Raw genomic sequence first — 139692 nt, 5'->3', positions numbered from 1 at the left:
GGGAGCTGAAGCTTGAAGGACACAGGATTGATTTGATGAAGGATTTTGAAAGGACCAACATACCTGGGACTTAATTTCTTGCATGGGAGCCAAAGACAAAGATCTCGGGTGGATAGCCAAACCCACTGCCCTGGAGCATATTTGGGGCCAGGCTGCCGATGGAGATTGGCCTGCTCCCTCTGTCGGCAAATAACATGTTGTAAGTGGACGTGAGCTTGATCCCAGTTAGCCTCACTGCGCTGCATCCAGTCGTCGACTGCAGGTACATTAGACGGCTCCCAAGAGTGGGGGTTGAAAACCTAGGATGCACTTGAAAGGAGTGGTTCCAGTGGCCGGTTTGAACAGGGAGTTTTGAGCATATTCGGCCCAGGGAAGGAAACGGCTCCAGTCGTGCTGATTCACTTGACAGTAAGCCTGGAGGAAATTACCTAGGTCCTGATTTAGGTGTTCAGCTTGTCTATTGGATTGAGGGTGATATCCAGAGGTTAGACTCACATTGACATTGAGCAATTTGAAGAATGCAGACCAGACTCGGGAGGTGAATTGAGGACCACGGCCGGAGACAATGTCTTCTGGTAGGCCATAGAAGCAGAAGACATACTGGAACAGGTTCTCAGCACATTCCATAGATGAGGGGAGCTTGGGCAGAGGGATGAATCTACAGGCCTCAGAGAAGCGGTCCACCATGGTTAAGATATTAGTGAAACCCTGAGAGTTTGGTAGATCTGTGACAAAATCCACAGCGATATGGGACCAAGGATGATGAGGGGCAGGAAGAGGTTGAAGGAGACCAGATGGGAGCTGTTGAACAGACTTGGAGGTGGCACACACATTGCAGTTCTTAACATAGTCAGCAACCTCAGTCGCTAGGTTCTCCCACCAAAACTGGTTTTGAACTAACCTGCAAGTAGCTTGTGTGCCTGGATGTCCTGAGCAGGCCGAGTCATGTACCTACTGAAGAACTGTTGTGTAAAGATCTGGGAACAAAGACCTTATCAGGAGGGCGGTCAGTGGGAGTGGGTTCTTGGTTCTGAGCTTGGGTGATGTCTGCCATAATGTCCCATTGTACGGGAGCGACAATGAGGGTTAGTGGGATTATCGAAGTCACAGGGTTGTTGCAAGTAGTGGACCCATAAATGCGGGACAGGGCATCCGCTTTGATATTCTTGGAGCCAGGTCGAAAGGTTATGGTGAAATCAAACCTGGAGAAGAATAGACCATCGAGCTTGACGAGGATTTAGACGCTTAGCAGACTGGATGTATTCCAGGTTGCGATGATCCGTGATCACCAGGAAAGGATGACGAGCTCCCTGTAACCAATGTCTCCATTCCTCGAAAGCCACTTTCATGGCCAACAATTCACGGTTGCTGACGTTGTAATATCTTTCAGCAGCTGACAACTTGCGCGAGTAGAAGGCACAGGGATGGAGTTTGGCGAGAGATCCTTGACTTTGAGAGAGTACTGCACCAACTCCTGAATCGGAGGCATCCACTCCCAGCATGAAGGGTCGAGTGGGGTCTGGATGATGGAGAATGGGTGCAGTCGTAAAGCGTCGTTTGAGGTCATCGAAGGCTTGACGAGCAGAAAGTGTCCAGATTAGTTTCAGAGCTTTTCCTCGGAGCAATGAGGTGAGTGGAGCAGCCACAGAGCTGAAACCTCGGCTGTTACCTTGACAGACACAGGTAGTGGCCATTGCAGCACGGCTTGCACCTTAGTAGAGTCCATGGTGACCCCCTCGGGGGAGATGACATACCCCAGGAAAGAGATGGTAGATTGGTGAAACTCACATTTCTCCATTTTGGCATACAGTTGATGTTGAACGAGGCAGTTGAGCACCACTCTGACGTGTTGAACATCTTCATCGGAAGAAGAGTATATCAGAATGTCATCGACGTAGACAATAACCCATTTGCCAATAAGATCGTGAAATGTCATTTGCATAGGCTTGAAAGACAGATGGACTGTTGGAAAGTCCGAAAGGCATCAACTGGTATTCGTAGTGGCCAGTGTGTGTAGAAAAGCCAGTCTTCCATTCATCCCCCTCCTGAATGCATATAAAATTGTAGGCGTTACGAAGATCCAGTTTGGAGAAGATTTTGGCACATCGTAACTGCTCTAATGCTGCTGGTACCAGAGGGAGAGGATAGCGATATTTGATGGTGACTGTGTTCAGGTCTCGGTAGTCAATGCATGGATGAAGGCCCCCATCCTTCTATCCTACAAAGAAACCAGCAGCAGGAGAAGTGGATGGTCGAATAAACCCTCTTTCTAGGGACTCGGATATGTACTCCTCCATAGCTTTAGTTTCAGGTGCAGACAAGGTATATATTCGTCCGCGTGGAGGAGAGGTGCCCGGCAGATGGTCAATGGCACAGTCACAGGAACGGTGAGGAGGAAGTTGCGTAGCCTTTGATTTGCTGAATGCCTCCTGGAGATCTGAATAATAATGTGGCAGGATTGACATCTCCTCAGTGAGGATAGTCGTGGTGCTTACAGAAGGGAGAGAGATGGGTTCAGGAAGGTTGAGGCAAGACTGGAAACAGGAAGCACTCTGAGTGATTTGTCCATCTCTCCACGAGATCTCAGGGTTGTGAAGTCTCAGCCATGGCAGGCCAAGAACAATCAGGTTCTTAGGAGAGCGAGTAACTGAGAATTGAATCTCCTCATGATGAAAGAGTCCAACTTGAAGACGAATGGATCAGGTGATCTGTTGAATCTTGCCAGAGCCCAGTGGTCATCTGTCTAGCGCTGATACATGTAAAGGAGGGACACAGGGGACAAAAGACAGATTTAGATTCGTGGCGAGACCCAGGTCAATAAAGTTACCTGCAGCCCCAGAATCTAAAATGGCAGATACATGATGTTCATCATTTAACACATGCAAAGTAACAGAAACTTCAAACTGTTCGATATGAATTAGGTTTGAAAGTTCCAAACACACCGCCGCATCCCCCTTCCTAGGGGGACGAGTAGGGCAGGCAGCCAGTAATGTCCCGACTGTCGGCAGTAGATACATAACTCTCCCGGAGACGGCGTCTTCGTTTTTCAGAGGAGAGAGAAGAGAGACCCACTTGCATGGGCTCGTGACAACTGGTTGTAGCGATATCAGAGTGAAGTATCTGTAGAGGGCTGAATGGATGATGGGCTTTGATCAGGTTATCCAGGCGAATGGCTAATTTGATGAATTCATCAAGTGATCTCCCCTCATCACGACATGCTAGTTCAGCTTGAAGATCAGGATTTAACCCCTGACAGAACAGTTTCAAAGTGTCCTCTACCCACACAGTTTGCGCTGCTAGCGTGCGAAAGGATGAAGAGAATTCAGCAGCAGACCTCTTCCCCTGTTTTAAACACAATAGAAGTTCACCCGGGTCCTTACTACCCTCAGAGTGTTCAAAAACCTCCCGTAAACGAGCTAGGAAGTGAGACAAAGAGCATTTTTAAATGTTCTCACGACTCCATACTGCTGTAGCCCAGTCTAGTGCCTTTCCTGACAGCAGTGATACAATAAAGGAAACACGAGCTTCATCATTGGGATACATTTGAGATAGTTGAGAGAGGAAAAAGCTCACGTTGCAAGAGAAATCCTCGACACTTACTGGGTGATCCATCAAACTTCTCAGGAGGCGAGAGTCGAGGATTAACAACAGCTGTAGAGTGCGATGTGCTGCTGGCAGAGTTGCTAGTGGAAATCCCCAACGGAGATACTTGCGGTTTTGGCTGCACGGATTTAAAGAGTTCTTCTGTGATAGAGGTGAGCTTGCACAGCTGCTGATGGTTAGTGGTAAGCATTGCTGCTTGCGCTGTAACAAGCTCGTGTAACTGTTGGAAGGCTGCTGGATTTAGGTTAGGCGAAGTCTTCTGTAGCGAAGACGCCGGGGCAGTAATGTTAAGATCCATATGCAGTTTAATAAGACTATAAACAGTACAACAAATTAGCAAATCAAAGAGTAAACAAAAAACAGGCAAGGGTTCGATACACAGAAAGACAGTCCAAGAAAGGCAAACCAAGTAAATCCGAGAGACAGAGGGGTAATCCAGTAAACAGGCAATAGGTCCAAAAACACAAGCAGGCTGGGAAATACGATGAACAGGCAGGAGTCAAAACACAGGGAAAAGAGTAATGGTAAATAACACTCAGAATAGCAGAACAAGACTTCGCACTGAATGCGTGTAAACAGGGAACTTTAAATAGACAGAGATAATGTGAAACAGGTGGGTGAGTAATCAGTCTGAGCGGAGGGTTATGGGAAATGTAGTTCGTGAAGGAAGGGTTAGTACTCTGGAGATGGCGACCTCTGGCGGCATTCAGGAGAGAGAGCAGGTGCTGCCGGTGTAACAAAAATCAAATCAAATCAAATCACTTTTATTGTCACACAACCACATACACAAGTGCAATGGTGTGTGAAATTCGTGGGTGCAGTTCTGAGCAACATAGCAGTCGTGACAGTGATCAACAGATGCAATTGTAGAAATTCACTATTCACAGTCAGCCATGATTACTTTAATCCAAGAGTGGAAGTGTCCAATAAGAGGCTGGTTACTGAGATTAAGGGAGTAGTATTCGACCGGTCATGTGATTCTAACATGGAAGCCTCCATCAGGGGACCCTCTCCATGTAGAATAAAACAGTTTTTATAAGGTTCCTGATATAACTGGAGTTTTCATCTTATGTAAGTAGTCATGATTTTATACTTATGTTTCAAAATTACAATTTAATTTCTTTAGGAGTAAAACTTTTTTAATGAGGAAAAATTACTGCGTGCACCTTTAAAAAATTATAAAATATTTAATAAGACAATACATGTAATTTTACAGTAAATTATTGTAATATATATGTGTGTGTGCGTGTGTGTGTTTTAGATGTAAAAGTATGATATTACCATATAATTAACTGTAAAAATTTATATTTTGTTTAACAAGAGAATACATGTACTTTTATTGTTAAAATTACGTTGAAAAACAAAAGTTGGGCATTCCCAGCAGTCCCTGCATGACCCATTACATTTATATTTTATGGAAATAGATATGTTTCATCTTATATTTTTATATCAGTTATGCACATTGGGGTGTTCCATGTTATATTTTATGTAATTGAGTTAGTTTATTGCATTATTTTAGTGTCATGTGTCTTACGCTGATGGTGTTTTGTGTTTGTGTGGGTAACACTGAGCAATGTCTTTACATGTGTATTAATTATTGCTCTTGGAAGGGTCACTCTTGATAAACCAAGTCATCATGTGGCCTTCTGTTGTTTTTGTTTAACAATATGGATAAAAAAATAAAAGATTAAGTGGAAAAAATAACAGATTTTTGTATGTCCAGAAGGCTGGTATATTTAGTTTAGATAATTTAATAATATAAATGGTAGTGAACTGTAAATTTATGGTATACTGAAGATTTTTTTCCCAGCATGAGACTCAATGGGGAGAGTACTTAATTTATGTTGAAATTAAGAGCTATTTTATGTGTTTTTATGCTATATGAATAAAGGGGGAGATTTGTAAGTATTTCATGTTCTGTTGAGTTTCTGTTGGAGTTTTGGGGGTTGTCACTGTGTTTAAGAGTCAAGCTTGAGCTTAAAAGCTCCTAACATATAAAGTTTGTATAGGTCTTAAAATAAGTCTAAATGAGTTTAAAGTGCATAGTGGAGTTAACCTAGACATTTAGGGTTAAGAAACTGAAATTTATTTGTTGGTGATGCACAGTAATTACAGTAAAAACGTGTTTTTAAATGAATGATCTAACAGTGTTATTTCTATTTACAGTTAAAACATGTTTTTTTATTAATGGTCTGCAAATGTTTTTTTGTTTATATATATATAATATAAACAGTCAAGACATATAATTTCATTTTATAGTTGAAACATGTTCTTTCAAATTACATTTTAAACATGTAATTTCAATTTACAGTGTCAACATGCTATTTGAAATTACAGTTGAAACATGTTATTACAGTTTATGATAGGAACACGTATTTAATTTTGCAGTCTGTTTATTCACTTCACTGTCTAAAACTGAACTGTTAAAAAACAACAACTGGCAGCTGTGGTTGCCAGAATAATTATGTAAATAAATACAGTAAAAATGTAAACATTTTTACAGAACAACCTGTACATTTTACAGATGAAAACTGTTGTAATTTACATGACCATGCTGGCATTGTAAAAAAAATAAATAAATAATAATTTAAAAAATCTGTTAAATTTACAGTATAAGAAAAACGTCATAAACTTTATATTAACCTTCTGAAACTGTAAAAAAAAATCAGCTTTTTACTTTATAAAGTATTGTTAATCTTTATAAAAATTACAGAAGAGCTCTTGATGACATGAAGATCACCAACAGAGGCTCTTCCAGGAGCAATGACCAATAAACATGTAGAGACAGTGCTCGGTGTCACTCACACAAACACTAAACACCATCAAGGTAACACATGTGAAATTAAAATAATACAGTAAACATTAACTAAACTACATTATATATAAAACAGAACACCCCAATGCACGTAACTGATATTAAAAATAAGAAGAAACAACTATTCCAATCAAATATATTGAAATATGATGGGGTCATGCAGGGAATTGTGGGAACGCCTGATTATTGTTTTTTACTGTAATTTTAACAATAATTTACTGTAAAAAGTACATGTACTCTCTTATTAAACAATGTAAATTTTTACCATTAATTATACAGGAAAATCACACTTTTTACATCTAAAAATGTCATTTTTACAACATTTAATTGTAAACTACTGTATTGTCTTAAAATATATTACAGTTTTTACTGTATATTTTACAGTTAATACTCATTCTGTAGCATTTTTACAGTCTTTTACCATTAAAATTACAGACATTTTTTACAGTGTGTTATTTCAGTTTATAAACGTTTGGCACCCTGTGCTGCCATGCATTTACTGGTTTAAAAAAAAAAAAGATACAGATATGTGCAAGAGAAATGCAATGTACTGAAAAGTAAAGGGTGTGTACAGATAGTTAAATAAATGGTAGCATTTCAAAATAGCATATCCAAATTAGAATTGAAGAGGAAAAAAAAAAAAACATAATAGTTGTGTTAAACTCTTTATTGTAATGTAGAAAACTCACTAACAGGAGTTTAAATGTAAATGCGTGCGGTGTGTGTGGGGAGACAACAAATAGGCAAAAACTTAATTTGCAATATCGATTTTAATATTGACATTTTTAGGGTTCCCCAACGTGATGTGTCCCCTCTGGGTCTATTTCCTAGCTATCAATAAATAAATATCTACTGAGGTCGTAGACTACAGTAAACAGTTTTAAGCACCAAATCCGCTGGTAAACCCCATACATGCGTCATGAAATCATTTACAGTCATTTCTTTTGGTCTTTGGGAACGCCCGTTCTTTGGGAGTGGATAGTGGATCGCAATAGGCTTGTCGATGTGTGACATCACTGTGTGAAGCAGCCCACTGAAGGCTGGAGTTTAGATGATGCACAAAGAAAGAAGTCACTTTTCCACCGTTCTCCAAAGTGATACGCGCGCGCTCATTCTGGCAAAATCGGAATATAATCAGACATTTTATGCACCAGTTGTTTTGGGGCGCGAGTTTGGAGCTGTTTTTGATCGTTATTTTCGTACTACTTAAAGAAATACATGGGATGTTAACTATGACCATCATCAAGCCATATTGTGCGTCATTTCTCTTTTTTCACTTGAATCGGTGAAGTCAATCTGATCCAAAATGAAGTTTGGGAAGAATATATGTATCCTAAATGTTGGTGGTACCAAGTATGCTTTCACAAGAGAAGTTATTAAGGATTTTCCTCTCCGAAGAGTGAGCAGACTACACAGCTGTTCCTCTGAAAAAGAGGTCTTGGAGGTATGTGACGATTATGACCGCGAGAGAAACGAGTTTTTCTTCGACAGGCACTCCGAGGCGTTTGTGTTCATCATGCTTTATGTCCGATCTGGAAAGCTCAGGTTTGTCCCGCAGATGTGCGAGATTTCGTTTTATAACGAAATGATCTACTGGGGTTTGGAGAGCTCACATTTGGAGTTTTGTTGCCAGCGACGGCTGGAGGATAGGATGTCGGACACATACACGTACTTTTCAGAAGAGGACATCAAGGCAGAGGTGGAGTCCAGAGGTGAGGAGGAGGAACAGGTCAGCAGGCTCGGGAACGCGCGGTGGCTGGAGAGGATGCGAAGGACTTTTGAGGAGCCAGCTTCTTCCGTCGCGGCGCAGATCCTTGCATCAGTGTCAGTGATTTTTGTCATTACATCTATGGTCATACTTTGCGCAAGCACTCTGCCTGATTGGGATACAGCAAAAAACAATACAGTGGAAGAACACAGGTACATGCATAACTTCAACATATGTGTTTTATTCTACATATTGTGCAAATGTAATAATATGCATGTTGGCTTTCTATATGATCTCTCACTGGAAAGCTGAGCTTTGAGAGCATCATATCTCACTCTCGTTACGAGAAATCGCGCTCTTCTTCACACTTTTCTTTCTTATTTAGTCTCAGATGAAATATTTTGTCATCATACAGGTTTGTCCCCATCAGTAACTTGCTTCTTTCCATATTATGTACTCAGTTATGGCAGTTGCTTTGCGAGTTCAATTCAAACCATAATGATAAGCAATTTTGAAGCAATTCCTTTACCGTGAAATGCAACAAAATGAATAAAATAAAAGGTCGATAGCCTTCCATAGAAATGATGCTTTGAATGGATTGGCACTGTGTCCGCGAGACCTTAAAAACGCAGGGATGCGCGTGCTAATGGATGGGCCTATTTAAAAAAATAAATAAAATAAAATTAAGATAATTGCGAGATGTAAAATAGGCTACCCATTATTTAATAATTTGGGTTTGGTTTTAACAACTCGCAAATGAGAGAATGAGTGTGGAATAATTACATGTAATGTGCCTGGTGCAGGATATGCTGTTGCCCCTTTGACCAGGGCTCATGTAAAAAAAAAATATATACACACACCAGGAAAAAATAATAGCCCCATATTTCTTTATAATCAATTATATTAAAAATTGAATCTTATCTGTCATTACCAGTTTTCTAAAATATTCTTTATGTACACTAAAAAAAAAAAAGAAAGAAAAAACCCTTAAATTTACAGTAAAATACTGGCAGCTGTGTTTGCCAGATATTTACCGTGAAAAATACAGTGACCATGTTTCAGTTTTTACTGAATGCATTTTTAATGCCTGTATTTTTACGGTTCACTACTGTAAAATAATATAAAAGTGATATACTAACCTTCTGGAATAATAAATGTTTGATTTTGTCACTTTAAAATGTATTGTTAAATCACCGTAGAAATTACAACAGGCCACATGATGACTTAAAGTTCATCAAGAGTTACTCACACAAACACAAAATATCATCAGGGAAACACATTTGACACTAAAATATTGCAATAAACATTAACTAAACGACATAAAATATAAAACGGAACACCTCAATGTACATAACTCATATAAAAAATAAGAAGAAACAGAACTATTCCCAATAAATATAATGAAATTTGTTGGGTCACGAAGGGACTTCTGGGAACACCCAATTATTGTTTTTCACCGTAATTGTAACAATAGTTTACCGTTAAAAGTATATGTATTCTCTTGTTAAACATAATATAAATGTTAATTATATGGTAAAATCATACTTTTTACATCTAAAAATCAATATTTTACTGTAAAATTACATGGTTTGTCTTTTAAATATATTAGGCTATAATTTTATTAAGGTTACCACCCGTTAACCAATTCACGTTTTTAACCGTAGCATTTTAAAATTCTTTTACTGTTAAAATTACAGACTTTTTTTTAAGTGTACAGTTGCATTAAATAAACAAGAGAACAATATCCCACACACTGCTGCCACTTGCCAATAGTAGACCATTTATTATTAAACGTTAGTATTTGCAAGCAGCAGCAGAGTGCGGGATATTGTTTTCTTGTTTTTTTTTCCCCACACACCTGCTGATTTTTAGGTGTGCAGTGTTTTATTCTTCCTTTTTGTACAATTGCATTAAAATGTGTGACACTGAAAACAATACTAGTAATGAAATCATTTACAAAAACTACATTTCAACGATATCCTTATGGTTATAATGCAAGCAAAATAGAAGGCTTCAGTGTACAGTATTATGAAGGTGATTGTTTATTCTTCTTGCCGACAACGCTTGCCCAGTAGACTTCGCTGTGACTGAGTTTAACGTTTCAAATGTGTCCTTCCTTTAGCCTATATTCTGTAATTTTGGACATTTTCACATCTTTTAAGTCATCCCATTATAGATCTCCCTTCCATATTCACTATTTTAAGCCATATTGTCATTTCTGGGTATACCCTTGTCCCGTCTCTCTCTCTGTCTGGAAATATTTTTGAGTAGGGCCAAAGGTTTTTTCTCTGTGTATCCTGTGCAGTCTTGATTCCACTTTCCACAGTGAACACTGTTTGTCTCAGGGTTCAGGTATGTGTTCTCATATGTGTATGACGAGCTGGTAAGATATGGAATTAAACCCAGCAAGTTTGATCATGCATGCGGTATTATTGTATATTCAAAAAAATGCCAGACAGGATGTGTTTTTGTGGATAACTCTCCCCTTTTTTGTCTTCACCTCTAAATGTGCTTTCACAACCTTTAAATGTCCACATTTCCTAAAACAATTTTTTATTTTATCATGGATACTTAGGACTGATAACAGCATAAACACTTTTGGCATTTGTGGGCACATGTCCATCACATCTCCACTTTAATCAGTAATTATTTGGCACTGTTTACTCTACATGCAGTCCAGCACAGCATATTTTATAAATTTGATCAACAATATAACCATTCAGAATGAAAGACCAAAATCCTGCACTTTCAGGGGCAAATTCTTATTTCGATGGATCATTTCACAAAAGAGATGTTTTACTTAATAGAAATTGCAATCAAAACTGTTCAACTGAATTGAATGTTATTTTGAAAGGACTACTGAGCAAGCTTCATCTTCTTGTCTTTCAGCTTCTAAAGATCCTGACACTTCAGTGTCAATGACACACTGGAGATGTTTATACAGTCCGAATGAGATGACGTTCTCCATATATAGCACATTGATTGCATGGCTGCATGGATGCTAATATAAGCACTTTGCATGACTTGTTTATTTACTATACAATGATAAAGCATAAACTTAGTTAATGGTTACTCAGCAGTTTCTAGTGGTTATGTATTGATTGTCATGGCTAATACTCAAAGGACTATTTGTTAAATTGTAATCATATTTGACCTTCCATGCCCTCTAACTCTCTCTTTATCCTCTTTTCATCTCCTCTCTCTTTCTCTCTCTCTCTCTGTCCTTGTTTATCTTTCTCCCTATCTCATGCAGGATTATCGAGGCAGTATGCATTGGCTGGTTTACTGCCGAATGCATAGTGCGCTTCATTGTCTCAAGGGATAAATGTGAGTTTGTGCGCCGCCCCCTTAATATTATTGACCTGCTGGCGATCACTCCTTACTATGTGTCTGTCACTATGACAGCGCTGACAGGAGAGAACCCTCAGCTACAGCGAGCAGGAGTCACCCTGCGCGTACTACGAATGATGCGCATCTTTTGGCTAATTAAGTTGGCACGTCACTTCCTCGGTCTGCAGACACTTGGGCTGACGCTGCGCAGGTGCTACCGTGAGATGGTCATGCTGCTGGTGTTTGTCTGTGTTGCAATGGCAATATTCAGTGCCCTGGCACAGCTGTTGGAGCACGGGCTTGACCTGGAGACTAGCAACGAGGACTACGCCAGTATCCCGGCAGCCTGCTGGTGGGTTATTATCTCCATGACGACCGTCGGCTATGGAGACATGTACCCCATCACCATTCCGGGACGCGTGCTGGGTGGCGTATGTGTCGTGAGTGGCATTGTGCTGCTGGCTCTGCCCATTACATTTATCTACCACAGCTTTGTACAGTGCTACCACGAGCTCAAATTCCGCTCAGCACGCTGCATGCGAAGTCTCTCCTCTGAGTTTCTCAACTGACTGTAGGGTAGTTCATCCTGAGATCCTCGGAACGTGCTGGTCTTCAGCCTAGTAACATCACCTGCTCTTATGTGCCTTTATTTTTTAACAGACATTCTAAAATATATTGATTATGACAAGAAAAACACTACTTGTCTTGTTGAAAAATTCAGACTCTGTTATATCCAAATAATAACATAATACCTCTTTACTGAAGGACACATTCTGAAATTCCATAATTCATTGATTTTGGACTATACAGGAATCTGGTTCAATCCCCCTCCCAGCCACCCCCCAACGCTTAAAGGTGGAAAGTGCACAAAAAGCATTATGATCCAAAGGAATTGCACGAGCCAATGTTTATGTTGTAAACTCATGCCTGTGTAAATGAACAAAACGGATCCAACAGCATTTCCATTATATGAACGGACAACTGTGGCATTTGACAACTACAGATGGCCAGGCTGCCTGAAACGGGCATGTGGCGAGACCTTGTGTCCAAACAGCGCTCTAGAAGGAGCTCATACAAATGCTTGTGTTTCCATGGAGAAGTCCATCCTTGTTAAATCATTAATTCAGCTCTATAGCTCTATAAGCTCTCAAAAAAGTGAAAAGGCATGAAGAACAAAAGAAAAAGGTTTAAGCGTTTGGAGTGTGTTTTGGAGTGGCACAATAGAAGCATTTGAGCACAATATGAAAATGAATACTGTGAAACACATTTGTTTTGATAATAAAAGTGACTCACAAATGTGCAGAATAAAATAAAGTTTATCCTTGTCTTGATCATACAATGGTAGTTAACATTACTAAATCACAAAAAACAAACATCAGCTGTCCCACCAGACAGCGACAGATCTGCAACCTGTCCATGCATGAGTGTGTGAATCAAGAGGCGTTAACTAAATTGATTAGCAAACACCTCACCCACACACTCACAAGTTGGAGGGCTGTCATTCGCTTCCTTTCTCCTTTTTGAATACAAGCACAAAATCAAACCTCTTTCCCTCATTCCAGGAACTTTCTGACTTTATGCGTCTTTTTTAAATCAAAAGATTAATTTTGGATATATATTTGCTAGATTGGGGTACATACTCTAAATTTGAATAGTATTATGTTATTATGGAAATAAAATATATTAAATTAACATTATAACAAGGTTATAAAGCTTACAGATTTTTGCTAAAGATAAATTGATAATAATAATGTAAAAACCAAGATAGAGTGCGTTGTTCAAAATTCAGGTTATGCTCTAATGACATGATTTGTCTTTAGCCTTAATTGTCATGCAATGTAGAGATCTTTTTTCTTTAAATAATTGCACAAACATTGTTTGATTAATGTCATATCACGCAATGTGTATTCTTGCATCTGTTAGGAGATGTTTGCCTTCATGTCTGTGTCATTTTGTAGCTATGAAGAAGCAAGGATATTGCAGTTTAATGCTTCACTGTTTTTGTGGCTATCTAGGGAGGGGGACATTAAAAGATGCAAACGAAATCTTATGTAGCTCTATTCTGCGATTTAAAGTGTATTCTAATTGGTAAAAGCAATTATGTGTATGAAGAAAATAAAGAAATGTTTATTGATTTATGGATGATCTGTTTTATTTTCCATTTACAATACAATTCCTATAACACAAATAGCTAAATATCCTACACACACAGAGGCATAACACCAAAAATTGTGAAATGTATTAAAGGGATTCTTCACCCAAAAATGAAAATTCTCTCAATTTACTTATCCTCCTGCCATCCCAGGTGTGTATGAATTTCTTTCTTCTAAAGAACACAAACATAAGTAGAGATTTATAGTAAAAAGGACTTAAATATTGATCTGTTTCTCTCCCACACCTATCATATCACCTCTGAAGATATGGATTACTGGAGTTTTATAGATTACTTTTATGCTGCCTTTATGTGATTTTTGGAGCTTAAAAGGTCTGGCCACCATTCACTTGAATTGTATGGACAGAGCTGAAATATTCTTCTAAAAATCTTCATTTGTGTTCAGCAGAAGAAAGTCATACCCCCCCCCCCCCCCCCCATTTATTATATATAAATGTATAAAAATTATAAAAGAAAAATGAAATGCTTATGCATATGGTATTTTCCATAAATAGACAGAAATTAATAAGAAAAGCCACATTTGTTTGTAATGCTTGTCTATTAAACAAACGCACACACACACACACACAAAATTGTTTTTATATCATTGTGGGGACTCTCCATAGACTTCCAAACATTTTATGGATTTTATACAGATCTAACGATAATTTCTGTCCCCTAACCCTATCCCTAAACCTAACCCTCACAGAAACCTTTTTGCATTTTTACATAAAAAAATAAAAGAAAAATAAAAAAAGAAAGAAAACATCGTTGAGTATGTTTAATAAGCCATTTCCCTCATGGGGACCGCTGGCTGGGCCCCACAAGGTAGGTGATCTCAGGTTTTACTATCCTTGTGGGCACATTTGGTCCCCACAGTGCAGTATAAAAAATTTACACACACACACACACACACACACACACACACACACACACACACACACACACACACACACACACACACATACACTCGTCTTGGAACAGTATTGTTCCATCTTCTTTTTAAAACTAAATGGAACAATCAAACTTGCCTGTACGTGACGTCATACTCCGGCGACAAATTCTTACACAAGAAAAAAGCCGGTTGAGTGGAGTCTTCCGGACGGTCAATTTCTCCTCGTGTTGGCCGGTTACAGCTAAAATAACAAAATGTATTACAAATTTAGTGGTTTCACACAAAGACTGACGGGAGCAGCGCCGTCCCCCGCATACAGTCCCCAGGTATGTATCAGATTAAGTTTCTTAAAGGATACTTCAGTTGACCTTCATCTACGGCTAACCTGCTCTTATGATCCATAGATGTGTCTTATATTAAAACAGTCGTTAGGAATTGAAGAAACCTTTCTCTGGCCTACGCGTGTAGCAGTGTTATTATCTGAAATAATGTTTATTATATAATTATTCTAAATAACTCAAATTTCGAAACCGTGAACACATCAACTTGCTTGGACTGTTGCAGTTATGATACAGATGATCTCATTTGTGTTATACATCAATTAACATGATCATTGTATTAAATAGATCACTGAGTTTATTGTATTCTTAAAGGAACAGTTCACCCAAAAATGAAAATTCTATCATCATTTGCTGACCCTCATGCCATCCCAGATGTTTATGACTTTCTTTATTCTGCAGAACACAGACAAAGATTTTTAGAAGAATATTTCAGCTCTGTGGGTCCATACAATACAAGTGAATGGTGACCAGGACTTTGAAGCTATAAAAATCACATAAAGGCAGCATAACATTTATTTCGTAACATACATTTCACATTCTGAAAGTGAAAGTGGAGATTTATGGTAGAAAAAAAAGAAAAAAGATTGAAATATTGACCTGTTTCTCACTCAAAGTGATTGCATCACTTCAGAAGACATATACCTATTAAACTGCTGGAGAAATGTAAATGTAAATATGGATTACTTTTATGCTGCCTTTATGTAATTTTTGGAGCCTTAAAGGTCTGGTCACCATTCACTTGCATTGTATGGACCCACAGAGCTGAAATATTCTTCTAAAAATCTTCATTTGTGGTCAGCAGAAGAAAGAAAGTAATTCACATCTAGGATGGCATGAAAGTGAGTAAATGATGAGAGAATTTTTATTTTTGGGTGAACTGTTCCTTTAAGACAGATGACTGATGTCAGCACCTGTATATGCTTCGCACATGGCACTCTTATCTCTTGAGTTAAGTTATAGAAGTCTAAACTGATTTCACTACAAAAAAGTTAGTAACAACATCTCGTAGACAGTACTTAAGAAGAAAAATGTTTTACATTGTCCCAGTAAAGATAGTAGTTATCAACTTAACCTTTTTTTTTTTTTTAAACTTCTTTCAGGGCTTGAAGTCAAAAATACCATCTGAATCCCCTACCATAATCTTTGCCACCCCAACTAAAATCTTGTCTGAGTCGGGTGCTGCCATTGAGTATATGGGTGCCAACAAGGTTCCAGACCTCCAGAGGATATTTCAGGTGCGTATATAACAAATTAGTTACAGCATAATTATGGAAATATCAGGGAATTTTAAAATGGTGATTTCTACAACTTGAAAAGTCATGGGAATTTATAAAATCTTTAAACGCTCCTTTTAGTTAATATAATTTAGTACATTTATAGGTATGCTCAGCATGTTTTTTTCATTCATTGCTCTTTCTTAATACAATATAGATTAAAAAAAAAAAATCTTTATCCAGTTATGACCAATGACTGGAAAAGTCATGGAAATGTATTAATCAAAAGGATTGGGAACCCTAAAGCTACTTAACTGAGTGCATGAATACTAAATTCCTTCTCTTCTTGTTCCTCACCTCATAATGTTTTTGTTCCAGGCCTCAGATGAGATTCCTGTCCATCTAAAGCGAGGTGTTCCAGACAGACTGCTGTACAGGACCACTATGGCTCTAACAATCGGGGGAGCTCTCTACTGTCTTGTGGCCCTTTATATAGCAGCACAACCCAAAAACAAATGAACTGTATCCAGCCTCTTGATATCAACTCACTTCATCAGTCATAAAATAATATATGTGACATGTATCTTTATTGTATTTATCATGAACATTAGCAAGGCCGGTCAATGTGTCTCCCAGCCTGAACCACCATAAACAGGCACTCTGTCCTGACTTCTTTTAACACAAAACAAGAAGACTTACTTGTGTGCTGTATCAGCTCTGTTCTTTAAACTTAAAATGGGATGCTGTTAGTTTGTATGTTTGTGTCTTATGTTCTAGACCCATCATCCTCCTAGTATACACATGTAACAATGAACCATTCACTTTTAGCTGCAATTATACCTTATCAGCTCAGGTTGGTTCAATCCTGTTGTGTAGTGGCTGATCAAAAATAACAGACTGTGTGAATGGTGCTTTGGTAATAATTAAGAAGGACTCTGACACTTGAGAAAAGGATGAGAAAGAAATCGAGGGTGAGACATCACACTTTTCATTAGTGTTGATTGGTGCTGCTGTTTAATGTGTTTGTTACACACTTGGTCATCATAAGTGTGCCACCCCAATTAAGAATGTCTTTAAGAAAACTTATAGGATGATAATGATGAAAGAAAAGTGTGTGGAGCTGGAATTGAGAGGATTCCATAAATCTGGAGCAGTATTGAAAAATAAAATACAAATTCATTTATTACATCATTTACCCTCATGTTGTTCCAAATCTGTATGACTGTCTTTCATCTGTGCAGCACAAAAGGAAGTGAAATGCAAAATGACAGCCTCAGTCACCGTTCACACTCACTGTTTGGAAAAAAGATGCAATCAAAGTGAAGAGTTACTGAGGCTAATATTCTGTCTAACATCTCATTTTGTGTTCAACAAAAGAAAAAGTCATAAACGGTTCAGAAAAACAAGAGAGTGGGTAATTTTGGAGTGAACTATCCATTCAGATTTCTGCCACTGTATGTGATATTGTGCTACGTGGTCATTCCACAGTCTTTATTCGGTTATTTTTAGTGCACTTGAGAACAAGAAATGCTGCTGTGCCTATACCCCTCCAGGAACCGCTGGTATAGTATTTGAAAGAATGATCAAGTTCCTTTGTTGTTTTGGCCCCCCGAAGATGTACATTTGTTTAATTAAAGAATATTTAACGAATTTAAACTTGATTAACCATTTGATGTCTTTGTATACTTCCTTTTTTAATTCATTTCATTTTTTTTTCATTTTATTTGAAATAATAGAGAAAAAAAGCATAAAAACTTTAAGGTTACGGTTATTACATGCTGATTCTTGTAGGGTATATACTGTAGGGCCCCACTTGAAAAGCTCTTCGAGTTTCCTGTTCAGGCTGTTCACATGGCAACAAGGCAATGAGACATGGTACATAAAAGGACTTCCAAAAATCCTTTTGAATCTGTCTTTTTACAGCCAAAGCACTGTTAGAACTATGAAAATAATGGAGTTCTATTGTACCCAGATCTTATTTTTCCAAGTTTCTTTATAGTCAGTGGTAATAACACAACATGAGGCTGACTGACTGTCTAACTGCATGCTGGCATTTGATAGGCTGTCAGAGCACAAAACAGAGTGAAACAATCTGACAATTGAGAGGCTATGATTCATCCAGCATGGGCTAGATTCATCCATAACTTTAAAATAACATCTGTGCTACTTACTACTGAAGAAAGACACCAGCAAAACGTGATAGGTCACATGGAGCATTTTAAAGTGGTCAATAATGTCTTTGTCAGGGACAGTTGTTCTAGTAATGACCTCGTATAGGACTTTGTTCCAGGACAATCAATATTAATCTTTTCTTCTTTGAACCCTACACGGGGTTCATTACACGAAAGCAATGTAGCCTTGACAACCAGAAGACTCTTTTCAGGTGTGCAAATATTTCCCAGGTAGCGGTTAATTCTGGTGACATTAGTCATCTCTCCATGACGTGCATTTCATATCTAAATGAATATGCAACCAGCTGTTGTCTGGACATAAACATGATGGCTATAACACATGGTAAAAGCATTGACTGATTTGTGCCCATTACCTGTAATGTTCTTATGTGAAGTCACAGGAAACACACTGTTGTTCTTTAATTCACTCGCTCCCTCTTGATTTTCTCCTCTTGATCTCTGTTGTATACCTACTTGAGCCTGAATGTATGAATGAAGAATGGATTTGATCCTCCACAGTATTTGTTTTGTCTCTATTTTGACTTTCAAAATTTCTGAATTTTTCTTTTAAATTATGTTAAGCGACCCAGACATTTAAATTAGTCTTCCAGGTGGCCATATGTTTGTTGGTTGGTTTATTTGCATTGATCGGTAGTATTGCACAGTGTTACGTTTAATATCTAGGTTATGCACACTGTAAAAAAAAAGAAACTGGGCAATTGTTACATTACTGAGCTATTTCTACTTTAAAATGACTTTAAACTGGTGTAAATTTGGTGCATTTTTGGGCTGCCACTTGCAATTTTTCACACTCAAATTTAAAAGCTCACCATTCACATATACCGTGAACTTACTGCAAAAATTGGTGTCATTTTTTCAATTCACCTCCAAATAAAAATAAAAAAAGACTCAAATTATTAATAAAAAACTATTTTGTATGTTAACAATTGTATAATGATCAGATTTTTTTTTTCTTTTTTTTTTTTTATGTCCTTACTTTTTAAGCATGTAATTCTGGTTCTGTTAACTCTATCTCCCTTCTTATTTTTTTCCACTAGATGGCAGCAAGTACTAGGAAATTTTTTTTTCTCCTCTATCACCTTCTGTCACAAAATACAGATCTGAAATGTAGATGGCACTCTAACGCATTTTAGCCCTCACAGATGTGCTCGTCCATAGACATTCAGACTAATTTTCAGTTCATGCACCACCCCCTTTGTTTCATCGAATATCTCGGCCTCTGAGTGGACTAGAAGCTCAATCTAGGTGTCATCTCCACTTTGCAATGATATAAAATATTTTATCACCAATAGTCAATAACATATTTTTCAAATGATTTGTTTAGCATGCTTTTCCTGCTGACTGCATATTTTGTTCTGGACATCTTAGATAAAAATTGGCCCATTTTGTAGAAAACTGCCTAAGGTAAAAGCAGATATAATGTTTTTGGGGCTTACAGCAGCATTGATCGCTGCATAAAACACATGTTTCTATTTGATGTCTTACAGAAATCATATTTCACTTTGTGATTCTTTTGAAAATCTTTTGAACTGTGGTATTAGGGAAACAAAATAAACTGTAGCCTACAGTCACATTCCTGAGAATGAGAGCTTTCATTTGATACATGACTTGTCCATTTAAGTGTGATGTGAAAGATTTTTACTGTATGTTCACATTAATATTTCTATATTCACATTACCTCAAGGCAGCGCTTCTTTTGATGCGGATGTTCTCTGCCCTTATCTTGTTATTTTATGTAGCATAAATGCTAAGTTTATGGAATTCTATGAAAAGTTCAGATTCTAAGCTTTCAAATGATACCCCATATTCCGATATGTATCTGAAGACTTTAAAATGTATGCATAAACCTATATCGCAATATAGCGCCCCACTGAAAGTTTATTAACCAACATCATGAAATAAAATTAATCTGAAGGTTTTTGGAATGACTTGAGTAATTTACAGCAATATTTTTGCTCAAGTTTCCCAAACTCTTGACCTGATTCTAAACAAACACTGCTGATTTCATCAGTAATTAAAGTTCTATATAACTCTCTCATTAGTAAACAAAAGAGTCAATTGGTGAAATTAGCTGGAGAGTAACAGACATTGTGGGGGTGTGCAGTGGTGGAAGCATGTTTATTTGGGGGAGTGTGTGTGATTGGTGTAAGACCCTAATGTGTGGAGCTAAGGGTGAGAGAGAGCAGTTGCTAATCTCCATCTGTATCCCTGCTGCTCACTTGGCTAAGAAAAGCTCTCTCTTTTCCCTGGGAATGGTGTGTATGTGCAATCACATGTGTCAAAGGAGTTTAAAAGTTTCAGGAGAAGGTGGTTTCCTTTATAGCCCTTATACATTATTGGCTGGTTACATTTAAAAGGATAGTTCACACAGAAATGAAAATCCTCATTTACTCTCCCCGTTGTTCAAACCCTTTATGACTTTCTTTCTTCTGTGGAACGGAAAAGGAGATGTTAGGCAGAATGACAGCCTCAGTCACCATTCAATTCAATACATTTTTTCCATATAATTAAAGTAAATGGTCATTCTACCTAAAAATATGTTTTATATTTTTGGGTGAACTATCCATTGAACTTTCCTTAAAGGAATATTTTGGGTTCAATATAAGTTAAGCTCAATCGACAGCATCTAAAATACATTCTTAGGTGGTCTGTGATTAAAATCAAATTTTTATTAAAGCGTCTCAGTCTGAAAGGTTAGATCGGAGTGTTTTTTGTGGGTTTTTTGTTTTATTTTTTTTTATTTTTTTTTTTTCATTTGTGCACAACAGGATGTTACGTCAGATTTTGCGATAATAAAACATATGCTGTGTTCCAAATAACATAAATTATAGAGGACGGGGATCCCCTTCAACCATCTCTTCGTCCAACCAATTGAGCATTTTCTCACTTCAATACAGCACACAAATAGGCTACAGGATGTTTCGCTGCCCGCTAAAATACGGGATAATAGGGGTCCAGTATGGGACATCGTAATTTCAGCTTAAATATGGGACGTCCCGGCTAAAATAATAGTTTACAACCCTAACATTTGTCAACCCTAGCAGCAACAAACATTGCAAATGCCAACTCTCCCATTTTTAAGCTGTTGTCTGTGACGAATGTGTTCATATTTGGATACTGCTCTCATGAAAAACATAATCAATGGCAAAACATCCATTGCTAAGCTCACGTATGGTGAACCTATGCAAGTTTGCATCATTACAACTAATGTGTGACTGCAGTCTGAACAGAAACAAGTCAGATATGGCCACACATAACTTGAAGTTTGAACAGGCAGTCTAAAAAATCTGATTTGAGAAAAAATCTAATTTTCCCTGTAGTGTGAACAAGCCTTATTAGCACAAAAGTGTTAATAGACAAATTATTTCTTGCTAATTAAAGAGCCCAATTGTTTAGACAAACAAATGGAAAGAGTCTTTCATTATGTCAGTGTTAATTAGTCTTGGCCTCCTCTATTCTTTTGTCTTATCAGTTTATGTCTCCTGTTTATTCCTCATTATCCACACCCAACCCTCTCCTGATTTCTTTTTCTGTCTCCCTTTCTGATTGCAGATTGCATGCCAATCAGCATTGAGAGGTATAGGACCCCCAGCCCAGAGATTGAGTAAACAGCAATATGCTTGAGGGATCCCAGCTGAGACAAACAGCTTTTAATCAAGTTTAATCAAGTTTTCCTCTTTCATGCATATACTGTATATTTGGAATTAAGCCATTCAGACCTAAAAATAAACTCATCAAATACATAAATAAAGAATGATTTAGTTTGTGAGTTTGGTGTGTTTACTCAAGAGTTTTCTTCTGATGAAAAATGTATCTATTACTGGACTGGACACAAAAGTCATCTACACAAATGCTTTCTGGTCAATTGAGGGATATGAATTTTGATTTGGGGTTCCATCCTTTTTTCACACCATATCAGTTCCTTAAAATGTGGAGAACAATGGAAACATTCTCAAATGGAATCCATTAACTCATTCTAACAGTGTTTTCAGAGGAACGGGAGGATGGGGCGACAGTCTACGGCATTTGTACTGGCTAAGAGCCACACCAACTGTTCGTAAGACAAACACCCACAACCATACCGCAAGCCAAAGCCTGAGGATTCTGCTCTAGAAACAGTCGACATTGAACAATCCACATCAGGCATAAGGATCAGTGATCTAATCTTCACAATGCTGTGCTGTAGTTCTAACAAGATTAAGGGGTGAGCAACTCTCTTTTATCAATTTTCTTTAGCCGCTTATCCTATGTTGCAGGGGTACTGAAGCCTATCCCAGCTGTCTCTGGCCCAAGGCAGGGAAACACCCAGTTCATCACAGGGTTAACACATATAGACAGACAACACATTCACACCTACCAATTTAGAGTTTTCAGTTGTTGAATTGTGGGGGAAACTGGAGCACCCGGAAGAAACCCACACCAACACTAGGAGAACATGCATAAGACCCAGGGTCGGGTAAGGGACTTAAACCTAGGACCTTTTTGCTGTAAAATGACAGTGCTAACCACCAGGCCACCATCTTGTCCTAACTCTCTTTCATTTACAACAAAATCAATAGGACTTTGAATTATTGTACCTGTGCTAACACCGTGGACACATACCCACTCAAAGGTCAAAGATCATTGTAACTCTAAGCCATTTCCTAGGAAAAAACTAGCCCCATTTTAGGTAACATTTAAAAAAAACAGAAGAACAGAAATCATTTAATAGTTTATAAATAAACTTGCTTTGAAATGAACTTTTAAAAGGGCGATGAATTCCTCACCAAAGCCACCTACTGTACAATTTAGGAGCCATTGCTCTAACTTGAAGTTTGATAAGGATTAATGTCACTGGACATCATGAACAGGATATAGCCCTCAGTATTGAGCATGCTTACAAGCAACAAATATATATTTCAGTGGTGGTGGTGTAGTGGACTAAAGCACTGAACTGGTGAGCAAAAGGTTGTTGGTTCAATCCCCACAGCCACTACCATTGTGTCCTTGAGCAAGGCACTTAACTCCAGGTTGCTCCAGGGGGATTGTCCCTGTAATAAGGGCACTGTAAGTTGCTTTGGATAAAAGTGTCTGCCAAATGCATAAATGTAAATATATAGCTTATTTATATTAAATACATACTGTAATGCTGTACAGCCCAAATCTGTTCTATCTTCAGGCTTTGGACAGTTCTGGTATTGTATTCAAAGCATTGTTTTAGTTAGGTCCACAATGCTGATGCTGAAAAATTTTGTATATATTTCCAATTACGAGCACAATGTTATCACAGCAGTCACTGCACAAGGATAATGCCTGAAATATGGTTTGAAGAGATAACCTGTCACAGACTAACGCACATTTTTGAAAAACAGAGTCTAGAAGTTCTAAACAATTACAATGTGATAAGACATTTTTGTGATGTTCTATATAATTGCAGCTCTGACCTTTTCATATCTGCATACATTTTTCAGTCTGATTGTGTTCCTTATGCTATCTCTCTCTGTCCCTCTGAGACTAAACAGAGCTTTCTTGAAATGACTGTATAAAGGCATAAAAAAATGCCAAAACTTTCAAGTGCATACAGGTGCAAGAAATAAATTGCACCTGTATGTGTTTATCTTTCATATTTTGGTATAATTTTCAGATTTAAGAAGAAAAGCGTACCTTCCCAGATAGCAGACTTACATCTCCAACATCTGTTTATGAGCATTTTATCTGGAAAGCATCACATTCTATTGTCAGATTAACATACATTCTAAGTCATATATGTCTCAAAGACACCTGTCCATTCGACATCGGAGAGGAAATGTTGTATATAGACGTATTACAGATGAGCTAAAACTCTAAAAAACCAAAAAACAAAATGCCATCCAGATTATAAAACACACATCAAAAAGACATCTCTCCTTCTTTTTCAGATATTAGCCTCAGTTTACTAATCCCATCTACCACTCTGTCTATGTGTCAAGCACTAGGAAGTGTAATCGAGCTTGAAATAATGAGTGTGCCTAGAGACTGTAATGGCAAGATGTACAGTGAAAAAGGAGTTATATTTTGGTCTGTTTCTCACCCAAAATTGATTAGATCACTTCAGAAGACATTAATTAATCCACTAGAATCTCATGGATTACAATTATGCTGCCTTTATATGCTTTTTGAAGCTTCAAAGTTTTAGTCACCATTCACTTGCATTTTATGGACCTACAGAGCTGGAATGTTCTTCTTAAAATCTTCATTTGTGTTCTGCAGAAGAAAGAAAGTCATAAACATGTGAGATGGCATGAGGGTGAGTAAACGATGAGAGAATCTTCATTTTTGGGTGAACTGTTCCTTTAAAAAGGGTGAGTTATTAATTCATCTATATACAGCACACTGTGTGTGGTGCTGCTCTGTGTAACATATGTGGCAATCTGTCAGAAAAGGCACTGAAGGTGCACTAATAAACCAACGAGACCAAAGCAGAAATGTCAGTATTATTGATTTTCTCAATGCACTATATTTTTTTACATCTCTGTCAGAAATGTTCATTTGTAAGAGCAGCAGATAATAGCTGCTGAAACCTACTGAAACGCAGTCTCAGAGAAATTATAATGGCATCTTTCATGATTCACAATAGATACAATACACAAAATAAATGACTTTTCATCTTGCATTGAATTTCAAAGGCAAATATTTAAATGACATACAGCAAAAGATTTGTGTCTGGGTTTGGCTATGAAATTACAGCAGACAGTGGGTAACCACACACAATGATGAAAAGGAGATAACAGTCTGTTTGTATTCTCTTTGGGGGAATCAGTGATCTGTCATTTGCATGGAATAGTAAAAGGATCCCTGCAGGCTTACAGCTAGGAAAGAAGAGGCTTTTTAAATCAAACAAACTTTCTTGTTTCAAACATAGGTAAAATGTTTGTCCACCTTTTTTTTAAGTAGCAAAACTCAACATAAAGACTCACAATTATTGTTTCTGCATCATATTGATTTTGAATGAAGTACAATCATGGTGCCGTCTCACATAATCTTAGAAGAGTTCATCAAATTTAAACATATCAAATCACTCATGCCCTACTAAACTCTCATTATTTTATAGCAGTCAGGCAAAGCCATTGATATTCAGGTGACAGAAATGCATCACAGTCCATATGTCTGTGCAATAACAGACAACAATGCTTCGGGATTCTCTGATCTTAACTTTAAATCTCGTCTGTGGTCTATGAAACACAGAAAAATATATTCTCCAGGAGTATCCTTCTGACCCTAATATATCTCCATTTATATATTTGCCACAGACTTCTCCCTTTACTGTGATCTTTGGTGAGAGCATGTACTATAGGCCCACCTAGGCATGAAGAGTGCGTTATTCTGTGGTTCTCCCAGAGTCGGCAGGCTTTTAAGTGTGTTTTGTAATTGTAGCTCCACTGCTTTCAGCAGTGGCCTATGTTATAGGACTCCATCATCAAATGTCAGCTGAGCTGGAAAAGAATCATTACATCACTGATACAAAGGCTTATTGCTAAATGAACTTGGCCATGGGGGAAGTATGTTGTTCCCTGTGGTGACTTTTCTTTACAGCTTGATGAAGTAGCCCATGCAGAATTGTTCTTGAGCAGAGGAAATGTAATCAGTGCCAGCTCTACAGGTTGTGGAACTGAAATGAGAAAAAATGAAAAGAGAAAAATGTTCAGATCAGACTGAAATGACCCTGTGATGTGCTCGTTTCATTAATATTCCTCTCATGCTTTAGAGTGCGGCTGTTTGTTTTTGCGATGGAGGCTGATGTCAAAAAAGGCTTTGCTTGTTCTGAAGCCATAATGAAGTTGCAATTACCGCAACAAAGTTTTGAAATCCGAAGTGCTCTCAAAAAGACATAAAGATTATTTACTATTACAGCTCTCCTACACTTGTATAAGAGCTGAGTTAAAGGGAAAATGGATTTATACTCTGCCTCTATATTACTCTGATTATTAATGACACCTCCTCAAGCTTTCGCTTTGTTTGTATTTTTCACTCCTGCGCCATGAGGGAATAAATTCAATTATCTTTCAGACTATTCCAGTGTACCTGTGACCCACTTATCATTACAATGCTAATTTCTCAGAGGATGCCTGCAGAAAACTACCAATAAAGATCTCGACTGCAGTCCTTGATTATTCTGAAAGTAGATTGTGAAGTAGATTGTGAAGAAGACTGAGTGAGGACTGGTCTTGCCAAAGGGAGTGAATGTAGTCATTAGAGTTGGGAGAGAAGCAGGAGGGGCATAATCGCAGCTATGATTAGCTCTGCTTCGTCATGTTTCCTACGTGACCTGGCCTTCGGGGAGCCCCATATTGTGAGATGCAGCACAATCCCTCCTGAAGATAGCTCCAGCAGATCCTCTCTGATCAATGAGGTCTGAAGCACTGAAGAGTGTGCTAGTCACAGTCACTTGTAGAAATATTATGAGAGTTGACTAAAGATTTATTGAAATCTTATGACATGGCTTGTTGCTTATCTCAAAACCAAGTGTGTATTTTTATTTTATTTTTTATTATTATTTCTTTATGTTTAAATACTCCTAACCCATCTTAAAAGGAAAATTCCGGGCTCAGTACAAGATAAGCTCAATTGACAGCATTTGTGGCATAATGATTGTTACCACAATAAAAGAAAAACTTCGAAATATCCCTCCTCCCTCCCACTTTTTTTTTCTTTAAAAAAAGCAAAATATCAAGGTTACAGTGAAGCATTCACAATGGGAAGTGAATGGAACCCATTTTTGGAGGGTTTAAAGGCAGAAATGTGAAGCTTTAGGGTTAACAGTGTTAAGTCGTCATGGCAACAAAGTTATAAAATTAGATATAACTTTACACAGAAAAGGTTAGAAAGCGATTTTGTCACAATAAAATTATGTTTACATGCATATTCTTTATGAGTTTTTTAATGTTTGTGGATCGGCCCCATTCACTTCCATTGTAAATACCTGTAACAGATTTTTTATGTTTATTTATTTATTTATTTATTTTTAAAGAGGATCAAGTCCAAATTAAATTTATGGTATACCATTAAATGAATGCCAGAAATTCCACCACAAATACTGTCGATTGAGTATAGCTTGTATTCAACCCAAAATATTCCATTAATGTGCAGAAACAATTATAAGTAGGTTATTTGTGGATTGATTTCCATGAAAAGTGTAAATACTGTGGCTCTGTTATGCTATCAAAATATTGCTTTATTTGTTTTAGTATTTGTTGTTGACATAGCAACACTGGCTTAACCAATTGTGTGAGAGAACATTATTTTTGGTAATTCTGTTTGGTGATTTAAGTGATGCAGAATGTATGAACTTCAGTGTTAAACTTTATTTATTTTTTTTAAACCTACTCTATCTTCCTTCAGGAGATCCCTTCTCTGAGATAGTACATTTACATTTAAATGTATTCATTTGGCAGATGCTTTTATCCAAAGCGACTTACAAAAGAGGATAGGATAGGGTGGGTCAGGATAGGATAGGATAGTATAGATAGTATCTTCTTGTAATATGGAGAATCATGCGGCTTCTTTCCTTTCCCACTAATCTTCTTATTTATAATTTTGCAAGCACATTTCCATAATGCACAATACTTACACAAGCACCAGGCCATATTGCAGAACATCATTTTGCACATGTTAATTTTTCTATCTTCACACTGTATAGCTATATTATTTTTAGTGCCTTCTCTCATTTTCTCTTTTGTATTGAACTGTGTTGTATTTTTTGTTACTGCTTTTTTCCTATTCTGTATTTATGTTTACTGCTGTAATGTTTCAATTTCCGCTGTGGATAAATAGAGTACAACCCTATCCTATCCAATCCAATTCTATCCTATCCTATCCTGTCTTATCCAATCCCATCCTAACCTAACCTAACCTATCCTATCCTATCCTATCCTATCCTCATCCCATCCTATCCTATCCTATCCTATCCTATCCTATCCTATCCCATCCCATAATATACTATACTATACTATACTATACTGGCCCAGCCCATCCTATCCTGTCCTATCCTATGCTATCCTGACCCATTCTATACTTTCCTATTCTAACCTATCCTATCCTATCCTATCCTATCCTATCCTATCCCAACCCATCCCACCCTATACTATACTAAACTATAATATACTATACTATACTAACCTATCCTATCCTATCCTATTGTATCCTATCCTATCCTATCCTATCCTATCCTAACCCATGCAATCCTATATTATAGTATTGTATCATTACATATCATATCAATCATATCATATCTTGTCCTGTCCTATCTTATCTTATCTTATCTTATCTTATCTTATCTTATCTTATCTTATCTTATCTTATCTTATCTTATCCTATCCTATGCTATGCAATCCTATCCTATCCTATCCTACACTATGCTATGCTATGCTATGCTATGCTATGCAATCCTATCCTATCCTATCCTATCCTATCCTATCCTATCCTATCCTATCCTAACTTATCATATTCTATCCTATATTATCAATTTCCTATCCCATTTTCCCTCTCTGCTAACTTCCATATAAAGAGAAAACCATAACATTGTAATGTAACATCATAAAAGCAATACAATATGACTTCATCTGCTTCTAAATTTGACTGAACACCACCATAGTGCTGAGGCCCTTGACATGAAGAATCATGTCTCTGAGCAGTGGTGCCAGACCTTTGAATGATGCTCAATGTACTATATACAGTATGTGTCTCCAGGCAAAAGGAATAGATTTGTGACTTTTTCATATTAAAGCATTTATTTGTTCATTTAATTGTTTATTTTGGCATTGTCCGTTGGAAAATCTGAGCAATTTTAAGATCCTGGTTAAATTTGTGAAGGAGTTTGGAAAATACATACAGTATACCATACGTATAAGGGTAAAACATAATGGCATTGTGTCACAAGCAGAGCTGTTAAGGACATCTGGTTTGAGCAATATCATACATTTGCAATGAAGGATTCATCCTTCTCACAAAACTGACTTTTGCTCAAAAAGCAATCTGAAGCTACTAATCACCAATAAACTTCCCACTTTGATTTCTGACAAAAATCAATAATCCCATTGCTTGCTCTGATTGAGTTTGATTTGATAACATTAAATATCACTTTCTCAATTTCAGCTGACCCTGAAAAGTCATGTTCTCGAACACCCAGATAAAGTGAAGCATTATTTATATTGACACAAGGCAACACATTTCCTCTCCCTTGAAATGGGCCCTGCGGAAGATGAATACAATGTAATAGAAAGCAGGTCCAGTCAAACAGGATTACTGTACAAACCAGGGCATCGGAAAGACTAAATGGTCCAGTAATGGCCCTTGAACCCACAAACCCATTTCAGGGGGCCAGCCACTCTGACAAAATTAACTTTCTCAGTGTGGTTTCAGCCTACACCACAACAGAAACAGACAGCAAACATTTATTGAAGCAGTATACTGCAGTTTATTTATAAGAAGTCATATTTGCACAGGACTACACAGAAATCGCTAGCTCTAAAATTTAAATTGAATCTTTCAAGGAGAAATTATTAGGGAAGTTATAAAATGTTTACAACCACGGTTCATGTTAAAAGAAAGGCAAGGCAAATATTTACACATCTCTAGTAGCTTCTAGCTGCACCTACCTGACAGGTCACACAATGCTGCTCTGTCATTTCCTCTCCATCTTGTTGATTGAAACATCAAGTATTTCTTTCTTCTTCTTTCTGGATGTGAACAATGGTCTAAGGCTAAACTTAATGCCCTCAATAAAATATAACTTCATATTTCAGAATTAAATTAAAAATTAATGTCCATTCCTTCATTAAATCTGTCAAGTGTGTCGTGCTGCTCTAATATTAAAATGGCTCGTTTCTTTCTCATTCTCACAGCTGTAGGGGGACTTTTCAAACGTCGCTTCCCAAAATGCTCATAACTCAACCTGATGCATTACTGTAATGCAGACTACTTTTAATTTGATCCAGCATTACAAGTAGTTGTATAATAACACTGTAAAATAACACACAGCTAACATTTAGCTCACATGCATTCTGCAATCTTTCAAAGTAGGGAGGGTACCAAGCCTTACATAACACAAAAAGAGATATATTATACACTCAGATAATAGTCTATTCCCATTCCAACAATCTGTCTTTCTCGTACCCTAGTATTCATTCTCATCAACATCAGTACGAGTGAAAAATAGAGTTGTAGGCCTGCACTTGATGACTGTCCTGGGAGAAATGAATTGATAAACAGACAGGGTTGCTCCATCTCTTGTTTAAAGGGTAAGTGGCACTTAGATAGGCAATGCAAAAGCATTAGTCTCCCTCCCACCTCTCCACTCTTCTCTCCCCCTCTCTCTTTGTCCTCTGAAATCCTTTCAACAAGTGTCAGGAAAAAAGATGCAGGAGGGACAGAAGACAAAACAAACTTATGCAGCATGCAATAAAAAACTAATAAGTGAAAGAGGGAGGAGGAGGAGCAGGAGAGAGAGAGAGAGAGAAAGTGAATGGCAGAGAAATTTGAAGAGTAGTTAAGTTGAATTGAGGTAGAAGGATTTGTGAATTCGAGATTGGTTAGGCCTGACACTGGACTACTAGGCCGCAGGCAACTAATTACACTCCACAGTCCACACTGCTAGGAAAGCAATGTTTCACTGAGCCATGAATTATGTATTAGTCCTAATACTCCTTTTCTGTGAGACACGGCACTGCATTTCTCTATTTCTCTGCCTTTTAGTTTTACTGAGTGATTTATGAATTCTTTAATTTTAAAAGATTTTAAAATACATTCTATTTAATACTTAACTATCATTGGTGTCATTGATTAGTTCAGTCTCATTATATAATTCACAATTTATGACTTTCGAGTTAAATTTTTAAATTATTTTTTTAAAGTGCTTCAACATTTTAAAAAAATATATATTTTACATCTGTTTTCCCAAGCAAAAATCTGAGTCGACTCGATGTTGGTTGAGTTGTGTATTGCGGTAAACCACTAGCTCCATCTACCGGCTGCTACTGGAACTATTTCAGGTTTGTGCGTTCAATACACATATAATGCTATACCGCACAAAAGAAACATGCAATTTGTTCCACATACCCATACCATGTCTTGAACATTCAGTTTGTGAATGGGGGTCGTGGGTGTTGAGATCACAAATAATGGTCCTCTTTAGTCCATTCAGGCGCTGAATTCAAAATGTGATAAAGGCCTAAAATTTGATAATTTTTGTTTTTAAAATAGACATGATTTTTTTTTTATTTTTATTTTTTTTTTTTGCAGTTCACATTATACAAGACTACCACTGTGTATGCACTTTGCCTGTTTCAGTAAGCTTTTCTTTCTTTTTTGTGCTGTCTCAAAGAAAGTATGAATATAATTTGAATTTCTTTTCATTACTGATGTATCTGTAAAATATAATGACTGTGTTTGCTGGCTAGCAGGAAACAAAATACATACACAAAGTTATTTACTCACCCTCAAGTTGTTCACCTTCATTGTGTGTGTGTGCGCGTGTGTGTGCTGTGTGTGTGTGTGTGTGTGTGTGTGTGTTTTCAATGGAATCTTACCCAATCTTTTCGTCAACAATCTTTACACCGCTCTTTTCAATACAAGAATAATTCATATTGACCATGGCTGTCCAGCTCCAAAATGGGGTAAAATTATCATTCAAATACCATAAAAGTAGTTCATAAAAGACTAGGAATATAGCACATGGACTACTTTAATTATGTATTTATACTGCACCTTTAAAAGTGCTTTATAGTATTTGTTCTTTTTTAATCGTGACAGGTATTGCTTACTATAAACTGTTATTCTATGGAAAAGAGCTGCTAAAATATATATCTTTTTATGTTCCAAAAAAAGATAGCATATGGTTTTGGTAAAACAAAAGGGTGAGTAAATGACAGAATTAAAAATTTTTAGGTGAACTACTTCTTTAACTGGTGGCTCATTTTTAGACACAAACCTGACAAGGACATGCCCAAAATAAAATTATTGCAGTTCATGAACCACTGTCCCCACTGTAGAAACACAACCCCGGGACAGCTGTAAAACTCATTTTTAATGTTGCATTTAAATACAACAAAAAGTGATAGTTCACCCCAAAATTAGAATTCTCTCATCATTTACTCACCCTCATGCCATTGCTAAGATGTGTTTGACTTTCTTTCTTCTGCTGAACACAAACAAAGATTTTTAGAAGAATATCTGTAGGTCCATACAATGCAAGTGAATGGTGACCATAACTAGTATAATCCAGATGGTTTTGGGTGAGATGAGAACAGACCGAAATGTAACTCCTTTATAAATTTTAAGCACAGGCAAGCATTTAAAAAAATAAACAAATCTTTTAGTGAATTTAAATCCTTTATTTCCAGTGTAGTCCTCACTTTTTAATTGATGAAACAAAGATTTATAACCTGAAAATATAATACATCAATTATGATTCATTATGCGTTTGTCTGTCTGTCTGTGTCATGTATGCCTGTTTTTTGCTTAGACTTTTATGTTGAAATTTTTGTTTAGTTCCTGTTTCCTGTTAGTTTTGTAGTCCTTTGTAGTTTCATTTTATGATTGGTTTTCCCCTGATTGTTTCTCCAGGTGTTCCTCATTCCCTATTTTGCCCCTGTGTATTTAAGTCCTTGTTTTCCCTGTTTTCTTTGTCAGTCTTTGCATGTATTGTTTGATGCTCTGTTTTGTTTTCTTATATTCTGAGTTACTTGTTAATCTTTTGTTTACATTAAAGCTGCATTTAGATCCTCATTCCTCACCTGCCCTATTTTTTTTTATTATTTATTTATTTATTTATTTTGCAACTTCTGCACCTAATGTGAAACTTGAGTACAAACTCCGGTATCCGGAATTATAGAATCATAATTAACACAAGAACAATGTTGAAACAAAGATAAAAGCAAGTAAACCAAATGTAACCAAGGATGTAATGGAGATTTTAAAATAAGAGTTGTCCCCTTTAAAGGGATAGTTCACCCAAAAATGAAACTCATCATTTACTCAACCTCATGCATCCCAGATGTGTATGACTTTCTTCTGCTGAACAAAAATGAAGATTATTTGGAAGAACTATGTCAGCTCCATACAATGCAAGTGAATGGGTACCAAAATTAAGCTCCAAAATGCAAATAGAGGCAGCATACAAATAATCCATTAGACTCCAGTGGTTAAAACATATTTCTTCAGAAGCGATATGATAGGCGTGGGTGAAACAGATCAATATTTAAGTCCTTTTTACTATAAATTCTCCTCCCTGCACAGTAGGTGGCAATATGCACATAGAATGTGAATTGGCAAAAACAAAAGAATGTGAAAGTTAAAGTGGAGATTGACAGTAAAAAATGAACTTAAATATTGATCTGTTTCTCACCCACACTTATATCATTTCAGAAGATATGGATAAAACCAATGGAGTCTTATGGATTACTTTTGCTGCGTTTATGTGCTTTTTGGAGCTTCAACGTTTCTGTCACATTCACTTGGATTGTAAGGACCTACAAAGCTAAAATATTATTCTAAAATCTGTTCTGCAGAAGAAAGTCATACACATCTGGGATGGCATATGGTGAGTAAATGATGAGAGAATTTCATTTTTGGGTGAACTATCCCTTTAATGGTTACGGCCCTAGGTAAAATATCTTATTGAATTTAAGTAGTCTATCTATCTAGTTGTTTGGAACAGTAAAAGTGATTAAGAAGAATACTTAAATTTCTCACAAATCTCATATTTATAAACTACCTGAACGTAATGTTGGCAAGTCGAAATTGGATTATATTAACCTTCCACAAGAGGGAGATATACTACTACTTTTCTTACAGTCTCTCTCGCTCTGCAGTTAAAATGCAGTATAGTTCAAAAGTACAATGTTGGTGAGACTCTCAAGTAAAAATCTCCAGAAGAAAAAATAAATATAGTTTTAAAACATTCACAGGCTCCTTAGGACCTGGCGTTGTGACCTGAGCTCTGTGACTAGTCACTTGATTAAACCTGTTAAGTCGTTTAAGACATGGGATGCCACAGTGACCCAGTCAGGTAAGTGAACATCATGATAAAACCTTTTAAAAGCGCATAAGTAATCCAGTAAAATGTCAAATGGTAACTCAGTATCACATTCTATAAGGTTCACATTTCTATTTGAAATGGTCCATGCGAGCATTACAGCACCATATTGCATTTGTCCGTATTTACAGCCAAACATCTCCCAGTGGAATGAAAAAGGCTTTTTAATCATTAAATATAAATATCTAATGATCCTTCTGAAAAGTCTTTCTGTAAAAGTCGTCTTAACAAGTATTTAGTAGGGACGAATGAACTGGCTAACCCCCCAGTTTGAATGGCATGCGACATAGGCTACTGTCCGCCAAGTGACATGAGAGGAATAGTAAAAAATCTCGGCCATTTCTAGCCAAATAAGCTAAAACTGGAGCTTTTTCTGGGAAAATGTCTCAGTTTTTCCCTCCAGATATTCCCTGCACGAAAAAGTACCTAAGAAGAGAATTTTTGCCCAGACACAGTGATGTCAAAGAGAAAAGGGTGCGCCTGCAGCAAACAATTTTATGGGTGCTCGTACACGTCCGCGCCCACACAAATACATACACACATGATCACCGAGACACACACACACACTGACAAGGTATGAGGTAAATGTTTGGTCACATGACTCCTGCAGTAGCTGTCAAAAGTGATACAGCAGCACATCCTTGACCAGCCATCCCGCTTCCAGCTGATTGGACTGCGATCAGGTGTTAGGGATCCTCTACAAAGTGCAGAATCACGATATCAAACAATGATATTTAGCAATAATGTCACCTTTTCATGTTACCTGATAAAAAAATTAATAATAAAAAAATTATATTAATTAACTTATTGATAAGTAGAATAACTGATAGAAAATAAAAATTGCCCACGAAACGAATTGACCTACTTAAAGCAATATATAGTCAAGTTGATCTTTCATTAAAGTGTTAAAATTGCTTTTGATATAAATCCATTTTTGAAAACATCATGCTGCAAAACAGATGTGATGTTATTACAGAAACTGAAGGGATAGTTCAAACAAAAATGAAACTTCTTTCATCATTTACTCACCCTTATGCCATCCCAGATGTGTCTGACTTTCTTTCTTCTGCAGAACACAAATATTTTTAGAAGTATTTTTCAGCTCTGTAGGTCCATACAATACAAGTGAATGGTGGCCAGAACTTTGAAGGTCCAAAAAGCCTACAAAGGCAGCAGAAAAGTAATCAATAAGACTCCAGTGGTTAAATATATATCTTCAGAAGCGATGTGATAGATATGGGAGAGAAACAGATCAATATAAGTCCTTTTTCACTATAATGTATCCTCCCTGCCCAGTAGGTGGCGATATGCATAAAGAATGTGAATCGCGTAAAACCAAATCAGAAGAATGTGAAAGTGAAAGTGATTGGAGATTGGTAGTAAAAAATTGCTTAAATGTGTTTCTCACCCACATCTATCATGTCGCTTCTGATAATATGGATTTAACCACTGGAGTCTTATGGATTACTTTTATACTGCCTTTTTGTGCTTTTTGGACCTTTAAAGTTCTGGCCACCATTCACTTGAATTGTATGGACCTAGAGAGCTGAGATATTTTTCTTAATCTTCATTTGTGTTCAGCAGAAGAAAGAAAGTCATACACATCTGGGATGCCATAAGGGTGAGTAAATTATGAGAGAATTTTCATTTTGGGGTGAACTAACCCTTTAATAGAACTTATTCAGAGTAGCGCTATATTTCATTCTTGACGGGAATGAAAACAAGGCTGTGAGAGATAGACATAGGCTACACCAGGGGTGGTGCCAGCGAATTTTGATTGCTGTGACTTCTCTTAAAAACAGCCACTTTTATCATAGTAAACTCCACACATTGCTCACTCCAATAGGATTGTTGAGTGTAAAACATGTTGAAGATTAGTGGACAGGTGGCCAGTTCATTAATGGGGCTTTTCCACTGCACGGTGTGGCTCGACTCGACTCGACTCTTCTCGCTTTTTGGGGGTTTTCCACTATGGATAGTACCTGGTACCTGGTACTTTTTTTAGTACCACCTCGGTCGAGGTTCCAAGCGAGCCGAGCCGATACTAAATTTGATGTCAAAACCCTGCAAATCACTGATTGGTCAGAGAGAAACGTCAATACCAGTGTCACTGGATTTGCGACATGGGACATCAACCCGCTAGTTTTAAAGCAACAGCGATAGCAGTATCATTTGTTCACGCGACTTTCGAATTGTAAAAGGAAATGGCTGTGCGCAAAACCACGCTGTGGTCAATAAACGAGGTGCAGGTGTTCCTCTCGTTAGTAGCTGAGGAGAGGATCCAACAAGAGCTGGATGGGGCGATGCAACTATGACGATCAGCCTATAATCCCACCCACGTGGAGGCTGCACTAAACTGCAGTGGAAAACTCGTAACGTGCCGTGGAAAAGTGCCATAAGATATGCTCTGTTTCCTCACAAAAGCAGTTTATTATTCTTGTCTCGTCTCCTCGCCAGTGAACCGCCATAAGAATGTCTATGGGACCACTGCATTATGCTTTTTTTTTGCTAACTTTGCAGGTTACCCTTGGTAGAAGGGCTCTGGTTGTTACAAAGCGGGGTCCGGGGGTGTTAGGTTAAAGGTGCACTCAGCGATTCCTGAGAAACACTGTTGATATTCAAACTCAACTGCCAAAACAAACACCTTCAGTGCTCCTTTGGAAGCTCCACCCTTGACTTATCATAATCCTTCTTTTTTAGTTTATATTCGTCTGACCTTTTTCTCTTGGTCTGTTTCTCAGCCATTTCTCCTCCTTGGAGTTTAGAAAGTTTGCATCAGCAAGATTTGCCATGGTTCTTCTAATTAATTTTCCACTCGCTCTTTCCCGGTCCCCATCCTGTGCGCAAGAACCATCCCCTGTTGCTGATTGGCTGGAGTAGTGTTGTGTGGATTGGTCTGATCCATTTTGTTTTTGTCCCATTTACAGAGCCAAGGCTGTGTACAAATACTAGATTTTAAAACAGCCCACCCACAGAATGGACAGCTAGCAGACTGTGAGGAGATATTTGCAGAATTTAACAAAAAGTGTATTGGATTAGAATTACTGAGTGCACCTTTAAAGGGGGCTGCTCCACCATTACTGAGAGAGAGTTGTTGTGAAACATGCAGTTGGAGTGCGCTTAATAAAGTTTCAAAAGTTATGTTTACCTCCTCATCTTCTCAATGTATCATGCCAGTACATATCCCACTTGATTGTTTTCTGTTCTATTTAAGTCATTTCTGTTTTTACGGAGTGAGAAACGCTCCAAACGATATAGTGCGTGAGCGGTCTGACCGATTCGGACCATTTTGCTAACCCGTTTGACTTGTTCTTTGAAAGAATCGACTCAAATGAGTAATTCATTCATAAATCAGGCATCACTAGTTCTGATTCTAAACAGGTGACAGAAATATGGGACACATGACATGATTGCTAAAATATTGTCTGGGAAAATGTTTCTTCATACAGAGGATAATCTGTTGGCTGGTACAAACATTTGCTGGGGGTGCTACAGGGGTGCTAAGGACTCTCTTGGGGAGGCTGAAGCAGCCCCTACACCCCCCTTTGACCCAGGGTCACCCAGCCATGCTTTACAGTCTCTTCAGCTGTACAGAATAAAGGCCTAGATCACATCTAATTTTCACAACATGTGTTTTAAAGTTTTTTGTCCATTTTTGTTTTTTTTTAATGTTCCCACAGCTGAACATCTCGTTTTCATTCCTGTCAAAAAATATTAATTTTGCCGCTACTATAAATAACCTCTATAAAGGCAATTTACCCATTCCACTGACATTTTCCTCGCATGATCTTTTGGCAATGTTCAGGCTACATCACGATCATTTAATTTGCTTCAGTCTGACTCTCTGATCCACAGGATGAGTAAGGGCTGAAATGTGTTTCATAATGGTTGCTTGATTCAGACACGAAACAATGATAGCAAAACTTTACACTTGATCCCTTGATTGGGAGTTATTACCCCGCCTATGTCGCAAGTCAACCCGTGTCAGAGGAGGTGATACTGGGGTTGGAAAGTAGGGAAAGTGGGACAGTGGAGAGAGGGCGTAGTGTGTTGTGCACGCGCCTCAGCCTCGGGAATCTCGCGCTTTCAGGTTGATGTATTGACTACGCGGAGTTCATCGCGTGCTTCCATCGCGAGGAAGCGGCACGCGCGCGGAGTGTGTTAGTACGGAGTGAATGAAAACGCCAAATTTGAAAAGCGGGCTGGAGGAAATGGCATTTCAGCTCTTTTCGCAGACAGAGCGGGGCGATGCTGCTGGTGGTAGCGGTGACGCCTGGTCAGGGATGGAGCTTTAATATAGCAGGATATATCTACAGCAACCGAAGAAGATGGTGAATTCAAGTGTTTTATCGTCATGGCAAACGGAATCGGAAGCATTATGTTGAAATGCGTGGTCGTCGGCGACGGCGCCGTTGGGAAAACTTGTCTGCTGATGAGCTATGCCAACGACGCCTTTCCCGAGGAATATGTGCCCACTGTCTTTGATCATTATGCAGGTAAATGAACCAGTATGCTTTTAGGACTTATATCATTCACGTTAAGCAAATTATTACAGTGTGCATTTGATGTGAAAGTGTGTGTACAGTCCAATCAGTGATATAACAGAGACCTTGAAAGCGTCGTGCAGTGACTTGCATTGTGTTGCGCCTGTGTTTCTATGATGGAAACCACCTGTGGGGCTGAGGATGCAACTGGTGCACACCAGCATCTGTCTTCTCGCACAATTCATCCCCCAGAAAAAAATAAATAAAACACATCACCAATCTGTACAGCCCATATTGTGCTCAAAATTGTAGTGTTTCTTCATGTAGGATTATTAAATTAAGTTAAATCCATTTGAGTCTGGATATTTGAGAAATAAATATTTGTAATTTCCTTTTCAGTCAGTGTGACGGTTGGGGGGAAACAATACCTACTGGGGTTGTATGACACTGCGGGTCAGGTAGGTTAAAACCCTTATTCTCTCTTTGACCTGTGGCTTTTTTCATTGGGAACAGTAACTCAGTACAGGGAAAAATACACTGTGGCCTGTTCATCTTTTATAAAGTCTTATCATTACTTGACATTTTATGCCTAAAGAATCACCAAGTCCTTGCCAAGCTCAACAGGTAAGTACACACTGGAGTCTACCAGGGAAAAAATAAACATGCTAAGCTGTGGGAATACAGCAGCAATCTGAAATATTTACTTTGTGTCATGCTTTAAAGGAATGTTCCAGGTTCAGTACAAGTCAAGCTAAATCAACAGCATTTGTGTCATTATGATGATTACCATAAAATTTATTTCGACTTGTCCCTCCTTTAAAAAAAGCAAAAGTCTGGGTTACAGTGAGACACTTATGTAAGTGAATGCGACCAATCCGTAAACGTTATAACACTCACTGTTTCAAAAGTATAGCCACAAGACGTACACAATATGCGTGTTTACATGATTTTAATGTGATAAAATCACTTCTGTGATAGTTATAGACAATTTTACAACTTTGTTGCCATGAAGACGTGATGCTGTAAACCCTAAAATGACAATTTTCTTTTACAGCTTTACAGTTTTACCAAAAGATTTACTGTGTTTTTATAAAATTGTAAGCTTCACATTTCAGCCTTTAAAATCTCCAACAACTGGCTCCATTCACTTCCACTGTAAGTGCCTTACTGTAACCTTGATTTTTTGCTTTTTAAACCCTCCTATTACTTTCGGTCATTTTTGACCGGAATCTGTTTTTCATATTTAATAAAAATTGTTTCCTTTATCTGATAGGTACAAGACTTAGTGACTTTGCTCCCACTTGCTATCTGAACACACACAAAAATGACTAAGTGGTCATAAAAAAAAGTGACCCCTTTTACCTTTGCTGTCAAAATTGACCGGCCATAGGAAATGAATGGAAGAGACAATAAAACAGAGCAAATATTTGTTTTTTTTTTTTTTTTTTTGGGGGGGGGGATTTGTGAAATACAATCTGTAAATCAGCCACAATGTATTAAAAACACACATAGAAATGAAGGGGTGACTCTGTAAACATCCAGAGTGCAAAACATACCCACCTACACACACACACACACACACACACACTTACACACACACACACACACAAATGTATGTAAAGAAGTAGTGAGACTACAACACAGAGCTTTTTTCTGAAATTTGTCAAATAAAATCTATAAATTAGCCACAATGCAGAACACACACAGAAATAAATGGGTGAGACTAAAACTGGCAGGAGGCAGAACACACAACCCAAAACAGACACATACACACACACTTGTATTGAACCTGGAATATTCCTTTAATTATGTTGTTGAAAATTAAATCAGCCCTATTCTTATGAATGTAGAAGATCTTTATGTCTTTACTCTCAGTGCTGGTCTAGTCTGGAGGAACAAGAATATGTAGGTTTAACAGCATAATTGGGAAGTTTACGCTTTTTCAATTGAAACCTATAATCTGACAGGCAAAGTCTTTGTGAAGACACCTCTATCCATCTTATTTTTCAGCTAAACTAGGGCGCCGCCATAATCAACCTTGAATGTGCACCACTTCCGGTATAAGCTACTTCCAGCTATTTTAGCTTTACAGAAATACTACATTATGCTGCTTTTTATTACAGGCTGGCAATATACACTACCGGTCAACAGTTTAGGGTCACTTACTCTTATTATTATTTTTAACATTTAAGGATAAAAGTAAAGTCATCAAACCTATGGAAGAACAGATATGGAACTATAGGTATTGTGTTGTGACTAAAAAAATCCAAAATAAATCAAAATTATGTTACATTTTAGCATCTTCAAAGTAGCTTCCCTTTGCACAGAATTTGCAGACATGTACTCTTGACATTTTCTCAACCAACTTCTTGAGGTATCACCCTGGGATGCATTTTATCCATCAATACTGGGCACTTATTGTCTGCTTTTCTTTTTTTATTCGGTCCAAATAATCAATTTCAAAAACATTTTTTTATTTATTGAATTTTTTATTATTAAATAAAATTGTAGTTTTGTAATGAAATAAATTAATATGTTGGCACAATTATATTTTTGTCTACAAAACTAATTTCAAACATTTAAGCATACACCTTCAGATCAATAGGTTATTAAGATCATGAGAAACATTTCAGTCAAATGACATTATTATCCTTAATTGCGATTTTCATAAACTCATTGGTTTAGAGCACACACAGTTTTACCGTTTAAAGCATTTTGCCATCGTTTTATCACACGCTGTTGCTGCAGACAGAATGAATGAGAGATCAGGCGCTGACAGGACAGTCCTCTGCGCCATCTGACATACCTCCACAAACTTTACACAACCAGCAGAGAGGTGAAAATGCTGCTTCAACTGTCTTTGCACCAAAACGGCATCTTGTTTCATCTTGGCAAAAAAATAACTGCATTTTACTCTCCGTTCTTGTCAGAGCATTCTCTCTTTCTTAATGGTGTATAGTAAACACACGCAGATCAGCATTCAGCATGGCTTATGAAACATCGCCTTTGGAAATAAATGAATAAATAAAGGCATCATCGGAGGTTATGCAGGTACATATTGAACAGAGGTTTACATGGAGACGAGAAAGACTGCATCGTCATGATCTCAGTAAAGAAATAAGCACATTTTATTACCGTCTCTTCAATACAACACACAGCAACAAGTGAATGATTTACTTACTCTTTTACTATAAATGCTGACGTTAGAAAATTATCCGACATTGGCACATACAGTTGAAGTCAGAAGTTTACATACACTTAGGTTGAAGTCATTAAAACTCATTTTTTAACCACTGCACAAATTTAATATTTGCAAACTATAGTTTGCCAAGTTGTTTAGGACATCTACTTTGTGCATGACACAAGTAATTTTTCCAACAATTGTTTACAGACAGATTGTTTCATTTTTAATTGACTATATCACAATTCCAATTTGTCAAACGTTTACATACACTAAGTTAACTGTGCCTTTAAGCAGCTTGGAAAATTCCAGAAAATGTCAGACCTTTAGACAATTAGCCAATTCGCTTCTGATAGGAGGTGTACTGAATTAGAGGTGTACCGAGGTGTACCTGTGGATGTATTTTAAGGCCTACCTTGAAACTCAGTTCCTCTTTGCTTGACACCATGGCAAAATCAAAAGAAATCAGCCAAGACCTCAGAAAAAAAAGGTTCAAGTCTGGTTCATCCTTGGGAATCATTTCCAAATGCCTGAAGGTACCACGTTCATCTGTACAAACAATAGTACGCAAGTATAATCACCATGGGACCATGCAGCCATCATACCGCTCAGGAAGGAGACGCATTCTGTCTCCTAGAGATATAGGACTCGTTTTACTGTGGAATATTTAATATAACTAATAATAACTATATTAGTTATTTAATATAACTACATTTACAAATGTAGTTTGGTGCAAAAAGTGCAAATCAATCCCAGAACAACAGCAAAGAACCTTGTGAAGATGCTGGAGGAAACAGGTAGACAAGTATCTATATCCACAGTAAAACTAGTCCTATATCGACATAACCTGAAAGGCTGCTCAGCAAGGAAGTATCCACTGCTCCAAAAATGCCATAAAAAAATCCATACTACAGTTTGATGACCATCGTTATGTTTGGAGAAAAACGGGTGAGGCTTGCAAGCTGAAGAACACCATCCCAACCATGAAGCATGGGGGTGGCAGCATCATGTTGTGGGGGTGCTTTGCTGCAGGAGGGACTGGTGCACTTCACAAAATAGATGGCATCATGAGGAAGGAAAATTATGTGGATATATTGAAGCAACATCTCAAGACATCAGCCAGGAAGTTAAAGCTCGGTTGCAAATGGGTCTTCCAAATGGACAATGACCCCAAGCATACCTCCAAAGTTGTGGAAAAATGGCTTAAGGACAACAAAGTCAGGTATTGGAGTGGCCATCACAAAGCCGTGACCTCAATCCGATAGAAGATTTGTGGGCAGAACTGAAAAAGCGGTTGCGAGCAAGGAGGCCTACAAACCTGACTCAGTTACACCATTTCTGTCTGGAGGAATGGGCCAAAATTCCAGCAACTTATTTTGAGAAGCTTGTGGAAGGCTACCCAAAATGTTTGACCCAAGTTAAACAATTTAAAGGCAATGCTACCAAATATCAACAAAGAGTATGTAAACTTCTGACCCACTGGGAATGTGATGAAAGAAATAAAAGCTGAAATAAATAAATCTCTCTACTATTATTCTGACATTTCACATTCTTAAAGTAGTGATCCTAACTGACCTAAGACAGGGAATGTTTTCTATGATTAAATGTCAGGAATTGTGAAAAACTGGGTTTAAATGTATTTGGCTAAGGTGTATGTGAACTTCTGATTTCAACTGTAATTCTGCTGTACATCTTGCCATTGTGTGATAGTTTACAAGCCCATATCACTAAATTCTGGTATTATAACCTTCTAGTTATTTACACTGCGGTCAGTGACAGTGGAACTTTGTCACATTTGTTGGAAATGCAGCCGCTGCTTACTTCTATGTTGCAAAATAAGGTGGATTGACTACCTCTAAAGTTTGCCTGAGTAATTGTATTGTATTTTCAGGCTGTCTGTCTGGTGAGGTTGTTGCTAAAACAGCGCACTTTATGCTTTGGAATCTACCAAGCGATGTAGATTGAACTCTGAGTCTGATGTCAGAAAAGAGCTTCTTGCTCAGGGCTAATAATTCAGAAGCAGTCTGAGCAAGTACGGTTCAAAAATCTAATATCTGTATATCTGTCAGCGCTGAAGTCTTTGATCTCTGATTATTTAAACTATGGACTGCATGTCTAGAGATTTTTTTTTTTCTTCTGAAACCCAACAAGTTTCACTTCATCTGACTATTTCTTTTGAACAGTTGAAGATGGCTGACTTTTCCAATGCTTTCCCAATAAATGCATTAAATCGATGCTTGTGATGCACTTTTAATACATAGAATGTGTTAGTATGATAATCTCAATGATAGAGATGCGCCAATGTATCGGCAGATAAAAGCAATTATGTGCACTTTATTGGACATTAGCTGATTGTTTAAAAAAATGATGATCAAGGCCAATTATTTCTTGTCAAAAGGGGGTGGAAAAGTGTGTTTTGTGTGAAAGCAAATGTCTCCTGTGTGGAATTAATTGTGTGACAATGACAGCATAGCGATTTATAATCTTTGCTACAATTTCATGAGGTGCAACTACCATTTAAACTTAACATAACTGATTTGATTACTCACTTTAAAGCTTGACACAGCAAGGAAAATTAGTTGTTAAAGCTAATGCAGAGACTGTTTCAGCTTAAAAGGGACAGTTTTTCTGATTAAGAATTCAGTGAATATGGGCTAAGAACATTAACATTAAGAAATTAGATTTCTTTGAGATGAAAATTATTTAAATATCTGCCGAAGATGTGTAATTATCAGAGATTTAAAAAAAACAAGGAAGCATAAAAAAGCAAAAACACCAAACTATTGGTATCAGTATTGACAGATGTTGTTCTAAATAATTGGCACACACATTTTGTATTGGTGCATCCCCTGAAAATTTTTTGGAGTGGGGTTTACTTAAACCTAGGAAACAATTGCCACACAGAAACTGATATTAAATTTAACAGACCATATTTTCAAGTAAAGGCTTCACGCAATTCTTGGTGGCTTTAAAGGGGTCATGAAATGCTGTAAAGGGGTTACACATAACGCACATCCAACACATTGCATCCGAATGTATTAAACTGTTCATCTCAAGCACAACTATTTACCCTCAGCACCATAAACTATCAAACAGACATGACATGTAAAATATTCATGAATGAAATAGTTTACGGTAAATTGGTATCAAGTGATCTAAGATGTCTGCCTAGTGCATGAATTATACAAAAATAATCCAAAATAGTCCAGATGGGTCCCCTTTGGTGTTCAGGAATAGTGAGGCCACAGTAGGCCTATTTGTCATTCTCTCTCTCTGTTTATGAACTGAAGCACCAGTAGGATAGTTGCGGAAGTAGAGAACAAGGTGTTTTTGCAGCTTGGTTTCAATAAATGCTTTTATTGCTTTGGGGATTAAGTTTTGAGTTCTGACATTTACAGTATGTTTTTATAGTAGAAAGACCTCTTATTTGTCAAAATATCAAGGAAAGTTTGATTCCTCATGACATGACTCCTTTAAGTAGAAATTCTCATGTAAAGTAGCCTAACCTAACCCATACCTTGAAATACTCTATTTCAGGTCAATTTTACTCACTCTTTATACATTTTACTCAAGCAAAGTAGCACTGAATTAAGCCATGCTTTTAAAAGTGTTTTAGCATTTCAGTGCTTTTGTAACATACTTAGTCATGTACCACATGACAGATGGAAGCATTCTATAGGGTAGCTTAACGCATTCTATGTAGTCTTTTAGTCAATATCACCTTGCATTAATGACAATAGAATAATGATACAGAGCTCCTCACTCAGACCTTAACACTTGGTACACGATGACTGTAACAAGCAACAGATCATTCTTTTTGATCATGCATGGGTAATTTTGAGTAGAAAATAAACTTCAGACTTTACAAAACAAGAGGTTATCGGACTTAACAAAATCAACAATTAAAACAGTGTAAATCAGCTTGCAAACAGTGAAACCATGCAAGCTCATTAATTATTCAAGCCCAGTGCATGTTAGTAATAACATCTTTGACAAGTTAAGTAAAATGTACTTGTTTTTATTTACCTGTGAAATTTAAACACATAAGCAAATAAATATGACAAAGTTTTCTCCTTTAGGATCGATACATGATGATGACACATTGTAAAGATAACAAATAATAATGAATAATATTTAGAACATTAAATCTGACATGTTTTAATTGAGTACAAATGTAGAATTTACTTAATATTTTAAGTTAACACTTAAACTAAATTATTAAATGTAGAAAGTACTTTACTGCTATATTTACTTCACCATAAAATATTTTTTTTTAGTGTAGTGTTATTCTGACTTTATAAAACCTTATGTCCTCACATTTGCATGCAGATTTTCATGGCGATCAGGAAACAGATTGCACACACACATGCACAAACTTTTGCCAAATACAATTAATCTGAACCTCAAGACAAACCATGAGATAAAATCCACTTTTAAGCTAACAGTCATTAAACATAATGTAGTAGTAGATCTGACACAGCTTCTTTGTTCCATTGGGACCCATCTAAAGAGTCCTCCTGTTAAAAAAACAAAGAATATAAGTGGTGGGCCAGATGTGTCACTGAGGTATAGGTGGTGTGGTTTAGTTTCTAAGCAGTTCAAATGCAGAAAACCCTCCCCATGTGTACCCTCTCTCCACAGCTGGCACCAGTTAGAACCAAACAGAAACCATAACCGATCAGTTGATCAAGAGGGTTTGTTTAGCCGAGGAACAGGATGGAGGACATGGGTCAAAATCAGAGCTAAACAGACTTAAGGAAAACAATATGAGGTTTACATTTTGTATTTTCCCTCTTCTAATGATCATGATCAGGAATGAATGTTGTGCACCCAAGATACATGAAGAAAGTTCAAAGCAGCTTGTGCATTTGGCCTTAAGAGATGATGGCATGCTGCCATTTCTGAGAAGCATCAGCAGCCCTTTACTGATCACTTACGAACTGGTATATCCTCCACATCACATCGCATTTACCAGGGCATTAGAAAACAGTCTCACATAAAGGCCCTTTGAGGCAAATCAAAGAATAGTTTCCAAGTTTATGTTTCAGTTGCCAAAGATTTCAGGTCTTTGAACCATGAGTGTTTGATTGGAATAAAATGCATTTCGCAGAGTTGTGTTTGAAATATCAGATGATTTGGAACTGTTTCCATAGACTGAACTAATCTGTTGATTGTACTTAAGACATCTCACATCCATAATTAGATTTTTTCAGCAGTAATATTGTGCATTTGACTGCAACATTCTGATTAATACATACACTCCCTTCTGCATTGACTAGATAAAGAACCTCATCAAAATTCCCTCTGCATGACATTTGGTGACTTGCCCTTCTCAGGCTCATGTTTTAATGACAGTGTGCGCCATAGCCATTTGATGTCAAACCTCCTTGAGACGAGAGAAAAACTTTGCTTTATCAGACTGGCGCAGTTTTCTGAAACACTTGGTGTGATGTTGAAATTGTATCTAAATTGGAAAAATAAGCAGGTGTTCATTCTATTTTAGCATGTTAAAAATAGTTGCAGAGCCTGTGGGTACCAAGAAGGAGGGCATCTCTTGGCTCAGAAGCAGATGCATGTCAGTTGAATGACTTCACAGACTCTGTCTTTTTGGTCCTGACACGCTTTTTGCCTCAGGAGGAGTCAGAGAGTAAGTTGGCTAGTGTCAGTAAAGAGACAATCTCTTTAGATGTTGGCATCTGTCTTGCAGCTCCATCTCTGCTGTCAAATCCTGACCTCAGCTCTACACCTTTCACTCTTTTCTCTGAGGTGATGTTTTAACTGGGCTTTGAACTGATATGCTTTCCTTATTGAGCTTCAGATTCTTGAGAGAGGGGACTGGGCCCCAGATGTGAATCACAGCTGCAGTATGCATTTCTTTTTCAATCCAGGAAACTCCCACCCTCGAGGACCCTACTGTTGGTTGCCCTTCTGATCTTTCAAGGGCTCGAGCTGCTTCATGACCACAAACTAAATAACTAGAAGGGTTTCTTCCAGTTTCTTCTATATTTGTTCATGATAGAACCATTGATTTATTGTATTTGAAAAATCATTTGGTCCTGTCATTCATAACAGCTTTGAATTCTTACAGGGATGGAGTTTTCTTTGTGGAATGAAAGAAGGGCATTGATTTGAGCATGTACACGCACATACACTTTTATACCTATTACAAGTGGAGACAGGACTGAAAAAGCACACAAATCGCAGACCACTAGGGATGCACTGATACAGAAATTTTGGCAGATTATTTATGTTATGACTGATAAGTGGTCATTAACAATTAATTTTTTTAGCAAAGTGTAGAGAACTTCTTGCCTGCATCTCACTTCAGTTCGGACAATTCTGTCATAGACTCTGCAATCTTCGGATTTATTGCAGTTTAACCACAGTATGTTTTATTATACTTATAAATATATTAGTGTAGTTACATTATACTATCATAAACTGTATATTATTTAAGATATTTTAGATCACTTAACCCAACAATACACATAATCCTATCCAATTATAAACAATATAAAACTCGTCACAGCATGTAACATGCAGGTAAATGTAGTCACAGTCATAATATAGATATTTTTGAACACCTAACCCTGTGCCTAAAACTAACCAAGGACATTCCAATAACCAACCAACAATATAAAAGACATAATAAGCAGATACAAGTACTGTCACAATTATTTTTTTTAAAAGCACAATAGAAGTATTCCAAATGATTTATGCTGCATTCAAAATCCTCCAAAGTCACACAATAGCTCTGTCTGAGGAACAGATTGAAGCTTAAAGGGATTATTCAGAAGCAATATAATAGGTGTGGGCAGTCGCAGCCCATGTATTTTAAGTCAAGGCCTTCAGTGCGATTCATGCCATTAAGAAAACAGTTTCACAATGAATAAGACACCGTATGCCCATCATACATTACGTGGCAGTCAACTAATAATACCAGTTGACATTTTAAAAACACGTCCACGCACAAAAGCCAGAACCAAGGAGGTCTAATACCAAGACAAAGCTCTCTAATAATATTTGCAATTAAAATTTAGCTTGCAATAAATTTTGTTTCGTTAGGGTACACGGTTACTTTTCAAAACTTGATCCAACACTGAATGCTCAAGCAGCCTAATTTACACTTAGAAAACTCCTGATGTTGCTGTAACAATGCAAAAAGCACTTACCAATTTACGTGAAGTGAAAATCAGTCCTCCTTTCCTGTTTAATTAATCAATCGCACAATCATGCAGAACATCTCAGGTTTTTAAATCCATAAGGATCTCTTTCCTAACGGCAGTAACAGCAGTGATGACAGCTGTCTCGTCAGCAAGATCTCGCGCTCTTCGCTTTCAAATTACGTATATCGCTTAAAGCGTGATTGCGTCACTCAAGGCCAGCTAGAAGGCCTGGACTGGGACATATCCTAAAGACCACACCCACCAAGAACAAATAAATCAATCTGATTTGCTGATGAATCTGACAATCTAACTTTAGATGCCTATTCACTGCAGTGTTGAGGGATTCTGTGGAAATTCTGAAGGCCTGAGGGGGTGGAGCTCAGACTCGCGTGCTGCTTCAGCATGGTTTCGGGCATGCGATTTGTGAAACGGTTGTGACACTTTGCTTGTAAGTATCGAGGAAAAAATTCTGATTGGATAAACTTCATTTTTTGCTATTCGTTTTTAGATGAATTAGGAGTGGACAGCGATTGAAAATACATTGGCAAAAAGGTAAATGATAATATTTATTTATTAGGCATGTTATGCCAGCAGAGAAGGCTTTGCTGACCCTGAGAAATCACCACTGGGTATAGGTGAGAAACATATCAATATTTAAGTCCTTTTTTTACTATAAATCTCCACTTTCATAGTAAAAAAGGATTCAGATATTGATCTGTTTCTCACCCAAAGTAATTGCATTATTTCAGAAGACATATATTAAACGACTGTACAATTCTAAAAGTCTTCGTTTTGTTCAGCAGAAGAAAAGAGTCAGACACATCTGGGATGGCATGAGGGGGAGTAAATGATAAGAGAATTTTCATTTTTGGGTGAACTATCCCTTTAAGGTTTTAATTGTTAAAAATCTTCCTCTCTGTGAAGGCAGTCACATCTCATTCAAAAATATACATCCAAACATTAGAATGTCGCAGTTGGTCACAAAACAAACGAGAGCAAATGGCACTTGCCATCAGCGACGTCAGCACAGGCAATTTTAAATGTTTATGGTGCAGACTTAAATTAGCATCTATTGCTCACACAAAGCCATCACATGTCAACGGAAGATCCGAAATACACCGCACAAATATGCATGAATTATTTTGATCATTTTTATATTGCTTTTCTAATTTTTTTGAGTCGCAACACGTACATTCTGAAAACTCCCTTTGTGTTCCCACAGCAGACAAAACAATAAGCAAATAAGCATTAAATAAAGCAATGAGTAAATGATGACAGAATTTTCCATTTCATTTTAAAATGTAGCCTTGGTAAAGTAATGAATCCTCCTAAATTAGTTAAAATATGGACGTTTCGGTGATTCAGGCAATGGACCAAGGAGGACGTTTTGATGGCACAGGCAAAATGTTGCTATAGGGATGTATCATTATAAGATTCAGTTGCAGATTTCAAGTGAACGAATTTAGTACAAAAGCTGGAGCAAAAGTGTTACTTTGGAATAGTAGAGAGAGGTTTTTATTTTTTTTAATTTTTTTTCATGGTTATAAATTATGTGCTTGTGGAAGAGATGTGTCTTTAGCCATTTTTTGAAGTTGTGATGGTCTCAGGTGGAGGATGGAAGCTTGTTCCATCACAAAGGGGACTGGCATGAAGGTTTGAGCATTACTTACTCACCACAGATGATGATAACCTTACAAGACCACCTTTGCTTCCCCCTCAGGTGTTTTGTTTTGCTTGGTTAGGGATTTAAGAGAGCAGTGTGTTCTTGCAGACAGGTGCAGGAATTTATGCTGGTACACTTCTGAATCATCTACCCTGAATCTGACTCAAACTCTGTGAGAGAATAGTCCTGACTGAGCTTTATTTGGGCTGATTAACCTGCCTGTGTGTGTTTACTTGCTGTAACGCACAACAATCTTCAATTAATCTGAATCGTCTGAGTAAACAAAGCCATGAATTATTCTCTTTGGAAAACTGCACAGGAATCTCTCTTCATCTCCCTCCCTCCCTTAAGTCTTCCTTCCTGCATCTCCTTTGGAATATAAAAAATTCCTTGGATTATCATCCAGCCATTACATTCCCAAATTTATTTTTCTCCAAAAAAAATTATGGGACTTGTCAGTTATTTTAATTTGTTGGTTTCTCTCTCTCTCTCTCATTCCCTCTGATTCCTTTTCTCTTATATAAGGTTTGAAGTGCTAACAGCAAAGAGACGATCAGCAGCAAATTGACCCACTTATTGCACCACAGCAGATCTACAGGAGTTCACACAGATAAACATACACTTCATTTTACAGAAGATTGACAAAGGCGGACCTCAGAGTAGACAAATCTCAGACACAGAGTTTCAATCTAATGAAATTAGAAGTACAGAAATACATGCATATACTGTATATGCAGCAGCATTTCCTACAGAATTCAGCTCTTGCAGCAGGGGGAAATGCTCCGCCAACCCATAAAATGTGTAATACTAAAACATCTGAAATTTTACAGCAGTCTCATCTAAATATCACAGGGGTCTACTTTTCTCAATGCTTACGTCTAGTTTTATTCATATAGAATGATTCTTTTAAGTAGATTATGGTCCTTTTCTTCAGTCACTGAATAAGACGTAATGCAGTCATGTGTTGACTTACATTTATGTTGTCCTTGGCAGATACCTTAAACAAATACTCTAACAGAGTGTTAAAGGGCAGTTCACCTAAAAAAAAAAAAATTACATTTCTGTCATTATTCACCCTCATGTCTGTATGAATTTGGCTCTTTCGTAGAACACTAAAGGAGATGTAGGCAGTATGTCTCAGTCACCATTCACTGTACCTGCATCTTTCTTTCCATACAATAAAAGTGAATGTTGACTGGAGCTAACATTATCTCTAACATCTCCTTTTATTTTCCACAGAAGAAAGAAATTCATATAGGTTTGCAACAACACAAAGCTGAGTAAATGATTACAGAAATTTCATTTGAGTGAACTATCACTTTAAGAGTACAAGTCAATACTCGGTTACATTTAAAATAAAAAATTTAACAAATGAAATCCTGAGAGAACCTTGCTTATGTATATTAAAAATAGACTGATAATAATATTTTAATTTGATTTATTAATATTATAGTATTAATATTGCTATCATTATTGTTTATATTACATATTTATTAAAACTGCCCAAGGGAGATGAGATGTACTGTTGAAGTCAGAAGTTAACAATACACCTTAGCCTTATACACATTTAAACTCAGTTTTCACAATTCCTGACATGTAATCGTAGAATAATTCCCTGTTTTAGGTCAGTTAGGATCACTATTTATTTTAAGAATGTGAAATGTCAGAATAATAGTAGAGAGAATGATTTATTTCAGCTTATTTCTTTCATCACATTCCCAGTGGGTCAGAAGTTTACATACACTTTGTTAGTATTTGGTAGCATTGCCTTTAAATTGTTTAACTTGGGTCAAACGTTTTGGGTAGCCTTCCACAAGCTTCTCACAATAAGTTGCTGGAATTTTGGCCCATTCCTCCAGACAGAACTGGTGTAACTGTGTCAGGTTTGTAGGCCTCCTTGCTCGCAAGCGCTTTTTCAGTTCTGCCCACAAATTTTCTATCGGATTGAGGTCAGAGCTTTGTGATGGCCACTCCAATACCTTGACTTTGTTGTCCTTAAGCCACTTTGGAGGTATGCTTGGGGTCATTGTCCATTTGGAAGACCCATTTGTGACGAAGCTTTAACTTCATGATCAAATCAATCAAATCAAATCACTTTATTGTCACACAGCCATATACACAAGTGCAATGGTGTGTGAAATTCTTGGGTGCAGTTCCGATCAACATAGCAGTCGTGACAGTGATGAGACATATACCAATTTACAATAACATCAAATTAACACAACACAATTTAAGCATCTGTTATACACATAATTACACTCAACTTAAAACATCAAATTAACACAACACAATTTAAACATCTGTTATACATAATTACAGAACTTAAAACAACAAATTAACACAACACAATTTAAACATCTGTTATACACATAATTACACTCAACAATATACAAATAATAACATACACTGTACAGTATACAATATGCTGTTTTGTTTTTTTGTTTTTTACTATATAGATACTATATAGATACACATTATTCAATAAAAATTAAAATATATATAAAAAAAGTGTATATATATATATATATATATATATATATATATATATATATAGAATGTACAGTATTGTACTGTATTGACATTCAGGCTGTCGGTTGATAGTCAGTTGTTAAGAGAGACATAATATAATAACAGTAATATAATTTATGACAGTCCGGTGTGAGATAAGAGTAATAAAGTGCAGGGCTGATGTATTTGATCGTGGGAGATCAAGAGTTCAGAAGTCTGATTGCTTGGGGGAAGAAGCTATCATGGAGTCGGCTGGTGCGGGTCCTGATGCTGCGATACCGCCTACCTGATGGTAGCAGTGAGAACAGCCCATGGCTCGGGTGGCTGGAGTCTCTGATGATCCTCCGAGCTTTTTTCACACACCGCCTTGTATATATTTCCTGGAGGGAGGGAAGCTCACCTCCGATGATGTGTTTGGCAGTTCGCACCACCCTTTGCAGTGCTTTGTGGTTGTGGGCGGTGCTATTGCCGTACCAGGCGGAGATACAGCCAGTCAGGATGCTCTCCACAGTGCAGGTGTAGAACCGTGTGAGGATGTGGCAGTTCATTCCAAACTTCCTCAGCCGTCTCAGGAAGAAGAGGCGCTGATGAGCCTTCTTCACAACGACTTCAGTGTGGACAGACCATGTGAGTTCCTCAGTGATGTGGACACCCAGGAACTTGAAGCTGCTGACTCTCTCCACTGGTGCTCCATTGATGGTGATGGGACTGTGTTCTCTGTCTTTTCTTCTGAAGTCCACCACAAGCTCTTTTGTCTTACTGACGTTGAGGGAGAGGTTGTGCTCCTGACACCAGTGTGTCAGAGTGTGCACCTCCTCTCTGTAGGCTGTTTCATCATTGTCAGTGATCAGACCTACCACCGTCGTGTCATCAGCAAACTTAATGATGGCATTGGAGTTATGTGTTGCCACACAGTCATGTGTGTACAGGGAATACAGTAGTGGGCTGAGAACACAGCCCTGCGGGGCTCCAGTGTTGAGGGTCAGTGATGAGGAGATGTTGCTGCCTATTCTAACCACCTGGCGTCTGCTTGACAGGAAGTCCAGGATCCAGCTGCACAGCGAGCTGTTTAAGCCCAGAGCCCGGAGTTTCTCATCTAGCTTGGAGGGCACTATGGTGTTGAATGCTGAGCTGTAGTCTACAAACAACATTCTCACATAAGTGTTCTTTTTTCTAGGTGGGAGAGAGCAGTGTGTATTGTAGATGCAATGGCATCATCAGTGGAGCGGTTGTTGCGGTATGCAAACTGCAGCGGGTCAAGATTGAGTGGTAATACAGAGCAGATGTAATCTCTGATTAGTCTCTCAAAACATTTGCTGATGATGGGGGTCAGAGCAACAGGACGCCAGTCATTTAAACAAGTGATTTTTGATTGTTTTGGAACAGGCACAATGGTGGATGTTTTAAAGCATGTGGGGACTACAGACAAAGAGAGGGAAAGGTTGAAAATGTCCGTAAAAACACCAGCCAGCTGGTACGCGCACGCTCTGATGACGCGGCCCGGAATGCCATCTGGACCCGCGGCTTTGCGGATATTCACCCGTCGGAAGGATCGGGTTACATCCGCTACAGAGACGGAGAGTGAACTAACCTCTGTAGCTTCGGCCGTGAGAGCTCTCTCCGCGAGGGTGGTGTTATTTCCCTCGAAACGAGCATAAAAAGTATTTAGCTCATCCGGTAGAGAGGCAGCGGTGTTCATGGCGGAGTTTTTATTCCCTTTAAAGTCCGTGATGATGTTAATTCCCTGCCACATGCTTCTAGAGTTGGTGGTGTTAAACTGTCCTTCAATCTTGCTCCTGTACTGGCGTTTTGCGGTTCTGATAGTTTTTCGGAGGGCATAACTGGCTTGTTTATGCTCCTCCGCGTTCCCGGAATTAAAAGCGGAGGTCCGCACATTAAGTGCCGCGCGAACATCGCTATTGATCCACGGCTTCTGATTCGGATAGATTCGCACAGTTCTGGTCGGAATCACTTCCTCTACGCACGTTCTGATGAAACACATTACGCTATCAGCATAAAGCTCGATGTTGTCATCAGAGGCGGACCGGAACATCTCCCAGTCAGTGCGATCAAAACAGTCTTGTAGCGTAGAGTCTGATTGGTCCGACCAGCACTGGATCGTTCTGAGGGTGGGTGCTTCCAGTTTCAATTTCTGCCTGTAAGCGGGCAGAAGCAGAATGGAAGAGTGGTCCGATTTGCCAAATGGTGGGCGGGGGAGGGATTTGTAGCCATCCCGGAACGGAGAGTAGCAATGGTCCAAAACCCGGTCCCCTCGTGTGTTGAAACTAATGTGCTGGTGATATTTTGGTGCCACTGATTTTAAACTGGCTTTATTAAAGTCCCCGGTCACAATGAACGCGGCCTCAGGGTGCGCGGTTTCCTGCTCACTTATACTCCCATACAGTTCCTTGAGTGCCCGGTCTGTGTCGGCTTGTGGGGGAATGTACACTGCAGTGATAATGACCGCTGTGAATTCCCTCGGTAGCCAGAATGGTCGACACAGAAGCATAAGAAATTCCAGATCAGGAGAACAGAAAGACTTGATGGAATGTACGTTCCTCTGATCACACCAGGATTTGTTGATCATAAAACATACACCACCTCCTCTAGTTTTACCTGAGAGGTCTTTCGCTCTGTCCGCTCGGAGCATGGAGAACCCCGCGGGTTCAATGGCTGAGTCTGGAATCTCCGCAGACATCCAAGTTTCCGTAAGGCAGATAATGCAGCAGTCCCTCGTCTCTCGTTGGAAAGAGATCCGCGCTTTCAGCTCGCAGAGCTTGTTATCCAGAGACTGAACATTTGCCAGTAGAATAGTGGGTAGCGGGGGTCGATTTGCGCGGCGTCTTACTCTGATGAGAACGCCGGCTCTGTTTCCCCTTTTCCTCCTGCGTTTCCGCGGCCGTGCTGCCCAGACAAAGGGCTCCGCTTGTGTGTTTGTAAACAGCGGGTCGGCATTGAGGAATGTGAAGTCCGGTTTTCGGTGTGAGATCGCTGAACCAATGTCCAAAAGTGTTTGTCTGTCGTAGACAATAAGGCAGACAACATCCAAGACAAAAAACATAAGAATTGTAAACAAAACAAACAAACCATTGCTATGTTGTGTCGGAGCTCGCAACGCAGCAGCCATACTCGGCGCCATCTTGAGTCCTGATCCATGACTAATGTCTTGAGATATTGCTTCAGTATATCCACATAATTTTCCTTCATGATGCCATCTATTTTGTGAAGTGCACCAGTCCCTCCTGCAGAAAAGCACCCACATGCTTCACGGTTGGGATGGTGTTCTTCAGCTTGCAAGCCTCACCTTTTTTCCTCCAAACATAACAATGGTCATTATGGCCAAAAAGTTCCTTTTTAAATAATTTTTTTTTTATTTCATCAGACCAGAGGAAATTTCTCCAAAAAGTAAGATCTTTGTCCCCATGTGCACTTGCAAACTGTAGTCTGGCTTTGTTATGGCAGTTTTGGAGCATTAGCTTCTTTCTATCTGAGCAGCCTTTCAGGTTATGTTGATATAGGACTTGTTTTACTGTGGATATAGATACTTGTGTATCTGTTTCCTCCAGCATCTTCACAAGGCCCTTTGCTGTTGTTCTAGGATTGATTTACACTTTTCACACCAAACTACGTTCATCTCTAGAAGACAGAATGCTTCTTCCTGAGCGGTATGATGGCTGCGTGGTCCCATGGTGTTCATACTTGCGTACTATTGTTTGTACAGATGAATGTGGTACCTTCAGGCATTTGGAAATTGTTCAAAAGAAAAACAATTTATTTTCTGAGGTCTTGGCTGATTTCTTTTTATTTTCCCATGATGTCAAGCAAATCAGAATCAGAATGAGCTTTATTGCCAAGTATGCTTACACATACAAGGAATTTGTCTTGGTGACAGGAGCTTCCAGTGTACAACAATACAAAAACAGCAGCAAGACATAGATAATCATAAAAAAAAAAAAATAAAAAAAAAAATAATTATGCACATACGTTCAGACACACACATACATACATACATACATACACATACACATGGGTAGTGCAAATCTAATACAATCTGTTATGTACAGAGCAAATACAAATCTGTTATGTATAGTGCAAATGTTTTTTTGTTTTTTTCAGAGGAATGAAATGGCAGAAGAGGTTGGATGTGTTGGATAAATATAAGAAAGTCTAAACTGTGTATTGCACATAGTTATTGCTCAATGGGGCAATTTAACTGTTCATTAGATGGATAGCCTGAGGGGGAAAATACTGTTCCTGTGACTGACGGTTCTGGTGCTCAGAGCTCTGAAGCGTCGGCCAGAAGGCAACAGTTCAAAAAGGTAGTGGGCAGGGTGAGTGGGGTCCAGAGTGATTTTTCCAACCTTTTTCCTCACTCTGGAAGTGTATAGTTCTTGAAGGGGGGACAGGGGGCAACCAATAATCCTCTCAGCAGTCCAAACTGTCCTTTGTAGTCTTCTGATGTCTGATTTCGTAGCTGAACCAAACCAGACAGTTATTGAAGTGCAGAGGACAGACTCAATGACTGCTGAGTAGAACTGTATCAGCAGCGCCAGTGGTAGGTTGAATTTCCTCAGCTGGTGAAGGAAGTACAACCTCTGCTGGGCCTTTTTCACAATTGAGTCAATGTGGGTCTCCCACTTCAGGTCCTGTGAGATGGTAGTGCCCAGGAACCTGAATGAATCCACTGCTGCCACAGTGCTGTTTAGAATGGTGAGGGGGGGGGTCAGTGTTGGGGTGTTTCTCCTAAAGTCCACAATCATCTCCACCGTTTTGAGCATGTTCAGCTCAAGCTTGTTTTGACTGCACCAGACAGCCAGCTGTTCAACCTCCCTTCTGTATGCAGACTCATCGTCATCTCGGATGAGGCCGATGACAGTGGTGTCATCTGCAAACTTCAGGAGCTTGACAGAGGGGTCCTTGGCGATGCCGTCGTTGGTGTAGAGGGAGAAGAGTAGTGGGGAGAGCACACATCCCTGGGGGGCACCAGTGCTGATTGTACAGGTGCTGGAAGTGAGTTTCCCCTGTCTCACAAGCTGCTGCCTGTCCATCAGAAAGCTGGTAATCCACTGACAGATAGACATGGGAACAGAGAGTTGGTGTAATTTATTCTGGAGTATAGCTGGGATGATGGTGTTGAAAGCCAAACTGAAGTCCACAAAAAGGATCCTTGCAAAATACATACTCAGTACACCTCCTATCAGAAGCTAATTGGTTAATTGTCTAAAGGCTTGACATCATTTTCTGGAATTTTCCAAGCTGCTTAAAGACACAGTTAACTTAGTGTATGTAAACTTCTGACCCACTAGAATTGAAATATAGTCAATTAAAAGTGAAACAATCTGTCTGTAAACAATTGTTGGAAAAATGCACAAAGTAGATGTCCTAAAAGACTTGCCAAAACTATATTTTGCTAATATTAAATCTGTGGAGTAGTTAAAAAATGAGTTTTAATGACTTCAACCTAAGTGTATGTAAACTTCTGACTTCAGCTGTAGCTGTTTAAGTGTTTCTTTTCACCCTGCAGCTGAGCAGTTCTGGTTGTACTCAAGGCAATTATTTTTTGCTATTTCTGCCTTTCTTGGTCCTGTATTTTTATGATGGAGCACCACGGTATGAAAGGCAGAAAAATTAGATTGCAATGTTGACAGCTTTGTTGTTTATGAACAAGAGCGATAGTTTTAATGCATCGCTCGCTTACAGAGATGCGGTACAATGCCATTCGTATGTCGAATGAACAGGTTTATAGACTTGTAACATCTTAATTCAGTAAATATGTGCGTCATCACGGTGCACGCTTACACTGAACTCAAGCGTTTAATGAGCACCTGGAAGCTGTACAAGGGAGAGAGGGAGAGACGAGGAAAAAATTATTTATTCGCACAGATTGTGGAATTACAATTTGATACAAAGACAAGATTATTGATTTGATTAGTTCATCTGTATGGATTGGTTTACCTGTTCTCAGCTACATGTTAAAATGAATACAGTAGTGCGGAAATTCCCCACATTGTGAACGTGGAAAATGCGGGATTGATTACATTTGTATGCAATACCTGCATCCATGCCGAATTTCATGCCCTGGGTAGGGTTGCACCAGCTGTGCGTGAGTTCTCACGTAAGTTAGGATGTAAAGTTCATACTAAGGGCTTAGTAACTACTAGTTAGTTTGTAACTAAGTCAGTGCTTAAAATGGTTGCACCACCTGTTCTTAAACAAGACTTAACTAGTAGGTCGTAAGCTCTCCATAAAGTAATGCGTAGTTGCATAATATGACATTTACCCGTATTTATCCAATAAGCAGCCTTCATATTTATACACAGAAGTATTAAAAATCCATGAACTTCAATTTGATCTTGTTCCGGTTGATGTTCAAACCTTGTTTGTTTACATAACTGTCAGCTGTAATAAATTAAATCCCCATTAAAATTATATGTAATAAAAGTAGATTTGATAAATAGTATATTTGTCCTGTGTAAATAACAATATTATAGGAACTGTATCTAAATAAGGGGTGATAAATAAATACTAATACAACAGGCTGGAAAAACAGACATGTACAGTTCATCCGGAAAGTATTCACAGCGCTTCACTTTTTCCACATTTTGTTATGTTACAGCCTTATTCCAAAATGGATTAAATTCATTATTTTCCTCAATATTCTACAAGCAATACCCCATAATGACAATTTGAAAGAAGTTTGTTTGAAATCTTTGCAAATTTATTAAAAATAAAAAACGAAAAAAAATCACATGTACAGAAGTATTCACAGCCTTTGCCATGACACTCAAAATTGAGCTCAGGTGCATCCTGTTTCCACTGATCATCCTTGAGATGTTTCTACAACTTGATTGGAGTCCACCTGTGGTAAATTCAGTTGATTGGACATGATTTGGAAAGGCACACACCTGTCTATATAAGGTCCCACAGTTAACAGTGCATGTCAGAGCACAAACCAAGCCATGAAGTCCAAGGAATTGTCTGTAGACCTCCGAGACAGGATTGTATCGAGGCACAGATCTGGGGAAGGGTACAGAAAAATGTCTGCAGCATTGAAGGTCCCAATGAGCACAGTGGCCTCTATCATCCGTAAATGGAAGAAGTTTGGAACCACCAGGACTCTTCCTAGAGCTTGCCGCCTGGCCAAACTGAGCGATCGGGGGAGAAGGGCCTTAGTCAGGGAGGTGACCAAGAACCCGATAGTTACTCTGACAGAGCTCCAGCATTTCTCTGTGGAGAGAGGAGAACCTTCCAGAAGAACAACCATCTCTGCAGCACTCCACCAATCAGGCCTGTATGGTAGAGTGGCCAGGCGGAAGCCACTCCTCAGTAAAAGGCACATGACAGCCCACCTGGAGTTTGCCAAAAGGCACCTGAAGGACTCTCAGACCATGAGAAACAAAGATTGAACTCTTTGGCCTGAATAGCAAGCATCATGTTTGGAGGAAACCAGGCACCGCTCATCACCTGGCTAATACCATCCCTACAGTGAAGCGGCAGGAACTGGGAGACTAGTCAGGATCGAGGGAAAGATGAATGCAGCAATGTACAGAGACATCCTTGATGAAAACCTGCTCCAGAGCTCACTGGACCTCAGACTGGGGCGAAGGTTCATCTTCCAACAGGACAACGACCCTTAGCACACAGCCAAGGTAACAAAGGAGTGGCTACGGGACAACTCTGTGAATGTCCTTGAGTGGCCCAGCCAGGGTCTAGACTTGAACCTGATTGAACATCTCTGGAGAGATCTGAAAATGGCTGTGCACCGATGCTCCCCATCCAACCTGATGGAGCTTGAGAGGTCCTGCAAAGAAGAATGGGAGAAACTGCCCAAAAATAGGTGTGCCAAGCTTGTAGCATCATACTCAAAAAGACTTGAGGCTGTAATTGGTGCCAAAGGTGCTTCAACAAAGTATTGAGCAAAGGCTGTGAATACTTATGTAGATGTGTTTTTTTTTTTTCATTTTTTATTTTTAATACATTTGCAAAGATTTCAAACAAACTTCTTTCACGTTGTCATTATGGGGTATTGTTTGTAGAATTTTGAGGAAAAGAATGAATTTAATCCATTTTGGAATAAGGCTGTAACATAACAAAATGTGGAAAAAGTGAAGCGCTGTGAATACTTTCCGGATGCACCGTATTAATTTTAATATCCTATATATAAAATATATATATAATATATATATATATATATATATATATATATATATATATATATATTTGGAATGTGTTGAAAATTGACACCGGGCGACACCCTGAAAATTGCACCGATTGGTTTCATGCTGAAGAGCTGCTTAAAAGTACTTTTTTTTTTTCTCTCTCTCTCTCTCTCTCTCTCTCTCTCTCTCTCTCTCTCCTAAATGTCAACATCATAATGTATGTCGAAAGGATTAAAGCCTGTCATGCAAAACTTGAGCTCATTGATGTCATTAAATATCATTCTGCTTTTTTATTCCATCCGTTACTCCTGGTCGGAGGCTTCCGTAAATATTTAGTTCATACGTAGGGTTACGTCCTACCTAAGTTTAATCGTGCAACGCTCAAATATTTAGTAGTGCGTAAATTGTGACTTAGTGCCCATATACACCACAACTAAGCTAAGTTTTAATTTACGCACAGCTGGTGTATCCGGCCCCTGATGATGATGATAATAATAATAATAATAATAATGGTTATTATTACTACATTAAGAAATGACAGAAATACATTAGGCCTACAGTTGTTTTTATAATAACTAATAATAACTATATTAATATTATTATTATACCAAAGTAATATTTCTCTAATAATTTAATAAAATTGTACGTGGCATTGCTGTGAGATCTGGTTATACCTTCGAGATAATCTCACCACCTCTTCTGTCCACAAAAACCTGGTGTCATAGGGTTGTTCAGGATTTATATAGGAACTTGTAGTGAACAATTAAAGTGAATTTGGAGCGCTATATAATATGTTTAGCGCACGTTACCAAAATGAAACCAATGAAACGCATCTGATATTCTGTGCACAAGATAAAATTAGTGGAGCGAGCACAGAACTGCCTCATGTGTGCTCACTCTGAACAGAGCTGTGCACGTGCATCGCGTGCAGACTGTTTGATTAAATCACATCACAGCCCTTTGCAGTTCAATATTCACAGAAGGTTGCATTATTTCGCGGCACACGCTAACTTTATCTCATCACATTCAATTCATACTGCAAGCTCAACTTAGTGGAGCGCCGCTGGAGATTCAGTAGTGGCGGAGCAGTGGTGAACAGCAGTTCAGGAAACACTGATATGCAGTAACGGGAGAGTAGAGGGGCTCTGGAAATAAAAGTTTCATAGGAATAGCAATGTAAAAACACCTCTCTCTCTCTCTTTCTTCTCTGAGACTGTGGGAATCTTACAGGAGCATTGCACAGACAGGCAGATTGGAATCTCATCTGAAAGAAAAGGGATGAGGAAGAAGAAAAGAGCAAAGCTGGTATTCATTCATTGTTTGTGATGCTTGCTTTATTAATCCCATGTTGGAAATCGTGGTGCATTAGCAGGCAGACACAGTCAACACTGTATGGCAGGTACACAGAACAATACAGAATGCATTACAATAATTACAAAACATTAAGAAGAATATGCACTACATTAGTGGTCCACCGATATGTTTTTTTTTTATACTGATTTCTAGATAGCAGTGTGGCCATAATGCTGATATATGTAATATGATTTTAAAGTTGGCAAATAAGATACACACAGTTATTAAATTGAATGCTTATTTTAAACAATATTTACTTAAAATTCACAAAAAATATTTGTAAACAGAAAATGTACACTCTGCATTGCCAAGACTGTCGGTATATTTTGGACCTGAAACTATTTAGATGATCACATCTGTGATTGGTCAATGCAAATAATCTTAAAATGGCCAAATATCAATTTGTTCATTTATTGCTACACTACATACACGGTAGACTATTTGCAAAATTTACATAAATGTGTGTATTGCACAAATTGTTTTATTCAGAGGACAGTTCAGAGAAAAATTGTAGGAAGAAAAGGTGCTTACTCGATCTGGAAATGTTTGAGATGAATTCAAACTCTCATCACTTGCATGAACATATGCGCTTATTGGTAGGCCACAGCTCTGACACACAAACTCATTTTAAATTGAGTGTGTGTATGTAAGGAATAGGGAGAAATAATATTAAACTGATTTGTATAGCAAGAAAACAACAGTGACTCAGCATCTCAATACAGATGACTGAGACAAACATCCTAATCCATCCCATATCAGATATTTGCTTTTTGCAAGAAAGAAAGAAAGAAAGAAAGAAACGAAGAGGAGAGTGAGAGGCAGGAGTTGGATTGTACAGTGTACAATTGACTGTATTGTCACAGTCTTCATACTCCAGGAGTAATTATCCATTCAGAGCCTGTCTGTTGTGTGTGAGAAGGCTGATGTTGGTATTGGCAGCGTGAGGCAGGCGGTATCAGCTGGAGGGAGAGCTTTATGGTAATAACGGCAGCAGAGAAGGATGTTTCCAGGTTGACTGCATTAGACTGCTGTCTCGCTTTTTTCCCGGTCCATTTCCCTCAGCTCTCGAAAGAACAGGGCACTCACGCATACACACACACACTGTTTCCACAAAAAAATGTTTTTTATTATTATCAACAAGCTCTGGATCATAAGCCTTCACAGTGCATTTTCAAGGTAATGCAGGACTGATGAGATTCAATCAACTGGTTTTCACACGCCACAATCAAAACGCATTCTAACTTCATTATAAACAATTATAAAATGTATAGTTTGGACTCTGAATACTGTCAGAACTGAAATACACAAAGCCTAGTAACAGCTATGACACGTCTGTCTGTCTGTAACTTGAAGAAAAATGTTCTCTAATTATTTATAGGGGGGGGGGGGGGTGGCTATATCCTCTAGTGGAAGGATGTCACTTGAAATGAATTAGAACATAAAGTTTTAATTAAAATGTGTCCTTAAAGCTGAAGTAAAAATGTTTAAAATACATTCTCAGCCATTTGTAAATTGATTTTCGGAAAGCGTAAACATTGTAGCTATATGGCACTTTCAAAACATTATTTGTTTGTGCATGCCGACCAGCCTGACAGTAACTTTGGCTCAGCCAATGGTGTGAGTTTGGGGTGGGACTGTTTTCCAACCAATAGAAGACCGGGAGAGTGTTTGGGGAAACCTGTTTGACAACAGCGATTACTTTTGCAATTCTGTTTGGTGATGGTAGTTGCACAGAAATTATGCACTTGAGCTTTAATATAATGTTATTACTATAACCCAAACCACCTTATCATGATCATCACGCATGCATCACTCTTGTAGTGTAGAAGATGACCGAGAGCACAGCCTGTACTTTGGATTGTACTGTGAGGATCTATATAAAAGTATTTCATATGATAAAGATAATACAATATTATGCTGAAAATGAATTGTTCTATTTTCATTTGATTTTAAATTGTAACTAATTTATTTGTTTAGACACCCTTTTGATGATAAAATTGGATTAAACTTTCGAATACAGATTTCATAGGGCCCTACATCTTAACATTCAGAGATGCTTCTGTTTATGAATGCACCTGCCCCTTACATTTGCAAAGGAATCCTTATTGATAGATAGCAAAAAATTACTTTTGTGATGTCTTTTGAGTAATAGTTGCTGAAACATAATAAACAAGCTGTCCTCAAATAATCTTGAATAACTTTGACATTTCACAATAAAAAGAAAAGAAAATGGTATTGTTATCCACGAGTACCGAAAAGGAAGTATCGATACTCGTTGTCGGTCTCCAAAAAATGGTATTGGGCCATCCCTGTTCGAAGATGCCTTTGTTTTGTCACACATTATACATTTTGCACACATACAGTGAAATTATTTTTTTTGCATATCTCAACTAAGCTGGGGTCAGAGCGCAGGGCGCTTCACAACGAGTGCTGGGGCTTGAACCCCCAACCTGCTGGTCAGTAACCCAGAGCCTTAACCGCTGAGCCACCACTGCCATTCACAAAAACGTATGGCCTCTTGTACCTTATTGCTTAAATAAAGTAGCCTGTTTCGGCTAAGCAGACTTGCGACTCTGGGATATAAACATGCAAATGTGTGTTCTCTGGAGGAGCTGGAGATATGCAAGAGACGTGGGTGGATGATGTGTTTGCTTATTCTACTTTCAGTTCTGGCAGAGGCCAGCTGTAAATAACACCACCCCTTCCACCCTACCCCCTGCAGAATGTTTTAACAGGCCAGAGGTTGAGTGGTGGAGTGTGTATTTATAACATAACTGGCCCACAGTGACGACACAACAACTTGTATAAAAGTCTTACACCACAGATGAGATGCACCTGTTCAACTTTGTTTTGTCAGATTGTGTTACGACAAACCCTGATTTGGCCTGTGGCAGGAAGTAGACAGTCTCCCTATAGGAAAAGCAAACCCAACCACAGTATGTGTAAAAAAAAGAATTGTTGAGCACCCTTAAAAAATCAAGGCAACATGATGCAGTAAGATTTTTGAGTTGTCAACAACTGTTTCATAATTGTCCTCAGTAACATTGCTTTAGTTAATGTGAATTCAAAAAGTCTTGTAGAGAGAACTACTAATTTCTTGTTCTGCCAATTTTCAATTCGCAATACTAGAAGTTTCATTTATTCACCATTTCAATCACTTTTACATGAAGTTAACTGCAATCTTTGCCTCTGAAGAGAGGTACATACTGCCTTGCCTGGCAGGACATACAATTGTTTGACATAGACACACAAGACTTCATCCGTAACACACAAACCTCAATAACAGTGACAATCAACAAACTTCAATAAGTTAAAAGATGAGCTCCTAACATCACCACTCAACAATTGGCTAACAATGGCAACAAATAATAACAATAACATCGTAAAGTCAGCAAACAGCTAAAATATAATCCTGTAACACTGACTGCATAAAGAAACTAATTAATTAAAGAAATGAATGTTGCAATTCATCCTGGTAACTTGAAATTCAGCAACATTGTTCAATATGAAATTGTTAGGCTAGTTGGGACAACATTTGGCGGAATATTGTTGGTCTAACATGTATTTTTATGTAGATGCAAATTAATTCACATTATATTGTATATGTGACTCATAAGCAGGATACAATGCAATTTCAGTACAGGGCAGCTCTTTTCAAGTGTAAAGTAGCGGTCACACTACACTTCGCGCTGCATTCAAATGCATCAGAATACAGCAGAGTGGAAACGCAAGCTCATGCGAAGAAATTTCGTACTACGTTGCATACCAAAGTTCAAGCTTGGTGAACTCTGAACCGTGAATTTGTACGACAAGAGGACGCGCGACCAATAGGAGACTGAAACGTCACACGCTGCGAGATTTATTGTTGCAGGAAAGTGAGTAGACACTATTTTAACATTTTTAATATAATATTATTTCTTTTTTTGTGATGTATTATTTACTTACACCAGAAGTCCTCCCGCATGGCATCATATCCTGGTCCGTTGTGTTGTACGAAAACATTTGCATGCTCAAAGCCTAGTGTGACCGCACCTTAAGTGCTAAAGGTACCAAGAAAATTGTTCATTGTGGTTAGATTGTACATGTTTAGCAATATCTTGTTACTATTACACGCCTGCATACCTAAACAACGTAATTCATCTACATTTGATAGAGAGACGTTTTTCATCGAATTCGGTACATAGTAAAAACTGGCATTTGGACACAGCCATGGTGTTTACTGTATTCTGAGGTGCATTGAAACGGTACGGCTGTAATTCATGAGATAATATATCTTTGGTTCATATCTTGGCACATTTGGCCTTGAAGCTTTGAGTGTTGAGTAAAAACAGAAGGTTTATATCACTCTCCAATCTGCTTGGGGTCACACCTCTTGATGGCTGAGAAACTGTCTGCCTGTGCTGGGTGTGTGTGTTTACTTGATGTAAGCTTACAGCAAGCTTTCCCCCAGCGTCCTAATGGTTCAACCTTACCCAGGAACGGACAAGGATGATTTTGGCTTTAGAAACCTTGAAAGGGCTCAAGAGTTATGGAAGGTAGCATGAGCTTTTTTTTGCACTTGTAATCTTCAGTGACAAGTTGTTGGTAAAGTCTCTTGCAGTTCAGATGCAAAGAGAAACAATCATGGTAAATGTACATTTTAGACCCACTTTACATTTCTAAAGTGTAATTTCTGGAAGCCAGAAACTGCAAATAAAAAGTTAATACAGCAATGCATGGCCAGAGGCACAAGCTATTATAGTTTAAACACTCCCATTACAAAGAATAACCATGGATGATTGGATACAAACATGCATACATATAGTGTGTGAATATGGAGACGCACACATTGGAAAAAACAGGCTCCCAAAAATATCAGTCACATGTCCCCTTTAAATCTAGGTTTATCTGTTATAGCGTCTGGGGTTTCTGGTTTCTAGAGGACATGTTGCTGCCTCTGTGCTGTTTCAGAGGGCGAAATGGGAGACGGGAAAATGCTGGTGAATTAAATATGGATTTTTAGGTCATGAGTCATAATCTAAATCATTATAATCTCTGCTTGATCACAAGCGCCAGTGTAATGTCTGCTTTCTGCTTAAGTGATGGTTGATAACATTCCATTGCAGACTGTTTGTGGACAGTGATTCAATACAGTGGAGGACACTTTTAGTTAAAGGGTTAGTTCATCCAAAATTTAAACACAATTTACTCACCCTCATGTTGTTTCAACCCCATATGTCTTTGTTTCTTCTGTTAAGCAGAATGTTAGCCTCAGTCACCATTCACTTTCATTGTATGGAAAAAGATTTGTTGAATGTGACTGAGGCTTACATGCTGCCTAACATCTCCTTTTGCGTTCATGTGGATCACACAGGTTTGAATAACATGAGCATGAGTGTATGATTAAATCATTTTCATTTTTGAGTGAACTATTCCTTTAAGATTTCTAGAGAAGGAATTTCCCTGGAAAGGCCAAAGATTGAGTTCTAGCATGCATTACTAGAGATCTCGATTCCCCTCTTCCTCTGATAACTATCTTGTTGTGTTATCTATTGTAATTCACTAATATAAATGTTTCTGGTTAGACAGAAACCTTTTCTTGAGTTATCAATACTTGTTTGACGGTTGTTGGCTTATGAACAGTAAAAGGCTGCATACTTGTTTTTACCCAGTGTCCTCTGCTCTGATAGGAGGACTATGATCGCTTACGACCCCTGTCCTACCCCATGACTGATGTCTTCCTCATTTGCTTCTCGGTTGTGAATCCAGCCAGCTTCCAGAACATAAGAGAGGAGTGGGTCCCTGAACTGCAGGAGTATGCACCCAATGTCCCTTACCTGCTCATTGGCACACAGGTATGCACACCTGCTACACCAAACACTCATGTTCGGAATGGAACAGCGTTCTTACTGCATACTGCGCAATTTATACTGCCTACTAGATTTAACAAAATTGTATGTGAAACAGATGTACAATAATAAACATTTCAAAGACTAGTATTTAAGTGAGTGGCTTCTAGTTATCATCTCTGAAATGTGTCTAATAAAAATGTCTAAACTTTTGATTAAAAATTAAATTTATATTGCTTATATTCTGGAAGTGATAGGTCAAGTGTATCATTATGGGATACAGGATCTGTTTGTTTACTGCACATTTTGACAAAAATATTAGGTCATCTTGGTATTATATTGAGTTGTGCTCAAAAGTTTGCATACCCTGGCAGAAATTGTGAAAATTTTGGCATTATGACTGATCTTTTATTTAAGGACAGTGTTCATATGAAGCCATTTATTATCACATAGTTGTTTGGCTCCTTTTCAAATCATAATAATAACTGAAATCACCCAAATGGCATTAATCAAAAGTTTACATACCCTTGAATATTTGGCCTTGTTACAGACACATAAGGTGACACACACAGGTTTAAATGGCAATTAAAGGTTAATTTCCCACACCTGTGGCTTTTAAAATTGCAATTAGTGTCTGTATATAAATAGACAGTTTGTTAGCTTTCACGTGGATGCACTGAGCAGGCTAGATACTGAGCCATGCGGAGCAGAAAAGAACTGTCAAAAGACCTGCGTAACACGGTAATGGAACTTTATAAAGATGGAAAAGGATATAAAAAGATATCCAAAGCCTTGAAAATGCCAGTCAGTACTGTTCAATCACTTATTAAGAAGTGGAACATTCGGGGATCTCTTGATACCAAGCCAAGGTCAGGTAAACCAAGAAAGATTTCAGCCACAACTGCCAGAAGAATTGTTTGGGATACAAAGAAAAACCCACAGGTAACCTCAGGAGAAATACAGGCTTCTCTGGAGAAAGACAGTGTGGTTGTTTCAAGGAGCACAATAAATGGCTTCATATGATCACTATCCTTAAATAAAAGACAGTTTTTTTTTGTTTTGTTTTTTTTGTTTTTTTTTTGATCAGTCCTATTTTCTAAATCAATGCCAAAATTTCACAATTTCTTCCAGGGTATGCAAACCTTTGAGCACAACTGTACATACAGAAAATGTGCATATTGTGCACAGTATACATACTGCAGAAATAGTATGAGTAATATGGTAGTATTATTGTAGTATTCTGAACATAGCCTTAGTGTTGGACCTGCAGAAGTACAACTCTATTTAGAGGTTTTAGTGGATGTATGGAGAGGGGCTCTCCATACATCTGGGGTAGCTGGCAAGAAATCAGACTTGGATAAAACTTAAGTTTCTTTTCTTTTCAGTGCAAACACCCTCATTGTCTGCTTTTGTTTATTCTGTGTTGACTGTCAGAATTACTCAGGCTACAGGTGATCCTTTTCTGTTCAGTGAGATTCATTGTAGTGGTAACTAAAGTGTAGTAATATAGGTAATATTAGCAGTATTTGTGGCAATGATTTGAAAATACTGATTTGTTTTATTATGAAAGGTTCAAACATTGTTTTCCTGTCATTATATTGTCAATGAAATTGCTCTAATATAGCCTTACATTGTACATTAATTAACAGGTGTGGATTGGCAAATATATAGTATATACACTCACTGAGGACTTTATTAGGTACACCTGTACATCTACTTATTCTTGTAATCTAATCAACCAATCATGTGGCAGCAGTGGAGTGCATAGAATCATGCAGATATGTGTCAGGAGCTTCAGTTAATGTTCACATCAACCATCAGAATGAGTAAAAATGTGATCTCAGTGATTTCGACCGTGGCATGATTGTTAGTGCCAGACGGGCTGGTTTGAGAATTTCTGTAACTGCTGATCTCCTGGGATTTTCACACACAACAGTCTCTAGAGTTTACTCAGAATGGTCCCAAATCTAAAAACATCCAGTGAGCATCAGTTCTGTAGACGGAAACGCCTTGTTCATGAGAGAGGTCAACAGAGAATGGCTAGACCGGTTCGAGCTGACAGAAAGGCTACGGTAACTCGGATAACCACTCTGTACAACTGTAGTGAGCAGAATAGCATCTCAGAATGCACTTGTCGAACCTCGAGGCAGATGGGCAACGACAGCATAAGACTACTACGGGTTATTTATTAGGACCATAGAGTTCCTAATCAAGAATTAAGCGAGTGTGTGTGTACTTTATTGCTGTGTCTATGGTTTCGGTCTTAATGAGGTGGATACAGATGCAGAGTAATCGATTAGAGAGGTACCAGACAGCCACCGAAATATGGGCCGTGCCAAGTGTTTACAAAGGTTCACCGCTACTGTAAACCAGCAAATGAATCACTCAGTTAGAATGCCTTTCACATTATTCAAAAAGGGTAATTCTCAATTAGTGGTCAACCGATATATCGCAGAGGCCGTGCTGAATCCGCACGAGCACGTGAGTGCAACTTAAAAGTAAAAGCGCTTCATGTGCGCTATGAGTAAATGTCTTATTCATTATGCACCGTATGTACAGTTGGTTTGATTTTTTTTGAAAATGCGATTTCTAACGTGGACATGCCATCCATGGTTGCTGGACTACTGTGTGTACTGTTATTTCCTTCTTCCTAATATATTAACAATTTCTTCATGTGCAAATAAATTACTAAAATTTTATGACTGAACAGAAATCAGAAGAAACCGCTATCTACCATTTTAAAATACAATATTTTTTTTACAAATTTAAAGTTCAGTGTGAAATTGAGTAAATATAGTGCTAAATAACAGTTTATTCATTTTTATTTAGCAATTTTGTTAGTTATTTACTATATTAAATTGTGTGATATGTCGGCATTGTATCGGCCTATCGGCCATCCTGCACTCTGGATATCTGCATCGGCCATTAAAAACCCATATCGGTCGATCACTATTCTCAATACGTAGAGGTGAAAAAATCATGAAATTTAAATGATCATATGTGAGTTATGGTTATGGAAGTCACTTTAAGGCAAATCAGTCCACTTGGTGACCATCTTGTTAAAGCCCCCTGTCCTTTTCTATGAAGGTAATGGGAAAACAAGTACAGCTCCTATCTACTTGAACGTGGAAAGACTGAAACAGTATGATCAATGTGGTCCAGCTAATGCACATATTTGTACAAATAAAAAAAGAGAAACATCTCTATCAAAAAAAGATTGCCTCTTTCAACTGAAAGACGGGACTTCCCTTCCTATAGCTTTCATATTTAGAGGTTACGAGTCCTCCCATTTTTTTTTTTTTCCCCAAGATAAGTGAGAGGGCCTCTCTATACATCTGGTGTAGCTGGCAAGAAATCAGACTTGGATAAGGAGGAATTTTAATTGGAAACAGTAGAGACAGAGACCCTCCTAGACAAATGTGGTGGAACTTTGTATGTGAAAGGGGAGTCTGCAGGCGCATGCCACCATCTGGACTTGGGTTGAATTTCCTAGAACCTTCTGCTCTAAAAACAAACCTCATCATATGGAATCTCTTCCACCAAATATATATGGAGAGCACATGTGCACTTACAGTTAGTGCCTCACTTTGTTTCAGACTTTGGACTTGCTTAAAGGTGAAGTGTGTACTTTCCTCAGTATGCAGTGGCAACTATAAATAAGCCATTCATTGGTTGATTTCCCCAAAAAGAGTAAACACTGTGGCTCTATGATGCTTTCAAAACACAGTAACATTGGCTCAACCAATGGTGTGAGTTTGGGGTGGGACTATCCTATCGATCTACCAATGTCAGACAGCGGGATTGTTCAGCAAACCTGTTTGAAAACCGCTATTATTTTTACAGTTTTTTTTGGGGATGCAGATGGCACAGGAATTACAACTTTTTTTTGGGGGGGGGGGGGGGGGATTTTTCCCCTTTTTCTCCCAATTTGGAATGCCCAATTCCCAATGCGCTCTAAGTCCTCCTGGTCGCATAGTGATTCGCCTCAGTCCAGGTGGCGGAGGACGAATCCCAGTTGCCTCCGCGTCTGAGACAGTCAACCCGCGCATCTTATCATGTGGCTTGTTGAGCACGTTGCCACGGAGGCTTCAGGCCATCCACCGCGGCAACCACGCTCAATTCACCATGCGCCCCACCGAGAACGAACCACATTATAGCGACCACGAGGAGGTTACCCCATGTGACTCTACCCTCCCTAGCAACCAGGCCAATTTGGTTGCTTAGGAGACCTGGCTGGAGTCACTCAGCACGCCCTGGGATTCGAACTAGCGAACTCCAGGGGTGGTAGCCAGCGTATTTTACCACGGAGCTACCCAGGCCCCAGGAATTACAACTTTAACATATTTTAGTTATCTGTGACTTTCTCCCTGTCCCCTTTCTTGGCTATAGATCGACCTGCGTGATGACCCAAAGACTATTGCCAAGCTGAACGATGTGAAAGAGAAGCCCATTGTTACAGAACAAGGCCAAAAGCTTGCAAAGGAGGTAAGGGAAAGGGGATACTTCCTCTTCAAGTTTAAAAACAAAACTCTCTACTGGGAGAAATCTCAGACATTGGTCAAAGGGAAAGGGAAAAACCACGTTGTCATGACTTGCTGGTGCTTGTGAGATGCTATTGCAAAGAAACAGTGTCTCATTAGACCTTTTCTATGCCTTTTCAGATTGGTGCCTGCTGTTATGTTGAATGCTCAGCACTGACACAGAAAGGCTTGAAGACTGTGTTCGATGAGGCCATTATAGCCATTCTGGCTCCTAAGAAAGGTGCCCACAAGCGAAGACTGGGCCCACGCTGCATTAACTGCTGCCTGATCACATGAGGGGGACTGATACACCAGCTCAGGGGCATCCAGGAGAAAGAGAGCAAGAACTTATAACAAATGATGGTGATTCCATGTCCAACTGACAACCATATTACAATCTCTACAACTGAGAAAACAGATATTATGAACAAGGTATGGGGGATGACAAGAACAACTGACATAAAAACATGATGTTCAGGGACAAGCAACACAAGAACACTAAACTTTGAGGTGGCATACAAGGACAATGATGAGAGATCATAACTTATTGCACACTCAAGCACACAGAAAAGAAAGTGAAGAGACACAAATGTCTGAGAATCCCCTACTATTGATTTAAAAACAATCTGCATTTTCGTGTCTGGCACTGTGAGCACGAGTACATTTGAGGGAGGAAACCCAGAGTGTCTAAACAGCACAGCCAAACCCATCAGTCATTTACAGAAGTAAGACTTTATTTAACTTCTAATAGGGAAACTGTGCATTTCAGTTTTGGTTTGCAAAACATTTTTCTCAGTCAGCACTGGCATAATTTACAAGAAGATAAAGAGAAATTATGAAATAAATATAAATATACTGCCATGAGGAGCATACAACAAATGAAATATTTTATTCAACAAAGAAAAAGAAAAAACAAACTCACAACAACAGATTTTTATTGTTGGAAATGTGACCTCAGAGTTAAACGTCATTTCTGGGATTTGGAACATGCACATGGACCTGGCACCGGGATGGACAATATATATATATATATATATTTTTTTTTCCTCTCTCTCTCTATTTTTGACACAAGCCTGTATCTCTTTCACTCTCTCAGTTCCTCGAGGCCTGTAACTTTGAGACCTTTTCCTCACTTAAGTTTGTAGGTGAGCTGTTTGCGATGCCAGTGGATCCAGATAGGAGCAGTGAGAAGGCCAGTCAGAAATCCAGTAGTTGCACCAAGTGTACAGGAGATGGGCCAAACCTAGACAGAGGAGCCACAAAAATAAAAGATCTAAAACTGCAGGAGCACAAGTGATTGGCTGTGAATTCTTCAAAATCCCTGTGGTGTTCTGCCAACCAAATTTTGTATTCAAGACTGCTTTTTTTTTTCCTCTTTTTTTAATGTAGAGTTTGAGTTTCACGTATTGGTGGCCTTGCCTCTCAGGTCTGTGCCGACTGCTTTGCATTTTGAATTTTTTGCTTCGTGTGATTTGAAACATTATTTGCTTTTAAAAATAAATTTCTTGCAGACCTTGCAAATATGTAAAGATGTCTGAGTGGTCTTTGAAGCTTCCAGCACATTGTGAACAATGAAAAAAGCCTTTATAAATATTACATATGAACAGTAGATAAATGGAATGCAAATCTAAAAATCCAAAGGCACAATGGTTTTGTGAGAATTTGAAAATCAAGACAAAACTTAAACTGTTGATGCCCAAGTGGATATAATTTAAATGTAATGATTATAAAACAGGTTTTTATAACATTTCGTCTTTTTTTTTTTTTTTTGTCTTATTGCCTCTTCATAGCTTCTTAAAGCATATTTCAGACTTGCGCACAAAACACACATCATTTTAAAAATATGCATTTTTTGGTTTTGTTATTATATTAAGTTGAAGAGACTGAGTAGCAGCTGACAAAACATATTTGATTACTCCTACACACACTTTTCTTGTCATCTTCTGTTTTACAGATTAAGGCAGAATACTTTACTGAATAGATGACTGAAGATTTGCATAGTGGCTCAGAATTAAAAAAATTAATTAGAATTAATAAAATTGATTTTTCAATTATCTCAAGACCATGGAAGTGATATGGGCACCATTATAGCGGAGTGTCATGGCAGTGAAGAGGACAGTGTGTGTGTGTGTGTGTGCGCCGGGACTCAACCACCCTAGAGTTTCTCATTAGTTCACACTTCTATCATGTGTTGTAGAATCACCCTACGCCAACCTAACTGCACTCCCTACAGCTTTCTCACTACCATAATTCATCAGTCTCAATGCTGCAGTCTCGTCTAGACATCTGTGTGTTGAGAGCGTGTCAGAAAGCACACATGGGAGACTTCAGTGTGACATCTTGAGGGCAAAATGAGGGCACACGCTGGCCTCTGATCAATGTCTTTGTGCAATGCATGAATAATTGAACACTAAGCACAATCCTTCCATGTTTTGAGAAATTTAATTTTTCATGAAGATTGGTTTATTCCCAACAAAGTCTGTCTCAGGCTGTCCTTGCAGATTTATTGGTTGAGGGGGACATGTTGTCTAAAGTGCTCTCAATGTTAACTATGCATAATTTGCTTTCTATTTGACAACAGTCTGTAGTTGTTCAGATTACACATGATGATTTCACTCATAATGTAATACCCAGTTGTGGGTCTAAATGTGAACTATGGTATAAAAGAAAGCAAGCTCCACATGTACCATGTATCTACGTCACAAAAATGACAAGTGGTTGGTTTAATAGTGTTAAAGGAATGTACTGTGTTCAATGCAAGTTAAGCTCAATCACTTACAACAGAAGTTTCAGAAGTATAGCCACAATATGTGAACATTATACATGTTAACATGATTTTAGTGCACTTACTAACCTTTTCTGTTTAAACTTGCATACAAGACCAGGATTGTAGGCTCATGTCATGACAACGATGTTGTAATAATGGATAAAACTTTACACAGATAAGGTTAGTAAGCTATTTTATCACTGAAATAATGTTAATATGTATAATGTTTACATTTTGTGGCTTTACTTTTTAAACTGTATTTTCGTGTTTATGGACTGGCCCCATTCACTTCCATTGTAAGTGCCTCACTGTAACTGCAATTTTTGCCCCTCTTTTATAAATAAATTTCAGGGTGAGTCGAAATTATTTTTTGTGGTAATCAACATCATGCCACAAATGCTGTTAATTGAGCTTAACTTGTATTGAACCTGGAACATTCCTTTAAGGATACAATAGATAATTTTTGAATACAGAGAATAACATGAATAGAAAAATATATATATCATACAGACAGCATCAATAAGTAAAATGTAAAACAACAATTTACACAAAAAATATGCTTACTGCACAATCTTCCCGCAAGGCTAACATGTTGGAGTTAATGTATGCCATCTCAGTTTCAGGAAGTCACCTTCAGCAGTAACACTTCTCTGGAATGTTCCTCCTTTCTGAGGTCTGATGCAGCATATGAGCAGAAGCCATAAAAACAAGGAACCCTATCCTGAAATTCTGCTGCCTAAGCAGATATCTAATAAGTTTCACAAAGCATAGACTAAACAACACCCTCTCATTAATCTAAATAGTTTTGGGGATTTTGTTTTACTAAATAGATATAGTAAAGAAAGACAGGAAATGATTGGGGATAGAGGAGAAATGGGATTTAAACATGCTGCAGACCAGACTCAAACCTGCATCACCCACATGGCATGACACCTCAGCCAGAAGCGTGTGTGCTAACAGCTTCACATTACACTTTTTTTATTACTGGAATTTGTGATACTAGGTTGCCATTGCAATAAATTAGTGCACAGGATTGAAAGATTTCATCATTACTGTAGAAAGGAGTCAAATTCGTATGTGTACATATGGTTATGTTCCAACATTACACTAACCTGCCAGGGTCTGTCCCAGTCGAGAGGAATAGGAAAAGCTCCCAGCCAGGCCCCAACCACACTACAGCCAGTGGTAATCTGAAGAGAGGTGTCCCACACTGACATTGCCCTGAAAACAAAATGCTTACTTAATCATCACTTTGCTGCAAACAACACACTTTGTTCATGAAGACAAGAATACCAACTGTATTCTGTATAAATAACTTTATACAACTGTACAAAACAAGCAGTGTTCATATGAACAGATAAACTAATCAAACAATGGCTTTACAGTACACTGACAAATTTAGATATATGTGCATTATTTAAGGATAAGAGATTATTAAATAAAGGGTTTGTATGCTGATATAAATTAGAAATATAGCTGCAAGCAGAAATTACAGAGCCAAGCACACCAATGGCAAGCACTTAGATTGAATATAGAATCCTGGTGATGATTTTGAGCAAAGTGGTGAAAAACAAAAAAACATTTGTTTTATTACTTAGTGTTATACAAATGCTTATAACTTTTGACCAATAGGTGGCGCTGTCACCAAATTGATATTGTATGGTAAGGGCTCACAATGCCATACTGTATATGAAGTTTTATGTCAATACACCAAAGCATTCAAGAGATACCGCTTCAGAGTCCTTATTGGCATCTTGCCATTAAATTCATTGATGAGTAACACAAAAACAGTTTGGTCTATCAAAAAGCTTTTCATAATTTTTTGTCATCAGTGTCTAAAGATGATAGAAGTAAAATTTTGTGCAAATTGGACTTGTGTTCTAGGAGTTCGAAAAAGTAGGTTTTCAATTAAATTCAAAATGGCCATCAGGAAGTATGGCCGATCAAGACAAATTTGGTATTAATGCACTCGGCATGACCCAAGGAAGGTAACGACACAAGTCTTATGACAATAGGCCAAATTAATCAAAAGCAGTGTTGTATAATTTGTCATACTTGAGTAAAAGTAAAGATACCTTCATGGAAATTAACTCAAGTAAATGTTAAAGTAGCCCATGAGAAAATGACTTAAGTAAAAGTAATAAAGTAACTGATTTTAAATTTACATAAGTATCAAAAGTACAAGTAAATTGCCTAGCTTACAGAACAGTTCATTAAACCCATGGCAACTTATTTGATTGGTGGTGCTCATCATTTACTCACCCTCATGCCATCCTAGATGTGTATGACTTTCTTTCATCTGCAGAACACAAAGATTTTAGAAGAACATTTCAGCTCTATAGGTCCATACAATGCAAGTGAATGGTGACCAGACATTTCAAGCTACAAAAAGCACATTAAGGGAGCATAAAGTTATCCATACTACTACAGTGGTTAAATCCATGTCTTCTGAAGCGATTCAGTTGGTTTTGGGTGAGAACAAACCAAATTGTAACTCATTTTCACTATATATCTTGCCATTGCAATCTCTAAGCATGATCATGATTTCAAGTTCAATTTCACTTTCTAGTGCTTGACATATGCGCAGAGCCCTAGATGGTGCTATAGAAAGTGTAATCAAGCCTGAAATCCTGATCGCCAAGGAGACTGATAATGTCAAGGTTTATAGTTGAAAAAGGAGTTATATTTTGGTCTATTCTCACCCAAAACCAATTGGATCTGTTCAGAAGACATTGACGAAACCACTGGAGTCTTATGGATTACTCTTACGCTGCATTTATGTGCTTTTTGGAGCTTCAAAGGTCTGGCCACCATTCACTTACATTGAATTGACCTACATAACAGCGATATTCTTCTGAAAATCTTTTTTTGTTTGTGTTCTACAGAAACAAAATTAAAGTCATACACATCTTGGATCGAATGAGGGTGAGAAAATTATGAGAAATTTAATTTTTAAACAAACTATTCCTTTAATGGCGCATTCAAGTCACATCAGAATGATTATATTTATGGGATGAGTGTAAATGAACACCACAGTCCATAAAAATTGGAACACTGAAAGAGAGAGTTGAGTCATATTAGTGACCAGAACAGAGACTTTTGGGGGTGGGCTCTTTTTATTTGGGCCAATAAGCAACCACCCAGAACACCCTGGCAACTGCATGGTAATGTGCTAAAAACAGAGTTAAAACAACTTAACAACAGCATAGCAACAACCTGACAACCACCTAGAACACCCTGGCAACTGCAGAGCAATGTGCTAAAAACAGAAAACAACTTGGCAACAGCACAGTAACAACCTGGCAACCACATACTGTAGCAATGCGCCAAAACACACAGCAGATCACCTTGACAACTGCATAGCATGCCCTAGCAACCATCCAGAAAACCCTAGTAAGCACATACTGTAGCATAAATGTGCTCCAAAGAAAATATAAAACTTTAGCAACCACCAGAAAACTTAGGCAAAGACCATTCACATCTTCATAAAATATAAAAATAAATATTGTTGGATATTTTCATGAGCGCTGGTACATTAATTATTCATACACATCGCACTTTGCTAAATGTAAAATGTGAACACGTTATTGACTTTTATATGAACAGGTCTCCTGGAAAGGTGGGAGAATGATCACATATAACTTCATTATTTAACAGCTTTCATAATGTTTAAGCCAAAACTTATCAAATTGATAAGTCAAAAAACAAATTTAAACTTGCATAAGCAGTTTCTTGTCTTCCCCAGCGGAGACAGACGACAGAACACATAATCTGGCACGCGCTTCGCTTGTGATTTTGAATCAGATTCATGATTCACAAAACGAATCATTCAGATCGCTTTTTGAATCTTTTTGTTGACTTCAAAGAAATCAAATTTAAAAGATTTGACTCAAATGATTCTTTCAACAAATCACACATCACTATCTTGTAACAAAAGTAACGAAAGGGTGTGGAGAAATGTATCGGAGTAAAAGTATAAATTTTCTCTTTAAAATGTAGTGAAGTGAAAGTCCAAAGAAATATCTATACTCAAGTAAAGTACAAATATGAAAAAACTGTACTTACAGTTTTTCCTGACCACTAGGTGTGTGTGTGTGTGTGTGTGCCGAAACTTTGTAGGTACCCTCAAGTCATGATTGTGATGACATATACCAAGGTGTCAATACACTAAAGTGTTGCGAACTTAGAGCCTCATGTCCATTTTGGCGTGCTCGTGGTCAAATTGGTTGAACCATTACAAGAGAACGGTTTGGTCTATCATGAAAAATCGAATAATTTTTTTTTCATGAGTGTCTCTAGATGATACGTGCAAAATTTAGTAAAATGGACAAACGGTCTTAGAGGACTTCGAAAAAGTAGGTTTTTCAGAAAATTTTAAATGTCGTAAAATCTAGTGGGCGGAACTCAAAAATGGCAAAACCTATAGAACATTATAACATTACATAATGATACATGGATGTTTTATTCTACAACATAAATTACACACGGTCATACCTCAAACGTGAAGTTTGAAATCGCCGCGTTTTTTTTTTTTAAAAAAGGATGTAATTCAATACTGCTTCAAAATTCCCGTTTGAGGTATGACTGTGTGTAATTTATGTTGTAGAACAAAACGTCCACGTATCGTCAAGTAATGGTTACCAAAGACCTTATTTTTCTCATAAGTTCAAAAACCCCATTATAAAAACCCATTGGAAAATCCCAAGGGAACCCATGGCAAATTCTCTTCCGGGTTTTTGGACTACAAGCTGAACAGCTCTATTTAGATGTAGCATGACCCAAGGAATCACAGGAAAAATAATTTTGTTTCTGAAAGTTATAGTTATAGGCTGAAATTTTGAACAGTTACACTACTATGGGGTTTGAGTTAAAGCCAGCAAATTTGGGTCAGTTACATTTGAGAGTATCCTCTAGCAGTGTGCCAAATTTCATAACTTTCCTATAGACTTCAACAGCGGAAAAAGAATAATAAGAACATTAACAGATACAATAGGGGCTTCGCATCTTCTGTGATTGGCCCCTAAAGATGAAGATAGAGGAGTAAGAGTGTTCAAGGAAAAAGGTCATGGACTCAGCTGCTCAGAGAAATTCTTGAGTATTTACCTCTAAGAAACAAATTTCCTGCAGTGTTATCCCTTAAACGCATACCTCCGGGTCTTTAGAGACCCGGGAACTCATTCCACCCCCATACCTCATCCATTTTTTGGAGTTGTGCCCACACCTCTTTAGTATTCCTCAATCTATATTTTATAAATAGACACAAAAAATGACAAAATTGCAAAAACAAAAACCAAATAATTAAATTTATAATGATTTAAGTAGCAAAAGTGTATAGGGGGTTTGACCTGAGGTATGCAAGTCATTTTGTTTTCTTTTTTTTTTGCACTTTCATAAATTATATTTTTATAATTATTTCATATCTATTTAAGTTTACCATCACAGGATATCTATTTCTTTGTGTATTACAAGATAAATGAGTACTATATTCATACAAATAAATACTATATCATGCTGTCTTTCTGTGCAACAATGAACTATACAACAATGGTGAATTATCAGTATTTTATACACATACATATTATACTTTTTATTTCTTACTCAAGGTGGCACTGATGTTTAAGTTATTGACTTGATTTACATTTGACATTGCTATTTTATGAAAAAACAACATCGAAGTAAACTTTAACAAGTGCAACACATGAAAAGTATGATATGACTATTGTCATTTGGGTGTACTACTGAAATAATGGACGTTGTGCATCCATTTAAACTCAACAAGTGCCTGAGAAAATACACATAAGATACACATAAGTAACACGTATTACACATGTGTATATTGTTATGTGTAGCTCAATATGTGTTTGACAGCCAGTTGCATCTCATGAAATTTCAGTGTGAAAATAATGAATCCTGTTCTTTATTTGTCCTGATTTGTTGCATTATGTCTTTAATTTGTGAAAAATAAAACATCAAAATATATTTTATTTAATTGTTTTCTAATTGTCTTGAAAGTATTTGTAAAATTATACACTATCTGGGCATTTTGTACATCAATTTTTTATAGATATAAGTGCCGGGTCGCTAAAGACCAGAATGTGTAAAAGTATTTGGGAAAATTACCATGAATTTAAGGGTTAAACAGATACTACAGCTGTATAAACACACACCATCTCTGACATCATACCACTGGAAACAATAACTAAATGATAGCACAAAACATGCTTCTGTAGTCTGAGTTTGTGCTTGTTTCTAAACATCTCAGTCTCAAGTAATTGTCCAACATCTCATTGAAGCTTATATGCTACATACAGAGAAGCATTACTGATTTTATTAACTGACATTGACAGTGCTTTAGCCTATGTGAAAATATACAATTAGAAATTGGGAAAGATCAGAACCAGCTCATGCGCCATGGGGGATTAATTTGTCTAACAGCATTAAGCCACCCTCATTTAAAGTTAAATGCAGATAACACATTACAATTGCCATTTTAAAATGGTTTTGTGTCATTTATTCAAATTTTTCAGGCTCTCTTTTTAAAATAATTCTTAGACTACACTCTAAAGCTGTTTGTGAATGGTTGCACCCATTTCTAAAAGTTGATCAAGGTCTCCATCTAGTGGATTTCAGCCATAGAGGGTTTCAGCTGTGGAAGAATACAGTGTAACACATGAACTGCTCAACAAGCCCACTTCCCATACTGTTAATGAAGCATAATTTATACAGCACATACCCATCCCTGCTGAAAACCCGGATCCACGCTTGTATGTTAGGGCCCAGTATGCACAAACATCTCAATGTAGTAAGTGTCGACAGTAGCACAGCCAGAGAAAACGTCTCCAAGGCAGACCTGCAACATGACATAAGACTTAAACATCTGGCATTCACAAAATGACTCTACATTTTGTGATGCCAAGCAAATACACACGCATTACTTACTCTAGTAGAGGTGCGCCATACAGTACAACCACACTATGAAAAAAGAGGCATGACAGTAGAAAGTACAGACAGCATCTCAACAATCTATTGATCTGTGGAACAAATAACAAACGAAAACACTATGAAAATTATACATTTCCATGAGATATTTCAAAATATTCCACCAAACCTTCTTCTTTCACTGAACTTTATAAAACTCATTCCTTTAAGTCACCAACTGACAAATCACTGGAGAAAACTCTGCTGCTCCCTATACCTTGAAGCTCAGTGTGTTTTTCTTTGTTGGTGGACTGATGCCTAGAAGCCAAAACACTGCAATGTTGACTACAGCAACAGATCCGGCCACAGAATACAGCCAAACCATGTGAGTCCCATAAACAGAGAAGTTTTCCACCAACACAGCAGGCACTACAGTTGCCATGAAGATGGAGGATGCAATGATGACATGGGCTGATGCCATGCCCCTGATCTCAACATCCCACATAATGGAGGTTAAACGACTGTACCTGTCGAAGAGGAATGAGCGAACAACACTGAGTGAACAGCTGAATTAATAATTACAAAAGCAGTGTTAATTGGAAGCCTTGAGAACTGCCTGTCACATTATTTCATATAGAGTTGCAACATGAGTCATTGGACAAAGAAAGGACACAAGATACAGATAGGAACCCAACAAGTAAGCAATGTTAAATCTATTAAAGGTATAGTTCGCAATAATGCCACTGGCAATATAGGTAAAACACATTTATGAAATATATGTTCATATATGGGTTTCACTGATATAAAAAGTCACATTCTTGTACATATGATTTTAAAATAGTACAAAAATGGCCCCCAAATACTAATGGAATTTAAATATGCTCAAATATATGAAATATAAGGCCATACGTCAGATTTCTGTATGAAAGCAACATTTACAATTAAGAAAACAACAGTGAGGGCATTATATTGCTCGCTGGTAAAATGAGCGTAAACGAATGACAGTTATTCATATATTCGTGAATAACTCAACTTACTCTTAAATTCAGATTTGTACCTGGTTGAAGCTAATATTCACAGATAAAATGTGCTTCCTAATTCAGCTTGTTGGATCGCCAGATTCCTCCAGCACTTCATGAACAATTTAACAAACCATCAAAAATTCAGATTTTATCCTTTCTAGGACAGAAGTCCATAACATATTAATGACTACAAATAAATATAAACCTCGGACGTAGAGCATTTTATTTACAAAACATGACTGCCTTTGAACTTCCGGTATAATTAAATCACAATGACCAACTTCTTCTAAAAAAAAAAAAAAAAACATAATAAAAGACCCGATAATTAATACAAGAAAACTGATTGTACCACTGGATGCCACATTGTTGCAAACACTTTCAATAGTTTTCAGGTTAATTTCATTTCATTAAAAAAAAAAAAAATACGGTTATCTTCAGAGACGTTTATCAGGGCTTTTATTTTGACAACTGCTCATAACACGTCACTATGAAGAGTAAAATTGTTTCTAGCTTCATTTTTAACACCTGAGAACTATCCATCCGTGTTAGCTACGATTTTCTGTCACCTTTGAAGATGGTTTGCGAAAACTGTTAGTTATATTATTAATCTTATTGTAAATCAGAAGATTGTTCGTTTACAAGTAATTTGTGTGTGTGTGTATATATATATATATATATATATGTGTGTATATATATATATATAATGTCCTATATATTGTCATTTGTATGTTAGTCAAGTAATTTTGGGTCGTGTTTTACTCGCTAGCAGTACTATAGTAGCAAAAGAACTGTAGTAAACAACAAAACAATCTGCTTTAAACATACGTGTATTCTGTCGCTCTTGCGCTCGACGATGAATAATATTACTATGTTGTTTATAGTGAAGTCAGCCAAGCATGAAGGATGAAAGGGTGTTGTGTTTTTGTGAATTACTCATGTGTTGATGTCCCGAACAGGCGAGAAGAAACTGGGACGGGTCATCACTCCTGATACCTGGAAAGATGGTGCTAGAAACACGACAGGTAAATTATTTAGCTGGTTAGATAATATTTTGTTAACACTTTACAATACGAATGTATTCGTTAACATTAGTTAACGAAATTAATTAAAGGGATTGTTCACCCAAAATGAATATTCTCTCATCATTTCCTCACCCTCATGCCAACCCAGATGTGTATGACTTTCTTTCTTCTGCCGAGCACTAAGATTTTAGAAGAATATTTCAGCTCGTTGGTCCTTTCAATGCAAGTGAACGGTGGCCAGAAAGGTCCAAAAAGCACAGAAAGGCAGCATAAAAGTAATTCAAATGATTCCAGTGGTTAAATCCATATCTTCAAAAGTGATATGATACAGTAGGTGTGTGGGTAAGAAACAGATCAATATTTAAGTCCTTTGTACTATAAATCTCCACATGTGACTTTCTGATGTGAATGTGAAAGTGGAGATTTAGAGTAAAAAAGGATTTTAATATTGATCTGTTTCTCAACCACACCTATCATATCGCTTATGAAGACATGGATTAAACTACTGGTGTCTTAAGGATTACTTTTATGCTGACTTTGTGATTTTTGGACCTTTAGATTTCTGGCCTCCATTCACTTGCATTGAAAGGACCAACAAGCTGAAATATTCTTCTAAAAACATTTGTGTTCAGCAGTCATAATCACATGGAATGGCATGGGGGTGAGGAAATGATGAGAGAATTTTCATTTTTGGGAACTATCCCTTTAATATGAACTAACAATAAACAATACTGTTACATCATTTATTAATCTTGGTTAAAGGTGCTGTAAGCGATTTCAGCCATTCTTCTTCCACAAGACTGAGCCACGCTCCCTCTTTCCAAAACCCTGATCTCCAAAGATACCAGATGAGCTTTATTGAGACTGACATCATGCAGAAATGGTTGTTTAAAACGACAGCAGCAAAATAGTGCCCTCAACAGACAACTGTTATGAACAACATTGGTTAAAAATGGCATTAATCCTCAATAATTCGCTGCAACTACAATAATATGTGATCGAGCAAAATGATTGACAGGTGAAAATCGTCAATGTCTGCGGTCACATTTTGTTTGCTGATTACAAAGTCTACAGCTGTTACTGAGACCGGTGAGATATCTCAGGACACTTATTTCATTAATATCTTTAAGGGAGTTGGACATTTTTTTGCATACATTTCCATGAAAAAATTGCTTACAGCACCTTTAATGTTAATTTCAACATATACTAATAAAAGTTTAACACTAAAAGTTGTATATGTTAACATTAGATATGTATTATAAATTAATATGATCTCACAATAAACAATAGTGTTTTTATAAATGAACAGAAATTAAGTCTAATAAAAGCTGTAAAAAGAAATTAATTGTTAGTTCTTGATACCTAATGCATTAACTATTGTAAACAAATAGAACCTAATTTTAAAGTGTTAGCAATATTTTTAGTATCTTTATATCCATTAGTATTTATATAGTAGTAAATGTTAGTATGTATAACTTGTCAACAATGAATACTAACATGAAAACTGTTGTATTACAGAAAGTGGTGGGCGAAAACTTAATGAAAATAAAATGCTGACCTCCAAAAAAGCCAGGTGTGTTGCTTGGAATTTTATACTTTAACACTATAGTCTTGTTATGCATTTGTTGTGTCATTTATGATGAATTTGTATTGAAAGCTTGCATAATATTTTTTTTATCATTATTAGTATATATAAATATTTTTTTTTGACAGGTTTGATCCTTATGGAAAGACTGGTTTTGCCACCTGCAGAATATGCAAAAGCTCTGTTCATCAGTCTGGTTCACACTATTGCCAGGGATGTGCATACAAGAAAGGTGAGATGGACAGTGAGGGAATCTTTTTGGATGCTCTTATATACAGCTGTGGCCAAAATTATTTCATAATTAAATATTTTTCTCCAAAACACATTTGCCTCAATTATTGGCACACCCTAGAAATTCTTATGAGTAAAATATATCTGAAGTATATTCCCATTTATATTTAACATTTTTTAGCACCTGGGTTTGTTCAGCCATGACTTCCTGGGTATAAATATGAGATAACACACAAGCCACATTCTCTTAGTCATCCATCACAATGGGTAAGACCAAATAATAAAGTTATGATGTATGGCAAATGGTTGTTGAGCTTCACAATATGGGAAGTGGCTATAAGAAAATAGCTAAAGCATTGAAAATGCCCATTTCCATCATCAGGGCAATAATTGACAAGTTTCAATCAACTGGAGATCTTAAGAATCGGCCTGAAAGAGGACGTGTGTCTATATTGTCTCTACGTACGGTGAGGACTGGTTTGAATGGCAAAATTTCTCCAAGGATCACAGCTGGAGAATTGCAGAAATTAGTTGGGTCTTGGGGTCAGAAAGTCTCCAAAACTACAATCAGACTTCATTTACATCACAAGTTGTTTGGGAGGGTTTCAAGAAAAAAAGCCTCTGCTCTCATCCAACAACAAACTCAAGTGTCTTCAGTTTGCCAGACACTACTGGAACTTCAAATGGGACTGGGTTCTATGGTCAGATAAAACAAAAATAGAGCTTTCTGGCACCAAACAACATAGATGGGTTTGGCGCACACAGAGATGTAGTACCCAATTCCCATGGTTAAATGTGTTGCAGGATCTTTTATGTTTTGGGGCTGTTTTTCTGGCAGAGGTCCTGGACATCTTGTTCGGATACATGGCATCATGGACTCTATCAAATACCAACAGACAAAAAATCAAAACCTGGTTGCCTTTGCCAGAAAACTTAAAATGGGCCCTGGTTGTATCTTCCAGCAGGACAATGATCCAAAACACACATAAAAATCAACACAAAAATGGTTCATTGACCACAAAACCAAGGTTCTGCCATGGCCATCCCAGTCCCCTGACCTGAACCCCATAGAAAAATGGACCTCTGAATTTGAAGGATCTGTAGAGATTCTGTATGGAGGAATAGCCTCAGATCACTTATCTGCCATATGTTCTCCAAACTCATTAGGCATTATAAGAGAAGACTCAGAGCTGTTATCTTGGCAAAGGGAGGTTGCACAATGTATTGAATAAAAGGGTGCCAATAATTGTGTCACACATACGTATATTTGCCAAAAATATTTTTTTTTTGATGAAACTTATGTTGTGTTTGCAATTGTTTGATATCCATTAGAGGATATATTTTTGTGAATATTTTGAATGAAAGATCAAAAGATAAACAATAAAAGCATATTTTTCACAGCCTTCTTAGCTTATATTTACCAATGGTGCCAATATCTTTGGCCACAACTGTATATCTTTACACAACTCATCTATGTGTTTTCTATCTCTACTTTTGCAGGAATTTGTGCCATGTGTGGGAAAAAGGTTCTTGATACCAAGAATTACAAACAGACCTCTGTTTGATTCTTTCTTTCTTGCTGGAGACATCTTGTATTTGGATTGTTGGTAGATGATTGTGTTTGTTTTTAGTGCAGATAATTATAATTGATGGTCACAAAAGAGCAGTTTGCAGTGTTTTGTGACCAAGAAAGTGCTGAGAAAATGGTGCACGTGTTTGTAACTGTTAGTTATGAGAAGCATATGTTATTGGTATTCATCTCTCATTTAACCTTAGAGCAATATTTTGGCATATACTGTTTGGACAAAGTAGAAGTAAATCTGAAAACCTGTTTTCCTTAAATGTTCTCATTAGTTTGGAACTTTTTTTCCCCATCTTCCATCAGTGATTATTTCAAAAGAACACAATGACAGTGGTTAAACAACTCAGATACACCCATCTCTTGGACCCTGAAATACAGTCAGTTCACTTCATGGCAGTTTATAGCCCCTTTTTTATAACTTACTTGGCCATTGGACCTAACCAACCAAAAGTCTACACTTTGACATTTAAATGTCATCCCTTCCCCCAAGTCAAGAACATCTTTTCTATCATGTCTTTTTTTTTACGATTCTTTAAAATATTGTTTTCCCTAGACCCTTCAAGTCAGTGTAATTATTAGAGCATCTAATGTAAATATGAAACCAGTAGATTATGACACGTCAATGTAAGATAGTAACATGTTTAATGTACAGTGATGTTGATAGCCTGTTTAAATTTCTAATTGCCCTCAGCATTGTCCATCACACACTTGGGTCTTCTTGTCAACACAGTGGCATATGTATCTCTTTTGTTGTTTACTTTTTAAATGCTAATGTGGAGTGAATCCCAAATTTGTTTGTTTAATCCCAGATTTGTAGTTTGTACTGAAAATAGTATTTGTAGTCATTAACTGCTGTGAGTGCAGTCTGTTTGATGATTTGCAATATTTGAAATGCAAGAAGGCACAGCAATACTTAGACACTGTAAAATTTAATATCTATTAAATTATGGATTGTCTGGGACACCGATTACAATGTGGGACAGTTTTAAAGTCTGTATATATATATTTTATTTTTTTTGCAAAATAAAATTGTGATGACATCTTGCACAAATCAGTCTTTTAAATGAGAAAGCAATGACTAAAAGAAGCTTTTAATAATGGAGCTTTAACGTTGAAGTGGCTCATGATAATTTTATGATAGAATCTAAATCTAGGTGTATTATGTAAAAAAGTGAAAATATCACAACACCAATGTTCCTTCTAATTACACAGAAATGATGCCACAAAGATAAATCACAAGAATCTTGTCTTTGGCATAATGACTTTTATTGTAACTATAAATTATTCAATAGGTTTACATCATGTTTACATATGACATTGAAAATTAGCTAATCAGGGAATATGAAAAAAGTGACTGAAACATTTGTATTACTTGATATTTTATAAGTTATATACAAATTAGTTTTCTAATGTTTTCATGTTGTAAAAAGTAATAAAGTTAGGAGTATCTGAGGCAATGTTAATTTGAATATATTAAAAAGCTTAAACATAGACTTATAATTGTTAGTAGCAGAGACAAAGATAACTGAAATAATTGTTAACTTACTAAAAAGAAAAATATTAAATATGTCAGTTTTAAGGCAGCTTTGAGAATTATTTTGCCTGAGAATTCAGTGATGTGTTATCAAACTGGTACCTACAGGAACTTTTCCTCAAAAGTAGTAGTGTGTAGTAACACTGATTCTTCAATATTCACATTTTATATATTAGGATTTCAATATATGCAAACAGAGAAGACCCCTGAGTTTCAGCTGTAGGCATTACAGTACACACATTCTGTGTCTCAGTAGCTGGTGGAAAAGATCTACAACTCTGGCTCAGTGAGATTCTCTTAGCACCATGGAGGGTTTCAGTATGTAGAGAATAATCATTGACCTGTTTCACTGTAAACACACCGAGTTGGAGCAGGTAAGTGTGGATTACTATGCACTTTTGGTCAGGGCCAGGAACTCCTCCCGAGCCTTTGGGTCCTCTCTGAACACACCCAGCATGGCACTAGTCACAGTACGGCTGTTCATCTTCTGTACTCCACGCATGACCATGCACATGTGACTACAACACACATCCATTCAAGTCACAATTAACAGTTGATATACATATTTCATCACTGTATGAAGAACACACTGAAGAAAGCAATGTGCTGAAATGTCTGCTCCCTTTGTTGGTCTGGCTTTTAACTCACTTTGCACATTTTTTTAGGATGTAAATTTAATAAAGTTATATCTTTTTGCTAGAACTTTTTCAGTCTGTTTTGCAATTCAGTTTGTGGTTTGCAACTTTTGATTTATGAAGAAATCAGCCATGACAGTCACTTAAAGCAGAAACTGAATGGGTGTTCTATAAGCTTTGAATCCATGAGATTTAATTGTAATGCTTTGTATCGAGGAAATGTTAGTGATTATGAGAGGTTATTAGGTTATGCATTACTGTTTCAAAGAATCTAATGTTACAGGGGCCTGGGTAGCTCAGCGAGTATTGACGCTGACTACCACCCCTGGAGTCGCGAGTTCGAATCCAGGGCGTGCTGAGTGACTCCAGCCAGGTCTCCTAAGCAACCAAATTGGCCCGGTTGCTAGGGAGGGTAGAGTCACATGGGGTAACCTCCTTGTGGTCGCAATTAAGGGTTCTCGCTCTCAATGGGGCGCGTGGTAATATGTGCGTGGATTGCGGAGAGTAGCATGAGTCTCCACATGCTGTGAGTCTCCGCAGTGTCATGCACAGTGAGCCATGTGATAAGATGCATGGATTGACTGTCTCAGAAGCGAAGGCAACTGAGACTTGTCCTCCACCACCCGGATTGAGGTGAGTAACCATGCCACCACAAGGACCTAGTAAGTAGTGTGAATTGGGCATTCCAAAATTGGGGAGAAAAGGGGATAAAATGATTTAATTTTTTTTTTTACATAACTTTAAATAACCTAGTATCAAAATCACTAGGTTATTAATTAATTGATAAATAATCAATGTTTTGTAAAGGGAAGTTTTGTATTTAAAATACTTACGCTGCCTCAATGACAACTGCTACACCAACAGGCTGCAAAGCCTCAGAGATCGCCATTGCTATTTGCTTCGTTAGACGCTCTTGCACTTTAAATTGGAAAACCAAACAGTAAAAAACTGAGCAGGCAACAAACATTGTTTAAAGGTGAACCACAGATTATAACTGTGCAAATTAAATTGCACTGACTGCAAGTGCATCCCTAATGTCACTATATATTGCATGGATAAGCATAAATTCAATAGAATGTCTGAGATGAGATCACATTTAATGTCTTGTAGTTTAGAGATGGAATTGTACAGACTATGCTAACACTGAAATCTTCTATATTCAGTAGTTACCTAAATGCATAGATAACAGGATACACTAAATGTGATGGAGAATATTTACCTTGAAGTCTTCGACTGTAGATTTCAACAATTCTAAAAAGGGACAATATGCACAAGAGCACAAAGTTAAAACAACTCATCAAAAATGCTGCACTAATCAAACAGCCAATGGACCCTTTTCACACTTCCGGGTTTTGGAACACGTAAGTAAACGATTGCAGGGAAAACTTCGATAGTGGTGAATGGGAGTGAAGAAAAAATGGAGAGCGATGGATTACGACCATCAAAAGAGAGAAGATGACAAATTTACAGTCACTCTCTGAGCAGCTGTATTAGAAACCTCACTGCATCTGTGGTAACTTATTTTTTTAAACTATTTCCAGGGTAATATAATACAAAGTATTCTTTTAGAAATGTACATTAAATAATTAAAAAATTGCAAATATACAAATGTTTGCTAGATTTATGCAGCTAAATAAGGTGGAAACGCAGCATCACAGTCTGTGAAAAGGGGTCCATTAATGGATAGTTATTTGCTTTATACCAAAATATGACAATATCAGCAGAATATGAAGGTTTCTCTATTTGTGCTTTGGATTTCTCTGTGTACTGATGATCAATACAGGCTCTTTCGCCTTTAAACATCATGCAGTGAACTTGATAGACTCTCTCTCTGCCTCTTTAACCAAGCACTACTTGTGTTTTTTTCTTCTAAACATTAATCCATAAAGGTATATAACTGTAATGTATTTGTAACTTTTTTTTAGACAGTTTTTTAAGTAGAGAAGTAACTCAGATATACAGTAAATGCAGTGGATGAAATGCGTCTCATGAAGTCTGTGTTGTTTTATTCAGCCAAAGGAAGCACCAGGCTCATTATATTTAGTGAGGCTAGCAATGGTAATGGTTCCCACAACCACTCCACAGTGGATAAGGGAGTTGAGGGGGATTTCCTCAGCGCCAGAAGTCAGCTAGTCTGGCTTTTTTCAGATGGGACAGGATACTGTGCCAGGCTTTGGATCTAAGCCTCAAGTGAATGGGCTATGATAACAGAAGAACTCAGCCACTTGTAACTAATACATGCTCTTTTTCTATCTCACTCTGATGTGAGAACAATCCCTTTTACCATCCAAGACTGGCACTCTGAATTCTCTATGTTTGTGTGCATGATGCATACTCACCTTGCAAGCTTACTGAGGCCAACCACCTTTTTACTTGGCAGATATCCTATGTGAACCTAAGGATTAGATGGACATAAAATACATTTACTCAATTTATTTCCCAAGCACTGCAACCCATTGGAAAGAACCCATTAACCTCACAGTACTGAGCACTCCTCCCAGGCTTAGAAAAAATGTATGGGTCAATGATCACAGTAAAGATTACGTTTTTATTCAATAGCTACTGATACTTTCAGAACACACATACCTTGCCAAAAAATGGTACTAGATGATGTTCACAAAGAGAAAACATGTCAATATCTTTCACAATAACCAGCTCCTCATGGTCCTCGTCAAAGATGGCATCATTAAGGATATCTGTGGAAACAAAAATAAATTTTTAACACATAAAATAAATGACATATCCACCATAATAATGACTACTGTACTGGAAAGAGCATTCTCACGCTAGCATCTACCAGGCATGCATTGTGTGCAGATTACTAAAGGGGCACATATGGAATAGTTGAAATTATTTTGTGGAAAAACTTTAGAAACAATAGGTATTAAAACACCTTTCATAAATCAGCTCAGTTCAGGAGAGAGGCAAGTACTTAGGAACTTAAAGGTGATTAGTTTAAGTAGCCCCTCACACCAGCCAGACTAATGAAGTTGGTGCTTTAAGCATTGAGCAATCCCAGAATGTTATAATGACGTTTAGGTAAATTATGTAACCCCTCATTAACAGTGGAATACTCTAGTAGCGCAAAAGCTTACGCGCTCAGACGCACCACTGCGTAAAAAGCGTAGTTTTTTTTAAGTGACTGTACAGACACTACCAAGGCAACATGTTCTGAAAAAAGCACTTACCGCATATTGTTTCATGGTACCCTTTGGTCAGGAACTGAATGGCCTTGGCTGCACGGAGTGGGGTTTTCAGGAGCCCCTGTCGGTCAGTGTTTTCTCCGACTCCTCGCAGTATGGTTGTGTACGCCGCCTCCAGCGCAGGTAACCGCGACTCATCCTCCGCCTCTTTCCGGGATGTCTCATTTTTGTGCTGGACAGCGACTTTCTTCGCCTCGACTGACATCTCGCTAAAGCCGTTTCGGCAGAGATACTCTGTGACAATTTTGCCATTGCAACAACCGTTCAAATCTGCCGCATTTTGGTATTCCATTGAATATGATTTAATTGCTGATTTAAAAGAGAATAAAGTCGTTTTATAGTCTTTTACAGACCAAAAAAATCTAATGTTAACTATAGGTTTAAATACAACCACAAGTGTTCTCAGTTTGTGCTACTCTTGCCTGAGTCTCAATTATCTCTCTCAGTCAGCGTAGCATTTATAGTACCTCTCCACTATCACTGTGTCCAATTGAGAACGTCGGCGAACACGGTGAAATATTTCTGACCACGCGCTCTGTTATCGTGTAGGCTACATATGTCACACCCATTTTTATGGGGTAATTGAATAATGCGTAACTGTCATGCAAACGGCGCTAACCGATTCGTGATTTGCTAGTCTGAATGTGAAGACACAGCGGTGAGAGTCAAACTTCTGAGCATATGACCTCATGTGCTCACACATAAGCTAGACCCCCAAAAGCTGCATTAGAAATGCAAAATCCTTTAAAGATTTAAAATATACATCATTGTTATTATTATACACACAAAGGCACACATTTCAATTAGTTCTTCCATATCAATTATAGTTTTAAAGGTCATAATTTATTCTTGGCGAAATCATATGACTGAACATATTAAAAATAAATTAATTTCTCACATCAGCATATCCAAGACTGATCTGTGTGACGCAGCTCACTTGGTTGAGAATTTTTCCTAGACATTTTGTGAACATCAGGCGTGTTGATAAGGTGCCATTTTTTTTTTTTTTTAATCTTGGGATAGTTTACAATGGGTTATGACACCATAGAGCTGTTGAATTTATCACACAGCTTTGATATTATATTTTGATATTATATTATTTGATATTATTATTCATTTTAATTTGGTATCATGCAAATCTTATGTGTGATTATTGTGTGTTTTTGTATTGTGGTGAGATGCCAAATGAAAATGTCCATGTCAGTGGACAATAAAGTTTTATTTAATGCAAAATGAATAAATGAATGAATGAACAATGGATTAGTTATACACCGATCAGCCACAACATTAAAACCACCTGCCTAATATTGTGTAGGTCCCCACTGTGCCACCAAAACAGCGCCAACCCGCATCTCAGAATAGCCTTGTTAGATGATATTCTTCTCACCACAATTGTACAGAGCGGTTATCTGAGTTACCGTAGACTTTGACGTTGGCCATTCTCTGTTGACCTCTCTCATCAACAAGGCATTTCCATCCGCAGAACTGCCCATCACTGGATGTTTTTTGTTTTTGGCACCATTCTGAGTAAATTCTAGAGACTGTTGTGTGTGAAAATCCCAGGAGATCAGCAGTTACAGAAATACTTAAACCAGCCTGTCTGGCACCAACAATCATGCCACGGTCCAAATCAATGAGATCACATTTTTTCTCCATTCTGATGGTTGATGTGAACATTAACTGAAGCTCCTGACCCGTTTCTGCATGATTGTATGCACTGCACTGCTGCCACATGATTGGCTGATTAGATAATCGCATGGATGATTGTTGGAGCCAGATGGGCTGGTTTGAGTATTTCTGTAACTGCTGATCTCCTGGGATTTACTCCGAATGGTGCCAAAAAGCGAAAACATCCAGCCTTGTTGATGAGAGAGGTCAACAGAGAATGACCAGACTGGTTCGAACTGACAAAGTCTACGGTTGACGCTGTTTTGGCGGTACAAGGGGGACCTACACAATATTAGGCAGGTGGTTTTAATGTTGTGGCTGATCGGTGTATGTTGTATAATAAAGGCCAGAAAGAATAATTGTAATATATTATAATTACACTTAATATATAACATAATAATAATAAATAATACTAATAATTGTATATAGAACATTTGTATTATATTATTTGTTTGAACAATGAATTAATTATATGGATGAATATGGATTATTTCAAACAGTGTTCCAACACATTTGTTTACTTAAATCTCTCTGCCCATACAGTACAAAAGGCCACAGAAACCAAGATCATAACCAAAAGGGGATTACTCCTTTATGCAATGTACAAAAATAAACCAGCACACCAGCTCCATTGTATCAATATATTGCGTCATTTGACTCTTTTTGTGATGATGTTCCAAGGGTCCTGGTAATGCTGGCCTTTGAAATGGGAAATGGAGGGATGACTGACACACATACTTATTTTTTCCTTAGAATTCTAACACAACTTATTTCACAATGGAATATTCAATAGATGAACATGCATAAAGTGTGTGACGTGTGAGCTTGACAGGTGTGACTGTGTCAAGGCGTACTGTGTGCCCGGCTTATTGTAGACCTGCTCTGACATTGTAGGAGGGTTATGGCGTTCTGCTTTTAACAGACCTGATGTCATCAGTAGATGACAATATCAGGATATCAGAGCACGTCATAAATCACAGTACCCATGGAAGCAGATCAAATAAGCCATGTTACCTTGGAGACCAGACGAACAAATTGCTTGCCCCTCGGGCTGTGCAGAATGACCTATGTGCACGAAGAGAGCTAGAGTTTCTAATTGTCAAAAAAAAAAAAAATAAAAAAAATAAATAAATAAATCCTGAAAAAAGAAGCATGTTTATTAGATTGACACATTGTACATGGAAAGGTTGCTTCTCTCCATATTGTAAGATTTTGCCACATTAATTATTTAACAGCTATATAAAATTTATTCTTGTGCAGCCTATACACTGCTTCAGTGTAGTTCCTATTTTGAAATTAGAATCATGAGTTTAGTTGCTTGAAAAAATAGATATAGGGGAAACCAGGGTTAGTTGTCACAAGGGCTATATATAATTTTTTTCTCAGGTTTTGAATCAATCTTAAGTCCATTTGCACCATATAATTGTTTCCTTTAGCAGTGGTTTTTGTTGTACAATCAAACACCTATTTAAAAAAGAAAAAAATCTCCAAACTAAAATTCCAATATTATCATAATATTATTTGTAAGCTTGGGTAGACAAGTGAACATAATAAAACCACACTGGCATACATTAAGGCAAGGGTCAGCTATTTTAAGATGGTAGATTTTAAGTGAGAAGTTAAACTTTGTTCTCATGGACAAGGTTATTTTTCATAAATGTAAGATTGGGGCAGGTTGTCAAATTTTTATCATGGCAAGATGTTTCTGAATGTTGTATTTAATTACAATTTATGCCCCACTGTTAGGGTATGTTGTCACAAAAGAGTTCAATGAATTTTATCTTCTGGGCGATAATGGTGGAAATGTTCAATAGCTTTTTTTTGTGTGTGTGGTCAAGACTTTAAGGTACAGTATATGTGACTGTACAGAAACTGACTTTAAAAAATAAAGATATACCCTGAGAAATATTCCCTGGAGGAAAATGTGACAACTCAACCTGGTCTCCCCTATATTTTCTGTTTGTACTGATCAAAAAGGGACAACTTTATGACTAAAAAAAGGAAATAAGAATGCTTAATGTAAATGTCACAAGGCACATGTACAAAGCACTGAAAGACGTTATCTGTGCAAATCGGTGTGGATAACATCTTTCTACACACAACTTTTACCAGAGCGGATGACAGGAAGAACGAAAGCTGTATCGATCACGCTTGAGATACAGGGCATATGAGAGACCATGTGTTCTGAAAGAGAAGCTACCCTTTACAAAAAAGTGTACTGGACAGCAATAACTACTTTCAGCATGTGACAAATCATAGAAATCAAGAATGAAGACAAAACCAGAAAGTACTAAACAGAACACACTAAGAATATTAGTGGAAGAATATCATATAGTAGAGCAAAACATTGGAAAGAAGCAATGAAAACATTTTACAGATTTAGTCCCATGCAATGGCCTTCAACTCTCTCTCTTCCTTTTATGACTTAAAATGTCATACCTTGTATTTTAATTAATGTTGAGGTTTTTGTACAGGAAAAGCTTCTTAATGGTCAGTGTTATGTTTTAGTTGTTTATTAGGTGCATCCGCAGAGAATTATCAGAAATCTATTCATGCTACATAAGTGAAGAGCAGGGTTGGGAGGGTTACTTTTGAAATGTATTCCACTACAGATTACAGAACACATGCTGTAAAATGTCATTTGTAATGTATTCTGTTAGATTACTCAAGGTCAGTACCGTATTCTAAATACTTTGGATTACTTCTTCAGCACTGGTAGATATTTTCACTTGTTTTGACTATAAAAACTCTGCCAGTACAGTAAGACAAAATACACATGTTAAAAATACATTCTCTGAAAAACCTAAATATCTTATGCAGTGTTGTTTCTAAAACAAGATAAATCAAATATTTAAATATATTAAAATATTTTAGATATTTTTACAGGAAAACAATACAAAAATTATTATCAAGAATATGATTTTTGCCCTAATATCAAAGGTCTTACTAGAAAAAAGAAATTATGATCCAACGTGAATTTTCTTGATAAAAAAATATGATCGTATCTGGTAACGTGCATGTAAAATAGCTAAAAATAACATTTTAGCTTAGCTAAATTAGGTTTATTTCTATTTCTTGTGCTCCAAACTTACTTCAAACTTACTTCTCTGTCTGCTCATATGAATGTAGCACATCATAAGAAAGTGTTTCACCGCTGTTCAAATGCACTTTGAATCGCATCATTTATATGTATAAATGTTTTCCATCTGAAAGGACTAAATATTAAATGAACAAATGACAATAAAATGCAAAGTAATCTCTTCAGTAATCAAAATACTTTTTGAATGTAACTGTATTCTAATTACCAGTGATTTAAATTGTAACTGTAGTGGAATACAGTTACTTATATTTTGTATTTTAAATACGTAATCCCGTTACATGTATTTTGTTACTCCCCAACCCTGCTGAAGAGATCATATGGATTACTATTTTACTCAAATAGTAATTTATTTGTAATCAATTGTAATTAGAGTACTTTACTGATTACTTTTTTGGAAAAGTAATAACATTACGAATTCCTTTACTTTTAAGTTACTTTCTAAAACACTTTTCACAGAAAGGTTTTTTTCTTCTGCTAAACTAATTCTATATTTTAATAATAAAATATATTAAAGTAAAGCCTTCTTTGGTTTCACAAAAATGCAAACAGACGTACAAATGACGCATTACCCTGAAAGGCAATAAAGTTCAGGTTGTCAACAATGTCCTTAAACAAGCTCTTATAATAAATCTCGTACTGATTGACGAATTCAGTTTCAAAATGGATTGCTATGGATTTAGACCAATGATAGGCTTATGTACAATAACATGGAAAAAAACAATATATTGCATTTTAATTATCTGTATATAGATATAACTATTTATAATTATTTAATCATTATATATTGAATTATTGTTATTGTTATTAGCAAAATTTGTGTATGCGATTAATTCGATTAATTAATTGCTATACCATGTAATTAATTAGATTGAAAATTAATCGATTGACAACCCTCCTTAAAAGTAATTATCTTAATTGAAAATCAGTAACTGTAATCTGATTACAAGAATATAAATTTAAAGCATTACACTGCTTTCTGACTTTCTAAAAGTAAATAGATTATTTTGCAATCAGATTACACCCAACACCAATTATTGCTAACCAGAGTGAAAATATATTACTAGACTGTGAAACTGAGCAGCACGAGAGGTGTTCTTTAGCAGGTAAATCCTGTTTTTTTTTTTTTTTTTTTTTTTTTTTAAGTTTGATATAAAAAAATATTTCAACTGCAAACATAATTCAGTGTTAAAACTGTACTTCACTACTTTAAAGTCTTTAATGCTATTCTACTATCACCCCCAAATTCCCTGGAACATGCATTTCAGATCTTGTGATTCTTCAAAGTTCATTCACATGAATTCCCAAAGCATACCAAATCATGACTTTTCACATAGATCTCAATCTAAATATCCTTAGAAAATCTTATGGAAACTATTCTCGATTCATGGAAGTCTCAAAGTCCTACCACTGAAAGATGTGTGGTGTTGTTACTGAAAATTAAGGTAGCAAAGAGCAGCAGGCCATCTTAAAGGAATAGTTCACCCAAAAATGAAATGATGCTGATAATTTACTCACTCTCAGGCCATCCAAGATGTATCTGAGTTTCTTTCTTCATCAAAACAGAATTTAAGATTTTTAGGATTTAATTTCAGGCCTCCTCCTTTAAACAATGCAAGTGAATGTCCTCCATTTTTTGACGGTCCAAAATGTATATTTAGGGTGCATCAAAATAATCCACACGACTCCAGTCGACAAATAAAGTTCTTCTGAACCCAAACGATTGATTATTTAGAAACAAAACAATACTTATATACTTTTTAACTACAAATGTTCGCTTCCGTACATCTCTGTGACGTGCGCTCATGAGAGGGATGATGTAAATGAAAGCCTAAAAATCTTAAATTCTGTTTTGATGAAGAAAGAAACAGATACATCTTGGATGGCCTGAGAGTGAGTAAATTATCAGTAAAATTTAATTTTTGGGTGAACTATCCCTTTAAAAAGATGCCAATTATTAAACTCGTACTAAAAACCTACCAAAAAATAAATAAATAAAATACAAAATACAGATTCATTATATATATTTTCATATGTGTTTGCGGAATTACAGCCAAACGTTCTTATCTACACTATATGGCCAAAAGTTTGTGGACAACATATGTGCTTAATGAACATTTGATTTAAAAACCTTCAAAAAAGCATCAATTTCCCCCTTTGCTGTAATAACAGCTTCCACTCTTTTGGGAAGGCTTTCCACTATACTGTATGTGGTAACATGGCTGCAGGGATTTGCTCTCATTCAGACACAAGGCTACCAGTGAGGTCAGGAACTGATGTTGGTCGATGGGGCCTGACTTACAGTTGCTGTTCCAGTTCACCCCAAAAGTGATCAGTGGGGTTCAGGTCTGGGCTTTGTACAGGCCAGTCAATTTCTTTCACACCAGACACAGTAAACCATTTCTTTATGGACCTCACTTTGTTCACAGGGGCACTGTCATGCTGGAACATAAAAGGGCTATCCCCAAACAGTTGCCACAAATTTAGAAGCCCAAGCCATTACATAAAGAAACATTAAGATTTTTCTTTACTGGATTTAATGAAGTAACCAAATTCGTTAATTAGTAGGGGGTGTCCACAAACTTTTGGCCATGGAGTTTGTACCAACTGAATCACTAGAGGGCAGCATATCACTTAAATATCTCACAAAACACGTTTAAAACAACTGACATGGGGAGGGGTTAAATTTTGAATGAATGAATTTCAAAAATACAAAACAATTCAAGTTTTCAGACATTTGACACAAACAGTACAAATACAAATTAAAACACAACAGAAAATAAATAAAAACATAACTAAGGGGCATCACAAACATATATTAAATTAATTGTAATATTTAATATTTTTTGTTTTGTTTTTTTGAAAATTGTATAGATTCAAAATAAATTGCTAGGGCTGTTTGGAAATGAACAAAGTTGGGTTTTAAATCTCTCCACTTACTCTGATGAATATACAATTGTCCTAATAAAAATAAAAATAAAATCAATAACATACACTTTTCTTTTTGAAATATCATATTCATTTGAGTGAAGTAAAACTGTGGATAAATTTAGGGCTAAGTAAAATTTAATTTTCAAACTCAGAAATTGTGACATCTCATGGCAAAAAAAAAAAAAAAAAAAAAAATGCACAATAGCTTCTTTTTCACAATTACAAAAAAGAGCAATTGTAATCTATATCCAGATGAAAACGCTCCAGTGTTTCTTTCACAGGATATATTCTGTGAGCAATTTTAAAGGACACCTCTTTAGTTTTTTTCGTTACACAGTAACAATTAACAACTCCCCACCTATTTTCCCAAACAAAAGAGGGAAACATATTTATCCAAACAAATTTCAATGGAGGGGTAGAAATATTAACAAAGAGAGATCTAATCATCTGATTACTGCACTTATCATTAATTACATCAATATTATCCAAAAACAAATATTTAGAAATCTTACTGCCTACAATGTTACACCAAGTGCTTTGATCTCTGAACAGAGATAGTATTTTGATAGAAATTGAATTCATGACAATACAATTCTTTAACTGAAATATGGCACTTAAATTTAGAACATAGTTCGTTAATACTCAAAAACTGACCGCCAGAATTCAATAACTGACCACCTAATAATATATCAGACTCAAACCGCTGTCTAAAAAATAGAGATCTATTTCGGTGTGTGATATACATGTTGTTCCAGATGTAAAAAGAGTGAGGAGAAAAATTATGTTTAAAACACCACGTCAAAAGGACTTGCCTGTGAAAATAAGATAATTTAAGAGGTATTTTGTTAACATCAAAACTGCATCTAAGAAAAAAATTATACCACCAATTTGTTCAAACAAAAGGTTAGGGAAAATATTCCACATAGAGCAACAATTTTTTATAAAATTCTTTAGCCAGTTTATCTTAAAAGTGTTATTCGAAGTTGTGAAAACCAAAACATTCAAACCACCCTGATCATTGTTGATTGCATATTGAGGTTTGTTTTTCCACACAAAATCAAATAATTTTTTTCAAACTCTTTAGTAAATTACTTTGGTACAAATGGAGCCTGGGAGATATACGCAGACCTCGACAAACCTTCAGATTTAGACAGTAAAACACAAAAATGGACAAATCTATCTGCATCCAAGAATTAAACTTTCTTTTAGTACTGGCAAGAATGGGATCAAAGTTAAGAGAGGCATGAGATGTTTCATCTTTACAAAGTTTTGCACCAAGGTATTTGGCAACCTCCTTAACAGGGATCCCTTCAATTTAATTGAAGTTAACACTCTTAAGTGGAAATAACTCACATTTGCTAATATATAGTTTGAGACCAGATACCTCTGAAAAATTATTTATGGTACAAATTGCCTTGCCTAGCATTTTTAAGGAACAATGTGGTGTCACCAGCCAACTGACAAATTTTTAATTAATTCCCAAAAACATCAAAAATGTTTCAATACCTTGAAAGAAATTCATATTTACATAACAAGAAAGAACTTGTGTGACGAATTGGGCAGCCCTGTCTAATGCCCTTAGAAAGAAAAAAATCTACCAGAAGTCCCATGAATCATTTTAACGGAGCTGCTACACTCTGTGTACAGGGTTGTTATTGCCTTTCTAAAAAACATTCCAAATTGTGGCAAATCAGGTTCTCATTGTGGAGAGGAGGAAGCGGGGACCAGGTAAACAATCCACGTAAGACATTTAATAAACACTTTTCAGTGTATAACAAAACAAAAACGCACTGCTTTTCAGCCAGCTACATATAAACATAATGGTCTCTCTCTCTCTCTCTAACTGCAGCTCCGGCTCCACCTTATCCCTCTCCCGGCTGTTTGCAATCATTCTCCCCCAACCATCCCTCATCGCTTGGCCACACCCCCCGCTCTCCACATACCCCACTCGCCCGACTCAGGCCAGGGAGCCAACCGGCCTGACTTACTCCCCCTCCTCCCCCCCGTCCCCCCATTTCTGGAGGGGAAATATTGCCCTTTCGGCCTGTCCCACTGCCAGATGGTTTTCCCCGCTTCCTTGAAGTAGGAATAGGATGAGGGGGAGGAGAGGGGAGAGAGAGAACAAGATAGAGCAAGAAGGGGAGGGAGGGAGAAGAGAGAGAGAAAGAGAGAGGGAGAGAGAGAGAAGGATCTCGGGGCTCGCCGGCTCCCAAATACACTGTCATGATGCTGGGAGGTGGCACTGGACCCGTCCCTCTCGGAAATCGAGTGATAAACTGCTCCAGTACCACCAGGTCGATCACAGCTCTGACATCATTTTGCTCAGCCAGAAACCACCTCCGGCAGGTGTCCCGGAGCTGCTGGGCAAAGGCAAATGGGAGGCCGTGCTCACCAATGGTCAGCGAGCGGAAGCATTGATGCTGCTGCTTGGGTGTCCATCCGACCCATTGCAGGATGGCTTTCCTCATGTCGGTGTACACCAGGAGGTTCTTCGTTGGTAACTACTGCGCCACGAGTTGGGCTTCTCCGGACAACAGTGGTATTAACCAGATGGCCCACTGGGTGCTCAGCCATCCGCAGGCCCCCACCGTCTGCTAAAAGAGCTCCAGGAAGGCCTCCAGATCATCTTGGGGGCCAATCATGACCAGTGGATCATGGGGCAGGGTGGTCGTAGGGTCCGGGGTCATGGCAGCAGCACCCTCCAGGTGAAGCAATCTCCGGAGCACCTGCCGGTTCTCCGCTTGGGCCTGGTGGAGCACAATAAACCACTGCTCCTGTTCGGTATGCAGCTCGAGGAGGGCCTGATGTTGTGTCTGGTGGATGCTAGCAAGGGTCTTGAAAACATCCTTCTGTGGTGAAGCATCCATGGTGCCATTCTTCCTCCCTTAATTCCCGGGTTTCGGCACCAATGTGGCAAATCAGGTTCTCAATGTGGAAGGGAGGAAGCGAGGACTGGGTGAACAATCCACATCAGACAATAAACATTTTTCAGTGTATAACAAAACAAAAACACGCACTGCTTTTCAGCCAGCTACGTATAAACATAAAGACACACACACACACACAGATAGGCTCCGTGTCTCTCTCTCTCTCTCTAACTGCAGCTCCGGCTCCACCTTATCCCACTCATGGCTAATTGCGATCATTCTCCCCCAGCCATCCCTCATCGCTCGGCCACACCCCCTGCTCTCCACACAAATTAAAGTATATAAGTGTTTTGAACATAAACTTGTGTTCTACTGTATCAAACGCCTTATAAAAATCAATAAACAGGATTAGGTTATCATCACTAAGAAGGTGGTTATAATCTATAAGATCAAGAATAATTGTTGCAAATATGCCTCCCTTTCATGAAACCTGACTGAGATTGATCAATAAGGGAATCCAACCCTAATTTCAGTCTGCTGAAAAAAAAAAAAGAAAAAAAAAAGAGAAAATATTTTGTCATCACTGTTTAATAAATGTATGGGTCTCCACCCGTCTAGTGATAGAGTATCCTTATTTGGCATGGGTATTAAGGTAATTCCCCCTGTCTGAGAGAGGGAGGTACTATTCCTTTACTTATGAATTCATTAAACATAGATAAAATTAATGGGCAAACACATTAGAGGCTCTACAACTAAAAACGCGAGAACTACTGCATGAGATGCAGACGTGGTATCATAGCATGTTTCCTTTCTATTATGTTTAAAATATTGCCACAAAGATAAGTACTGCAGTGTCATTGCTACAATTTGCTCAAGTGAATACTGTTGATCTGGTCTTTCTAAATCCGTATGTAGAGTAATGGAGCATATAAACAGCATATGCTGCGGATTGTAAGAAGAAAACTTTTAGGGTTTTAGAGTCTGCCCACTGCACAGATCAACTTCACAGTAATTGTAAGGACCAGCAGTTGACACCCATGGCTTACAGGGGGATTTTATAGAACAGTCTGCCTTCTGTCACACAACGTGTACCCATGTCACATGACTACTGCTGGTTGCATGGAAAGGAAGACTAGCTCACATTACAGTTATCCCAAGATTGTTTAGTTTTCTCTCAGCTACCCTCACAAGAGCACAAACACATTCATGACCAGTAAAGACATAAATACTTTTCTACATCTTTGTATGTGCCTCGTCGATATATCTTGTAATAATCATGTAGCTTATGCTAGCCCTAGCTGGAATTTATCTTTGGGGATGATAAATAAGTAAACCGAGTAGAAAAGTACACTTACAAAGAGGTTATGCCACATTATATAAATAATAAAGCTTTATATTTCAAAAACTGGACAACTGTCTCTAAAAACGACCATCGTGAGGCTGCAAAGATCTGTTGGTAAATACGTGAAACATTTAACAATTATAGAAATATGTAAATGTGTGACAGGTCTCTTGCTCTGTTGTGAAGGAGGAAGTGGGAGCCGGGCAAACAATCCAAAGTAAATCTTTATTTTTAATACTTTTCAGCATCCTCACACTGTTTGCTTTTCAGCATAACGCAACTGAGTGCACACATCAAAACTGCTATGTGCCTCTCTCTCTCCCTGCCAGCAGTCTGGACTGCCCTCTTATCCCAGAACAGCTGTTAGAGAAAATTTCCCACAGGTGCCAATCCTTACTGTTCTTCCAATCCCGGCCTCGCTCTCCATAGACGTTGCTCGGCCACACCCACATCACCACAAAATGTAAAATGGTTTCAGAAGGAACAAGGCTTTAAGTTTAAAGCAGAGCCTGTCTGAAGGGGGAGACTAAAAGGGTTAGCAAAGAACAATGCAGCAGTCCCATTGATTCTATGTGCGGTACACTGGTGAGAGGCCGTTCTTTTTGAATGGATGTCTATGAAGAATCTTCAGTGTGCTGAAAAACTGCTTTTGTGAGGAAACAGCTCATTATTTAATGAATTAACTGCCTGTCCGCTAATCTTCAACATGTTTTACACTAAACAATCCACTTGGAGTGAACTATGTGTGGAGTTTACTACGATAAAATTGCTGTTTTATAAGAGAAGTCACGGACTATTTTGCGACAGGTAGGTGTCAGTTTACTGCTTTCCTCATTTGTTTGTATGATATTCGCAAACGGTTACTTACTGTCATAACACGCTAGTTGACCGTTATGCTCTCCTGATCACCTTATTCAGCCCCACCCCTTTTCTGCGCTCCGCTCTTCCGAATTTTGTCATCTAACTTACTGTTTGTATTGAAGCTACTGAGTCGATCTAAATGGATTACGTCTGGGAGCACAGAAAGTTTTTTCACCAAGAATTGATGGTGTGAGTCTACACCACCCCTTTACTACGTGATGCTAATGAGGTGTTTTTTCTGTCACTCTAAATGTTAGTTTTTTTCCAACACCCGCGGAGGTAAATTGGACCTGGCAGATTTTGGAGTTGTCTCTTGGAGTTTCATGGACACAGAAGAATAGCAGTACGTCCACAGTGTGAAGGTAGGATCTTGTGTATTTCCAGTTGTTATGACATCCCCTGAACACCTTAGAATACTCATGATAGCTTTTGACAACTCTATATCCTGTAAATCCACTTCGCTAGCTAATTACACTTTGACATCAACACCACAGATATCTATATAGCGACAGCTATAACGGAAGTTCAGAGACAAAATTTTCAAGATGGCTGCGTGCTAGTTTTTCTGGCGCATTAGGTGAATAGGTAAAATGTGGAGGTTGTTATCAGATCTCTGTTAAAAGTCGTGTTTGAGTTATTTCTGATGCAGTGGAGTGTCACTGTGGCTGCTCAAGTCTCTATGGTTACATAATCGTCCTAAATAACACTTTTTAAAGAAGCAAAACGCTATTTGTAAGTTACGATCAATTGTAACACATTTGCTTTTATGTTGACACCATAAACTGTGCACTAATGGTCTTAATAATTTGTGTTTTGCTGGACCAAATATTTTCCCAATCTGAGAAGCCATCTGCGTCCTGAGGAGATGCTCCATCATTACTCCCAGTGGCTGGAATTCGAGGTGGAAGTGACGCTTCTTTTATACTAGTAATTTTAATGTATTTGTTTTATATATATATATATATATATATATATATATATATATATGCTGTATTTGCTGAATATATATCACCCTTTACTGTTTCTAAATTCAAAATAAAAGCATTTTAAAAAGCCATTCCCCATCCGTTTCCGCCGGAGGTGCAGAATACGCCAAAACCCCAAAGAAGAAAAATAAGTTTCCGCCGGAACGCAGAGCTCCGTGCAATTGGAGTTGCTTGATGTCAGTCAAGAGCAGCTTTGCCTCCACCTCTGCTGCTTCTCTTCTCTGCTGCACTTGACGACCATATCGGCCGTCAGGGAACGAAAATGCCAAAGGGATGAAGGGATCTACGGCCTTGTATATATACACAATATAAAACGTCTACTATTTCGTCGACGTGCAGTTTGCTTCTCGATTATCGTAGAAATATGAGCTCAAACGTCTCCTGTCGGTGTGTTTTATCCACAGTTGTCTCGAGCCTCGGGAAAATGTACCCGGCTGTTCCTCATCGCAATTTTTTCTCGAACAAAAGAAGACATCCGAAAAAACACTAAAAGAGCACGACAGAAGGATCGGTGAGTTTATCGCTCCATGTGTTGTAAATGCGCATTGATTATGTCATGTTATCGCGCATGTTTCGATGTCTTTTTAAGTAGTATTGCTGTCAGTCTGCCCCCTTTTCTAAGATCCTGGGCCGATTTAACTATAGCAGCCTGTAGAAATGCATTGATATATTTTAAATGACGTAAAGTGAGTGGTTCAGCCCAGACTTTGATTTATAATCCACATGTGATTCATGCACAACAGTAGTTATTTACAGTAGGTAACGTGTTGAGAGGTCTGAATCGTTGCACTCGATTGATCCTGAAGTATTCAGATAAATACCGCTATTTTCATAATGGCAAAGGCCTAGACTGTTTATCACCAAAGTTTTATGCATGTCAGTAAATAAATCATGGCCCTTTAATTACTTTAACAGGCCTACTTTTAAGCACATGGCAAGTAAATATAATTTGTGTATCTGAGATGCATTGCCCAGCTGCAAATTAATTATTGCAATTAATAAAATAAAATAATGAATAAAATGACCAATAAGGTGTTTGTTTGTTGCAACTGGTTTAGATTAGTAGCTCTATGCCCATGCCAATCCTTAACTGTCCTTTAAATTACATTACAATTAAAGAGGCAGACATTTGTGTGGTTAAGGTCATTTTTGGACATACATGAAACCATTAATGCAAATTTAATTTTGCATCATAAATTGAACACTAATACACCATAGTAGACAATGCACACAAACATTCATTAATGTGTTGTGTAGCCATCAGACCTCAAAGTGCTTCGTCAGGCTGGATGTTCAAGCAAAAAAGTGCATTGATCCAAATGTTATCAAGTTGGAAATATGACTCAATATATCCATATGTCCTAAAAAGGCAGTTTTGGGGCATTGTTGCATCAGATATACAGTGGTATAACCACAGTAGGGGCATAAAACCCCCTCAATACCACAGCTTTACAGTTTTGTCTAGTATTCCAGGTGCTTTTTCCCAAAATGTGTGCTTTGTGTAGCATAAGGAGAATGCCTGGGAACATTTTCTATTTCTGACTTACAGATCATGTACTTTATGACAATTTTCATTCTGGAAATAAATGAGCTTTTTAAATGTAATCTGCTTGCTCAGAGTATCACTGATACGGTCTCATGGCACGCAGGACAATTAGAAAATGGGAAGAGTCTTGTAAACGCCTGCTGGCATATTTCCATGTGCAGGGATTAAGGCCTGCCCAGATATTTTAGTTGTCCTGAGCAGGGCTTAGACATTGCAAAGGACTTTTCCTAGAAAGCTACATCAGTACACAAAGTACATCTCCAAGTTTACCAGGTGTAGCTTCCAATCAACCAAGTTACATGGTTCAAATGACTCTGTGCAGGCCCAGTCAGCAAAATATCACCATACTAATGAAGGTGATTTTTTTAAAGAAATTTGAGTCTCCCTTAAAAGTTGTATTGTATTACATAATGCTGCTTAGCTTGATATTAAATCAGCAGTGTACAATTTCTTCATGTATTCGTTTCTTGGATCATAATTATGTGGTCACTTATATTCATTATGGCTCTAGCTCATTTTGTTCCTAGCAGGAACTTCATAGAGCACCTAAAGTTAGTATAACACACAAGTGCAGTGGCTCTGGTACTCTTATCTTTGTGCAAGGAAGTTCAACCCACCCTCACTGTCTGCCATCCCAAGCATGGATGTTATCAGCTGTCAGTAGACTCTACCAATTAGTGTATTTACTCGTATGCTACTGTTAATATTGCGTATTTAATGCTGTTTCTGATATCGTCAGAGAAGGGTATGGTGTGGTGATGTATAACATGTATACATCTGGTTGCCACATTTACTGATACAACATACTGATGGTAGTGACTCTGTTTCAGTCACATGTGGGGCACAGACTTGTATCAACTTAACTCAAGCATAGTGGAGATCGAGACATTTAAAGGGGTATTTCACACAAAAATTAAAATTCTGTCATAATTTACCCACCCTCAAGTTTTCCAAAGACTTTTTTTTAACTTTATATATATATATATTACGTGGAACACAAAATGAGATGTAAGGCAGAATAACAGCCTCTTTACATTACCAGGTATAAAACTAACATACAGCTGAATATCTCCTTTTGTGTTCCATGGAGGAAACAGAGTAATTTGGTTTGGAACAACACAAGGCGGAAGTACTATACATGATGACGGAATTTACATTTTTAGGTGAACTTACCATTTAACAGGCATAGCTTTAAGTTTATGGGTCTGTTCCAAAACGTAACGAGCAGCATCGTAGCTGAAATGGAGGCTCATAAGAGAGCGACTGGCCATAGGGAGAACCGTGGGGGCGGCCTCGAAACGGAGCCGAATGGGCTGCGATAAGCTGAAACGGGCTGCCGTGTTATGCCGAACGGGCCACGACTGTGAAGAGTGAAGAGGGCCGCAAAACGGCACTGCGATATGCCGAAGGGGGCCACGATATGCAGAAAAGGACAGCGACATCTCAGAAAAACTGAGTTTTAGTTAGTGACTGTAGATTTGTGTGTGTGTGTCCCGAATGAGAACGAAGCAGACTGGTGTGTGCTCTGTATGGCTTCCTCCTCTGGCGCTTGGGTGCTAGAGATGTCTGGTGTAGAACTTGGCTGCAGTATCATGTGAAGGGGGGTGAGACCTGGAGGGACAGAGGGGGCTGGGCCCACGCTACCAGGAAGCAGAAGCAAGGCTTTTTAGCGTTCTTGGTAGCAGAAACCCTAGCTGAGCAGAGAATAGCATAGTATTTAACTGGCAAGTTTTTTGTGATTTAGTGCCAGGAGTCATTCGCAGACAGTTCTGTTCTAGTCAACAGAAGAACAAGGGGGCTAGAAGAACAGATGGGTGCTTGCTAGCAACCATCAAGATCCACTAATGTGCTTTAACTGTTTAAGCAGAAACGGAGATATGGAGTGTTTAGTAAGCTGCCGGGTTAGGAGGGTAAGGATTTGAGCGTTGAGTCCAGTGAAATCGGTTTTATTTATTTTTTTTTAATTTAGTTTTATTTATTCTGAATTCTGTGTTTTAAAGTTTAATTACAGTTTATCATCAAAAGTGTATCAAGTCAAATGAATTCATAAAACTTTAATCAAATAAAAACTGAAAGCACAAAAACAAAAATACCTGTACGGTCCAGAAATGAGAAATGTAACTGGTGTTTCATGAGGATGATATGAAATAGACTTTTTTGAATATTCATCTTCACCCTGCAGCTAAACAGCTCTGATAATAATAGCCTAATAGCCATAGTGATTTTACTTCTTTTCATATCAAACGCCATTATCATGTCGAATTAATGATTACGTTTTGATACCTAATTAAATCTATACTTACATTTTGGATTTTGAGCTGCTTGTGATTTCCAGACACATGTATAACTGGGATTTTTACGTTTCATTTGGCGCTTCATCTCTAAAGGCGAATTAATGAGAGAAAATGTGCTTTTTACAGTGGGAATAAAACTTGCGCTCTGTCCCTTTACGAGAGCACATACATATTAAACAGTCTACGCTGCATGGAGAGAGATGATGATGAGACATATGAATGGAGAGACATGGATTTTCAGTCCTATAGAAAGAAACTGTTGATTTTTTTTTTTGTGTTCCAATGTGTGGATTACTGCTTTTCACCAGCGAAAAACGTGGGTATTTCGCTCACTGTGAACACTGAATGTGCGGGAATACTTAAAATGTTGCTCAAGATGTGCAATCCCGCTGCGAAATTCATTAAGTGGAGTTTTTTTTCCTTCTATTTTCTACACATTGGTAATAGCTGCTGCTAAGACACTTGGAAAAGAGCGAGGACAGTGCTAGGAGAGTGCGCTCGGTGTCTGCATGTGACTGTGCCTTGGCGCGTCCAGCATATTATGGGCTCGCGCATCTTTGCGAGCTAAATAGAATCGCGCTCGCTCCTCGGTTAGAATACTTGGTTCTCTTAATGTAATTGTTGTGCTCTCTCACTTGTTTTCTTGCACTAATGTTATAAATGCAGCACTGACCCGATCGGGCAAGTGACAGTTCTCTCACACTGGCCCCGGGCCATCGGGCAGTCCTTATTGTCGAGCCCTGTAAAGTGATGTAATCTGTGTATAATGGAATTAATGGAACGTTCCAGGTTCAATACAAGTTAAGCGCAATCAACAGCACTTGTACTATAATGTTGATTTCCATTTTTTTGTGGAAATCAGCCTTGTATAACAAAAGTCTGTTGATTTATTATTGTTGATTATTTTGTCCGCCCTTTATTTAAAAAAAAAAAAAGAAAAAAAAGGAAAGAATTATGTTTACAATAAGTAGAGGTAAACCAAAATGTTTTTTTCTAATGGCAGATGCAGATGCTGATATCCAGAGAGCAAGGTGGCCAATAGTCCGATATAATGCAGATATATCACACAATTAAATATAATAGTAAATGACATAAATTATATTAAACATTTATGAACTTTTATTTAGCTTTATATTTACTCAAACTTTTACACAACTTTAACTTTGTAAAAATAATAATAAAACAAATCTTTAAAAAAATACGATTTTTTGTGTTTTAGATAGATTGCAGTTTCTCCTGGTTTCTGTTTATTCTTCCCATTTTAGTAATTGTTTGCACATAAAGAAATTGTAATAGATTAGGAATAAGGAAATGACAGCAGTGCACATGGTAGTCCAGCAACCATGTACGGCATGTGCACATTAGTAATCGCATCTTCTCACAAAAAGACAAGAGTGAAACTAATTGTATACGCAGTGCACAGTGAACGTCATTTACTTATAGCACACCAGAAGCACTTTTATTTTCAAGTTGCTCTATTGCTCTCTTGCTGATCCATCAAGCGCAGCAGTCTACTGACTGCTTCGTTTACTCGGCCCGCTTGGGTTGCCTGCTTGGAGTCTCACGGACTGATCGTCATGCAACATTCATGAGTCAGAGGGACACAGTTTTTATCCAGGCTATTATAAAATGCACTTAAGAGGAATATACACTCACTAAGCACTTTATTAGGAACACTATTGTCCTAATAAAGTGCCCGGCCTTCTGTGGTTCTGTGGTCTTCTGCTGTTGTAGCACATCCGCCTCAAGGTTCGATGTGTTGTGCACTCTGAGGCACTATCTGCTCACTACAATTGCACAGAGTGGTTATCGGAGTTAACGTAGCCTTTCTGTCAGCTCGAACCAGTCTGGTCTAGGGCTGCCCCCTAATAGTTGACCAAACGATAGTCGATGACAAAAAAAAAAACTCCACAGGAAACCATCGAACACAGGTATTACCGCTGGTTGGACGCTAGGTGGTATTATGGGGTAATGTTCGTTAAGCAGGGTTAGGGTTAAGCCTACACAATAAAGTAAGACACCTTGATTTAAAACTTGGAACTTTATTTTTTTATATATTTTAAATTGGAAAAAATTAAGTGCATTCAAAATGTGTGTTTGCATAAAAAAATGTGTGTTTTCATAAAAAAACTTTATGAAAGATGGCTTTACAACAGTTGTGAAGGACAACATCTCTCTGGCAAAGAACCTACTTCATCTGTGCATTCTCTACCCGTCGGGTATTTCGTTGTCCGGGAAAATACATGCTGTGTGAATAAATTTGTTTTGTTCCCTTCTTCACGATTATATATATATATATAATATATATATATATATATATATATATACTTTGCAATATCCAATTGCATCGGCAACCCCCGTGCTGAGGGATCGTGAATATTCTTGCTTTAGTGATTTTGCATTGAAAATTTATTTATTTAAAAAACGAAAAACAAATTGCACTCCAAACGAAACGAAAAAGCAATTAAAATAAGTATCCGTACACAATCCTTACACAAATGAAGACATAAAAACAATTTTAAATGTCAAAATAATAATTGTGATGATGATAATCACTGAAATATAAATCATGGTTTGAGGTAAACGTGTTTTTGTATTATTTTATGTTTTAATCACAGGTCTATAGGCTGCAGAGTTGTGGTCACAATGAACTGCTCTGTGGAAATAAAGCGAACTGAACTCAAAGTACCTCCTGAGCTGAAATAGTCTGAGGTCATTTGCAGCACTCATAGACGATACTGTTCTTGCAAAAAAAAAAATAATTCAGAAGACAGAAACAAAGAAAGAGTGAGAACATTTTACATGCGCGTGTTCCACGAGACTGCACGGCTCTGTACAAATAGCAGCCTGTCATACATGCACATAGACGGCTTTTAAATATACAATACTTGTATAATTTTTAACTACAAATGTTCGCTTCCGTACATCTCTGTGACATGCGCTCATGAGAGGGATGACGTAAGCTTATTGGTAAGGTCACGCATCACGTGGAGGAGGAGTCAGGAAGCACGTCATTGTTTACGTTGGTTTTTTTTAATTATTATTTGGAAATTATTTTTTATTTTATTTTATATTGTTTTGAAATTGTTTTGGACTGTTTTGGTTTGTGAACGGCACAGTTTTCTCTTGTAAACAATGACGCGCTTCACGTTTTGTAAACAATGACGCGCTTCACGTTTTGCGTGACCTTACCAACGAGCTTACGTCATCCCTCTCGTGAGCGCACGTCACAGAGATGTACGGAAGTGAACATTTGTAGTTAAAAAGTATATAAATATTGATTTGTTTCTAAAAAATAATCAATCGTTTGCATTCAGAAGAACTTTATTTGTCGACTGGATTCGTGCTGATTATTTTGATGCACCCTAAATATGCATTTTGGACTGTCAAAAAATTTAGTTAAATTCTGTTTTGATGAAGAAAGAAACTCAAATACATCTTGGATAGCTTGAGGGTGGGCATTTTTGGGTGAACTATTCCTTTAAGGATAGTGTTTCAGCTGCATGTGGAAAATTCACGCAGGGGAGCAGTTAACGGAACCAAAAGTCACGAAGATCATCCGATTCTGGTATTTTGTAAAGAATGGAACCGGTTCTGAACAATACCGATTCTCTTTTCTCAGCCCTATTCCCTGTTGACTTCTCCATTGACCTCTCTCATCAACAAGGTGTTTCTGACCACAAAAATTCCGCTCACTGGATGTTTTTTGTTTTTGGCACCATTCTGAGTAATCTCTAGAGACTGTTGTGCATGAAAATCCCAGGAGATCAGCGGTTACAGAAATACTCAAACCAGCCTGTCTGGCACCAACAGTCATGCCACGGTCGAAATCACAATCACATTTTTTTCTCCATTCTGATGGTTGATGTGAACATTAACTGAAGCTCCTAACCCGTATCTGCATGATTTTAAGCACTGCACTGCTGCCACATGATTGGCTGATTAGATAATCGCATGAATAAGTAGGTGTACAGGTGTACCTAATAAAGTGCTCAGAGAGTGTATATGAGCACTCCACATGAAGAAAACTTGATTTGTGCAAGTTTCGTGAATGAAATCTGTTTAAACAAGATATTTGCAGACAATATATATTTTGTGCCTGATTATCATTAAACTAGACCAGGGGTCGGCAAGCTATGGCACGCGGAGGGGTAATCACTGGCACGCCAGAAACGGCGAGAGAGGAGTAGACTTTTTTTATATATAAATTCCACACCTGCATTCCAATTTGCATCTTTTTGTTATTAACAATTTTTATTGATTCCTGTGACAGATTAATAAACATGACAGAAAATACAGAATCAAATTATATGAATTTAAACCCTTCCCTCCGAACATCCCCTCCCACCCGACACAAACACACACCTCAGTGGTCTGATAGTAAATTAATAATGATACATAAATAATGAATCAACAAAGTATTTAGAGAAAGAAAAAAAAAAAAAAACAGTAAGAATGCACACACACATTTAACATTGACTATCTCCCTCCACTGTCTCCCTGCAAGAGTCCTCCAAAAAATCCAAATAACTACTCCATTTTCTTTATTAAATATACCCATGTTGCCCAGCCTTCTATATATCATCCCCTCAAATGCCGCCACCCTGCCCAACTCCGTGCACCACTCACAAAATGAGGGCGCTCCAACTGACTTCCATCCCCTAAGGATGACCTGTCTTCCGATCATGACACCAGCCAGGACCCAATTCTTTATGAACCCATCCCCTATATTAATAACCATCCCATCGCCTAGAATACAGAGTCTGGGGCAAAATAAAATTTGAATACCCAATACATCACACATAAAATTCTGAACCCTCAACCAAAATTCTTGGATCTTAACACACCACCAAAAACATGGGTTGTGCCCCTGTCTTCTGATTGGCATCGCCAGCAGGTGGGTGTGTCTTTGAGACCAAATCTATACAATGTAGAGGGGGTCCAATAGAATCGATGTAAAATCTTAAATTGCATCAGACGCACCCTTGCATCTCTAGATGTAGACTTGATGTTTTTTAGACTCCTAGCCCACACTCCCTCCTCCAATACCAAGTTAAAATCTTTCTCTCATAAGCTCTTGAGAGAAGTTGAAGCTCCATCCCCCAGACTCTGAATTAACAAAGAATAATACACTGATGCCTCATGACCTTTTCCAAAGGCAGTAATCACCACTTCCAGAGTATTTACCACTTTAGTGGGGTGTATGCTACCCACAATAATAGTACAGAGCAGATGTAAATACCTAAAGAACTGAGATCTGGGAATCCTAAAATGTTGAACCATATTTTCAAAAGATCTCAACACTCCACTCTCATATAGGTCACTGAGAGTATTAACCTCCCTCACAATCCACTCTGACCTCACAATCCACCCGACCAATGAGCCAAATGTCTGAGGCCGAATGCATAATAATAAAACAAAATCTTGGGTAGGCCTAGCCCACCTTTGTCAATCGGCCTATGCAATTTACTGAAATGTAATCTGGGATGTTTATCATTCCAAATGAAGGACTTTGCTATGCTATCAAATTGCTTGAAATAAGAGCAGGGGACATCTACAGGGAGTGACTGTAGCAGGTAGTTGAATTTTGGAATACAATTCAATTTATTAACATTAACCTTCCCAATCATAAATAAATGTAATGAAGCCCACCTGCCCACATTGCTCGAAAAACTTTTTATTAAGGGGTCAAAATTAAATCAATCACACAGATTTGCTGGGAATAAAATACCCAAATACTTAATGCCCTGTTTAGGCCACTGGAAGGCGCCCGGCTGAAAAGCCGTTACTGGGCAGTACGCTGTCAGAGCCAAAGCTTTGGATTTAGACCAATTGACTCTGTATCCCGAGAACTTAGAAAAGGAATGAATAATTCTGTGGAGGCAAGGCATAGATCTAGAATAAAAAAATATTCTGAGACGAATAATAAAATATAATCTGCATAAAGCAAAAGCTTATGCGCCATACTTCCCACCACCACCCCTGGAAAATCATCTTCCTTTCTCATCACGGCTGTTAATGGTTCCAGGGCAAGACAGTGCCCCTGTCCAGAGGAAAATAATCTGAAATTAATCCGTTTGTTTGTACAGCCCCTACCGGGTGTCTATAAAGTAACTTCATCCATCCAATAAAAGTGTTCCCGAACCCGTATATTTCCAAAATCCTAAAAAGATAATCCCATTCTACCATATCAAACAAGTGAGATGGCAGCGACAGGAGTCTGATCATTCGCCATTGACCACATGATATTGATGAGATGCCTGATATTATCAGAAGAGCTGCGGCCCCGAATAAATCCCACCTGATCTATATGTGTAAAAGATGTCATAACTTTACTTAATCGGTTAGCGAACATTTTGACAATATTTTAACGTCTAGCTGGATCAGGGAAATTGGACAGTAACTCTTACACTCGCTTGGATCTTTGTCCTTTTTAAGAATCAGACTGATCCGGGCTTGTGTCATGGTTGGCGGAAGCTTCCCATTCTTTAATGCTTCCATATAAACTTCTAACAAAAGTGGAGCCAGTTCTCTAGCATAAGATCTAAAAAAATTCAGTGGCTAAGCCATCTTTCCCCAGAGCCTTGCCTGTAGGCAAGGCCTTAATTACCTCGCCATTTTCCTCCAAGGTTATCTCAGAATCAAGATAATTGTATTGCACAGTCATCAGTTTAGGGAGATCTAATGGTTCCACAATGTTTCTAATATCTTCATCAGTAGACGAAGAAGTGGAACTATAGAATAGAATTCTTTAAAAGCATTATTAATATCAATGGCCAAGGGTAAATATTTCACCACCAGCAGATTTCACTGAGGGAATGGTAGAAAAAGACTCTGCTTTATATATCTAGCCAAAAGCTTCCCTACCTTGTCCCCCGACTCAAAGTATGACTGTCTTGCCCTGAATAGCCAAAACTCCACCTTCCGTGACAAAATAGTATTATATCTGTATTTCAATCGGGTCAATTCTCTGAGGCCATCAGACGACATTCATCGCTTCACCTCTGCCTCGGCATCTTTAATATTCCCTTCCAGTTCCATGAGTTCACGTGCTTTGGATTTTTTGATGAATGAGGCATACTGTATGATCCGACCCCTAAGAACTGCCTTAAGTGCCTCCCAAGCCACGCCCACAGAGGATACTGAGGACCAATTGGTTTCCATTTAAACATTGATATCAGCCTTTAACAGTTGTTGGAATTCAGGATTTTGCAAAAGGGGTACATTAAAGCGCCAACTGTATGATTTATTTTTCTCCGTATGTGGCAACACCTCTAAACTCACCAGGGCGTCTTCTGAGACCAAGATGTTTCCAATTGAGCAATCAACAACAGATGAAATGAGGGACTTAGATATAATAAAACAAATCTATTCTAGAATAAATCTTTTGGACTGATGGAAAAAAAAATTATAGTCCCTCCCAGATGGGTTCAAAAGTCTCCAAATATCTGTAAGACGTCAATGTTGCTCTAGGGGGCTTACACACTTTTGCTTCACTATGATCAAGGACTGAGTCCATCAAAAGATTAAAGTCTCCTCCTAATATTATATCATGAGGGGTGCCAGTGGCTTGCAACATCCCTTCAAGATCTATAAAGAAGCCCTGATCATCAGCGTTAGGTGTGTAAATATTAGCCAAAATCAACCTTTGCCCCTGAATTTCTGCTAAAACAATAATGACTCTTCCTAATTTATCATTAATCTGTTTGAGACATTTGAATTGTAGATGCTTACTTATCAATATAATGACTCCCCTGCTCTTACTTGAGCCAGCACTAAAGAAAACATGTCCACCCCATATCTTACCAAATTTTTCAGCGTAAAGATGCGTTTCTTGAAGAAACACAATATCATATTTTTTACGTTTAAGAAAAGAAATAACCTTCCTCCTTTTAATGGGGTGCCCCAACCCATTCACATTCCATGTGGAGAGAGACAATCCACTCATTAACATTTGAGGTTTTGACATATTAGAAAAAATAGATTGTGTGTCAAAAATAAAATTATAAAGACCACCTTCCAACATTAGTGCAACAATCAAACCCTGAACCAAACCAACAGAAAAAAGAAAAATGTGCGCAGTAACCCCGCTCACGACAGCGCCAACTGGCGTCCATCCCTCTAAACTCAAACAGTCCATGTATGCCTACGAGAGCCCCCGCGACAACTTTGCCATCGGATTGCTCAAGTCCAGTGCATCTATACAAATTTTGTGAGACAGAATTACACAACACAAAATAATCTATAAAACAAACTCCAACTAATAGGAGGCATAAGCACAAAGAACGTGCAGATTCATCCACAAACAGTGCCGAAGGAGTGTTACACCACAGAACATACTCCAGCCGCTAGGCGGATCCAGCACAAAAAAGAAACAAAGGCGGCGCTCAGTTTCCTCGGACAATCAAGTGAATGTTCAATGAGTCAGGTCCACTCGGCTGCATCGAGAGCATCACACAATGACTTACTCATTACATTGACTTTATGAAGGACATCGCTTGCTGTGGGCATGTAAATATTTTGCAGCCATCCTTAGTATCTATTCTCAATTTGGCCGGGAACATCAGTGCAAAAGCGGCCTTCCGTTGATGTAAAAGTTTATTGCATTCCTTGAATCGATCACGTTTCTCTCTTGTCAAATTCGCAAAGTCTGGGAACAAGAAAATGTTGTGGTTCTTCCGAGAAAGCCTTCCTTTATTCCTCTCCTCGTGTAACACGAGATCTTTATCGGATGATCTCAGTAATTTGGCCAGAATTGATCGGAGCCTGTCTCCCTCCGCAGATCTCCGAGCCAGAACTCTGTGAGCTCGCTCGATTTCCAGCTTATGGCCTGTTATGTAGAGCAGACTCGGGAAGAGCCCGTCTAGGAATTTCACCATATCTTGGCCTTCCTTGTCCCCAGGAATTCCAACAATTTAGACGTTGTTTCGCCTGTTATGATACTCTAAGTCTTCCAACTTTTCCCAGACACGCTTCAAGTCTGTCTTGGTCGCTAGCGGATTAGCAGCTAGTTCCCTCTCCGATCACTCCAGATAATCGATCGGTTTCTCAACATCATTCTCAACTCTTGTAACCATCTCAGTGAATTTCGTCTCCATGGCAGTGATCGATCGACGTATTACAGCAAGATCCTCCAAGTCAGCAATGACCTTTGCCAGCATTGCCGACATGTTCAACAGTTGACGCTGAATCTCTTCCACCACACCGTCCAAACTTGAGTCCCTGGTCTGCGGCCCTGTCAGGGGTATCAGCTTGAGCACGTTAGTGTCTTTTAATGTCTCCAGAGCCCAAGGATTTTGAATTCTTTGACATGTTGTCTTCCTAGAACAGTCAAGGATCGGAGTGTATCGAATCTCAGTCGACGGCACAGCCATTGACCAGGAAAATAAAAATAATATGTGTGAGGTTTGTGATTTTAAATCTGTTTAAATTAGATATCCGAGAACTTTAAGCGAAATATCTGAGAAGAGAGATAAAATGAAACGGAGCACTTTAAACATCATGATCTCATATGTGTCTGTCGCATCTCTGATATGTGGTACCATCTGTGTTGCACACCGGTCTATTACAATTTTTATATATCGGTCGGCCAATATTATTATTGTTTACAGAGCTGAACTGACGGTGGCTCTGCAGACAGGGTGGAGTTCGGCGGTGTCATCATGGTAAGTTGTTAACTAGTTTGTGAAATACATACTGGAAACTTAATAAACAATGACCCCATCATTTTCCCTTTTCAATATAACTAATATAATGTTAACCTTGTCCTTGACAACCATGTCACTCATATCTGTTTGCTGTTAGCCAGCTATAGATTGTCAGTGCAGTAAGTAATGTAGCAGATTGAAAGGTAAACATCAGAACATCTTTCTGCAGCACAACGGTGCGGTGGTGGATTGTGTCTGAGTGTTGATTTCACGCTATGTTATTACCTAGTTGGTGAGACACAATGCTGGAAAGTAAAATAAACAACGTCCGTGACAACAAGCTTATAGCTAACTAGCTAATCACGTAGTTACTTTCATTGTTGTCAGCTGAGTGGAAGCTAATGTGTAAACATGTATTCACAAAACTGTTTTGTTTTGGATTCACAGTTTGGTACCCCCTTCAACCGAACAATTCCAGTCGTTGCATTTATAAAATGTAATAATTAAAAGTCTGGTTTTCCACTGTTGAAAGTTTCCCCTGAACTTGTATAGCAGTACAGTGTAACACCACTGCCACTGTTTATCTCTTGACTCGGCAGTATTAATATAGTCAGCATTTGACTGATACTAAACAGTAGTCCTGATGTTTTAGCTATTTATTTTATTTTTATTCATTCTTTATTTAAACGGTCAGCATTTGACTAACAGTACTGATGTTTATTTAGCTATTTTATTTGAATTTATTCTTTATTTTCTCAGTGTTCATTTCTAGAATTTGTTGACAATGTATAATAATAATGTAAAATATTCTTTTGATAAAAATATTTGTTTAAGAAAGTAGCCTTCTGAGTACCTTTGCATAGTCATATTGGTGAAAAATCCACATAGAAAAGGTCAGTTTTCATTCCAGCTCAAAAATTAAATATATCGGCCACCATATCGGTAATCGGTGAATTTTCTCTCTCTAAAATTGGTATCGGCCTAAAAAATCCCATATCGGTCGGGCTCTAATATATATACAGTTGTACTCAAAAGTTTGCATACCCTGGCAGAAATTGTGACATTTTGGCATTGATTTTGAAAATATGACTGATCATGCAAAAAAACTGTCTTTTATTTAAGGATAGTGATCATATTAAGCCATTTATTATCACATAGTTGTTTGGCTCCTTTTTAAATCATTAGCCTGCTCAGTATCTAGCCTGCTCAGTGCATCCACATGAGAGCTAACAAACTCATTGACTATTTATACAGAGCCACTAATTGCAATTTAAAAAGCCACAGGTGTGGGAAATTAACCTTTAATTGCCATTTAAACCTGTGTGTGTCACCTTTTGTGTCTGTAACAAGGCCAAACATTCAAGGGTATGTAAACTTTTGATCAGGGCCATTTGGGTGATTTCTGTTATCATTATGATTTAAAAAGGAGCCAAACAACTATGTGATAATAAATGGCTTCATATGATCACTATCCTTAAATAAAAGAGAGTTTTTTTGCATGATCAGTCATATTTTCAAAATCAATGCCAAAATTTCTGCCAGGGTATGCAAACTTTTGAGCACAACTGTGTGTGTGTGTGTGTGTGTGTGTGTGTGTATTAGGGCTGTCAAACGATTTTTATCACGATTAATCGTATGTTTTCTTGTAGTTAATCGCAATATCTCATGAGTGGACAAAATATCATTCATTCAGATGTATTTATTGTTTTTCAGTCATTTACACACAACCTACCATACCAACAGATTTGGTACAACAGACAATGAACACAACACAGTTCAAAATATGTAAAATATATATATATATATATATATATATAAGTTGTAAGTGTATTATGACAGTAGATATTTGCTTCCTTTTTATGTTGTTTTAACAGACATAATGTTTAGAGGAGCACAGTGGAATTAATTAGCTCTGGTCATGTGACTATTTGCGCCACTCATGAGAAAGAAACCTTGGCTTGTGCACTGTCAAACACTATTATGCAGAGACACTGTGACAACCTTGGAGACTGTGCGCAGCAGGGTTTCCTTTAGCTGTAAATGTCCAACAAATAAAAAAATTATTTGCGCTGCGCTTCCACGGAGGACTTTTGTTATTCCCATCTTGTGTGCCGGTTTAAAACTCTTCCTTTAGCGCATCGGTTGATTAACAGGTGAGTAGATCCCGAAATTCATGCACAAACTCAACGGGAGAGTTAATTCATGAAAACATGTAAACAAACAACATAAAAGAGTGGCTTGCACCCATTTGGGGTGATTCAATCAGAAGTGGACAAGAGGACACTTCTGTTTTTTTGACCACTTGTGTTTGGATTTCGCGGGAGAGACTCTGGTATAATAACACATTAATCATTAGTCAGTGAATTATTGCATGATATAGCACAAATGTCAAAGAATAAAAAGAAAGCATTTAAAACGTGCACCGTTTCTCTTAATTATACTTGCATTTAATCTAAGCACAAACATATTACAAGCAGAATTTGAAGTAATTTGGTGTAATACCTGAATTAACATTGCTTCAAATGTGCGTGCATAGAGGTGAGATGAGCGGATATTTTCCAATTTATCCAGTGCAAGGTAGGTGTTCAAATGGCTGCTGCAGCCATGTTACGAGCACTATCTAACTTTTTTTTTTTTTATGTGCGTACTTCATTGTAAATGTTCTCCTGCTTTGCTAAATTGATAAAATGCTTTGCACAGGTCTCAGCATAATGTCTCCTACCATCTGCTTTCATGACAGTCAATGCATGGTTTATTAAAAGGGTCATATAAGGACTTATTAAAAAAAGGACGGCATTAAAAAAATAGTTAATGCTTTAACTTTGACAGCTCTAATAAACACACACACACACACTGTATATACGATGGGAGAATCAAATAATTTTTTTGTGGTATTCAACGTTATGCCACAAATGCTGTCAATTAAGCTTCGAGATGATTGAGTTGTATTGAACCTGGAACATTTATTTTAATAACGGTACAACTTAAGATGGATTTGACTGTAGTTTTTGCTAATTATATAATTACAGGTTCAAGTGGACTTATTAAAATGTTGTGTTAATGACTGAAGAGTCATAACGAAGTAATGGTTACAATTAAATGTTTTTCAATGGCTGTCCTTTTTTCCTTTTAAGCAGCTTATTTGAAGGGATTGTCAGTTATAATAAATGACATAATGATGGCCTAGAATGTTATTAGTCATCCAGAAGGTCTGGATTTGTATGTCTTCGTATTACTGTCAGCTGAGAATGTGGTTCTCATACTATTGCTGTACAGAATGAACTCATCTGAACCTCTTCTTATCACCTGGGCATCTCTCGGAACTTTTGCTCTCTGCTGCAATTGCCGTTGTATGCATTCTTCTGTAGAGTGAGAATCTTAATGCTTGCTTTGCAAACTCCAAGGTATAGTGGCGATTCTTGGGTAAATACTACTAGTGCATAACACAAGGTCTAAAATTCAAATTCAGCAAGGTGAACTTAGCCAGTTACAAATTAATTTCACTTAGTTGATGAAGATGCAATGCTGTTACCAGTATGCTGGCTCAACCCTTTTTTGAAACAAATCTTTTTAAATAGTTTTGTTTGCTTACTCTTGGTTTTCAGTTCTGTCTCTAAGCCACACCAGGAAGCCCCACAGCCAATCATGAGCCTCCTCTGTGTCTCATGCAGAGTGAGAGAAATCAAAAATATAACAAAACACAGTCAGATTCATTACAACATGTATGCATTATAGGTTTTTGCCATTGCACAGATTGTCATTGCCAAGTTTACCGATGCATTAGGGCTGCATGATTGACAAAAATCAGAATTGTCAATTATTTTCCTTGCTATTGTAATTCAGTAAATCAAGATACAAAAGGTAGGTACAAAAACATGTTGTAAAAAGAACATTTGACGTAACAAGAGTAGACCTTAATGTAATGCTGTAATTGATGCTTTTCACTATTAGTTTATTGTATTCTGTAATTGTAATCTTGATTATTTTTTCAATTCATTGTGCAACCCTGCATTGCATTGAACATTTACAGATGCCTGCAACATTTATCATTCCATCCAATGAAAACCCTCAGGTCTGAACATTTCATTAGGTGTAGGGATGTACTCTTGTTCTGGGAAATGGTCTTTTTGCCTGTTGGGTGTGTTGGTGTGTGTTTAGAGGGGGTTGGCTTTAGGTGATAGACTTGACTTTTAATAGACCCATGATCAGAGTGCACTGCAAGGTTAATGTACATTCACTCTGTCTCTCCCAACCTGGCTTGCCAAGCAAGGTTATATGTTGTAGGGCTGGGCGATTATGGCAAAAAATAAATAAATAATAATAATTCCAAACCTAAGGACGTTTCACACAGGAAGTTGTCAACATAGTGTAAATGTAAACAACATTTAAATATATTTAGAATAATTGTTAATTTACATAATTACATAATAAATATTAATATATTATGTTCACACTTAATCGTCCAATGAGCTGCGGAATGCTGCACAAGACAGAGACCACAGAGACACGCAGTAGCATCGATTGCTTGCGCTGATTCTGGAATAATGATAGACAAAATTATTGATTTGATTTGTAAATCTGTGTGGTTTCATTTACAAATTCTCAACTACTGTACGTTAACATGAATAAATGTGTGCAGGAAAATCTGCATTATGAACGTGGAACTTGAAGGAATGATTAAATTTGTGCGCAATCCTGTGCTGAATTTCAGGCCCTGATATGAGAACAAATTATTATTACAATTCAAATTGCAAAGTTTGTCTATAGATACAGAACACTTAAAACACGTCATGGATCAGTACAATAATTAGCAATCTATCTGAATCATCATTGTAAAAGGAGCAGTGGATGTTTAATTCTCCTCTTTATATCCGGATTATTTGATATGAAGCACCCGTAACTGTCACGTCCGTAATGCTTTATGGGTATTTAAAAAATAACAAGCGCCAAGGACAGTTATGGTCTGATTAATGTTTATACATGCATGCAGGACAAAGTCAAACTACAATCACACTAGAAATATTACTGGCTTTCTTTGACACAAGGGCATCCTGACATGAAGACCCTTCAGTCTCCATGTTGTTAGGTTGGGGGCGGCATCAAGCAAGTGCTATGAACATTTTTGTATCTTTTTCTTATCCAGCTATCGATGGATTGGCAACGTATCTAATGTTTTTATTCAAAACCTAGATTCCCCGATTTAAAAAAATAAATAAATAAAAAAAAATAATAATAATTGTTTCAAAACGTAAACTATAAAATCGCCCTGCCCTAATATGATGGCAGTTTACCATTGTTCTACTCATTTCACATTTCACTAGTTCTAATAATGGCCATGCAACACATTTTGCGCAATCGTCTTTTTTCAATATGTATGCTACTTTTTAGATTGAGAAGTAACCTTTCACTTCATATATGAACTCGTTGGCCCTATTCATGTACACTGCTGACTACACCACAAGAGTTTTACAAATGTTGTTCTGTATTGCAATTTCAGTTTGAAGTGGAGCAAGGTTCCTGAGATTGGAGGAAAGGTCAGGCCTGTTGGCCTCTACGCACATTGTCACCATAGCTGCACTGACAGATCTAAGCTTTGATTTATGACCATCCATGCTTTGGCTAAAAAGAGAAGAGTGGGAGGGAGGGAATGGAGAGAGATAAGGATGATGCTGGGAATAAATCTTAAAATGGATGCATTTCATTACATTAGACAACAAAATATCAACCCTAGGGGCATCTGCAAACAAATGATGCCAGACCCTTTCTCAGAACTAACTTAACTTTTCATTGCCATTTTTGCAATTAATTCAACCAACTTGTATCAAGTAGATTTTTAGTGGATGTGTGCAGTCAGCTGTGAAGTTCACAAAGATGTCATATCAGAGTTGCCACAGGTGTAGATCTTCACATTACTATGGACTTGTTTTACTAATGTTTGTCAACTAGAAAGTGTCCAAATGCTTTTTGTCTTAATTTTGAACAATATATCTGTTGTTTTGTCATTTGAAACCTAACAATCTTTTTTGTGAAATGTTTTACTTGAATGTGTGATTATGCTACATATCTTTGTATTATTTTATTGTGCTGCATGTCTTTAAAGTAAATGCCACTTGTTTTGATATTTATTGTTGAGATACAGTGCCATTTACTGAAATGTTTATCATTTATCTTTTGGGGCCACACAGTTCTAAACCAACCTAGAACTTGCAGAGCTGGCAAGGATAAAGCAAGACATTAAAGGGATAGTTCACATAAAATTGAAAGTGCTGTTATCATTTACTCCACTCTCATATTGCTGTGAGTGCATGACTAACTTTTGTTTTGAACGCAGTATGTTAATCTCAGTCACCATTTACTTTCATTGCATAATTTTTCTATACAATTAAAGTGAATGCAACCTCTAAAAACATGACACCCATCCTCTTCCTCTCTGCTATCTGAGAGAAGGTGAATAATGCACTGTAGCTCTTTCTCCCACATGACCTACATTCTGTTATTTTTATCAGGAGACTTGATATATTGATTTCTCTCTTTCGTTCAGGCTGCTCATGTTGTGACATATTTCACTTTAAATAATTTAAAGTCTTGGTTTTTGATTGTGTGCAAATTGATACAATGATATACTTTTATTTTTTTTATTTTTTTTAAATAAGTCGTTTTAAAAAGGCTAATTGATTGGGATCACTTTGCAAGGCTGTCAAAGACTTGCATTTAAGTTGTATAATTTCCAGTATTTATTTATTTATTTTATTTTTTTAACCACATACAGTTGAAGTCAGAAGTTTACATACACTTAGGTTGAAGTCATTATAATGAATTTTTTAACCACTCCACAGATTTCATATTAGCAAACTATAGTTTTGGCAAGTCGTTCAGGACATCTACTTTGTGCATGACACAAGTAATTTTTCCAACAATTGTTAACAGACAGATTGTTTCACTTTTAATATATCACAATTCCAGTGGGTCAGAAGTTTACATACACTAAGTTAACTGTGCCTTTAAGCAGCTTGGAAAATTCCAGAAAATAATGTAAAGCCTTTAGGCAATTAGCCAATTAGTTTCTGATAGGCTAATTAGAGTCAATTGGAGGTGTACCCTGGATGTATTTTAAGGCCTACCTTCAAACTCAGTGCCTCTTTGCTTGACATCATGGGATAATCAAAAGAAATCAGCAAAGACCTCAGAAAAAACATTGTGGACCTCCACAAATCTGGTTCATCCTTGGGAGCAATTTCCAAATGCCTGAAGGTACCATGTTCATCTGTACAAACAATAGTATGCAAGTATAAACATCATGGGACCACACAGCTATCATACCGCTCATCAAGGAGATACATTCTGTCTCCTAGAGATGAACGTAGTTTGGTGCGAAAAGTACAGATCAGTCCTAGAACAACAGAAAAGGACCTTGTGAAGATGTTGGAGGAAACAGGTAGACAAGTACCTATATCCACAGTAAAACGAGTCCTATATTAACATTACCCGAAAGGCTGCTCAGCAAGGAAGAAGCCACTGCTCCAAAACTGCCATAAAAAGCCAGACTACAGTTTGCAAGTGCACATGGGGACAAAGATCTTACTTTCTGGAGAAATGTCCTCTGGTCTGATGAAACAAATTTGAACTGTTTGGCCATAATGACCATCGTTATGTTTGGAGGAAAGAGGGTGAGGCTTGCAAGCCGAAGAACACCATCCCAACCGTGAAGCATGGGGGTGGCAGCATCATGTCGTGGGGTTGCTTTGCTGCAGGAGGGACTGGTGCACTTCACAAAATTTATGGCATCATGAAGAAGGACATTTATGTAGATATATTGAAGCAACATCTCAAGACATCAGCCAGGAAGTTAAAGCTTGGTCGCAAATGGGTCTTCCAAATGGACAGTGACCCCAAGCATACTTCCAAAGTTGTGGCAAAATAGCCTAAGGACAACAATTTCAAGGTATTGGAGTGGCCATCACAAAGCCCTGACCTCAATCTTATAGAATCTTATTTGTGGGCAGAACTGAAAAAGCATGTGTGAGCATGGAGGCCTACAAACCTGACTGAGTTACACCAGTTCTGTCTGGAGGAATGGGCAAAAATTCCGGCAACTTATTGTGAGAAGCTTGTGAAAGGCTACCCAAAACGTTTGACCCAAGTTAAACAATTTAAAGGCAATGCTACCAAATACTAACAAAGTGTATGTAAACTTCTGACCCACTGGGAATGTGATGAAAGAAATAAAAGCTGAAATAAATCATTCTCTCTACTATTATTCTGACATTTCACATTCTTAAAATAAATAGTGATCCTAACTGACGTAAGACAGGGAATGTTTTCTAAAATTAAATGTCAGGAATTGTGAAAAACTTAGTTTAAATGTATTTGGCTAAGGTGTATGTAAACTTCTGACTTCAACTGTATAAAATACATTGCTAAAAATATTTCTCTTTTTTTTTTTTGGTGGTGAAGCCAATCAAAATCTGAACTTCTGGCCTGACCAGCCGGAAAATCCTTATTTTTGAGCTTCTACTTTGGTTTTCTGTGATGGTATGCACTTGAGTTTTACTGCTTGCTTAATGTGTTCATTGGAGGAAAGTTCATTCTGTGCCTGAGTACATGTGCTCAATAAAGAAGATGGGGACATGCAGTCCTCGAGCTCATGCATCACCTGGAGGGGATCACTCCTCTATTGCTGACTCACATTTGTACTGTTTTGACAGTTCTCAGCCAAAGAAATATCATGTGTTCAAAATTGAAAAAAAATAACACATTGAATTTGACTAATAACGAGTGGGGGAACAGTTAATGAATAAGCTCAAACACAAATTCATGGTTATGTTTAAGCGGAGCACATGGAAGCCACGTTTTGCAATTTATACAAAACCCTTCTGTCCTTAAGCTTTTGAGTGTTCTGCTGTGGTGGGTCATAAAAACACAGGCCCAGACCAGAATGGTAACTCAGCCCACTGCAGCAGGTTGACTGGGAGCAGTTCCACAAGTTCATTTTTAGCGCTGCCCTTGAGTCTCTGAGAGTCTGCCTGGCAACACTTTAATCACTTGGGCCCTGTTTACACCTGGTATTAACATCCGTCTTGGGTGATCCAATCCCAAGTGGCCAGCTGAGAAACATTGCCGTTTTCACCTGGTATTAACCTGTTTCACTGTAGGGAGTGTCTCTGATTGCGTGACTATATACACTCACTACGTCACTGTGTCACTACTACATTTTAAGGTGTAAATATGTAAAAAGAACATATATACATATTACAATTTTAATCTCATCACAAACATGACATTTTGAGCAAAATTAATTAGGGTAGGGAACCAAGAATTATTATAAATTTTAATTTTTTTATTTTTTTTTTAGAACTGGTAAAAAAATTATGGCAGATTTTGGCATAAGTTTTTTTTTTTTTTTTTTTTTTTTTTTTTTTTTTTACAGAACCAAAAGTCAAGAAAATCTCATGACTTTTGGTTCTGTCAATGGATCTCTAATGTGCAATGTTCAGTCGAAGCAGATGGAACACCAAATGAAAATAGGAAACAGTTCACTGTGTTCACTACTATTCACTGTGATGCTTCTGAATTAACAGCGTAAAACATAGTGGAGCCAGCAATCTGACTCGTTTACTTACTGCAGATCTATTATTTTTACCATGTCTGACTTAAAAAGAACTAAGAATTGTTATGTGTAGTTAAGGCTAGTGACTGTAGACTAATCAAATGATAATATTTAAAATATGTAAAATATGTATCTTCATATAGTTATTACTAATTATTGATTTGCCAGCTCTGTGGCACATTAAAACATCTGTGTACATCTTTTGAAAAAAACAGTCCATTAAATTTGTCTGATTTGTTATGTCTGTTCTGTTGAAATGCTGTTTTCATAATCATGCTCTAATGTAAATCTTACTTTGTTTTCTTCCCCTGGTCCAGGTGCCCCCAACTAATGGAGAAGGTTGGAAAGGTGTGGAGCAACCTGAAGAGGGGATGTCAATCACTTATCCACCCAGAGGGGGGTGCCCGTATTGAAACGCCGCCAGAGCTTCAACAACATGTAGACACGGTATGCCACATTGTGGCAAAGGCTCAGGAAGATGGCACTCAGGAGGCACCTAGTCCCTCCAACAGTGTCGCAGCACTCTCTCTAGTGGCATGGAGGTCAAGTGGGAGTGTGGTGCGACGGGGTCATAATTGTGTCGTGGATGTGTCCCAGATATTAGACATCACAATTGAGCAGGAGACTGAAGATACTCGTGCCCCCCTGGGATCCCGCAGGGACTCTTATTCACGTCATGCACCTTGGAATGGAAAGAAGAGACACTCATGCTCCAATAATGCGCAGAGTTCACTAGAGACCACAGATCGTCTATCGGGCCGGTCTCGGCGCAGGCATGGGACTGGTAGCAGCCGAGAGGAGCTCGAGCCGGGGGCAACACGCTCACTACGCCAGCAGATCCATGATACAGTAGGCCTGTGCCTTCCATTGCGCTCATCCCCTCGAAGCACCTACCTTCCACCACCAAAACGTAAGATCCAAATCACAGAGCTCATGCTGGAGACATGCCCCTTCGCACCAGGATCAGATCTTGCCCGGAAATGGCATCTTATTAAACAGCACACAGCACCAGTCACAGTGATGCCAGTGGATTCATTCTCTGATGCCTGTGGTGCTGCCTGTGCAACACCAGAAGATGAGGAGGAACGCTTGCGAGAAAGAAGGCGGCTCAGCATTGAGGAGGGTGTGGACCCACCCCCAGATGCCCAGATCCACACCGTGGAGGCCATCACTGCCCCTCTAACTTCTCTTTATAAGCTGGGACCTAAACTGACCCCTGGAATGAATGAGGCCCTAAGCAATAGCTCGGGGGCAACAGCAGTTAACTGTGACTCTGAGGACGATGAAACCACCACTCTCTGCTTACAAGCTCGCAGGCCCAAACAGCGGCATGCTTCAGCAGAGAGTCATCTTGGCAGCAAGCAGCCAGGGCCCTGGAAAGTCCACACCCAGATTGACTACATCCACTGCCTGGTTCCGGATCTCCAACAGATCACGGCACTGCCCTGCTACTGGGGTGTGATGGACCGTTATGAGGCTGAAGCGCTACTGGATGGTCGGCCCGAGGGCACCTTTCTGCTTCGCGACTCGGCTCAAGAAGACTACCTGTTCTCCGTTAGCTTCCGCCGCTATGGCCGTTCGCTCCATGCACGCATCGAGCAGTGGAATCACAACTTTAGCTTTGACGCACATGACCCCTGCGTGTTCCATGCAGCCACCGTCACAGCACTATTGGAGCACTACAAGGACCCTAGCGCTTGCATGTTCTTTGAGCCGCTGCTGACCGTGCCTCTGCACCGGACCTTCCCTTTCGGCCTACAAACCCTGGCCCGAGCCGCCATTTGCCATGGGATTACCTACGATGGCATCAGGGCACTGTCACTGCCCCCTGCTCTGCAGGACTACCTCAGGGAGTATCATTATAAGCAGAGGGTGAGAGTACGCTGGCTTGAGAGGGAGCCAATCAAGGCCAAGTGAGGCAGGGCAGCGTACTTCTAAACTCTTTAACAGAAGTAGGCCATTCAGCACTTTGCAGAGGTGGAGGAATTAAGAGTTGATTTGGAGGGAAGGGTTTTGATGTTTGGGGATGAAGCTATGTAAGGAGGGACCTGAAACTGAACACAATATATAAGCTTCTATAATTTTTTTTATCACTCTAACAAAGAAATGCATATACAGTTAAAAATGGCTCTCCAGTGTGCACATTTCACTACAGCTTCTGGACTAGGCTGAATCAGCAGAGGTCTTAATGCTAGGGTGTACTTCGTTTTTCTGCTTGTAATTACATCTTGCACACGGTTGAGTGCTCTAGCCTTTCAAAGTATACTCTTTTGACCGCAACTGTATGGACACGTTCAACGCACGCGCACTACGACTGCTTTGTGATAATCTTTAGGACAGTCAACACCAGGGGCATGTTCAGACGACACGCACAGACTGTCCGCACGTCTAGAAAAACTTGCCTACATGTGCACATTACAAGCGTGCTGTTGACGAAATTTGTTTTACGCGCACTGTGCGAGATGTAGCAGTATGTGGAAAACTGAAGTATACTTTAGTCTCACTTTTCCCTTCTCCCTCAGTTCTCATGGCCTTGCTCAAAAGAAACAAGGGGGCTGCACTTCTACATTATATTTAATGCCACTTTCATGCATTTTTTTCGTTGGTTGGCTGTGTGGTTTAGAGCCATTTCATCTTGTTATTTCTGTTGAGCTACCAATTCACTTCCCTGTCTGCCCTTAATTCCCTTGCATTAAAATTGCATTTTTAATTTTTAATTAAAATAATATTTGACACATTTTAATTGGAGGTGAAATGGAGGGGGGTGGTTAAAAATGTCTTTTTTCTAGCTTCTTACATCATCCTTAGCTTTCATGGTGCTCTGTCTTAGGTTACCATGGTAACATTCTGTGCTCATTCCATGGTTAGAGGAGGAAGCATTGTAGGGCAGGAAATAGAAAGTGTTTTGCCCTGCTCATAAAGAAGGGAGAGAGATCCATGAAATATGGATTGACTAGCAATGGAGAGAAGGGCTCTTTGATGTTCTGCTTCCTTAACTCTTCCGGGAAGTGATCAGGATGACGATGCACAATGCGTCATGTGATGTAAGAGCGCTTGGTTTTCCAAAAACAGAGTTACTTTGTTTTTGTCTCTAATTGTTTTGTAATAATTAATTCCTACCACTAATTGCACGGTGGGGGGGGGGGGGGGACTAATTCTATATCTTTTTGTATTGTTGTGAATGGTCTGTCAGTGCCCTGGAAATTGGGCACTGATTAAGAGCACTTTACCTTAACTGTGCTTATGTTAGTGGGAGCAGCAATATAAAACCTGCTAAACTGGGACCATTGTTGATAGGCATAAACACTCTCCCTTATACTGTAGAAAAAACTCTACGCTCACTTTGTCTAAGCCACATTGCTCTAGAGAGGATAGAGTATTTTATGACCCCATCAGTGTAATCGGAATTGGTCATTCTGGTTTGTTGTGGCCCGTAGGATAATATTAGTAGTTAATAAATGAATATTAAATACATTATATTTACATTTATTCATTTAGCAGACACCTTTATCCAAAGCGGACTTTTCAAGGTTTACCTAAGAAAGAAAAAATCACATATAGGCCCCTTAGGTCAAGACCAGCTTCTGGATCAATTCAGAATCAGTAAAAACTTACTTTGAGTAAAATTAAAGATTTAATTGTACACTGTGTATATTGTTTTTAGACACCTATGTAACTCTTGTGCTTTTTTTTTCTCCTCTGTTTAGTACCAAAATCCACACCGTGTAAAAAGACCCAATCACTTAGTTCACAAAAAAATGAAAATTCTTTAATTTACTCACAGGTCTTTTTGTGTGACCATTCACTTTGTCATTGTATGGAAAAATATTTGAATTCTTCAAAATATCTCCTTTTGTGTTCCACAGAAGAAAGTAATATGAGTTTGGAATGACATGAGGGTAAGTAATTGACAAATTTTCATTTTTGGGTGAACTATCCCTATAAGCAGTGCACCTTCATACATCTAGAGCTTTTAGTTCATCTTATGGTGCATTAAATGGACATGTTACTAACAGTAGTCCTATTGAAAAATACATCAAGTTTTCATATTCAAACAACTGTGCCTGCACCAAGAGTCAATGGCATCATGAGAGAAACATAAAGTCATCCTCTTCATGAGCGTGGTGCTGATGTATAATGTATTTTGAGTACTACTAGTGATATGGCTATTGATTCCCGATCCTTTCTGACTTTGTTGTTTTTATTTGATGAGACTGATCAGGTACAACTGCCAAATACTAACGTTAGGCTAAGCTCAGGCTTACAACACCCAAACAGCAGTGTGTTACAGTAAAACTATAACCAGCCGTGTGTGTGTTGCATTGCCCCTGTCCTCCTTTCCAACCTTAAGAGACTTCTGCTGACATAAAGTTTTGTTTTATTTGCTTCTCCGAGGCAACACAATCAACAGATGATCCTAATGCATTTAAAGATGTCTTCTTCACTTTGTCCCATTGAGTCGTCTTTTTTCTTTTTTTTTCTTGCCCAAGAGAGGATGTCAGGGTCATGTCTCCCTTAGATGAATTCAAATTCAAGAGAAGGATCTTTTGTATTGTCACCACCATTTTCTGCATAGTGTGGATGAAATTCGTGCAACTTAAAGCTGCTGCTGGGATGGTGGTAGTGAAGCAGGTTCCAGGTTGACATGGCATCAAAAGGATCTGATTTTGAAAGGGCCAGCTGTCCTGCTTGCTGCTTTCCTGTAAAAGTTTGTCATGCTTGGCTTACCTCCAGACAATATTTAGTGCACTAACCCATCAAACTTGATGTGTACCTATAATGGTGAATTCTCATGAAACCTGTCAAGGAAATGACCTGGCCCTATTTAACTCAAAAATCAAAAGAAACATAAGAAATTATATTTTGCATTTTTTTTTTTTTGTTTTGTTTTTTTTTAAGGGATATTAAGATTTTTTTACATTTTGGCATTATTTTTATGATAGCTACAAATATCTTGCCCCCAAATTCGCATTATAGCAATGCATAAAAATATTATGATGTTTTTTGTGATGGCCATTATGATATTCTCATTACAGCTATGAGGAAAAATGTTGTGCGTGAACATCCCAGGAGATCAGCAGTTACAGAAATACCAGCCCGTCTGGCACCAACAATCATGCCATGGTCGAAATTGCTGAAATCAAATTTTTCCCCATTCTGATGGTTGATGTGAACATTTAACTGAAGCTCCTGACCAGTATCTGCATGATTTTATGCATTGCACTGCTGCCACACGATTGGCTGATTAGATAATCACATGAATAAATAAGTTTACAGTTGTTCCTATAATAAAGATCTCAGTAAGGATATATATTTAAATTGTAAAGTATTTTTACATCATAGTAGTACTCCCTTGGTACTGTTTTCATTTTCCCAGATTAAAATAATAATAATTAAAAAAAAATTGTACAACTTGTTTTTTTTTTTTTACTGTAATATAGTACAAAATTTGTTTTACTTTTACCATAATTAAACATTAATAGCAGTGGAAATAGTACAAGTAAACAAGTAAAATGCCCGAACGTTTCACAGTATACGAGACTTGGGAGTTAAAATATGCTTAAGTGTCATGAAAATAATGTCTAAATGCAAAAACATCTTAATGGTCCTAAATGTAGACTTTTCTTAACACACAATATTGTGTGTGTACATGTGTGTGTACACACACCATAACCAGGATGTTAGGCTTGTTTGAGATGCCAAACTCCTGGCCTTGAAAGTAGACTTAAGTAGGTGGCTGCAGTCAGGGGAGGAGTGAAATAAGTGCTGTCAGGTCAGACAGCTGTCACTTCTAGTAGTGGATCAGTTACCTATGAGATCAAAGGCAGATATTGTGTGATTTGCGTTCATTTGCTTTGTTTCTGATAAAGTGAATCTAATTTCAATTCTGTTGTTTTTAAATGAAAACTAATATGAGGAACGGGTCACCCAATGTACCTGTTATTCAATTCACCCCAACAGCCATGTCATTTTCATTTTTTATTTTAATAAATGTGAGGATTTTAGAATAATAAAAATAAGTTTAGAAAGTTTGGAATAAAGTACAGATCGTTTCGGAAGGAAATTGGTACTTTAATTCACCAAAGTGGCATTCAACTGATCACAAAGTATAGTCAGGACATTACTGATGTAAAAAACAGCACCATCACTATTTGAAAAAAGTCATTTTTGATCAAATCTAGACAGGCCCCATTTCCAGCAGCCATCACTCCAACACCTTATCCTTGAGTAATCATGCTAAATTGCTAATTTGGTACTAGAATATCACTTTATAGCTATTATAATAAACACAGCTGAAAGCTATTTGATTTGTTAAATGAAGCTTAACATTGTCTTTGTGTTTGTTTTTGAGTTGCTACAGTATGCAATAGTGTCAAAGTGCCAAAAATGGCAAAATAAAAGAAACCGCTTTCTCTAAAAACTCGTCAGTCAATCATTGTTTTGAGGAATGAAGGCTATACAATGCTTGAAATTGCCAAAAAACTGAAGATTTCATACAAAGGTGTACACTACAGTCTTCAAAGACAAAGAACAACTGGCTATAACAAGGACAGAAAGAGATGTGGAAGGCCAGATGTACAACTAAACAAGAGGATAAGTACATCAGAGTCTCTAGTTTGAGAAATAGACGCCTCACATGTCCTCAGCTGACAGCTTCATTGAATTCTACCCACTCAACACCAGTTTCACGTACAACAGTAAAGAGAAGACTCAGGGGTGCAGGCCTTATGGGAAGAATTGCAAAGAAAAAGCCCCTTTTGAAACAGAAAATCAAAAAGAAAAGGTTAGAGTGGGCAAAGAAACACAGACATTGGACAACAGATAATTGGAAAAGAGTGTTATGGATCTTAAACCCATTGAGCTTTTACGGGATCAGCTAGACTGAAAGGTGCGTGAGAAGTGCCCGACAAGACAGCCACATCTATGGCAAGTGCTACAGGAAGTGTGGGGTGAAATGTCACCTGAGTATCTGGACAAACTGACAGCTAGAATGCCAAGGATCTGCAAAGCTGTCAATGCTGCATGTGGAGGATTTTTTGATGAGAACTCTTTGAAGTAGATTCATTTTTTTCAAATTGTAATAGTAATTGTTCATGCTATTAATGTCCTGACTATACATTGTGATCAGTTCAGTGCCACTTTGGTGAATAAAAATACCAATTTCTATTTCTTTCCATAAAATCTGTACATTATTCCAAACTTTTGGCCGCCAGTGTATAAGTGTATATCCCATACAGACATCACACATTTACAGTGTTGGGAATATTCACATAATTTTTATGCATAAAGACATATCAGAGTTACAAGATCAAACACTTTAGAAAAAAAACAAAAAACAAAAACACATTACTGTTGTTTAAGCCAATGAGCATTAAACTGTTGTCAGCAAGTCGTTTCCCATCGTGCTTGCAGTTTGCGCAGCTGGGAGAAAGTAACTTCGCTGCCTGGCTCTAAACATTGCCAGTATTTTTGACATACGTCACCATGACATCACAGTAATTCGGACATATTTCTAACCAGCATGCACCTGCCTGTGATCGGTTCTGTGCAGAATTTGCACATCTCAAATGAGCCAATTGTCTTGATGGGTTTCATAAGAATTGCTCATTTTTATCAGGGGAGGAATTTAGCTCATTCAGATGGGAGTAGAGAATGGGAATATGATGCCTCTACTCTCTCCTTTTCCCTAGTTTTAATAAGTAATGGATTAAAAGTAAATATCAATCTATATATAGATAGATAGATAGATAGATATAGATTTAAAATTAAATATTTTTAATATTAATAATTGTAAAAAAAAAAAAAAAAAAAATGCAATAATGTCCTATGGCTTAGCTATAAAGTTGACCCATGTGAAGAACCTTGCCTGATTGGAAGGTCTCCTTTGAAACTTTCCTCGGTGGAGGATCATTCATGTTCACATCATGACATAATGGATTTGGTGCATTGTGTCATTAAGGTGTATGAGAGAAACTATATATTACTGTGACCAAAGGTTCTGGTTTTCACTGACATCGACGAGAACATATGTCAGTGTTTGCATTCAGACACCTCGCAAAGTGATTGCAAAAAAATTTCAAACATTTCAAAGTAAAAAAGGGGCCTATAGTTTTAGACCTAAAGGGTGCTAATTGGCTTACTGTATGGATTTTTTCATTTAACATTTAGAAGTGCCTTTTCTTAGAACCACTATATGCTCTCCTCCAATACCCTAGTTAAGGGGATAGTTTACTCTAAAATGAAAATGATGTCATCATTTACTCACACTGATGTTGTTTTAAACATCTATGACTTTATTTAACTCTGTGGAATGCTTAAAGGAAATGTTAGTCAGAATGTTATTCTCAGGCACCATTCACTTTCATGGCATCTTTTTTTCCTTGCAATGAAAGTGAACAACATGAGGGTGAATAAATTATGACAGAATTTTAATTTTTGGGTGAACTATCCCTTTGCATTTTGAAGCAAATTAAAGGAATAGTTCACCCAAAAATGAAAATTCTGTCATTATTCACACCCTCATGCCATCCCAGATGTGTCTCAGTTTTGTAGGTGCAGTCAATGCAGGTGAATGGTGGCCAGAACATTGAAGGTCCAAAAAGCATATAAAGGCAATATAAAAGTAATCCATATGACTCCAGTGGTTTAATCCGTGTCTTCAGAAGTGATATGATAGGTGTGAGAGAGAAGAAGATTGATATTTAAGTCCTTTTTGTACCATAAATTTCCACTTTCACATTCTTCTTTTGTTTTTGGTGATTCATATTCTTCGTGCATATTGCCACATACTAGGCGAGGAGAATTTATGGTAAAAAAAAAAAAAAGGAATTAAATATTGATTTGTTTCGAACCCACACCTATCATACCGGAGTCAAATGGATTATTTTTATGCTGGTTTTATGTCCTTTTTGGAGCTTCAAAATTCTGATCACCATTCACTTGCATTGAATAGACCAACAGAGCTGAGATATTCTTCTAAAAATATTTGTGTTCAGCAGGAGAAAGTCATACGCATCTGGGATGGCATGATTGTGAGTAAATATGTTGAGAGAATTTTCATTTTTGGGTGAAATATCCCTTTAAGGCAAATTTACCTGTCGTAGAAAATGCAACAAACATGGATGTATTAGTTTTATGAGTTTTTAAGTGTGTAGTTGTGTGCTGAAAGGATGAATATATCATAAAG

At 37.8% G+C, this 139692-nt stretch overlaps 7 protein-coding genes across 11 annotated transcripts; 5 read left to right on the top strand and 2 right to left on the bottom strand.

Annotated features, from left to right (window-relative positions):
• Positions 1-7465: 7465 nt before the first annotated feature.
• Positions 7466-13555, top strand: kcng3 (potassium voltage-gated channel, subfamily G, member 3). Of its 2 annotated transcripts, XM_051667704.1 has the most exons (3): positions 7466-8338; positions 11380-11453; positions 11532-13555. In XM_051667704.1, the coding sequence occupies exons 1-3, from the start codon at positions 7725-7727 to the stop codon at positions 12023-12025; spliced, it is 1182 nt and encodes a 393-aa protein (XP_051523664.1). In that variant the 5' UTR covers positions 7466-7724; the 3' UTR covers positions 12026-13555. The 2 variants fall into 2 exon arrangements, with proteins under 2 accessions (XP_051523664.1, XP_051523663.1); XM_051667703.1 differs by having other exon boundaries at positions 11380-13555.
• A 1104-nt stretch (positions 13556-14659) lies between these two features.
• Positions 14660-17719, top strand: LOC127423430 (cytochrome c oxidase subunit 7A-related protein, mitochondrial). The gene is made up of 3 exons (XM_051667722.1): positions 14660-14829; positions 15945-16079; positions 16437-17719. The coding sequence occupies exons 1-3, from the start codon at positions 14758-14760 to the stop codon at positions 16575-16577; spliced, it is 348 nt and encodes a 115-aa protein (XP_051523682.1). The 5' UTR covers positions 14660-14757; the 3' UTR covers positions 16578-17719.
• Positions 17720-38297: 20578 nt separating this feature from the next.
• rhoq (ras homolog family member Q) lies at positions 38298-73736 on the top strand. Its single transcript, XM_051667718.1, has 5 exons — positions 38298-38794; positions 39182-39240; positions 68482-68646; positions 73030-73125; positions 73302-73736. Exons 1-5 carry the CDS (start codon positions 38653-38655, stop codon positions 73455-73457), a joined length of 618 nt encoding a protein of 205 aa, XP_051523678.1. The 5' UTR covers positions 38298-38652; the 3' UTR covers positions 73458-73736.
• Positions 73737-74025: 289 nt separating this feature from the next.
• LOC127423427 (phosphatidylinositol-glycan biosynthesis class F protein-like) lies at positions 74026-85078 on the bottom strand. 4 transcript variants are annotated; one of them, XR_007894316.1, is made up of 7 exons: positions 83883-84185; positions 83123-83372; positions 82867-82958; positions 82661-82777; positions 77040-77148; positions 76492-76602; positions 74026-74403 (listed from the first exon to the last, which is right to left on the bottom strand). XR_007894316.1 is itself a non-coding variant. In XM_051667717.1 (7 exons), the coding sequence occupies exons 3-7, from the start codon at positions 83348-83350 to the stop codon at positions 74290-74292; spliced, it is 660 nt and encodes a 219-aa protein (XP_051523677.1). In that variant the 5' UTR covers positions 83351-83372; positions 84801-84874; positions 85022-85078; the 3' UTR covers positions 74026-74289. The 4 variants fall into 4 exon arrangements, 3 of the variants coding, with proteins under 3 accessions (XP_051523677.1, XP_051523675.1, XP_051523676.1); XM_051667717.1 differs by lacking the exons at positions 76492-76602; positions 83883-84185 and adding exons at positions 84801-84874; positions 85022-85078; XM_051667715.1 differs by lacking the exon at positions 76492-76602.
• cript (cysteine-rich PDZ-binding protein) lies at positions 84326-89332 on the top strand. The gene is made up of 5 exons (XM_051667723.1): positions 84326-84457; positions 84824-84889; positions 86408-86462; positions 86603-86706; positions 88206-89332. The coding sequence occupies exons 1-5, from the start codon at positions 84442-84444 to the stop codon at positions 88268-88270; spliced, it is 306 nt and encodes a 101-aa protein (XP_051523683.1). The 5' UTR covers positions 84326-84441; the 3' UTR covers positions 88271-89332.
• Positions 89333-89604: 272 nt separating this feature from the next.
• On the bottom strand, positions 89605-94085 carry gch2 (GTP cyclohydrolase 2). Its single transcript, XM_051667714.1, has 6 exons — positions 93645-94085; positions 93043-93152; positions 92796-92851; positions 91676-91707; positions 91290-91374; positions 89605-90339 (listed from the first exon to the last, which is right to left on the bottom strand). The coding sequence occupies exons 1-6, from the start codon at positions 93949-93951 to the stop codon at positions 90210-90212; spliced, it is 720 nt and encodes a 239-aa protein (XP_051523674.1). The 5' UTR covers positions 93952-94085; the 3' UTR covers positions 89605-90209.
• Positions 94086-107572: 13487 nt separating this feature from the next.
• Positions 107573-137676, top strand: LOC127423421 (suppressor of cytokine signaling 5-like). Its single transcript, XM_051667702.1, has 2 exons — positions 107573-107922; positions 130823-137676. The coding sequence occupies exon 2, from the start codon at positions 130836-130838 to the stop codon at positions 132420-132422; it is 1587 nt and encodes a 528-aa protein (XP_051523662.1). The 5' UTR covers positions 107573-107922; positions 130823-130835; the 3' UTR covers positions 132423-137676.
• Positions 137677-139692: the final 2016 nt, after the last annotated feature.

This window comes from Myxocyprinus asiaticus, chromosome 32 (genome assembly GCF_019703515.2).
Source record: "Myxocyprinus asiaticus isolate MX2 ecotype Aquarium Trade chromosome 32, UBuf_Myxa_2, whole genome shotgun sequence".
NCBI lineage: Eukaryota > Metazoa > Chordata > Actinopteri > Cypriniformes > Catostomidae > Myxocyprinus > Myxocyprinus asiaticus.
The sequence above is the reverse complement of the archived record's forward strand: the minus strand, read 5'-3'. Positions and strand labels throughout refer to the sequence as shown.

Coding starts and splice junctions, on each gene's coding strand:
- kcng3 (XM_051667703.1), top strand. CDS start 7,725: ATGAAGTTTGGGAAGAATATATGTATCCTAAATGTTGGTGGTACCAAG. Junction 8,339..11,379: donor AATACAGTGGAAGAACACAG/GTACATGCATAA, acceptor TATCTCATGCAG/GATTATCGAGGCAGTATGCA.
- LOC127423430 (XM_051667722.1), top strand. CDS start 14,758: ATGTATTACAAATTTAGTGGTTTCACACAAAGACTGACGGGAGCAGCG. Junction 14,830..15,944: donor CCCCCGCATACAGTCCCCAG/GTATGTATCAGA, acceptor AACTTCTTTCAG/GGCTTGAAGTCAAAAATACC. Junction 16,080..16,436: donor ACCTCCAGAGGATATTTCAG/GTGCGTATATAA, acceptor TTTTTGTTCCAG/GCCTCAGATGAGATTCCTGT.
- rhoq (XM_051667718.1), top strand. CDS start 38,653: ATGGCAAACGGAATCGGAAGCATTATGTTGAAATGCGTGGTCGTCGGC. Junction 39,241..68,481: donor TGTATGACACTGCGGGTCAG/GTAGGTTAAAAC, acceptor CTGCTCTGATAG/GAGGACTATGATCGCTTACG. Junction 68,647..73,029: donor ACCTGCTCATTGGCACACAG/GTATGCACACCT, acceptor TCTTGGCTATAG/ATCGACCTGCGTGATGACCC.
- LOC127423427 (XM_051667717.1), bottom strand. CDS start 83,350: ATGTGGGATGTTGAGATCAGGGGCATGGCATCAGCCCATGTCATCATT. Junction 82,959..83,122: donor AAAACACACTGAGCTTCAAG/GTATAGGGAGCA, acceptor TTTGTTCCACAG/ATCAATAGATTGTTGAGATG. Junction 82,778..82,866: donor TATGGCGCACCTCTACTAGA/GTAAGTAATGCG, acceptor GTCATGTTGCAG/GTCTGCCTTGGAGACGTTTT.
- cript (XM_051667723.1), top strand. Junction 86,463..86,602: donor CTGACCTCCAAAAAAGCCAG/GTGTGTTGCTTG, acceptor TTTTTTTGACAG/GTTTGATCCTTATGGAAAGA. Junction 86,707..88,205: donor GGGATGTGCATACAAGAAAG/GTGAGATGGACA, acceptor CTACTTTTGCAG/GAATTTGTGCCATGTGTGGG.
- gch2 (XM_051667714.1), bottom strand. CDS start 93,951: ATGGAATACCAAAATGCGGCAGATTTGAACGGTTGTTGCAATGGCAAA. Junction 92,852..93,042: donor TAGTACCATTTTTTGGCAAG/GTATGTGTGTTC, acceptor TCTAATCCTTAG/GTTCACATAGGATATCTGCC. Junction 90,340..91,289: donor GCAGTTGTCATTGAGGCAGC/GTAAGTATTTTA, acceptor TGTGTGTTGTAG/TCACATGTGCATGGTCATGC.
- LOC127423421 (XM_051667702.1), top strand. CDS start 130,836: ATGGAGAAGGTTGGAAAGGTGTGGAGCAACCTGAAGAGGGGATGTCAA.